Source organism: Camelus bactrianus, chromosome 1, assembly GCF_048773025.1.
Source record: "Camelus bactrianus isolate YW-2024 breed Bactrian camel chromosome 1, ASM4877302v1, whole genome shotgun sequence".
Taxonomy (NCBI): domain Eukaryota; kingdom Metazoa; phylum Chordata; class Mammalia; order Artiodactyla; family Camelidae; genus Camelus; species Camelus bactrianus.
The window spans coordinates 71,401,683-71,512,334 of record NC_133539.1 but is presented as its reverse complement, the minus strand read 5'-3'; the positions used below and the strand labels follow the sequence as shown (position 1 = coordinate 71,512,334).

Sequence of the window (110,652 nt, the reverse complement as noted above, 5' to 3'; positions counted from 1 at the left end):
CAAAACAGAAAAAAAGAAAAAAAAATGTAGTGGCTTAAAAAAAATTGATTTTGCTCAAGGGTTTGGGAATAGCTCAGTGGGCAGTTCATCCCTGATCTACGTGGCATCAGCTGGGATGTCTGGGGCTGGAGGTTTCACTTCCAAAATGGCTTCTTTACTCACATGTCTGATGTCTTGGTACTCCTTGGCCTCACTCTATCTCCATGCAGTACTGCATCCTCCAGGAACTCTCTCCACGTGCATTGTAAATCTCCCATTATGCTGGAGTTGCACTGCTTACATGGTGGCTGGCTCCCAAGAGGCAGGAAGTGAGAGCTGCTAGGGCACAAAAGGGCTTTGTGCAGAACTGGCACAGAATCACCATACTCTGTTGGTTAAAGCAGACACAGAGCCTGCTCAGATTCAAGGGGCTGCCTCTCGATGGGAGCGAGGCAAGGTCACACTGCAGGAAAGCACGTGAGTTGGGAGATGCTGCTACAGCTGTACTTGTAAAACACACTCCGCTACAATAGGGTCAGGCAATTTGGAGTTTCTTCATTGCATCTATCTGCATTTTCCAAATTTTGTACAAAAAGCATGCATTACTTTTATAATACAAAAAAAAAAATACATGTAGGCAACGATCAGTGCAAGGTAAGGTTTCAGCAGCTGAGCCTGCTCCCCTTCACCAACCGCCCCCATTCCCCAGGCTGTGGCTCACATACTTTCAATGCTGAGCCCCATTTCTAGGTGATCCATTAGGAAAAGGGTAGGAAAGGAGCCGTCACATCACTAAGCCACACCTCAAATGCTGGGCATTCTAACTTTCTGGCTTTCCCAGTCATTCCACATAAAGGCCTCTTTTCCTCAATGTCACTTTGTCTTTGTCTCTTTAAAGAAATGAAATTCTTTTTCTTTGCCGTGACCACAAAGAAAGCCTGCAACACTGATTTCTGTTAACAAATATTCAATGAGCATCCATGTGTAAGACATGAGTCAAGAGTTAGCTGAGTAATGTGATACTTAAGCACCTTCTATATTTAAAACATAATAGTTCAGCTAGGAATTATAAGGTATACAAATATGATTTATTGCCTCCAAGTTTATATACGTGGGCTGAGATATAAGGAAATGATCAACCATAATATGCAAAGAAAAAGGAAATAAACTTTAAAATAGATTTGCGAGCAAAGTGTTGTAGTAACCCAGAGGAACTTGGTTTTAATTAAAAGAACATTGTGGAGGAGATAGTATTTGAACTGAGCTTAAGAAGGAAAACATGGCTTTATTTGACAAGAGAATATCAAGGGATTCCAGGCTGAGAAAATAGTAAAGACTTAAAGATGTGAAAATATTGGCTTACCTTTAGGAATACTGAGCAGAAAAGGAGGGTTGGGACCAGATAATGGACATCCTGACTGCCAAGCTAAGGAATATGGGCCACTTTATAGGAAACTGTCCCTTGAAGATTTTGAGGGTAAAGTATTTGACCAACACGCATTTTTGGTTTGTATTTTGGCAGTAGTATATACACTGGTTTGAAGAAGGACAAGGAGGCAGAGAGATTAGTTATGAGGCTGTAAATACAATATAAAAAAAGGAGGGTGGATGGTATAGCTTAGTGGTGGAGCACCTGCTTAGCATGCATGAGGTCGTGGGTTCAATCCCCAGTACCGGCATTGAAAAAAAGGGAGGGAGGGAGGTGAGTCTTAATTAGGGTGGAGGGAGATAGAACGGGGTGGTAGGGGTGATGCATAGGACCTGGGAGTGACTGAATTTATTGGGAAGGGGCAGAAGAGTTGAAATAACTCAAGGCTTCCAACCTGAAAGACTAAGGCGGTCAGAGGGACTACTAATTAAGACAAGGAGCAGTCTGATTAGAGACGCCCAGTGGCGGCACTCAGCGGGCAGCTGGAGATAGGTACCGAGAGGCCAAGCCCACAGTTGAAGGTTTGTCTCTGTGCTGGTGGGAGTGAAAGAACCCATGCCAAGAGAGCAAGGGGAGAGGGCAGAAGGCAGGGAAGTGCCTCCTTTTAAGGGGGCAAAGCAGGTTACAGCAATGGGAGGAGACCCAAGAGATACGAGAGGACAGAACTGAACAGGAAGTTAGTGTCATGAGCAGCAGAGTTTGACTAGAACGAGCATGTAGGGCTTTTCCTGCTGACCTTCCTACCTTTCTTGGACGGTAAATCCAAGGCATCCAAAAAAGTGGTTGCTTACATTGGTGCCACCCAACAGAACTTTCCATGATGGGAATGTTCTATATCTGCAGCATCCAACACGGTAGCACAGACAGTGACTACTGAGGAACCAAATTTTTATCTTGACAGCCAAGCCCCTGCATTATAAAGACAGTGGTTTACAAAAAGGGCTGAGTTTGAGCTATGATTTCTGATGATTCACCAGAACCAATACCAAATAGTTTAAAAGCTTTCTTGGCTGAAATCAACACGATATATTGAGAAACTTTTGAATGAGTACCCTTTAGAATGGGCACTTCATCCTCAATTAGTCAATCTGAATGAATTGGCTGAAAGGGCAATTACGCTGTTTGAATTGCTGAGAGCCCTCAACAAACTGTTCATTTAAGACATATTTCACCACAACCACCCACATCCCCACAACCCTTCCCACTCCCCACCCTCTTGTTAGCAGCACAGGAGCTTTATTTGGCAACCACGCCCAGGGACACAGGCCATAGGGATGAAGGCCCACTGCAGACCCTTCCAGGCAAGCTGGACTCTGCATGCTTTGCAACCAGCTAGCCCCATGACTGGTCCCTCCCTTCTGTCACTCCACAGTTAGATATTCAGACCCAAGCCTCCAGTCCTCCAAAGCCATTCAGAGACATCTTGCTCCCTTCCCAGAGAATTATCTTATACACCAAGAGTTTTAGAAAATCCAAAATAATTTTATTCAGTTTTTCAGATTTTTGCTTCCACAAGGTGTTCAGCACACATGCTAAGGCGACAGAATGTCTAGTTGGTCACGACATGCAACGCTGACCATTCGACGGATGACAGCAGCGACCACGCCCACCTGAGCTACTGGCCCCACAGCACAAACGGGGTTGGCAGGAACACACCGAACCACGGCAATCAGCAACCTGAGGTAGGTCTCTTTACAGTACAAAGAACTTCTACACCAGTGTGAGACACTGATTAGCAAGAGCTGCTTAAAGTCGCAGACTTTGGAGAGAGAAAGAGACTGTGCGGCAACCGCGGGGAGGAAGGGGAACAGACCCACAAAATCCTGAACCCTGTCACTGAACTGTGGAGGCATGGGACCCGGCAAACGAAGAAGTACCACTGAGAAAAGCAGCAGTGGGCTCCCGGGCTTGGGACCGACAGGTCTAGGAGCCGGGGAGCTCTGTGCAGTGGCCAGCGTTAGGAACCTGAGGCAGTGGGACACTCTGTGAACAGACTTGATGCTTGTTGAGAAAAAGAGGAAGGCAGGAAGGAAACTCACCCCTACCTCGCCGAGGAATGCTTCTGTGATTCTCATTCCTGACAGAGCGAGTGAAGAGGGGGTCTGGGACTTTGCCCCACTGCTCTCCCGACGGAAACAGTGAAGTGACAACAGGACAGAAAGCAGGAGCCCTGAGAATTCACGGCGCTCTGCACAGCCTTCAGCGGCCCCAGCTCCACCCCACCCCACCCCGGAGCGGCTGATGGGGAGGTGGCGGAGGGGGTCGCTGGAGGGCCCACTATTGCCACACGCCTTCCTTTCGGACACCCAGAAAACTCGGCACCGTGAAACAATCGGCTGGGGAAGAACATGTGCTACCCTTCCTACGGTCTAATAGCAAAACCAGATCTCTAGTGCAGCAGACTGTACAAAAATGATAGAAAGGAATCTGCACTGTTCTTAGCACAGTGCTTATTTTAATATAAAATAAACAGCTTACATTTTCACTGGAAATATAGGCTATGTACAGAATTATATATAGATATAGCTACACGTATAAAGCTTCATTATAGGCCTCTGATACATATATAGTAACGGTTCCCTGAACCTTTTAGAGTGCAATTAAGAACAAAAACTAAATTCTGCTTACATGAATATGGAATAAATACAATAATCAAAATAGGACTCTCCCTAAAAGTGAAACACACAAGCCAATCCTGAACTGCTGTGCGAAAGATAAAATCGGGAAAGGCAAGGTTTCGGCAGGAGGACGCGATGAGGGGCCCGCCCCAGGCAGGGAATGGCAATGCTCCAAAGAAAAGAGACGTGGGGGCGGCGGGGAGGAGTTAGCCCTTGACAGCAATCTTGTTCTCTGCAGCAGCAAACATGGCATAGAACCGGGAGCTGTCATTAGACAGAAGGACGGAGGGGGTGTCGAACTCCACCACCTGAAAAGGAAAGAGACTGCATCAGAATGTGACTCAGGGACACTTGGGGTGATTTAGAGGATCCACTGGTCAGGAAGAGGGGCAAAGCCCAAAGTCCCCTGAAGATGGACTCAAGGTGACAATTCAACTAGCCCTGCCATGCCCAAATGTTTTTGTTTGTTTGTTTGTTTTTTAATAGCCAGGGTTTAGTTAAGAGAAAAGTTAGAGAGAAAGACTTCCAAACCTCCTTCACATAAATCTCAATTCTTTCAGCCTTGGGTATGAAGGAATCAATCAACAAGGTCCTGTAAGCTGCAGGGGAAAAAAAACTAGCTCAAGTCAGAGGCCTACCAGGCAAATGTCATCTTGTTGTGCAAGCTGATCTAAACCTATAGAAGGAAACAGATGCCTAGCTGGCAAAAAAAAAAAGGAAGTGAGTATAAGGGGTCAACTCAGTCAATTATCCATCCCTCTGATGGACTTCAGAAAACTGAACGATATGCTGGCAGAACCTACCTCCCATGATAGAGGCCACATACTCACTTTCCCAGAATCCCTTGCTGCAGGCAAAGGCATATGACACAACTTTGGCAAAAGAGGCATATGACATATCTTTGGCCAAGGAGAGATAAAGGGACATCTCTGGGTGCTTCTAGGAGAGACTGTCCTGCCACAGAGATAGGCATAAGGACAAGGTGTCCTTCCTTAGGACTGGTTGTATGAGAGTAGGACGTTGGGTGCTTGAGCAGACATCCTACACCATAAGGGGAAAGGTAGACACTGGCTTTCTTGAGGGATAGGCAGATTATAAGCAGATACATATGGGAGAGGGAACAAAAGGAAAGGGTATTTTAGGTAGATGGAACTATACGAGTAAAGACACAGAGGTGAAAAAGAATATGAAAATGAATATATGTACGTATATGTATGACTGAAACATTATGCTGTACACCAGAAACTGACACATTATAACTGACAATACTTCAGTTAGAAAAAAAAGAAAACACAGAGGTGAAAAATCTTAGGGGGTGCAAGACTGTTTTAGCCAACAGCACTAACAAGTAAATAGCAGGAGATGAGGAAAGCTAAGTGGTCCAGATTGTGGGAAAGCTGGGAACAGCAAGAAATTTGGCACAGCTACATGACTGCAAAAAGCAAACATGTAATGGCTGGTCTCAATAGCTTTGGGAAAATTCTTGTGCATGTGAGTGAATTACTAAGCACACGTGCTCTCTGACCTAAGTCAAAGAGTTACTATTTACAAGCAACAGAAGAACAGGTAATAAAGCAAAATGAGAACCCAGTAAGAGTGGTCCTGACCCAATCTCTTGATTGGGAAGGCCCTGTCCCATCCAAAAGGAACTAGGCCAGAGTCACTATGGCTGCTTATCTGAGTGCTCAGAACCATGCTAAGAGTACCATCAGCCCAAGCCTGCCAGGGGCCAGTTTTCCTCCCAGACAAGGCCACGTGCCAAGCCAGGGTCCTCTGGGGGTCAGTACCTGCCCCTGGGCCAGCACCATAATCCTGTCAGAGCCTAGGACTGTATGTAGGCGATGGGCAATCGTCAGCATGGTGCAGTCGGCAAATGCCTCTCGGATGGTCTCTTGGATCAGTAAGTCTGTCTCCGTGTCCATGGCAGCTGTGGCTTCATCTAGAATCAGAATCTGTCAGGGGAGAGAGGAGAAAGAGGGATCCAATCAATTCCTTAAGCATTTTGGTTAACCAAGATTTTACTAAAATGTATTTTAAGATTGAATTTTATATCGTACATTGTTTTTTCTAAATAGGTACATACATGTGTAAAGATACTATTTTGCTTAGAACTGATATACCTTCAAACCCATATGTTTGCCTTGATTTCCACAAATAAAAGGATAGATGTGAAATACTAGTCTAAAAAATACTCACCCTACTTGCTCTGTGACTCTGAACATAGACAGTTACCTTTCTGGACTCTCTTTTCCAGTTTATAAAACGAGGGGACTGGATTTGATGAGCTGGATATATCCTGCAGTTTCCAAATCTTTTAAGTCTATGGTTTCCAGTACTATAACTACTCACTGGCCAGAAACAAAAGTTGTTCTTGGAAACAGAAGACTCGGGGAAATTAAACATAAAGACAAATAAACAAAATACCAATATACCTAAATTGTGTCAGGGTTAATTTAGAAACATCTTTGGGCATGCTCTTAAAAAGTGCCACTGGGCTGGGAGCCAGGAATGCCTTTGGAACTCATGCCACAAAGAAAGGCTGTTCTTCTATCTTCCTGTGCTTCTCCGCTGCACCCCCTTGCGAGCCACCCACCAGACTGCCTTACCTTACAGTGACGGAGCAAGGCTCTAGCTATGCACAAGAGCTGCCGTTCCCCCACCGAGAAGTTATCCCCATTCTCCATCACTTCAGTTTCAAGTTTCAGAGGTAGCTGAGCAATCTAGGGAGAATGGAAGCAGAGATTAGAAGGGTGAAAAAGGTAAATTAAAAAAAAATAAAATAAAGGAAGAAAGAAAAGAAACGATTTTGTTAAAACTCCAGTGGCAAAAATAAATTATTCTGGAACAGATGAAAGAATTATTAGGTAAGAGCCTGGCTTATCTGGAAAGAAGGTATGGGTGTGATGATCATGTAGTAGGAACACATTTCTAGACCATATTCCATATTTCAGCTAAACTATCCTATTAGTCTCATATCAGCAAAATGTCCCAGAAATTCCAATACTGTCATGTCCCCAAATCCTGTCATTTTTGGTTCTGAAAATATGGTCATGGAATAAATAAAATTACTCTTTCTGAAGTCCAAGGCTGTAGGCCCGTGGCTGTCAAACTTTTCTTTTCCTAAGCTATTCTTTGAATGAAATTGTTTGATTAAGCCCAATATAAATGTGATGAAGGCAGAGCTGATCTAGTTGGATTAGGGCAAGAGATTCTGGGCTTCACCGAACCCAGGGGCACCAGAGACCCTGCTCCAGGCCGAGGGTGTCTGTAGACTGTGGCCCCTGGAGGGGGCCTGCTGAGTTTCCCTAAGAGGTCTATAAATCCACATGCACACTGCATGTAGACTCAATAAAAGTGGACTCAACAAATGATCTATCTTTTGCATAGATATCGACACATCAAAAGGATGTTGTACTATTATGATTAATAAAATAGAATGTGACTTGAAAGCATTACTCAATTCTGAGTGGTTGTGATTACTATCTTCTCATTCAGTGGATAGTAAAAAAGGGTAACGGAGCCATAGGCAGGGGCTGGGGGAGAGGTGAGGATTGGGACACATCAATGTTTATGCCCTTTCTGAAATGCTCTGCTCTAAAGTGCTCCTCCACAGACATCCTGGAGGTGGAGGGGAAGGCCAGGCTAGATGAGGCTGCCAGAGCAGGCTGAGAAGTGACCACAGCATCACTGCGTTTCCACTCCTGAAATTCCAGCAAAGCTCTCCCTCAGTTCTCTACTTACACATTCTTTCATGTGTGTCCTTTCTAGAGAATCCCAGATCTGGTCTTCAGTGTACTGGTTGAAGGGGTCCAAATTTGATCTAATGAGAAACATAATAAGAATCTCTCAGGATCCAACATGCAAGTGACCAGGCTATCTGTGGTGAAGGTTTAAACAGCGGGGCACAAACCCCTCAGCAGTCCCAGGTGGCTCATCCCCCAACCAACCACAGGTAGGAGCGGATATGGGCGGGCCGCTGCCTGCCCGCTGCTGGAATGTGTCTCAGAACAGACTGTGCCTCCTTCTTTACAAAACATTTTTTATTATTTAAATGATACTGGTTAGTTACAGAAAAATTAGGAAATACAGATATGCAAAACACAAAACAAAAGGAAGTATGTGTTTAATCACCTTTTATCAGACCCTCAGAAACAAACACTGTTAGCATTTTGGCATCTATTCCTCTAGGTTTTTTCTATGCATACACATGTTAAAATACATCTCTCTCTACATATAAACTTAGGGAAAAGCCCTCTCTCCTCTTGCTGCACCAGGTGAGAGCCCTGTCACTGAGCAGGGGACTCCACAGCTAGCTGACCAGGAAGGCAGCCAACCCAGCAGAAAAGCAGAGGAGAAAGGAGAGCATAAAGGGCCATAAAATCCTTGAGGAAGGATTTTACTGGCAGCGAAAGCGGTCTGGGGACTCTTCTTGCTTACTGTACGAACAGTACCTACCTCAGGGGAATCAATATTGATATAGAAAGAACAGGTCTAGAAATCTCTGGAAATGTGAAAGTCAGGAGACAATGCCCTTTGTCGTGGAGGAGGAGGGCGGAGAGGTGGTGGTAAAACAGATAAGTATTGGGTGGAAATTGGGCTGTTACATTAATTCGGGTGTCTTATCTCGATCTAAACATCACATTTGTGGGTCTAGTAATGTGATAGGTATTAGGATAATTTGCTATGCTCTGGAGCCAGACTGCCTGATTCCTTCCCGGTTTCTATCGATGACAACTGTGTGACCTTGGCCAGGTCAGCCTAACTACCCTCTGCTTCAGTTCCCTCCAGTGTGAGACAGGGATAAACGAGCACCTCCTCAAAATGTCGTTGCAGGGACCACGCTTCACGCGCATAGAGCACTCACAGCAGCGCCTGCTGCAGGGCAGGCACGGTGGACAGGAGAGCTGCTATTGTCACGTCATCATTACCATTATTCTCACTCCTTGGCTATGACTCCTTGTCCGCCGTCAGCCCTCAGCTTAGATGCTGTCTTCAGGAAGTGTCTCCTGGCCCTTCAAGCCTGGACTAGGGGTCCCTCCGCTCACCCTTACTCTGGCCCTCGTCACTCCGTTCACCTGTCTCTCTCCTCCACTGGACTAGGATCCTTGTGTGGGGCTTACTCACGGTGGCAGCCCATGTACACTGTCTAGTAGTTCCTGTAAGAATAAAAGAACGTATCCCTCCCATTCTTACTTGAGTTCCTGATAGGACACATTCGTATGTCATAACTTACTACTTTCAGTAACAGAGGCAGAAAGCAGCGTAGTGGAGGGAGGGTGTGAGCACATATCAGATCCAGGCAGCTTGGGCTCAAATCCCTCCCTGCCTCTTGCTACCTGAATGACCTTGGACAAATTACTCCTCAGTCTCCCTATCAGTAAAATGGAGACACAGCAACAGAGCTTGGCAGGTTGCTGTAAACATGAGAGATGTGGAGATACAGTGCCTGGAACACGGCAGACACTTGATAGCTGGTAGCTGTTAAACTGACAAGGGACATGTGGTTACTTTGGAGGTTGTGTGAAAATTTTTTCAAGGTAGGAAGACCTGTGCAAATCTGAAAGGAGATGAGGAGATTTTGAAGATGCTGGAAAAGGAAAGGTACCTGAAGGTCAAGACCCCTGAGGAAGCAGGCCTAACTCTGGTTTTTGGAGAGAGGGAGCACCTCCCAAGGTCGTGATTAAGGGGATATCAGGAGAAATAAGTGCAGCAGAAGCCCAGCCGCTCAGCCAAACAGCCCAGGTTCAAATTCTTGTCTTTGGGTGAAAAATTTAACCACTCTGGGCCTTCAGATTCTTTACCTATAAAATAGGCATAATAGGCCGCCTCTCTTGCCTTCTGAGAAGGCAGGCCCACACTCTGTTTGTGGAGTGTGTATCCCTCTAAATAAACTTGCTTTCACTTTTAAATCAATCAATCAATCAATAAAGGCATAATAATAGTACCTACTTCATGGAGTTTTGAGTATCCGATGAATGAATACAATTTACATGCTTAGGACAATATACCACATAATAAGTCCTCCATGAGCTTAGCTAATACTATTATTGTTGTTATTCTTTAGGGCAGCAGTGTCTGGCACAGAATGACTTTTTTCTTTTTTTTTTAAGACAATTTTTTTAGAGCAGTTTTAGGTTCACAGCAAAATTGAGATGGTACAGGGATTTCCCATATCCTCCCAGCCAGCATGACTTCCACGAAAATTAGATAATCTAGTGTTCTTCATATAGTTATCCTAGTCTTAGCATTAACATTCTGACATCCAGACTAGAAGCTTTTGGGGATTCCTTGATTTTTATAGGGACTAAGACTGATCCCCCCCCAAAAAAAGTAGAAGGGGGCCCTTAAACAATAGAATAATTCAAAGACAAATGAAAGACCTTGAAATTCTAAGAACCTGTTTCAAATTTGGAGCACCTTCCATTCCATCTAGAGTACTAGGTGCTTCTGCCTCAAGGTACATGGCCCCAGAATGAACGAAAGCATAACAGGTCAGTTGTGGGCTCAGCTGTTTTTGCTGTGATTTTGAGTTAAGCACCAGAGATACACTTCAAAACAACAACAAAAAATTAATGGGCAGATTGAAAAGGAGAGAGGGCATCTGAACAGGAAGAAATGAGAACACTGCTTCTTGCTAATGAATGGACACCAGGACTGCAGGCAGAGATGCTCCAGGTGATGAGAAGTGCTCACCCCCAACCAGGACACAGACTCAGGGACAGACTAGAGCGACAGCTGAGGACAGCCAGTCTCACTGAGGGGCAGATTAACCACCAGCCAAGCCACTGCAAATAGTCCCCAAGGATGGAAAGCACTCCAGTAGGGGCAGGTTAGGGCAGAAGCCAGAGAAGCCTTCCCGAGACCAGGAAGCACAGGCCCTGTGGGGAAAGAAAAGAAAAGTACTGCCAGGACCATGAAAGAGGGAAGGTCAGCAGAGAAGGTTTAGGGCTGGATGAGAAGGGATCTCTCTTCTTGGAGCCAACCGTCAGGGAAAAAGGCAGAGGAAGGGGACTTGCCACAGAAACACAGGCCCCACAGCTCAAACCCAGACAGCTGGGTGGGGGTAGGGGGACTAGAAGCAGCTATTGGAATGGACTGAGATTCTGGCTAATCTCAGAAGGGGTGTGTCCCGAAATGATCTGGTCTATGCTTTAGATTGTATTTGTATGCAGAATAATTCAGAAATTCTCATCCTGTGACTTTCTCTGAGGTTTGTTTGATTTTGGTTCTACCTTGCTTTCCCTCTAAGAACTCCTGATAAGTTTTAACTGCATGTTTGTATCTCTGGGAGACGATGTACCATCAATGCTGGTTAATGGTGGCTGAGACACAGTTTCCAAATTCAGTCTCTAGGACGTAGCTGAGCAAGCAGCTGATCTATTCTGCCCCTGCCTTGGGAAACTCATTTTAGGCTCTCTAATTTTCCAAGAAAAGAAAAAGAACACAAAAAGCAGGATATTCTTTGGGATCTATAAGAAACCTGAGAGGATAAAGGGAAGATAGATGCTCTGGGATTTAATTTGTCCTCAGTGTCTACTACTGACTTAAAAAGCCAAAGTTATAGCTGGCAGAAAATGAAACTTACATGATGTCCTAGGTTTGCATAGCTGGCTGCCTAAGTAGCACTCAGAGCTCAATTACTAAAAACCCAGGGCAGTAGCACAACCACTGAGCTTGTCCATCAAGCAGCAGCATATCTCTAGAGCTGATAACAAATGGCCCCAACTCCCACAAAGGCTGTGCTTCTGGTTAATTCTTAACCATTAACTCTAGAAACCCCTGAGTCACAGACCCAAATGAAGGGCTGTAAAATTCTGAAATGAACACTGAGGCTTCTTGGTGGCAGCATGTTCAAGAAGTCTAAAGTTGAACATGCCTTATTTCCTAGTTCTCTTCCATTTGATGATTTAGACTTGGATCTTCAATAAATTCTAATTCTCTTCTTATGTTGCTTGTTTGATCTTGTTATCTCAGTACCCAAAGGGAATGACATTATCACCAACAGATCCAGTCTGTATCGTCCAAACTCATTAGTGTTTTAGAGAACTGCCAAAGTAAACACCCCCGTGAGTGATGACCCCCTTTGAATGCAGGTGAGAATTCAGTTTATCTACCAAAGTTCTTGAAATACTGAGTTCAAATGCCATTTCCAAAGAAAGGGGTGGGGGTGGCGGGGCCTAATTTTAAAGACACGTCTGAACACTGCTTGTAGTTATTTGAAATTAAGTTGGTACCAATTTTTTTTTGAAACTGCTAAAACTTAAAGAGGAAATGGAAGTATTACTTTTACAGTGATTTTTAAAAAGTAGTCCTATCTAGGTCAACTATACAATTAAAGCTGTTTTTATTTAGAAAGAGAGGCAACTTAAATAAAAACAGACACAAATTATGGAAAATACATTGTTTTTAGGAGGCAAAAGCTTAAGGCTAAAGGTAGGAAAAAGAATAGGAAAAGACAATGGGATTAAACACATTTCACTCTTAGTTACTGTTTTAAAGGGTCAAGAAGAGGCATTTTTTTCTTTGGCAACCTGGCAGATTTCAGAGAGAGAGGCATTATTCCAGAGTAAGTACCAAAGATGGGGGAAGATAATGGAAAATGAAAAAACAGTGAGTAGTAATAATGCCTGAAGACCATTGTTTGAACAGACACTCTGAGAGTACCTAGGAGAGATGGTAGTGTGGAGGGACAGGAAGACGGAGGAAGATGGTGATGAAGACGAATGGGGGCTGCTAAAATTTACTGAATGATCACCATTTGCCAGCCTCTGTGCTTGTAAAGTTTATATGAATTTATCCAATCTTCACAACAACAGGTCTTAATAATAGCCCCATTTTATGGAAGGGGAAACAAGCTTAGGAGTGGTTAGGCAACTTGTCTGAAGTACAGAGCAGAGATCTGAGCCCAGATCTCTCTGTCTTGTTGCTACCATGCTGCAGGGCCTCCGGGCCCCGTTCAGTGAATGAGGTGGCTTGCACAGTGGAGCTCCCCCTTCTGCAATGGGGAGCACGTGGTGTTGGGGTAAAGCACTAAACCAGAGGCCACTAGATTTCAGTCCCTGATGGAGGCTCTAACATGCCCACCTGGCCCCAAAATGAGGCATGAGCACGTGGGTGCTGAGGGCCTCACCTGACAGTGCCACTGAACAGCACTGGCTCTTGGGGAATGATGGAGAGCTTGCTTCGGAGGTCGGCAAGGCCAATGTCACTGATTCTCACTCCGTCAATCTTGATGCAACCTCCAGATAACTCCACCAGACGGAAGAGGGCCATGCCCAGGGAGGACTTCCCTGATGAGTCAGAAGACAGGCAGAAAAGTTGTTCAATTAGCAAATTCTGTGAAAATAAAACTGGTTTATTCTCAGGGCAAAATCATCGATTTTTCTGTTTCTTTTCAACCATTATTTCAACCGATTAACTCGGATAATGCATAAAATGACAGCCAGAAACAGGAAAAATAATGAACTTTCCTGGGCTAACAACCATTATACATTTACATCACACAGCTCCAGCCTGAGAAGGAGCAGAAGGAACCATTACACTCTCATGAGAGTAAAATGGAAAAAATGCCTCCTTTCACCTTGGGAACAGGTCCACAGGGTTTAATGCTTCTCAGGCAAAGTGAGCGTAACAGAGAGCAAGGAACTAGAGGCAAATCAGAGGACAAGTTGTCCTCGCTCTCTTCTGTCCCCTCATCTTAGCTGAGGGAGAAACAAGACAAGGCCTTCCATCGCCACCGCAGCAGCAGCAGCTGGGGGAACGGAGGAAGTTCTGGGCTAAACACACCAGGAAGGAGGTTTGGGCTTGAAAAAACGAGTGGCTGTAAGATTCTCTACCATGATAAGGAACTGTGGTAGAAAAGCAGGTTTGGGGGATAAAATAACACACTCAGTATCACAGTGATACTGAATCAAATTAATTGACTCTTCATTTTAAAAATTATATCAATAATTCAAGCAGATAACATCAATCTCCCACATTTCACTACTGCTTTTTTTTGGACACATTTCCTTTTAGTTTCTTCCTCAGAGTTGAGATCATACCAGAGATACAATACTGTAACTGCATTTTCCACTTAACATTACATAGCAAGCACTCAATCATACTACTACCTTTTCAAGATAAAATTTTAGTGGCTGCAATAAATTCCATTATGTGAATGTACTCTTACTTATTTAGCCAGTCCTTTAACGCTGCACACGCAGTTTATTTAAAACTTACTATAATAATGCTATGGCAAAACGTCAGTGCTCAAACTGCTCCCACCTCAGAGGACTTCCTTGAAATAGATGCTCAGAACTGAAACTATGTCAAAAAATATAAATATCTAAAAAGCTCAGTGCCCCACCCCACCAAAAAGGTCTGACACAGTCCTGTCTATCTACCTTTCTGCGATTCAGACCTGTAGTTTAGATACAGAACTACAGGTTTTTAGCTGTTAGACCAGTTCTCCGGGTTCTTGACCCTCCTCCCCTCCTCTGCCTCCATGTGAAAGCCCCCTGATGACCTGGTAAGCTCAGCGGTCAGCGAGGGTACAAATACCCTGCCTCATCCTGGTGTCTGTGGCTTCCTCCAAGCCGTCGAGATCTGACTCCCATCACACAACCTATGGGAACCCCGAGAAATGTCCGTCTCCCTAAGGCAGGGTTGCTCACACCATCTACTAGAAGCGGGCTGGGAAACCTGAGACCCTGTGGCAGGCCAGTCCTTGAGACGGCCTTCTCCTAGAAGTGAATGGCTTTTTCAGGGTTGGGAGATCTGATTAGCAGTCCCTCACACAGGTTTAAGGGAGGAGGTGGAGACCTTCCCTCAGTGCTGAGGCAGTGGTTTAATATCTAAGCTGAGGAAGGAATGGTGCTCAAATAAATAGGTTAAGTTGTTCCATTTTAATAAAAGATCTGAATCTAGACTACCTTGATGGAACGTGCTGGCAAAAAAGGCAAGGATGTCCTCACGGTGGTCACTACCACGGCAGAGCCGGGTCTGTGAGTCTCAGAAGCTTGTTAGGATTAGAGTTTAGACTTCGTAAGTTGGGCTATTTATAATTATTTTATTTTTCTTGTTTAGTTCTTCTCTGTCACTACTGATGGTTTAATAAACTCTTGGTGAAAATTTCGGTCTGTCTTACCTGTGTTAAAGGGAAATCACAGGAAGGGACAGCAGTCAGAGCTTGCAGGAGAGCAGTGTACCCCCGGGGGCCAATGCAGCAGAGGGAATTCGAGGGAGAGAGCAAAGTAAGAGCCTTGGAGACGGTCACCCTCCTTGGCTGGGCATTCTCTTTCCAGTGTAAAAGCCTAGAGGCAGTATCTTGTTTTGACATAAAAATAATTCCTTCAAAGAGGAAGCAGGAAATAACTTTTTCTTTTCTTCTTAGCGGGTTCTTTAAAGTAAATTGGCCAGAAAAGATTCAAGGCCTTTTTTCTTCTTTCTTTTTTTTAATGGCAAGAAAAAAAGCTAAAAGAGTTTTGAAGCCAAGGAAGCATGGAGCCCGGAAAGCTAATGAGAAGTGACTCAGAGAGACCTCTTACACAAGGGTAAACAAGCTAGTGAAAGAAGACAAGACTCAATCTTTAAAATGTTTTTCAGGAAGGAAAGAGGGAAAGAAACACATTATTCAAGTCTTGCCTCCAGAAATCCAAGGGGCATTATAGTAACACACTTCTGAAAATAAGACTGAAATTAAGTGCCTAAAGCAAAGGCCTAATCTCTATTTCTTTGCAACTGATACCATATCAAGAAAATAATTTCTCTCTTCAAAGGAACATAAATTCCTTATTTAGAGCTGTGTTGGCTTCTGATAAATATGAGGCCATACTGGCAACACATCACAAAGACTTTAAATTTTTTATGTATTTTGCCTTCATATAAATAAGGATGTTCACTGCCATGCTGTTCATAATAGTGAAAAATTGACAACAACCTCAACGCCCTACAGTTGGAGCTGAGTGAATATAAATAATGGTACATCCACAGAACAGAATTTTATATCATGCTGCACAGAAATCATGCCACATAATATTAACTGACATGGAAAATATTTGGTAGTTTTAAAAGCAGGCCATGAGACATTGTGTGTAAAATGACCTCATTTCTGTAAATACATTTGTTGATGGAAAAACCTAACAAGATAGCCATCAAAACGTTAGCAGTAATGATCTCTGGGTAGTGGAGTTAGGGGTGCTTTTCCCTCTTTGTACTTTGCTATTTATTCCAAGTGTTCTGCATTGAGAACGCACACTTTTATGGTTAGAAAAAGTACTAAATGTTACAAAAGCAGGGTTGAAGATAAACCTGGAAGAGTGGTTTCAGAGACCTGACATGCTAATCGCTCACCTAACAGGAATCCGGTTTGAAGGGATGAGAGTGATAGTCAATAAGCAGCAAAGCCTGGTCCCCAGACTTGACTCTGGTAGGTTCAATGTTTCTCCAGAGAGGAGATGCTTACCTGATCCCGTCCGCCCCACGATGCCAATCTTCTCTTTGGGTTTGATGGTGAAGGACACTTTCTTCAGGACCAGAGGGAGATTTTCTTGGTACCTCATCTCTGCATTCTCAAAAGTCACCTCTCCTTCCTGGGGCCAGTCAGGGGAGGGAGCCTTGTTCTTAATTCTGGCAGGTGCTTCCAAAGAGAGAGTCTGGGGAGACAGAAGTGGCCGACTCAGACTGACCACAGATTCTGGGGGCGTTGCAAGGCTTTGTCACAGAGAAGTAACACCAAGATACACAGAGCAACCACACAGATGCAGCTGCCATCATGTCCCCTACTGTGAAAGAGTGCCTGGCAGTGTATGTTTATCACCACTGAACTAGACTGCGACTGACTATAATGTCCACTCCACTTAGCAGCCTACAATGGCCACTAAGCAGCTCGGGGAGGGCAGTGGCTCTCTAACTGCCTTCTCTTAAGGAATGCTTCCACAAAATCCTCATGGGGGCCAAGGCTGTGCATGAAGCCCTTCACCCCTCTTCAACCACAGCAATTTTTACTGGAATTCTTTGAAAATATTCCACTTGTAACAGGATTCCACCATTTGAAAACCTAAACCCAAAGGAAGGAACCAACATTTATTGGTCATTTAATCAGACCCTGGCATTCTGAGCCACTCAGTCAGTCCGGAAGACACAGACTCTGATCCCAACTCCACCACTAATAGCTGTGTGAACCGGATGTACCACTTCTTCACTCTTTGTCTTAGTTTCTCATCTGTAAATTGTGGGGACTGGATTAGACAATCTGGGAAACCCATTCCAACTTTAAAATGCTATGCTTAATATAACGGGTAATTTTTGTCATCAACAGTCACACCCTACAATGTTTTAAAACTTTCTGGTGAGTCATGGAGCTTATAGCTCATAGGGAAGGAAAGGCCAGAGATCGCAGTGCTCGGGCGGGCAGGGGAGCAGACTGATGTCTAAAACTCCATGTTGGGAGAGGCATCCAGGCTGGGCAGTGGGAGCAAGTCCTCAGAAACGGGACTTTTTTTGTGTGCAAAGTACACTCTGTACCACGGCCAACCATCACCCTGACCTCCCCAGCAAGAGGCTCACACCAACAGTGATATTAAATCAAACACTCCACACCCACATGTCCACCCACATGTTGCCCACAGACCAGAGCACTGGGCCAAGAGGCTCATGCATAAACATAAAGAGCAGCTATTAGCGGATATATTAGATGGCTACCTGCCATTCTTTCTGATGATAATCATTTGTAAGTTTAAGAAATATCCTACGACTGACGAGGTTCATCGCCAAAACAGATCAGTGAGGCATGTCTCTGCTAGAAAATGCAGTTTACATAAATGCACTAGTTCTCAGTGAAAGGGTAGTTTTTCAAGACTGTGTTTGTAAGTCAACATTCTAGTTGGAACCTGGATGTATTCTTCCCATGTAAATAATGATATAAATATTGATAAAGTCTCTGGGCAGATCACAAAATGGGGAACTCCTGAGAAATGAGTTACATGTGAGAATCCCAATTACTCATAATTCTGCTTCTCTGTCTAGAAAATTGCTTTCAGAATTCCAACTAGGACATCAGCAAGTTGCCACCCCATGGCTAGACTGCAGGGGTTACTGGGGAAAGTGGGAAGAGCTAGATCATCTCAGTACCAACTAAATTAACTGGTTTCTAAACTGGGAATGCAGTTTAGAGTTAGCTATGAAGCTTTTAAAACTTCAGAAGCCTGGGTCCTTTCCCTAGAATCTCCAGTGATGAGGCCCACGTCAGCCTTTGCCCAGAGTTCCACATGGGACCCTGATGGCCATCCCTGGTTAAGAACAAGTGAACTAGACTAAGATTTAAAACAATATATGGTTTTAAATGGTGTAAGGAAAATACTACATTAGTCAGCTTAACTGAACTAACAGGATTAGGAACACTTTGGAAACTAGCTGAGAATGTACGTTCTCAATCAGACACAATTCATAAATATATTTAGAAAATCCTATGATATTCTCTTCTCCATTCCATGCATGCTGGAGAGACGGCGGTCTCTCCTGTGGGACAAGATAAGGCAGAGAAAACAAGCATCCTCTTTGCACATCCACTCGAGGCAGTGAAAGGGTAAAGCAGCTCCATGAAGGGTCAGATCGCAGAGAAAGGCCTGTAGCAGCCTGACCTTGATGTAGTGGTTGATCCTCTCCACTGAGGTGAAGCGAGCTTCTGTCTCTGATGCCAGCCTGACGGTAAACTGGAACAGCCCTGTTAACTGATAATGGAAAACAAAAATCCAAGAGAGAATTTATTATCAATACACACCAGGCCAACGCTAGAAAACCTCCTTCATCTAAGGGACCACAGCTCCATTATAAGAACTAACTGTGCACATGCAATAGCTGGGACTGAGTCATTCTCTAAATATTCAAGACAATGCCTTAAATAGCTCCTAGTTAACTGCAATTCTCAATGAATGCAGGTGGCATGTGGTACTGCCGGCACTACTTTCCTACATCCAAAGGCTTTCTGTCCATCTTTACATTTCCAATGATTCAACCGCAGCTGAATAACTCCTGGGCTTCATACTTGCATGTACACCTGATGTAGCAATCACAACATATGGAGATTATATCATCCTGTGAGCAACTAGAGAGAAGGCTTCCAGGAAAGTAAAATAAGAGAAATAAGGCTGGGCCAAAGCTGAACACAGAGGCCCTGCGTGCCTCAGACTGGGAATTCTGAAACACGAGATATAGAACACAGATTTTCCCCTCCAGTAATCAAATCAATCTGCATAACGTGGACAAGTATCTTTGGGTATCTATGAAGATACCTATCTCCTCTTGGGTTTCCTTTGGCTACTTAGTTATTTTTATGTCTCCAATAGCGAAAAATGTCAAACATACACAAGAGTGGGGAGAACAGCATAATGAACTCCCATGTAGCAAACATCCATCTTCAGTAATGATCAACTTACAGCCAGTACTGTTGCATCTGTACCACCCCATTTTTCTGTGTTACCTGGAATTAAATCTCATATAGCCTAACATTTCATCCATAAATATTTCAGCTTATATCTTTCTAAAATATGAAGATTCCTTAAAAACAACCATTACCACACCTTAAAAAATTAGTAATAATTCTTTTACATTTTCAAATATCTAGTCAGTGCTTAAGTTCCCAATTGTTCTTTGAGCTATTTGAAGACCTCCAACCATCTGTAGGGACCAGAAGGGTTTACATAAGTAACAGTATTGGGAAAATCAGAGGTCTGAAAATAAAATGCACAGAAGTACATTGAAGATACATATTTCTTAGAAGACTAGAAATAGGTCAGAGATGAAAGAGTAGTGAACACAGAAACCTACAATTAAATAATTTTCAAAATCATGTTTACTTATGAAAAATATCACACTTATTTCATAAACACAAGCAACAGAGTTAATTCCTTTATTCCTATATAATCAGCTCTTGGTATCTGCAGGGGATTGGCTCCAGGACTCCTGCCAATATAAAAATCCATGGATGCTCAAGTCCCTTGTATAAGATAGCACAGCATTTGCATATAACCTATGCACATCCTTCTGCATACTTTAAGTCATCTCTAGATTACATATAATATCTAATATAATGTAAACACTACGTAAATAGTTGTAAATACAATGCAAATATTATGTAAATAATTGCCCAGGTACAGCAAATTCAGTTTTGCTTTTTGGAACTTTCTGGAATTCTTTCCCCCCAAATATTTTCAACCTGTAGTTGGTTGAATATGTGGAGGTGGAACCTGTGGATGTGGAGGGCTACCTGTTTACCGCTCCTGCCTCTCTCCCATCCCCCATCCCAGCTAAGTCCAGAGAGTTACTGCCAAAGCAGCAGGGGAAATGCTCTAGGAGTCAAGAGGTCTGACCAAAGGCTTAGGGAAGAGCCACCTACCAGGCCTCTCCTAAGCCAACGTCTGAGCAAAGATGATGCTCCCACCCCAGAGACTAACCTGGACAGCATAGGAGATGGCAAGACCCGCGTAGGCTGGGGGAATCTGCCCGTGCATGAGGACAATCATCAGCCCCGTGGTGGTGATCAGGGCGATGCTGATCAGGTCCAGCCGCACAGCCAGCCACCGCATTGCACACGTGAACAAGAAGAAAGGACGCTGGTTGTCATCCAGCAGCTCCTGGTACCTGTGAGGAAGACAGAACACCTAATAGGCAAATAAAGTACCACACAAGCCTTGTCATGGAGGATGCCAAAGCTCTGGTAACTACGGATGGAGGGCTAACACTGAAGTACCAGTGTTTCTGAGTATGACATGGAAACTTAAGGAGTGCAGAGTGTTCCAGGTTCCACACAACGGGGTTTTCAAGGAAACATATTAAAGATGTGAGGGGAAAATAGCTGCTTCGACAGCATAGGGAGAGCATGGGGGAAGGAGATAAAGAGGCTGTTTAAGCTTTATAAAAATGCTTTGGGTCCAGGGTAATTTTCTCAAAGAAAGAGAGGTTACAGAGGCAAACTGCAGAAATGGCACAAGACCAGGAAAAGGAGTATTTTGGATTTGGAAAGTGGAAATTGTCTGCTGATGCACCACCACTGGGCAGAAGGGTACTTGTTTTCCCAGGTCAGGGGGCAAAGAACCAGGAGTAGTGAGTTAAACCAGGGCAAAAAGACCTAGACAACTTTTATCACTGCAGAAACGAGACACCACTGTCACCAGGGGTCCTAGAGAGCAGATCACACCTCATCTGAAGGTTTGGCGCCAGACACAACTAAAACTCCAGAGCAGGAGGTCTTGGTGGGCAAATGTGCTTTGCTTTAAAAAAAAATCACCTTCCTTCTTACAAGATATGTGCACTTTAGAGAAAAGTTTAGAAAATGCAGTAAAGAAGAGGGAAAATGTAAAATTTCAGTACTCTCATCACTCAGTTAAAACTGGAGTTAATATTCTGCTGCATTTCCCCCCAGTGTTTTTTTCAGTGCACTCACATTTATGTATGTATGTATGTTCACACAGACACTGTCAGTATATTTTACTTTTTTTCACTTTAAGTTGGGACGCATTTTTCTGAGTTGTTTAACCTAAACTTTCTGTTCTAGATTTTCTTTTCAATGTGAATTACTTAATTTGGGGAATGAATAATATATGTACATTTATTATGTAAATATATGTGAAAAGTCAGTCTGACTCTTGCCCATCCTCCAGCTACTCAGTTGCCCTTTCCAGTGGTGACTACTAGTTTCCTGTGTGTCCTTTTGTGAAGGAAAAGCCGGGCTGGGCTAACAAGATAACTCACAAATCTAAGTATCGGAATACTGATCTGAGTTCTGCTGGACTAACTTGTAAATCTAAGTTAATTAGTGTTGGTTTGCTGTTCATGTTTTTTTGCTAGACAGCTGGATTTTCAAAGATACATATCTGGCTTTGGAATGTTGGTTTGCTGCCTCCCTGCCTCCACTTTTGTGATAACGATGCTGCTAAAGCTGTTCCATGCCTATTGGCCGAATACCCCAAGCTTGTACTTTACCCTATAAAACCTCATGCGCACGTCTTGGAGGTGCTCAGAGGTTCGGAGCAGAAGCCCCTCCGAGCCCGCCGGCGTAATACATCTGAGTACTCCAACCCTCCGTGTGGTGCTTGTTTCTTGGCTGGCCTGTCGTTTCCATAACACTTTCAGAGACATTCCAAATGTTACGGATACAGACACACACTTCAAAGGGAGTGTACCACAGCCGCACATCTGTACCTTACTCTTTCACTAACATACCTGGGAGCTCGCTCCATATCAGTACCTATAGAGCAGTCTCCTTCTTTTCAGGGGTCACATAATATTCCACTATATGTGACACCACCGCTTATTTAACCAGACCTCTGTTGAAGGACATTTAGTCTTGTTCCAATCTCTTGCTAACAAAAATATCCACAATGACTATCTATGTACATAAATTTCTCACACAAACAATTTTCAACAGCTAAATAAAATATTAGTGTAATGTCAATTATTATCTTTTACTGTTCTTAAAAAAAAAAAAAAGCAAAACTCCATCAAATATAGCCACTCAGGACTGAATGGCCAATAGAATCTGTGTTTTTGTCTTCCCACTTGCTCAGAAGGGAGTATCACCAAGCAAATGAATCTTAATCAGAGATCATTAAATCACTAATACTCTCAGTAATGAGCTTTATAATCCCCAACTCTGACCTTGAAAGGCCTCTTAAACTCTAATTAAATGCTAGGATGCTGGCTCTGCACTCAGCCCTCAGGTCTCCAAAGACACTAACCTATGCAGAAATTCCTGTCCTTTGTTGTAGGCATGGATGGTGGCAAGGCCCTGGATGCTGGATGTGATGTGGGAAAGGAAAGGTGACTGCGTGATGTTGTCCAGACGCTTCAGCTCTCGAATCAGGACCCTGGAGAGAGAATGAGTTCTGTGTCAGAGGGGCAGACAAGCAACTGTGAAAGGGCAGCTTTGCCCCAGAAGACACGAAGACTTCCTGTTTACCTGGAGACAATGTGCAGAACTGAAAAGAGGATGATGAGGGGCCCCACCGCCACGAGGAACCACGGGAAGACGCCCGCGATCATTCCAACACAGAAGAACACCAGGATGACATTCTGGATGAACATCTCAGCCTGGAATGGCAGTCGCACATCGACTGGGGAAACCAAAGAACACGTGTCAGATGCTGGGATCCGCAAACATGGAAAACGGAACCAAACATTTTAAAAAACAAAAAGAAGCTTCCTAGAATCCCTATCTGAAATTTGAGATTTTGTCTTTTAAACAGTCTGATCAAAGGAAAATCTGGAAACCTGGCTGCTCTGGTTTTTCTTGTCCCAATAACATTTAAGTGATCTTTCTCCCCCGTGCCCTCTTTTTGGTTCACTATGCTCCCCAAGTCCTTTAAACATTTCTTCCTCTTTACAAAGTAATATATGCTTGTTGTAAAATATTTGGACAATAAATATGCAAAAAATAAAATAAACAGTCTCTCTTACCAATACCAATGAACTGCTGCTAACATTTAAGAAATTTTTGTCATAGAAAAATTTAAACATATGCAAAGTTGAAAGAGTATAGAACCTCCAATAGTTATCAACATTTTCTTCATCTCTTTTTGGCCATCCCCTTCCTTCCTTTTTTACATGGGAGGAATGGAGTATTTTTATGCAAATCCTAGACATGTTGATACCACTGATTTCTTTTTTTCAGTCTTTTTTCCGTGTGTGTGTGTTTGTACGTGAGTTTAACAAAAACGGGATCACATCATGCATCATGTGTATCAGGGATGGCTTTGATCCCTTATTACCTCTGGCCGGGGCTTTACACTGGCCTGCCGACATCTGAAACAAACTCCTGCCATGGAGGCAGCACAGTGCAGCAATTAAAACATTTGCTCTGGAGTCAGAAAGATCTGGGTTCAATTCCCAGCTTGTTATTTAATAACTGAGTAATCTTGGGCACATTATATAACCTTTCTAGACATCAGCTTTCCCATGTATTCAGTGGCTGAAACGACACCCACCTCACATGGCTGCTGTGAGGATTAGGATAACGCATGTAGAACATTCAGCCCACTGCTTACTACAGTAAGCTCTCAATAAACGTCAGGCAGTATCACTATCATTCTGGGCTACTGGAGTACAGTTGACCTTTGAACAATGTGGGGGTGTGGGGTACAGGCCCCCCTGTGCAGCTGAAAATCCACATATAACTTACAGTCAGACCCTCCAGGTATGCGGTTCCTTGTCCACAGTTCCATATTCACAGATCCAACCAACCTGATTGTTCAAGGGTCAGCTGTACTTAAGCTCTGGTGTTGGGACAGCCCACACAGCAGCCAGCAGCCAGAAAACCTGTCAGAAGTTGTAGGTATCCAGGAACCAATGCAGTACCCACAAGTCCATGTGTGTTTTGGAATCTCAGATGCTCCTGTCCAAAGCTGTTATGCTTACTCAATCCTCTGAACTGGTCTTCAGGTTAAATACGACCATGTAAGAACTCAGATGAAAGGTGGAAAATCAGATAGGCCCTCAGCCTAAAGAGAAGTTGTAACATGGAGAATACGCCTAAACTAAAATGTTCCTGATGCAAACATCAGCGGCCTCCGTGCTCTCAGAACCTAAGGCCGGACAGATCTGCATATCTAGCGAGTCACTTGGAAGGCTGGAGGGCACAATGAGTTCTGGCTTGTGCTCTGGAGCATAATGGAGAGAAGCAGTGAGAAATACCTTCATCCATGTCTTTGGAAAACCTGTTGAGAATTCTCCCTGTGGGGGTAGTGTCGAAAAACTTCATAGGGCTTCGAAGGATCCTGCGGAAAAGCTCGTCATGGAGCCGGGAGGAGGCTCGCAACGTACCCTGAGGAGCAGAGCACAAAGTGATCAGGGACTCAGGCGGGCTCACCTCCCCCTCCATGGGACATCCATCCCAAGGCGGGAAAAGGGCAAATGTCCACAGAGGAGCGAGGTGGCAAACAGGTGAGACAAAGTGGGTGCAGGTCACTTTGGCGAGGGCCATCTTGCTTCAAAGGGGCTCCCTGACTCAGAATAAACCCGAGAGATGCCAGGGGGAGCCTGACCACACAGCCCCCAGGGAAAGGAGGAGCAGGGCCACCAGAGCACACCTTGACAAAGACCACTCCGCGAATGGCTTTCAGAATCAGCATGACAGCCATGGAGAGGGCGTAGATGCCTGCGTAGTACTGCATCAGAGGGTTGTCCTTCATGCTGCTGCTCACAGAGGTCCTGTTTTCTTGAGTCACAGTGGTGTTCTGTTTGGAGGCAAGGCTCTATGAGGCAAGACTCCAAGTGACTGCCAAGAACCCCTTATCAGGGCCATTCCCGGCTCAAGGGAGGGTGCAGGATAACGACCCTGAGACCTGGCTGAGGCCAATTTAAGGCAGGCTTTGCCCCGCTCCTCTGTTTTCTAGTGGGCAAGGGCAGACAGCCTATAGGCATGCTACTGATAAACTGTACTGCTCCATGAGTTGGTCAGGGAGCAACTATCTGATGAAGTTACATTAGGGACTCATCTTTTCATCTTGAGTAATCCTTGTTCATTCTTCTTCTAATTGAAAACTAAAGCAGTTTCCCTGAGAACAGCCAAGGGATATGGAGACACCTCATAATCCTAGACATATAAATTCACCGTTAATGAATAACCTTACCCCACTTCCTTGCTTGATCCAATAACTCAACCACCAGTTGCTGAAGGCAGTGCTGCCCACATTCAGCATGAAAAGGGACAGAATGACTAGGAATGCCAAAGGACCCCCAGCAGCCTGGATGTAGACACCATATACTGACCAGGGCACGGAACCCTGCCCCTTCTCTTCCATTTGCACGAGCTGCCCTAGGTAAGAAAAAAAGAAACGTGAACTCAGAAAGGAAAAGCTGCTTTTCCAGAATGAAGTCAATGAAGTAGAAGAGCAGAATCAAAGAGAGCCTACAGTTTCACAGAGCTCTAGATTAGAATTATTTCCCCTTCATCAGGAGTGTTCATTCACCCATTTAAATTAACAAAGCACCTACTATGAACCAGGCCGGGGATAAGGCTCTAGAATAGTAAGGTGTATTCAGACCAGGTCCCAGCCCTTGAGATCTGGCTGAGGGTCCTTCCACACTCTAGTAGGACAGACAGGTAAATAAACACATAATTATAATGAAATGTGTGAACTCCAATGCTAGAGCTATTTGCAGGGCAGCACAGGAACATCCAGGAGGTACGCATAACCTACTTGGGGGAGCTGGGAGGGGCTTAGCAGGGAGGTTTCAGGGAAGAATTTCCATGTAGTCCATACTACACTTTGAAAGGTAAGCCAGAGTTGTCTAGGTGGGCAAAGGTTGGGCACAGGGGTGGGGAAACAGCAAATTGGTGTTTACAGACAACCATTTCAATATGGCTGGAACATTTTGTGTGTATAAGGAGTGGCAGGAGATAAGGCTGATTAAGCAGGCTGTGGTCTGAGGATCAAGGCATTTGAACTTTATCCTTTGGACAAGACCATCTCAAGAGAATGGGCTACAGGTGTGCAGATTTGACTCCCGGCCCTACTGGACTAGGTGGGCCTGGAATGGCCAGACTAGCCACCTTTGACAGTGAGCAGTCTCTTCCAGACATCCCAAGGTCCCATATAAATTATGGCATTTTCTATGTGTACCACATCAGGAAAAGGATTAGAAAATGCTGCTTTGAAACTGCGAGGCCACTGAAAGGCTTCAGGCAGGAAAGTGAGTTGGTCAGTCTCCTGTTTTTAACTAGATCTCTCAGCTGTTTGTGTGGAGAGAAGATTTAACAGGAGGCAGCTGTAACTCTCTAGGGAGGGGATGATAAAGGCCAGAACCAGGGTCCTGATGATGGGGATGGAGTTTCCGGTCCATTCAGTCAGATGTGGTGACTGGCTGTAGGAGAGAAAAGACTCAGAGATATTTCCTAGGAGCTCCCAGAGGTGGTCAGGAGATTGGTGCTCACAGGAGAATACAGAGAAGTAGCCTCACAGGAAGCCTCTGCCTCTTTATCACATATGATGCTTAATTATCTTCAAACAAGCCACACATGCCTTGAGTACTTTGTGATGTGAGTCTCCAGGTTAGTGGCTATATAAGTAATGACAAATGTTCCCTAAAAAGACATTCTGTTTTTTTCATACTGCCTGTGGCAGGAACTAACAGATGTCTCAGACTTCTGCACTGTGTTTGTTTTGTGCATGTGAGATTCAGGTCTCTTAAATCACGCCTGAATTCGAAATCTCATACTTGGTGTATTAAAAGAGAGAAAAGAGGCAGGGAGTGGTAAATTTGGATGGTCAAATCCTAACACCAAAAATCTGCTGCAGTTTTAAGAACAAGGAAATGAAAACAGGCCCATCTCCAAAGCAGTGGCAAATCTGGGAAAGGATGCAAATGTAAGATGAAGAGGTGACATACAGAAAGAGAACTTTAAAACACGAATGCATTTTTATTCATTATTGTTATTACTTGCAAACTGATAGGCAGCTTAAAACATATCACAAAAGTGAAAATGCCTAAGGTATTGCAAGTAGTTTTTCTAACTCCCAAGATTTGTTTCAGTTGATAAGATAAAGGGTTTAAGAAATAGGATAAAGAAGAAGTGGCATATTTATACAATGGAATACTATTCAGCCATAAAAACTGACAACATAATGCCATTTGCAGCAACATGAATGTCCTGGAGAATGTCATTCTAAGTGAAGTAAGCCAGAAAGAGAAAGATTCACTCATATGTGGAATCTTAAAAAAAAAAAATACAAAACAGAAACAGACTCATAGACATAGAATACAAACTTGTGGTTGCCAAGGGGGTGGGGAGTGGGAAGGGACAGACTGGGATTTCAAAGTGTAGAATAGATAAACAAGATTATACTGTATAGCACAGGGAAATATATACAAGATCTTATGGAAACTCACAGAGAAAAAAATGTGACAATGAATATATATATGTTCATGTATAACTGAAAAATTGTGCTCTACACTGGAATTTGACACAACATCGTAAAATGATTATAACTCAATAAAAAATGTTAAAAAAATAAAATAAAATAAAAAATAGGACCAAGGACTTTGGATGGGAAAGTCAAGTAGGAAAAACCCCACAGTAACTCTTCACCACAGCCCTGCTGTAGTCTGCTCAGGACAAGAGTCTCATTCTAACAGGAGAGGTACTGAGGACAGAGGCATTCTTTGAGCTGGAAAACCTCTGCTTGGGTTTGGCATGACTTTTAAAGAGCAGAGGTGAATCACAGGAATGAAAGGTATTCCTCTTCCCACCATTCAATTTTTTGTTACTCAGGATGACTCACTATACTATGACTACCTACACCTTGCCCCACCTGCACAGCATGAGAAGGCATAGGATTAAAGGTTATTCTTATGGTCTTGGTCTGTTGAAGCAAGCAGAAGGTGCCTTATGGTCTCGCAATAATCATACAAGAGTTTCATTATTCTAGAAATATAAGGCCAGGCACTCTGCAATACACAATGCTATCAAACATCATGAATTACTGCAGGGCATAATTTCTGATCAACTTTAATGATATGCTTTCTGCAATCTTTCTGTGCCGCCATAATGGTGCTCATCAGTGTCCCTGGCTGATGCTCTCAAGAGCATGGTCAAGGCCAAAAAGAGAGGCAAACGCCAGGTTCTCACTAGGCCACGCTCCAAAGTCATCGTCTGGTTTCTCACTGTGATGCTGAGGCGTGGTTATATTGGTAAATTTAATTGTCAATCACAGAACTGGGAAAAGTGTTGTGAACCTCACGGGCAGGTTAAACAAATGTGGAGTGATCTGACCTGGATTTGCTGGGTAACTCAAAGATGTAGAAAAATCGCAGCTCCCATCCAGTTAGTTTGGTTTCATTGTTTGGACAACCTCAGCGGGCATCATGGACCGTAAAGAAGCAAGTGTGTGAAAATACAGAGGAGGGAAAGCCACGGATCTTTTTTCTAGGGATGTAACATATACATGCAAATAAAATGCCTCAATGGAAAACAAAAACAAAAACAAATTTGATGACAAATCTAACATCTCAAAAAAGGTCATTACCTTCCTCTGGCTTCACTGCTTTCTCCTTCTTTACTGATCCTGTTTTAGGACCCTTGTCTTGTGTTTTCTTCTGTGAACCACTGGTTTCCTTTTTTGAATTAATCTAACACACACACACAAAAAGAAGTGTCTCCAGTCATTGTGATGTAGCCATTCAGACAAACGTCCAAAGGACGTGTTAGAGAATCATTTATCGAGCTGCTGCTCTTACTGAAAACAGACGCATCCAACTTCTTAAAAGGGTCACCTATACTCATTTCTGCAGTTTCCCCAATACCTTAAATGTTTGAGATCTGGATTTCTTATTTCATTGACACTGCTCTCCCCAAAGTCACTAACTACCTAAACTCCAAACACAGTAGCCTTTATGCTGTTCTCATCCACCCCAACTTGTCCAAAGTATTTGTGCTGGGGTCACTTCCATTCTTTTCATCTCTGATCGTCACATCACTAAATCAAATCACAGGTCTGATCACTTCCCACTACAACCATGGGAAACTCCACCTTCTCAGCCTGGTTTTGCAACACCTCCACATTCTGGCTCTGGTCCAACCCTGCAAGCTCCTCCCCATGCCTGTGGCTTCGACTCTCCACCCTAGCCATGCCTCACATCACACTGCCACTTCCCACTTCTGTACTTTTAACCACACTGGTTCTTCACCTGGAATGCCCCTCTCCTTTCCCAACTTAGTCACAGTTGTTCCCATTCAGACGGATTCAAATTTTACATCCTCTCTGAAGCAACTTAACACTCCTCTAGAATAAAGTTCACCCTCCCCTGTCCTCCCAGGCACTTCTTGGTACTTTTACAGCACATTGCGTGACCTGGTGTTGTAACAGTCCCCTGTAAGAGCATAAGAGCACTGGTCTTCCCTAGGAGACTGAGTTCCTCAAGGACAGAGATGATGTCTCACTCATGGTTATAACCTAGACAGGGCCCAGCACCTAGAGTTGCCCATAACAGGGCACACAGGGACTTACTAAACATGCATCAAATTGAACCTGAGATAACAGAAACTACTTAATGCTCTCCTTTCCAAGTTCCTCTTATATCTTTATACAGGATATTCTCTTAGTATAGTTTACTACATTTAATTCTATGTCATAGTCAGTCTCATGATCCCAGTTTGCTCTCCAACTGACAGGGAAAAAAAAATCAGAAAATAAAATAAAATTCAGAGCCACATTTAGAACACAAGATAGAACCCTAAATTTTATACTTAACTACAGTGCATGAGTAAATGCACTGAAAATTACTGTTTGCTGACCACTGACTAGGGTAAGAACATTAATTATTACTTCATTTAATCAATATACCAACTCTGAGAGGCAGGTGCCACCCCTATTTTTAGATAAGGATACTGAGGCTCAGTAAAGTGAAGTGACATACTGAAAGCACACTCCTCCACTCAACACTCTGGCTCTCAATATTCCTTTGCTCTTTGGACATTTCATGTTTTAGCTCCTCTCCCTCTCATTTCCCCCCTCCACATCTACGTGAGGAAGAAATAATCTGAAAAGCCCAAAGTACCCTGAGAGTCACAGGGAGAGATCATAAAATCCAAATCTGGATCAGGTGTCTCTATAGAAGTTACTATTGACACTTGGAATGTCTGAGTTACAGCAAAAGGCCTAAGACACAACAGTCATGAACAGTTCATTGTACTGAACCTGAAATCAATCAGGGATGATACCCAAACACTGAAATAAGACTCCTAGGAAAGGTCCCAATAACTTTCTGCTTTCATCCTTCTCAACATCAAAATGACCTAGTAGCTAAGCAGCAGCTTTTCCCCCAGACTGAGTGAACTCCTAGGACCCAAGGTGATCAGAGAAAACAAAAGTCCAATAGGAGAGCAAGTTGATGAGAAGGAGAAACAAGCTCTCTGATTAGCTCGGACTAAGCACGCTCTTGTCTTTGCCTAACTCAGAGCCCAGAGGAAGCTGCCACCTTTCTGTGCTGCCGCGGGAGGCAGGCAGCCCAACAGAATGGGCGCTTTAGCGTCAAACCAACCTTTTCAGCAAGCTGTTTACCCTCTGAGCTTCCGTTTTCTCAGCAGTAACAGTGGGGGATAATCATACTTTGCCGCAGAGCTCTGTTAAGATGACTAAATTGCATGACATCTATACAGTGCCTAATCCAGTAACTGGGCCACAGTCGGTGTTAGTTAAAGAGTACTAAGTCAGCAGCCAGATACCATGGATAATTTTCAAATGTATGCAGTATTTAATGTCTCTTCCCTGGCACCTTATGCATCTGACTATTAAGAAAGGAGCTTTGTAATGCTTCAGTCAGGATTTGGTGGACTTTATGAAAGTAAGTTACAATGGAACAACAGCGCTCACTGAGCCCACATCCTTCTCCCTGCCACTGCCTTCCTAGTAAGTTCTGATAGAAGACCTCGGCCCACCAGCCCCACAATCCTGCCCTCCTGGAGTAGAACCAGTATGTGATCTGATGCACCGCAGTCTGGTCACCAGAAAATAGGGTCTCTGCCAATAAGACACAGACACTGAATTCAGCTGAGATTTCTCTACAGTCATGTCTCTCTTGCTAGAAAGACACACACACACACGTCATGTGATACTTACCTCAACTGGGGGTGTCTCTCCCAGCAACAGGTTGTTAAAAATGGTAGCATAATCACCATTTAGATTCATCAGTTCCTCATGGGTGCCTCTTTCTGTAATACAACCCTCTTTCATGAAGATCACTTCATCACAGTCAGCCAGGTACTGGGGACAGAGACAGGGACCACATAGTGTGGCTAATATTTGTGCAAATACACCCAAATATCTACACCTTAGCTCAGCAGTTCTCACCTGGAGGTGACTGAGCCCCCGGTGGGCAGTGGGCAATATCTGGAGACATTTTTGGTACAACTGGAGGGAGTACTCCTGCCATCTGGTAGATGGAGGCCAGGAATGCACAGGACAGCCCCCACAACAGAGAGCTCTCTGGCCCCAAAAGCCCATAGTGCCAAGACTGAGAACCCCAGTTTTAGCTTATGCTGCCTTGTGATGGAGATCAAAATGCAGTTCCTCCCGTTTTCAACATAAATCTGCTGATGAAGCCTCCCAAAACCTGCATCAAACTTCACATCCCTTCACTGTACTCAGAAGTACACATAATTACAGACATCCCATTACAGAAGGGCGGGCAAGCCCCCCAAACTTGACAACATATGCAAAGCAGAGGGCAACATCCTTGAGCTGCTCTCTGAAACGGCTGCTTGTCATGGGATGACAGAGGGAGAAGAGCTTATTTTCCCTGAACAGTTCCCCTTCGCATACAGATGTTAACACAGTGCTTCCCAAACCATCTCATACCCAAACTCCATTTGCTGCCTACTCCTCTCAGCCCTTTTACTCACTAATTTATATGCAGAAGCTAACATGCTCCAAGGATCTCTGATTCAGATGGCCATCTGGTATAGTGAGTTTTATTGGTACAATGGGACAGAGAGCAACTTGCTGAGGCAGTGAACACTCATGATTCCAGGGACATCTAGGAGCCCCACGAAGGGACTGGGACCAACTATCTCCCTGTTTCTGATTTCTCAAGCCAAGGAGGGCAGCCTGGGGAAGGAAGAAAGCACCATACCTGTAACTGGTGGGTAATGAACAAAACCGTCTTGGACTTAAGGTGCTTCTGGATAGCACTGTTGAAGATGTGGTTGCCCACATGGGCATCTAAGGCACTGAGGGGGTCATCCAGGATGTAGATGTCTCGGTCACTGTACAAGGCCCGGGCAAGGCTGATCCTTTGGCGCTGCCCACCACTCAGGTTGGCTCCTCGCTCACCAATCTACAGGAGCCCAGAAAGCATAGGAAGGCCTCCAGCTCAAGTCTGGAACCAGGCTCAGTGATCAATTGCCCCAGTCATCTCTCCTCCCCTCCACCCAAACCAACTCCTTCTCTTGATTTCCCCACCTCGATGAAGGGCCACTGTATCCTCCAGGGCCCACACCAGAACGGGGGGCATCAGCCCAGATGCCTCCCCCTCTCCCACAACCATCTGGTTACTAATCAATCCTGTATTTGGCCTTGCAATGCCGTCTTGACACCCAACTACAATCCATTTTCCATGGGCAGAAAGATCTTTCCAAAACATAAAGCTGACCATGTACCACCCTTGCTTAGAATTCTAAAGGATAGAATCTAAACACCCAAATATGGCACACAGAGCAGGCCCTTTGCCACCCAGCTTCCCAGCAGCTCTCAGCCGCCACTGCCAATCCCTCTTCAGCACTCTGGGATCTGAGTCATTTTAAACAGTGTATCTATTAGGAACACACATATCTACTGTCATGCCTTTTCCTGTTCAGTGTCTGCTCAGTTCTGGCGTCCTCTCTGTGAAGCCTCCCGGCCCTCTCCACTAACACCCAAAAGAAAGGGGACTCCTTTTCATGAGTTTTTGTTGGGGTGTCTCTCTCAATTGTAAGCTTTCTGAGGGCACATATTGTTGTCCCTTTTCTTTATTTTCCCAGTGCCCCAAGCAGTTTCTCCACATGTAGCCAGCACATAACAAGCACTTGATAAATGCTAGTAAATGAACAAATGAAAAAAAAAAATCAATTGTCAAATGGTATCTGGCTCTGTATTTTTTAAAAAAATCTTGTCCTTAAAAAAAGTTCAGTTAATTCAGAGGTTTTCAGACAAGAGTGTGTGTGAGAATTACCTTCAGGGCTTGTTAAAACAGACTGCTGGGCCCCACCCCTTGCATCTCTGATTCAGAAGATCCTGGGTGGGATTAAGAATCTGTATTTCTAACAAGTCCCCAGAGATGCTGCTGATCAGCTGCTAATCAGGGAACCAGGACCTGAGGGCCAGGAAACTAATTAAGCCAGTCATCAAGTCTGGTTTGAGGGCTTAAACTGATGTCAGCCAAATAAAAAAGCCAGCCTCAGAGACCTAGAGGCAGGTCATGGGAGGGGAAGGTCAACACCAAAGGGCAAGAGGCAGTGCCAGAGACGGGCCTCTGGGAACTGCTCCAGGGCAGAGAACCCAAGAAAGGCAGGTTTGTGCTAAGGCCTCTTTCTTTCCGAAGGAGAGAGGGCTCTCTAGAGACCATATGTGAGTAAGGAGGCTGGCAGAGTGAAGTTCAGGGGAGAAGCCCAACAGGCACATGCTTGACTTATGGCCTTAAAAATGAACAGTGTGGAACACATGAGCTCTGAACCAACAATGGGATTTTGTTTAAAATCCACATGACACATGAAACATGTATATGCTTAAAACAGGCAGTGTCTCTGCCCTAAGGACAAAATGCTTTCCTAACACCAAGTCCCAGTGAAAGCAAAGCTCCCCGTGTAGGTTCTTCTCCCGCGTATTTAAGATTCACTCCTAGCGGGTGGGGAATGGCTCAGTGGTAGAGCTCATGCTTGGATTCAACCCCCAGTATCTCCATTAAAAATAAATAAATTAGATGCACTCCTGGAAGGTGGCTCTGGCACAGCCCTGACACCCCTCCTCCAGAATCCTCTCTGCTAAACACCCTGGCCCACCAGGCTTGTACCTCCGTCAGGTCACTGTTGGGAAGAATGGCCAGGTCGGGCCTCAGGCAGCAGCTGTTCAGCACAGAGTTGTATCTGAGGGACACAAAGAGACCTAGCATCAGGGACACGGTTGGAGCAGAGCCTGCTGACTTGGGCTGCCTTGTGTCTCACGCGGCCAAGATGGAAAGCATGACAGAAACCAAACATTCCTTGCCTTTCTTCATCAAATTCCTTCCCAAAGAGGATGTTGTCTCTCAGAGTGGCATTGAGGATCCAGGCCTGCTGGGCCACATAAGCGAAGGTTCCACTGACTGCAATGCTGCCCTCTAGAAGTGTCATCTAGGGAGACAGACACCATCCAATGGCATCATAATGCAAAACCATCACCCTAAGCCAACAGAACCCCCACATTCCACAATGGACTTGAAAGTCTTGGCAATTTCCTTGGATGCCTTTTGAACCCAAATTCAGACCTCACCTTTGTTCCACAGAGAGCTATAGCAGCAAAGAAAATCAAAGTTCTCCTTGCTTATGTGTGAGGGGAGCCCAGCATAACCCATGACTTGAATGAACAAATACTTCATTCAGCAACCCATAAGCTACTTTATTATCCTTTTCTTCCTAACTGAAAACTGTTTTAATTAAAGGAAGCACAAGCAGAAGGCCCTTTCAGAATTCCCCTGGGGAGGATGCTGTAAGGATTTAGAGCTAGTCCCCGCCTCAAGATGAGGGCAGGCCAACTCATCTACAGAATTAATCCAGGCTGTTGGCTAGATCAGCTGCTTCTGTAAAATGAGGACCAGAGGGAAAAAAATTCCAGTTAGACATCAACTACTATTACAGAGTATCCATGCAATGATGGCAGATGCTCCCCTCCATCACGAAGAGACTGAATGATGAGCCACGTGCTTTGAATTGTGTTTTCAGTTGCAATGTTTGACATGAATTGATTTACCCATTTTACCCTCTTTCAGGGTTCCTTTTGGGACTAACAGTAGACATTCGTCTTGCATTAGGGATGCTAGAGCTTAAAACAGTGTCATTAACCAACCTACACATACAAGCTTGTCCTTTCAAACACTGTAACACACAGAGTACACACACAGATCATAACACAGTGGTACCGACTGCCCACAAACTGGTAAGCACTCTGATATGCACTTAAAAGTGCTCAGAAACCCACCAAAGGTCTACTGTGGAAACCCAGCTCTTCTGGCTGCTACAGTGCAAACACCCCACACTATAGACTGCCAAAAAAAAGTTGAACTGTAAAGAAGCAGGGCTGACCAGTATTCACAGTCCCTCTGTCAGACAGAGAGGGCTGTCAGGATTTGATCCAGAAGCAAAGACCCATTCAGGTTTCAATTTAACCATTGCCCACTAACCCTCCTTCTGCTTTACTCCGCCTGTGTCTCTCATCACTGGCCCTTAAATCTGACTATCAGAAATCATCTAGGAGGTTTTTGGCTTTTTACAAAGACCAACGGCTGAACCTGGCCATTGTAGAGTCTCATAAAGCAGAAAGTGGCGGGGGTGTGGAGCTGCTCATCCAGATGATTTGAATTCAGCCTTCCTCAGACCACCCTGGACACCATGGCTCTCAAGGAGACACAACTCCACCAAGGGGAGTTGAACAAGATAAAGTATCCCATAAACTGGATGCTACAAAACACTCTTCCCCAACCCCTTCTCCCACTTGTTTAGTTTCCTCAATATGGATAAACGATTCAGAGGACCTCATCCATCACGAGGAATAAGCTTAAATTCATCCTCATCTCAACCATCTAAGTCAAGCTAGTTTAATCCAAGTTTAGAAGCAGGTGGAAGTACCTTGGGGTTTTGCCGGGGGAGTGGTGGGGAGTATTTTGTTTTGCTGATTATTTGGTTCTAAAACATAGTACAAGATAATCTGTCTTAGCTGGATGATCCCCACTCTAAATGTTGACAGCTCTCTGCTGGGCCCTCTGAGCACTATTCACACACTGCCCCGTGCTACACCTGTGTGTCTAGAAGTGCCCCAAGTAGGCCATGAACTCCTTGAGGGCATAGTTCTTTCAATGGTTAGGCTGAAAACAGTGGGTCTTTGCTTCTAGATCAAATCCTGAAGGCTTTCTCTAACAGGGAGGCTGGTGAGGCTAGTCAGCTCTGCGTCTTCCATTTGTTGGCCATCTGTCCACTGCTACCTCTGACATTTCCCAACACACTGCCTGGCATACTTATGGCACTCAATAAATACATGCTGGATAAAAGAAGGCATGAGAAACAAATGACTCCAGCTGAGTATCAATCATTCACCAGGCGTCCACTGAGTCCCCTTCTGGACACAATGCTGTTGTTAAGAGGTAGGAATATGGGGGGGGGGAGGGCAAGAGGCAGAGGTGTGATACAGACCAAGGGTCATTTTGTTTCCACCTTTCCTGACTCTTCAGGAAATAAGTTCACTTTTCCTGAGCCTCTTGCTAAGCAGAATCCAGAGAAAGAAGCAGAATATGCCAAGGATAATAACAAAATCTTACCTGGCCTAAAATGGATGAGATGAGAGAGGTTTTTCCACTTCCCACACTGCCACAGATTCCAACCAGTTTACCCTGGACAAAGCACACGAAAGAGGAAGGTCATTAAAGGACTACCGACCACTCTTCTCTAGGACTTCTGATTTCTTTGAGGAAAAAAGCACCAATGACACTCCATCATTATGGGAACTGTGTCATCCTGACGACCCAGCAAGTCATTTACCTCTCTTCTCCCTCGTCAGCCACCCACGTCACAGGGTTTCTGTGGGGATGCACCAAGGCAACAGATGTGTAAGCCTTTTGGAAAAATTACATATGCTGCACACATTAAGGTATCCCACATCACTTCTAGAAAGGCTGAGCCCCTTTCCTACTTTATTGGTAACCCATGCTTTTTGATTACTTGTTTATTTTTGTTGTTGTTTTTGGAAGAGAAGGCAGGAATCTTGATTATTTTCTTGATTTTTATTTATATCAAGAAATTATTTTCTTGATTTTCATTTTATATGTTTTTTTCCTCTGGAACCTATAAATCATCTTCCAAAAAAACAAAAACAAAAACAAAAAAACTATGAGAACCATCATTTCCATTTTTCTACAAAACATTTCCAAGAATCTGAAGGCATATTTAAACCATCCATCCCACGTGAAAGTGGAAAACCACGTCTGGGATTAACTGACCATCCTCAGGCAAAATATTGAGTTCTCCATGGGCAGTGATTTTTAACAAGGCCACTTGTTCAGCAACCCTCCATTGCCTCAAGTCTCGCAGGGAAGGAAAGGAGTGAAGGATGATGCTGTGAAGAGCAGGGGTTCTGCAGGCAGATGGGTCTTTTTAATTCTTTATTTTTATTTGGGGGGTAATTAGATTTATTTACTATTTTTTTAATGGAGGCACTGGGGATTGAACCCAGGACCTCATGCATGCTAAGCACGCACTCTACCACTAAGCTATATCCTCCCCCACCAGATGGGTCTTGATGTGAACCCCAACTCCACTAGAACTTGCCAACTGTGTGAACTTGATCTTGTTACTTAAACAAATACTGTCTCTTACTGGGCTTTGAGCAACTTGAGGGAAGGAGTTCTCCTTGTAGGGCCAAGCCAAATGTCTGGTACTTAATAAAAATATGTTGGACAAAGCTTTTGACATGGTCCAGGAGGTTGAAAGATTACAGCCAGGTGGTGAGGAGGAGACCAAGTCACAGGGTCAGACTCTGCTCAGGCCAGTCAGGTTACACAGAGAAAACTCTTTTCCATTGACTGAATGGTGGCTAAAGAAGACATCCACGATGGAGTGAGTGCCTGGGGCACAGAAGACAGCAGGCTTATATTAACTTCCCTCCCCTTCCCTTAAACAGGGGCTGGGGGAATCATGGTATCTATTCAAACAGCTAAAGGTCTGTCATGTGAATGTGGCTCTAAAGGGCAGAATGAGGATTAACAGACAGGAGAAGAGTACATTTCAGCTGATTACAAGGAATAATCCTCTCATACAGCTGATTAGCAATGTAACAGGTGCCTTGATCAAGATAATCATTATTAAATAAGAAGCCTGCTGTTGAGAGTTAACTGAAGTTAAAAACTGACTTGTGTGCCCTCCAATGGTAAACCACACTAGTTCTCTTGGGTGGTCTCACTGAGGACCATCTCCCTTTTTGCCTATAGCTTCCAAGAGCTGGAATTCTGTTTTCCCTTTAGTTCCAGCTCTGGATCTGAGTAATGTGCCTGCGGGTGGCTCCCGATTTTGACATAGACTGCATTAGAACCCCCACGCCCACTTCCAATTATGTAGATGAACGTTTCTTATCACCTCCATCACCACCACCCTTGGTCCAGAAAACCCTTACATTTTTCCTTGGTTTTCCTCACTTCCTTCCTTGTTTCCTTACACAGTCTTCTGAATCCAGAAGCTAAAATGATTCTCTTCACATGTAAGTCAGATCACATCACTTTTCTCCAAACCCCTCTAAGGGCTTCTCTGCTCATTTGGAGTAAAGCCGAAGTCACTGCAGGAGGCTCTGGAGCCCCAACGCTCTCTGCCCTCAGCACCCACTCCTCTCTCTCACGCTCACTCTGCTCCCGTGACAGGCACACTGGACACAGGGGCCTTTATGCTCTGATCCCTCTCCCTGGAATGCTCTTCTTCCCCCACAAATCCACAAACCCTCTCCTTCAAGTCTTTGCTCAAAAGCACACCTCGGGCATATTGCTGGTCCCAGACCACCGCAGTAAAACAAATATCGCAATAAAGGGAATCACACAAATTTTCCGGTTTCCCAGTACACGTTAAAAGTTATGTTTACAATATACTTTATTAAGTGTGCAATCACATTATGCCTAAAAAAACAATTGTACCTATTTTAATTTAAAAACACTTTCTTGATAAACACTAACCATTATCTGAGTCCTCAGCGAGTGGTAACCTTTTTGCTAATGGAGGGTTTGAAATATTTTGAGAATTACCAAAACATGACAGAGACATGAAATAAGCAAATGCTGTTGGAACAATGTCTACCAGCTTGCTTGACAGGCTTGACAGACCAGAAGCCTTCAATTTGTATTAAAAAAATAAAAGCACTCTGCCTGTTATTACTTTTTCTGAGGGTGTGGTAATTAGGTTTCTTCACTGATTTTTGCTTGGAAGAGGTACAGGGGATTGAACCCGGGACCTCTCGCATGCATGCGCTCTACCACTTGAGCTATACCCTTCCCCCAGCCTGTTATTACTTTTTAATTGAGGCCTTCCCTCAGGCAGCCTATTTAAATTGCAACCACACCTGCTCCCCACCCTTTTCTTCACAGCCTTTAGCACCTACTGACATACAATATAGTTTACTTATTTACTGTCTGTCTTTGCTCACAAGAATATAAACTCCAGGAGGGCAGGGATTTTTGTCTATTTGGTTTTTGTTGCTCCATCCACAGGCCCTACAACGGTGCCTGGCATAGAGCTGGCACTCAAAAATGGCTGTTGAATGTGTGAAGGTAGATGCCCTTGGGATGCTGATGATGCAGCCCTCAGTGTGGTGCTGGCTCCCCTCGCAGTCTCTACTTTAAAAGTCTCCAACCTGGAGTCTCCATGGCAGCCACTCGCCATAGGAGGGCCGCTGGGAGGAGACTACTCCTGTGCTAGCTGGGCAGCGACATCATATATCATAATGACCCTTTACTTACATTAAAAATAAACAGTTACAATAGAATTGGCGAACACAGCATCACTAAGAATACCTATTATATGCCAGGTTCTGTGCTGTGCACAGCCTAGTGCTAATAAGAAGCTCACACAGAATTATAATAACTAGAAACAGTTATTACAGCTTACATACAACTATAATAATCAAATTTATTCAGGGCAAAATCGTGGAAAATCCACCTGAATGCTTCATTTCCTTGTTTGTAAAGTATCTCGCGAGATCAGCTGTTATTAATTTCTACTGTTAAGCACCTAAATATCCCTTCTAGAGGTGGAGCTGGCCAGATCTGCTCCTTAGCCACAGAGAACTTTGCTACAGGAACAGCAGCTTCCCACTCTAACCAGAACAGACACCCGGCGGACAGTTACCTCTTCAATTTCCAAGTCGACGTTGTACAGTGTCCTCTGCAGGCGCAGGCTCCCCAGGTGGATGTGCTTGCCCTCTTCCTCCTCAGGACTGGGCCGCTCATCACTGTCCAGGAGGAGATGGCCCTTCTGCTCTGCCAGCACCGCCTGATGCTCAGTGCGCTGCAGCTGCCTCACCTTCTCTTTCTTGCCCCTGGCAGCCCTCTTGTCTTTTTTCGTTTTGGGGGTCAGCTTGGGTGAGTTCTGGATACTGGAGTGGGAGGAGTCCCATGCCAAGGTGGCATTTTTCATCTCTATCGTGATGTGAGGGCTGGCTGGTTTTTTCTTTATCATGTGAACCTCTTCCATTAGAAACAAACTCTGATAGGAGTTGTGAGAGAGGTGCAAAGATGAGACACTGGATCAAGACCAGGGAGACAAGCCTAGGGCGCACACTCACGTAGCAAAACACATCAGGCTATACAGTGGAAGGAAGCTGAAGGGCAAAAGGTAGCTCATTAGTGTAGCCCAGCCTCAGGCCCACGGGGAGGTCACGGGAGTGTGGGGACACCCTCAGCAGGGACGGGGCCTCCTCACCTAGCCCAACACTCTACGCTAAACTGCCTTCTCCTTTTCCACCAGTCTAACGTGGACCACAGGATACTTAACTGACTGGTGTGCAGCCCCTCGTTCTCACTAGTAAGTTGCTGAGTCACAGGCAGTAAAATGCAGGCAGAAAAGCCAAAGGGCACACTGCTCTCCTGCAAAGACCCTCATTGCTCTGTTTCACTTCCAGACCACTCCCTGGGGACCCCCAAGACTGGGCACCTTCCTCACGTACAACATGGCACACATCTGCAGGGAGAGGCCGAGCTGAGACTGTGACCAGCCCTAGCTTGCTCCGGTTAGAAAGAAGTACCTAAGGTTTTCTCAATGGCAGAGTACATCTTCTCGCCAACAAGTTCTCACGTCTTCCAAGTTCTGCTTCAGTACTTGTGAGAATTCAAACAAAAGACTTGTGTGGAAGTGAAGGGTAGTTCCCTCAGAAACATCCTTGGGAAGAAAGTAAGACTCTTTCCTCCCACTCATTCCCCTAGCTCCGCTGAGTTATGGCAGGGAAAGAAAAATGGAAGGCTTGAAAAGCCAAGTGTTTCTGAAATTAGATCTGAAACACTAACCATAATAAACCTCAGCCCAGGACCTTCATGTGACTTTGAACCCACTTCTGACACCTCCCTTAACCCAGTGATCTTCTCTAAGGGCGCTATCCCAGTTGGATTCCCAATATGATTAAAAAACACTTTTTAAAAAAAACAACATTAGAAAGTCTTTAGAGAAAAGATGACTTTTAGTGTCAGGACTCTTTGCTTAGTTACCAAGGAACCCTAACTATTTTAAAGTTTGCAGGTGCTATTAAATGTAACATATAATTCCCCTGCCTGAGAGAAGCCCTTTCTCCTAAATCCTGAACTTCTAAGGTTGCTCTTTTCATCCCTAAATTGCCACATCTCTCCAAACCTAATCCCTGATCTTTCCAGAAGTGTCATGTTTCTAAATCTCCTAGATAATCTTACTCTTGATCAACCTTTTATTCGTTTTTTTTTTTTTGATAGAGGGAGAGGTAATTAGGTTTATTATTTATTTATGTATTTTAATGGCTGTCCTGGGGATTGAACCCAGAACCTCGTGCATGCTAGGCAAGCACTCTGCCACTGAGCTATATCCTGCCCCCCCTTGATCAACCTTTTGAAAAAAAAAAAAAAGTTTATTTTTTTCTTTAAGTTTAGTTTTCTGAAAAGAGCCACTGGTTTCACTTGTTCAGAACCTTCCTGAGAGACTGGGCTCAGAACAATCGGCCAAACATTCTGACCCCTCTTCACAGAGTGAAACCATGTGCTGACAGAATTCCCACCATTTTGCTCTCCTAAAGAGTCACCAAAAGGATCTTTTAGGGTCCATGGTCTATTAAACTCTGCTAGTGCCTCTAGTTTGCCCAGCTGGTCCCCACACTCCTCCCAGGAGGATTTCAGCTTCAGGTTTCTCTGCCTGGACATGCTGAGGCACACAAGGGCCTCATGACACTTGACTTTTTACCTACTTGGATTTGCACCTGCCAGGACAGCAGGATCTTAGAGGTACATAAGCCATAAACCTCAACTCTACCACAGGACACTGACCATCAAAACACTACTCTAATTCACTGAAAGAATCAATTCAGAATGTATCTGTTGAGCTGAAAGGCGACTACTCATAGGGTTGACAGATAAAATACAGGAGGCCTAATTAAATTTTGATTCCAGGTAAACAATGAATAACCTTTTAGTATAAGTATGTCCCGTGCAATTATTAACTGGGTGTCTATGTTTTTATCAGCTAAATCTAGCAATGCTACACTGGTGATCATCTTATCAGAAAAGTTATAAGGTGAGCAACCTCTCACTGCCTTTCTACAAGTTATCATCCTCCTACAAGTGGAGGCGGGGGAGGGGGAGGAGGAGACTGCCAAGAGGAACAAGCTAGGAGACTCACCCTCCTGGGGCATATGACAGAGCTGTGGGTGATTTTGCTTCTATTATTAACTCTGACACTTCCTGGGTAGAGGAAGGAGCCATAATGTGAAAAGCTACCCGCTAATACAAGTTCTCACTAGTAAATGAAAAGAAGACAGCTCTCGAGAAACAAGGGGAGAACAAATTGATACCAAAAATTCCTATTCCTTCATCCAAAATGCCACCAAATCCATTCACTAAAAAGGACAGAGAAACAAAAAAGGGGGACAAATTTATGGTCAAAACATCTGACTTTTTCAAAGACTAGATATGGCGGGTTCTCCAAAATAAAAGCTCAGGTTCCAATCAGACCACTTCTCTTCACGTGGCCCTGGAGCCTGACCTTCTAGCAGCTGGGCTGGGGTGAGAGAGGGCTTGGGGTACATTCTTGAAGACTAGCTTTCCTGACCAAACAACATTCACCCAGTTAACTGTAAACAAGTAGAATATAAAGAAACCCTGGGAAGCTAGTCTCCATTCTTCTTATGAGGAAAACCCAATTTGTTTTCTCCTGAACACCAAAGGTGATGATATCAGTCCCTTGAACACCTGTGCCTCCAGCCTTCGAGGCACCGACGCTGCTTTTGTATTGCTCTCATGAGCCAAGAAGGACTAGCAGGAGCTACACAGTGGCTTTGTCAGCAAAGTCCAGCCACACACAGGTGCTGTTCCCTTTTTTTTCCCTCACTGTATTAACCATTTTCAAATATCGACCTTCCTCCACCTTCCCAAATATATCTATCTCTAGTGTCCTGTATTTGTATTATTCTGAAGGCACAAAGAACACAGTCAAGGCAAGACCAACTAACCACCCACAAGAGAAAAAAAAACCCTGATACGTACTTAACTGCACTTCTCGTATGATCTAGTTTTATGACTATTCCCTTTTGACTGCATTCCCTGTATCAGGAGTGGCAACCGCAGGACAGACAAAAGAAAGTATCAAAAAAGGCTTATGACCAACAGCGTGTTGATAGAGGCAGATGTAGATCAAGGCGAGAGAAAGTTGACAGTCACTTGACAATTCCAATCACCTAGGTTTGAATCACTTAAAGGCCCAGTAAATTATAACAGGTGTCATGTTAGGTCCAGGCAGAAGGGACTAGCTCTGAAGGGGAACGGTGTAATTTTGGGAGCCCAGAACTAGGTAGGCTGTCTACAAAAGGTAAAAATTAATATTTCTTTGAAAAAGTCCCTTAACTGAGCCTCCTTTGCTGCCTCCTTTCTCACCAACTGTCAAAAGGCTAAAGATGAAAAAAGCCAAGTGCAGCCAGCCGGCGTGGCCCATTGGAATAAAGGCAGCAGTTAGTTTTGCCAAGGACAGCTCCTGACAGGGAGCAGGGAAAGGAAGCACTTACCTTAAATCTGTCGACAGCAACTGATGCCTCTGAGAGGGACTTTACTGAGAACGGGGTAACTTTCAAAGCAAAAGTCATGGAATTGAAGACAGTCACCACTGTGAAAGCCTGAAAATAGGAAAAGAGAAGAAACTGAGCCTGATGAGGCTATGCAACTAAAAGAACAAGATGCCATCAACCTCCTTTCAGCTTTAAGGAGGCTGCAACTTAACTGTCAACTGTTGGTACGAGTCAGATATATTTCAGATATATATTTTTATGAGACTTCCAATTAAAATTCTCAGTGAATCTGAGCCAAACGATGATCTATATTTTCAGAACTAAATCCAAAGTTGGGCTGACTAAAAACAACCCATGCGCTATTTGTGCAGTGGAGCTAAGTCCCCACTCCTCCACTTCTCGGATTAACTGCATGAATGAAAAAATCCAAATCTACTAACAAGAGGACCAGAGCATCTCTATATGTGGTATTTCTAACATGTCCCCAAGCTCTGAGGGCTCGCTGACCTGTGCTGCTGTCAGATCAAAGCCAAGGGTCATGTGAACAGAGAAGGTCACCACGCTGGCGATCACCATCACAATGGGAGCCACACCGACAGTGATGCTCTGAAAGTACCCGGCTTTCTCCAACACCCGACGTTCCTCCTCTCGGATTTCTAAGAATAAGAAGCAAGTGAAAGAAATTATGAGATGTTGCTCCTCTGTCACCAAACAACACTTGGCAGGTCTTCAGCCACCAAGTAGGTGGGTTTTATAACAACCCTGTAACACTTATGACGCAAAAAACTCAGTCAATTGGACTATTAATTACTATCACAAAAGCCTGAGGTTTGAAATGGATCTAATCATGGGGATGAATCTAATAGAAGACAGTCACTACCTATCAGTACAATGATCATCTTCTGCCTTAGCCTGATTCTTTTCTGCAAATTTCTTATGTTTAGAAGGACAGAACACATTAATTATATCTGCCATTGTCAGTTTTGTTTGTTTACCTGGTTGTTGTTTATTTCTTGCTTACATACTTAGAGGAAAGACTATACAACAGTCATGGAGAAATAAAAAGGGATTAAGATTTACTAGTGTGCTGGTGCTAGGATAGAGGCTTTCACACCCAAAGCAGTAAGGATGGCAGGAAGAAGATGAGTAAAAAACAACTTTTGTAAGCAGAATGATTTTTCTTAAACATTTGCAAAACCAACAGCCTTATTAACAGAGTAACCATGGAGTAGGAAGTACAACAAAGTGGAGAGGTATTTTCAAACATAAAAGCAATTCTTCTGAGAGGCTGTGCACTGACCTTAAAGGTGCCACTGCCCCAAGCCCTGGGAACTATCTTTAGAGCCAGCTCTTAAGTCAAACTTTTAAAAAGTCCAACTCATTGCTTTAACATTTATCATATACCTTGCCCAAGTCTATAGTGAGCAAGAATGCTCTCTTCAAGCAAATATACAGAGGTAAAATCAGGGGCCGAAGAACGAGCAGAATCTCAGAAAGAAGACTATAAAACCGAGAAAATTAGAAAATGAGGGTCAGAATGGACCATCAGTGTGACCCTGCCAACAACATGGTTGGCAGATGTCCTGATAGCACCCAATTGTTCCAATCTATTGGCAACACACTCACTACTTAATGAAGGAGCCTAATCCATGCTGGACACTTCTGAGTGGTCACCGCCCTCTGGATGACTGCTCATAATGAAAGTTTATGAACTGGACACAATGTTCCTGAAGGTTTACTCAACAAACCAAGCAGTGAAAATAAAACAGCTTCCTTGATCTGAACGCTGCATTTCTATTCAACAAAAAATTGCACCAACTTTTTAATTGGAACATACTCAGGTTAGTTCACTATGAGGTTATGGTCCACTAACAGCCCATATCTTTTATTTATTTATTTTTAATTTTTTTACATGAACATACATATATTCGTTTTCACACTCTTTTTCACCATAAGTTACTACAAGATACTGAATATCCTTCCCTGTGCTATACAGTATGAATTTGTTATCTATTTTACATATATTAGCTAGTATCTGCAAATCTCAAACCACCATATCTTTTATATTTAAATTAAGCTTAAATGTAATTACGTCTTCTTGTTTAAACTCTAAAATGCCTTAAATATATTCTTCTTTAGTTTCACCTTTTTTAAAGCCCAAGATTTCAACTTTTGTTGAGATCCTTTTGAATGCCCAGCCTGTGCTAATTATTCCTCCAAGCTTTGCGGCTTTCACATACATGTTTAAGTCTGCACTGAATTTATGGGTCAGGATAGGGCCAGGCACTGAGAGCCTTGTGACTCAACACGAATCAATTATTTGAGTGAAAAAAAATTCAAAAACCTCTGTGATTGAGTGGCAGAGGCAGGCCCACAGTCCAGCTGTCCTGACACCCCATCCAGTGCTTCTCCCAGCACTCATCCCCCCAGGATCTCACCCCTACCTACCTGTAGTGGACATGAACCCACAGAGTAGAGGACGCAGAAGTGGAGCTCTCAGCACCCACTTGATCATGTTTTCTGTGATGTCCTCATGGCCAGACCAGAAAATTACAGGCTGGATTAAAGTATAGATGGGGGCTTTGAAACTGAGTGAATTACTCATAACCAGCTATATTATCTTGGCAAAAAAAATCACAATTTTCTCAGGTCTCAATTTCCTCATTTGTGAGATGAGGTTATGGGTTCCAGTCTCTAAGACCCCTATTGATGTAAAGTTCATAAGGTACTACAAGAATGCAAGATATAATGATCCTGTAACATCAGCATTCCCAGTAGCTAATGTGTTCAGGAAGCAAAGAAGCCAAAGTCCTTCTACCATATAGACATACAAAGTCTTTAAACTCACTTTGTACACTCTGAGAGAACGCTTTGACCCAGGCATACATTTTAATAAATTTAATGTAGGTGAGGACTTCATTCATCTTCTGGACACGGTCATCTGTGATGGTCACACATTTTCTCCTAAAATATGCAGTGATCCGTGATACAAACATCTGAAAGGAAAAGTGATTTCATGCCAAATCAGAGTTTATTCAGATTTAAGAACTGTCTAGTCTTTTGGGGAAATAAATCCACTTAAGATTATTGTAAATAAAGTGAGCATTGCATAAAGTGAGTGTCGCTGCACTGACTTTTAATCAAAGTGGTCTGTTAAATGATAGTCAAATAGTGTTTAACTCTTATCCCTTTGTAAGAAACTTAAGACAAGTAAGTATTTGTCATCAGAGTTACCATAGATATCTGTTCCTACCAAAGGGAAGCGGGAGAGCCATGTCAGTCAGCATCTGCCAGAGCAGACTCAAGCACTCCTATGTTACCTGGGGGCAGGGTTCACCTGCTGACCTTCTCTTTCACTCACACTTCCTCTTTTTTAATCTCATTCAGGAGCTACTGCCTTATTCAAGTGACACCTTACTTCCTCTGAAGTCAAAACTCTGCCTGATAGATTGAACACTGTCTAGCTCATTGTAGACATTTCCAAACCAGCTAACTGCTTAGAGGAAATTTCCAATCAAAAACGTGATACCTCAGTGGTGCCTACTATATATAGCCCAAGAGAAATAACTCATCTAAGGAGAAGCTGCCAAAATATGGTAAGGAGGCTTACTCACCATTGCAGGATAGAAGAGGATAAAAACAGCTGATCCCAGGAAGCCGGTTGGTCCCAGAATAATGACATTATAAATCATGCCTAAGATGGCAATAACAGGTCCTCCAGCCAACAAGCTGCCAACGGCGGCTGCCTCGAACATCCTCTGCCCATCGTTGGAGCACAGGTTGATGAGCTACGAGACACAAAGAGCAGTGAGCAGGCCGGTCCCAGGAGTAAGGGGATGGACACAGCAGGGACCTAATGGAAAGAAAGAGCCCGAGCGGGGAGCTTTCTCACTGCCCTGCAGCAAACACCCCTCACTCACCTCACCCACGGACTTCTCTTTAATGTTCTTTAACTTAAGGATCTTCTTAAACGCCATGGTTAGGATGGCCCCCCGTAAGCGGACACCAGTTCGGTAATTCAATGCCCAAGTCAGTGCAAGTGACCAAGAACGCACGATTTCTGTCAGCAGGAGGCCCAGGACTAACAGCAAGCTGTACTTGAGGTTAGACTCTGTGTCCTGGGTGTACTCCAGGAGGTGTTTCACCACGAAGGCCTACAGGGAGAAACACACACCATTGTCAGCATCTCCACGGCACCCACACACCACACCACAGTTTTATGTTAAGTTAGAAAGAGGAGGCAGCTCTTTGTGTTTGACAGTGACTAAGCAGAGAAACACCTCCCTGGAGGACCAAATATTGCTGTCAGCCCACCTGCCACAACTTACACAGGGCATTTTGCAGGAGGTAGGTCTAATTTGAAACTTTCTTCCTTCAGGACACCATCAAAATCGTGACTCTTTCTAATGTAACATAAACCTGTCCATGAGCTGAAATTCATTCTCAACACACGGTCATTAAAAAGTATATATTTGACCTTACTCCAGTATCTTCACACAATGGTACATTTCTTTACATGAAATTAAGACCTTTTTTTTTTTTTTTGGATCGTTTCAAACGTGCTTATTTGATAAAAAGGAACAGTGTACCTACAGTTGGACTGGGGAAGAGTGAGAAGTGCATTTGCAAAACATTCCTGAAAATAAACATCAGCAGTTTAATAGTACAGAAGAGAGCAAACAAAGCAGACTATCCAAATCCAGAGACCCTCCCGTGGGCCCTCCCCCATTCCCCGCTCCCTCCCAAAAACAAAAACATGTTACCTCAGGTAGCACATGTCTAACACCACCTGCAGTGAGGGAAGGCAGCCAGCCCCCAAGAACCACCGAGTGCCACCTCCAGCTCTGAGGTCCTGCAACGCCGGAGCACACACTCACACAAGGCACATTCAGCAACAGGATTAAATACCAGGAAGTGGGAGGTAATGTACTTTTATTGAAAATGAAAAAAAAAGTACCATCTTCAAAGAGCATCTCACAGACACTGTACAGTAGGAGGAGCATTGTGGTAACATACATGGGAACATACAGAGTGGAGTTATACAGGGCAAGCCAGCTAACAGGTCGTCTGGCCTTGACTGTTGTTTTAGCCACACACAGTGGAGATACAGAATAGAACCAAGATCTGTTTCCGGAGTCCGGAGTAGCACATCAAGCGGACAGCACTTAATCGGGTATGGCTCCTGAAGTTGCAGCGAGTCTGCAATAGAGGAGATTCTCCAGGAATAAAGACCTTGCTGCTAAGGAAAGAGAATTAAAAAACAAAACAAAACTAAAAACTCCCCAAAGAGGTGACTCTGCTTAAAATCACTGGCGATACTGGTTCACTAGGCTGTGAGGAGTGTGACCTCTGCTCAGGACGGAATACAAAAATCTAGGCCTCAAGGAAAGATGGGCGGCGTCCTTCAGAGTCTTTTCGAGTCCTTGCAGCTAAAGTTGATCTTGCCAAAAATGAAACAAAACAAACCACAACAAAAGAAAGCCAAACCAATCCCCTTCCCCGAAGGAAGAAAATAAAATTAACGAGAAGCCCATCCACCCGTCTACCCGATCCTTATAGCAAAAGGTACTGTTGCCAGGAGACAGCACTTGAATGACAGACAAAAATGGAGGCCAGATGCAATTGTCCTGAAGCAGCTAATGCTGAATTCCAGAACCCAGACTCTCTCTGCATGAATCGGTATTTCTTGTTTTTCCTGAGAGGAAATTAATACCAGATGTCGACTAGATTCTAAGCGATCCCCACCAATCAGATTTATGTCAAGTCTCAGTAAATAACCTGATCAAATAAATAGGAGATTTCAGTTTCCAAGAATTATTGTATCCCATCTCTCCCCTCCCTCAGATTTTTGATTTTATATCCACTGTTTGGGTCACCACTGCATACAGCTGGGTTGTTGGTTTACTAGCAAGAAGATTGGCTTCTTTTCCAGTATTCAATCCAAAATGTGGAACTGAGTCACTGAATGGCAGGGTCAAAGCCCCATTTTCCTCACGTGAAGCAACTCAGTAAGATGGCGGTGCGGTAAAGCATTTTCTCACACACCTTGGCACTGACGGAGCAGTCTCCAAAGGAAGGCGTGGAAGGACAGCAGGTTGCAGTTTGGGGTTCCTTCCTTCCCATACCTTTATTGACTGTGCCATTTTTCAGCACCAGGTAATAGCATTAGTACCTCCCAGAGGGGAGGAGCAGGGGGAAGGTAAAAGACAAAATGAACGCTTAACACTATGCAAAACTTTCAAAGGGGAGGGAAAAGAGGAAACAGCAGATTAAAGAACTTTCAGCACAGAGTTTTTTTAAAAAACAATTACATTTCAAACTATTTTGTATGGAATAAAGAAAAAAAAGGCTCGCATGAAAAATCCAACCAAAATTTAGTTTTAAAGGGTTATAAATTTATCATTTAAATTTAAACAAACTGTGAGAAAACTTGAGACTGTCAGCATAGCTGTCTGGCTGTGGAAAGCATTCCCAGTGAATAAACATTACCTTACCTGAACTCTTGGCGAGAGATTCTGCCCAGCTTGACTCTCTCATTCTGACCGCAGAATACAGCCATCCTGAAAATTCTAAAGAACAGCTTCTGTCACTAGTTCCACTACAGAGACACTCCCCCCAAATCCAGATCCTGACAGCACCAAGCAAGCTGCAGCTGGAGAGAGGTTGGAAGGGTGGGAAACTTACCTCTCTAGAGGCTTTTCACTGTCCTTTCCCCAAAAGGACCTTGAGCAGAGTTAGCATTCACCGAGAGATAGCACTGCAGGAGGAAGTCTTCTCTTGCAGATCTACAGGGCGGATGCTAATTCTTTACACACAGATCATAAGTCAGGCCTGGTTTTTTTAAAACTGTTTTAATCCAAGGCCACAAGTCATCTCTGCAAGTTTAGCAATTTGGCCACTTGTCATAGGTCAGAACCATACCCTTATAGATTCTGGCCCTCCATTAACACTACGGTGACCCTGGGACACCGTGCACAGAGTGCTGGTTTGCTGGCATCGCTGAAACCTTAGATCATCTTGATCATAAAGGTCCAGTCTCAGCTGGCCAGCAGTTAAAAAACAAAACAAAACACAGTCACTTGATTGTGTTTCATTTGCTCTGCATATGGCTACCAAGGTTCAGTGAGGCCTGAGAGAAGATTAAAAAACTATGATATTTAGGAAGTCAGCTCTTACGTAGACTTCTGTAAGAACAGACTAAGCCAGTTTGAAAGCCCTGCCATGTTAGCAAATATGCAAAAATCTAAGATGGATGTTCCTCGAGGGGATTTCAATCCACAGATGGAAGGTGTGCTCATCATTAGTACTAATCTCAAAACCGGCCTGATTCTTCAATTTCCAATTAAAAAGAAATCTGTTAGAATTGGAGCTCCAAAAAAAGGAGTTTGCATTGCTCACAATCTGAAATCTTTTTATATCAGCTAGAGAGACTGTGGATGAGACGACCGCCTTCTCAATTGTTCTAGGAAAAAATCTCATGAAATAACACAGTCCTTAAGGTGCTCTTCCCCAAGAGGGTGGAGAGAAGGAAAAGCATGCTGCTGTTTTCCTATTAAAGGAAGGCTCTCAGCTTTCCCTGGCATCTAGAAGAGTTTACTAGAGATTAGTTTTCCAGTGCTCTGTGCCTTAAAAGAGATTAAGGAATATGCAGATGCTCAAGGGAGTGACTGTAAGGCCCCCAAGCTGAACAAGCATAGGTAAATTTTTTTCCCAAGTAAAACTGAAAATCCCAACAATCTATGGAATTGGGGGGAGGGGGCAGTGGGAGAAGCCAATGAAATTCTGGCACTGGCCAAATGGAGTAAAGAAAGCCTGTATACCTTGCTACCCAGCTGAAAGAATTCCTTGAAAGATCAGAGCAGCCACCAGCCCTGTAGTGAAACAATGACAGAAGCTCTTCTTGGGGGAAGCTGGTCCTATGAAAATGTTTGCCATTTTGGTCAGTAACATGATATTCAGTTACATGGTCCCTCTTACTTAAAACTTATTATTAAAGTGTGTTAGTTGGTCAATTAATAAGAAACCCAATACCAGAAAAGTAGTGTTCACTGCTTCAGAAAAGAGATCAAAACTTTTAAAAGGCATCAAACATTAAAAACAAAAACAAAAATAAATAAACAAACAAACAAAAAAAAAACAGAAAAACTGCAAATTAGTTTTACCTAATCACCATGCATCTTAGGCACATACTTACCAAAACCATGAACCTCCAGCTTACCCACACACGGAAAATGCACAGTATAAGGAGAACTACTGCTCCGATGCCTCAAGGCAAATATGTAGAGAATAGATTTAAACAAAGTCTCACGTGTAAGGCAGCACAGCAGGTGTAAGAAATAGTGGTCCAGAAAACAATGTGAACATCACTCTTCTCCCCTACTCTGCTTCGCCAACGCTAGGAAGAACCATGGCTGCCACCCCAACACCTGCCACACGGTTTACACTATAAACCAAAACTTAAAACAAACTCCCAGTTAGGCTCTAAAAATGTCAACAGTCCTCTGGTTTCTCAAGGGCTCATTTGCCACAGAACCGTCAAACACGTGACAACTCCGCCCCCAGGCATTCAGCACGTCATGGGCACCAACTCGACAGCCTATCCACACAGCATTGCTTTCGCCTGCTCACAGCACCGCAGTCGCGTCTTCCTGAACCAGGAGTGTCATTTCAGGTCAATGCGCGGCAAAGCAGCGCAGTCCTGTGCAGAGCCGGAATCATTCAGGTTCGCCCCCACCCCAGGACCACAAGCCAGTTCTGCTTCTTCTCTGGCAACACGGCCCCCTCATCCTTCCGGCTTCTGACAAACCACCATTCACCCCAAAACCAACTGTTCCCTTTCAACAGACCTGGAGGCATCGCTAAGGCTGCTAACTAGCCCAGAGGTGAGCGCAACCCCTGCAACAGAACGAGAATGTTAGCGCTGGCCATGGCCGGGCCTCTGGAGGCTGTCAGAAAGGATGGTTAGGACTTACTGGTCCACTGAAGCCAGCCAGCTGCGTGATCATCAGGCACACGATGGAGAGGATGACCCTGGTGCGGCAGAAGGTCCACACAACCCTCCGGAGGGAAGCAGCGTCTGGCCCAACTTCATTTAGCTCTTCTTGCCACAATCTCTCTAGTCTTAACAAAGGCACATGTCCTCCGTTACACATCTCCCCAGGGAAAAGGCACGCACGCACACACACACACACACACACACACACACACACACACACCCCTCCCCCAGCTTCCCTCCTGCCATCACTTTTTGCCACTCAACACCAGTCTCTCCTCTAAAAGTATGTACATAGTCTTCACCTTCTGGGGGGAAAAAAGACACTTCCTGGGTAACTACATATTTACCCGGTATAGAGAGCCTCTCAGGATTCAGAAATTGATGAGAATGAAAGTCTTTCCTTCCACCCAGAAAAATTATCCCTGAACAGAATTTGTGTGTGGATAAGAAATTCCTTTCTCAAGGGTCCCCATCCCTTTCTGAAGGATTCTGCGGTAAAAAGTAAAGTTGTAAACTAGATTTTAACCATGACAATCAGCTACCACAAAAATGTATTCTGTCACAAGGCAGCAACATAATCTCCCTGCAGACTCAGGAAGAGAAGTGGGGCTGAGAGAGAGAGAGAAAGCCCATGGTTAAAACAGGATTAAAGGTGAAATACGAGATAAAGCAGAAGAGTAAAGAGAAAGCTACCCCCAGGCTCCCCTCCCTCCCTAGGATAGCTCAGATCCTAAAAGGGCACAGAGCTCTGGACCTTACACTGCTGAACCCACACCCTCGCTCAGGCCCTATGCATCCAGACGAGGGTGGAACAGAGACACCTACCTTCTGCAGTTCACCTCCGAAGACTCGTACTTGGACAAAGACCACACATCCTCCATTGAGAGCTCCCCCTTCCTGTGGGCTATGCGAGCCAGAGGAGAAAGCCAAGAAAAAGTCATACAGGAGAAGAGCCCAGCGTTGTCCACTGGGTGCTGGTGTCTGAGGGGAGAAAACCCAAACACAAGATTGTCAACACACGCGAGAGGCTAGCCAACATTTATCACACACTGCCTAGTACACAGAGCACCTGACTAAACACAGTTTTTCCCAAATGGTCCAATCTAAGCCTGAATTTTCAAAAATATTTTTGGAGCTTCACAGACAAGTCATGAACCTGCAGAGCCTCTTACTTGGAAGTGGTCCGGATGGGCTTCAGAGCACTTAAGCTGTGATGGTACTTTCCCTTGGGATGTTCTTCATCCAGGATTCTGAGCTGAGAATGCATGGAGGCATCCAGGGAAAGGCCCTCAGCTCGGGCTGCTGTTTCCAAGGCATCTTGGCAATCCAGCTGTTCCAACAGATAGTGAGAGAAGGCAAAAGCACAGGTGATGAACATTGGGAAAACAGAGAGAAGCAAATCTATCTGACACAACAGCTCAGAATGCAAACCAGATTCATCTTACCCAAGAAATCCCATGATCAGGAGGTTAAACACTAACTTGTATGATACGGTCTTGCTAAGGAACATTAAATCAGATACTTAAAACTTCTAAACTAATAGATTTTATTTTTTGGAGCACTTTCAGGTTCAGAAAAATTGAGCAGAAAGCACAAAGGGTTCCCATACACCTCCTCGCCTCCCCCCCCCTTCCTCATCTGTTTCCTCCATTATTAACATTTTACATGAGCATGGTATGTTAGACACAATTGCCAATCCAATGCTGACATGTTATCATTAACTGAAGTCCAGTTTCTATTAGGATTCACTTGTGTTTTATGTCCTAAAATTTGTATTTTTGTCACCAAAATGTTCTATTTTTCATTTCCCAATATGGACTGAGAGTCAATTACTTCACTACTAACTGCAAATTCTATTGCCCATTTTCTATGATAAAAATTTCACAATCACCCCCAGTTAAACAGCCTGGTGATGCAAAAAAAGCCAGGATGTACACACGCCTCCTCTCTGTCTTATCAGAAACAGAGAAGGCAGACCAGGGGCCCTCCCTCACTCTGGCTGCACAGCTGATGAGCTCCAGTACCCAGATTTTTTTCTTTCACTTTATTTTTTTTAATTGAAGTATAGTCAGTTACAATGTGTTTTTTTTTTCCTTTTCACTTTATTTATTTATTTTTTAATTGAAAGTACCCAGATTTCCGCAGCATGAAGTAGAGGTTCCCATGAATGGAAATATAAAGTTACACATATTTACTGTAAAGCTTGTAAATACCAATTAATCATATTAACAAAAATGCATGTAATTCAAAATCTGACTGTGGCAGAAGAGGGTGGCCAAGAACCTGGACACATCTATCCCCATTTACTCTAAAAGTAACTGAAAGTTACTTTTGCAGTTGCAGAAGCAGAATCATTCTTTTCCTTAAGTAAGGATTATAAGGACCTTATCCTTTTCTCACATTATCACAAATATTTCAAGCAATTATTGCAAACTAGCAAGAAAGAATAGATCCCCAAATCAAGAAAAAGTTACGTGGTGCAGCACCTAACACACTGTGCCTCAAACAAAGCAGAGCCTCAATTTTGATGCGCCACCTCTTTTCCACACAGAACAAAGGGAACTCAGATATTGGTGGAAATGAAGGGGCAGAATTCGCGCCTGGGGGTCACCTGCATGCCCAGGTAGCTCTCTCCTCAAATACAATAGCTTTCTGTCACAGCATAGTTACGTATCTTCAGGATAAGGTCAGTATCAGGAGAGTACACAGCAACTGGGAAGCACATTTTTTCCCTTTTGTCAAAAGGCAAGGTTTCAAAAGAATAACACAGCATGACAAAGGCATCAACACCAAGAAAAGAATAAACTCTTCTTTTTTAAATTTATTTTTATTGCAGTATAGTTGATTTACAATGTTGTGTTAGTTTCAGGTGTACAGCAAAGTGATTCAGTTATACATATATATATATATATTCTTTTTCAGATTCTTTTCCATTACAGGTTATTACAAGATACTAAATATAGTTCCTTGTGCTATACAGTAGGCCCTTGTTGTTTATCTATTTTATAGTAGTGTGTATATGTTAATCCCAAAGTCTTAATTTATCCCTTCCCCCAACCCTTTCCCCTTTGGTAACCATAGCTTGTTTTCTAAGTCAATGAGTCTGTTTCTGGTTTGTAAATAAGTTCACTTGTATTATTTTTTTTTAAGATTCCACATATAAGTGATATCATATGACATTTGTCTTTCTCTGTCTGACTTACTTTATTTAATATAATAATCTCTGGGTCCATCCATGTTACTGCAAATGGCATTATTTCATTCTTTTTTATGGCTGAGTAGTTTCCATTATATATATGTACATATACACACACAACATTTTCTTTATCCATTCATCTACTGATGGACACTTGGGTTGCTTCCATGTCTTGGCTATTGTAAATAGTGCTGCTATCAACATTGTGGTGCATGTATCTTTTTGAATTAGAATTTTTGTCCTTTCTGGATATATGCCCAAGAGTCAGATTGCTGGATCACATGGTAGCTCTATTTTTAGTTTTTTAAGGAACCTACATACTGTTCTTAGTGGCTGCACCAATTTACATTCCCATCAACAGTGTAGGAAGGTTCCTTTTTCTCCACACCCTCTCCAACAAGAATGAATTCTTATATAAAGTCCTTAGGTATAAGATGAACACTTATTTAAGTAGCTGGGGACTATGGCACCTAAAAATAAACTTAAGACTACTAAGATTCAAGTACACAACAAAAGATTTTTTTGTTTCATTCTGTTTTATTTATTTATTTAACCTTTAAGCTGCCTATAACCTTTAAGCTGCCTATAAGACAAGAAAACCACTGGGTTGAGAAAGGAGAAAGACACATTAAAAAAACATAAGCATATCACTAGAAGGAAGTAGAAACTGGGAATACACACAAAGTAGGTAGAGAAGCTGACAAGGACCAGCCTTATATGGATGTCTAAAGCTTTAGAAGAAGAGAAAAAATTAAAATAATACCATTTCAAGTGCACACTGGATAGCTGCCAAAATGAACTATATGCTGGGCCATAAAGCAAACCTCAGCAAATTTCAAAAGACTGACATCACAGTGTATGAACTCTGACCACCTGGAATTCAATTAGAAGTCAGTAACAAAGATAACATGAAAATCTTCAAATATCTAGAAATTGCAGCACACTTATAAATAATACAAGTTAAAGAAGACATCAAATAGAAATTAGCATATATATTCTGAGGTAAATGGCAAGAAATTATAACACATCAAAATTTGTGGAATGCAGTCAAAGTGGAGCACAGAGAGAAATTGTGGTTTTCAAAGCATAAATTAGAAAAGAAGAAACAGTGAAACATCAATCCTCTAAGGTAAGGGTTGGCAAAATTTTCTGTAAAGGTCCAGATAGTAAATATTTTAGGCTTTGTGGGGCTAAGAGACAAAATAGAGGATATTATGTAGGTACTTATGTTACCAAAGAAAATAAATTTCTACAAAATTTTACTGGCAAATTCAAAATACAATAATAACAATTCAGCACAATATTTTTGTGATACAGGTCTACTAATGAGAAAAATGAAGCTCTTTCATAGGGGAATAACACTTTACTTTTTAAACTGGGATTTAAACTAGTTTTCCCTTTCATCTAAATTGATTACAAATCTTCATCAGTTAATGCTGACTTTGTAATGAGATTTTATAATTTCATCTTTGAAAAATCTTTTCACACAGATAGGTACTGCCAAATACTGAAAATCAATCTACAAGTATATGATATTAGTTGAGTGTACTTATCTCTTGGAAGGCATCACAGAAGTCTATTAGATTTTCTCTTGACACTTGTCCTTATTATGTCATTACATTGCAGATTAGTCACTTCTAATTAAAAGTTAGTTGGGTTGGGGGTATATCTCAGTGGTAGAGTGCATGCTTAGCATGCACAAGGTCTTGGGTTCAATCCCCACTAACTCCCATTTAAAAAAAAAAAAACCTAACAACAACAAAAAAGAAAGTTAGGAGCCAGCTACTGAATGACACACTCAAATGGATTTTTTTTTATCGTGGCAAAACACACATAACATAAAAATTGGCATTTTCACCATTTTTAAGTGTACCATTGAGGGCATTACTTATATTTACAATGTTGTACAACTATCATCAGTATGTATTTCTAAAATGAATGGATCTTTTAACTTATTCTACCACAAAGGAGGCAAGAATATACAATGAAGAAAAGACAGTTTCTTCAATAAGTGGTGCTGGGAAAACTGGACAGCTACGTGTAAAAGAATGAAATTATAACATTTTCTCACACCATATATAAAAATAAACTCAAAATGGATTAAAGACCTAAGTGTAAGAAGGGAAACCATAAAACTCCTAAGGCAAAGGAAACAAAACCAAAAGTAAATAAATGGGACCTAATTAAACTTAAAATCTTTTGCCTAGCAAAGGAAACCATCAACAAAACAAAAAGACAACCTACTGAATGGGAGAAAATATTTGCAACTATTATGACTGATGAGGGCTTAATATCCAAAATATATTAACAGCACATACAACTCAATATCAAAAAAACAAACAACCCAATTAAAAAATGGGCAGATGACCTGAATAGATATTTTTCCAAAGAAGACATACAGATGCTCAACATTGCCAATCATCAAGGAAATGCAAACCAAAACCATAAGATATCACCTCACACCTGTCAGAATGGTTATCACCGAAAAGACCACACATAGCAAATGTTGGCAAGGTTGTGGAGGAAAGGGAACCAACCCTTGTACACTTTTGGTGGAAATCTATACTGGAGCCACCGTGGAAAACAATATGGAAGTTCTTCAAAAAACTAAAAATAGGGGGTGCGGGATATAGCTCAGTGGTAGAGTGCATGTTTAGCATGCAGAGGTCCTGAGTTCAATTCCTAGTACCTCCATTAAAAAAAACAAAAAACTACAAATAGAAGTACCATATGATCCAGGAAATCCACTCCTGGGTATATATCTGAAGAAAATGAAAACAGTAATTCAAAAAGATACACACAACCTCAATGTTCATAGAAATATTATTTACAATAGCTAAGATATGGAAGTAACCTAAGTATTCATCAACAGATGACTGGATAAAGAAGATGGGATATATATATACACACACTGGAATACTACTCAGCCATAGAAAAAGAAAATTTTGCCATTTGCAATAACATGGATGGACCTAGACAGATACTTAGTGAAATCTGTCAGAGAAAAACAACTACTGTATGCTATCACTTACATGTGAAATCTAAAAAATAAAACACACTAGTGAATATAACAAAAAGAAAGAGACTCATAGAGAACAAACTGGTGGTTAAAGTGGGGAGAATGGGGGAGGGGCAAGATACAGGTAGGGAATTAAGAGGTACAAACTACTATATATAAAATAAACAAGCTACAAGGATATATTGTACAGCACAGTGAACATAGCCAATATTTTATAATAAATAATAAATGGAGTATAAGCTATAAAAATTTTGAATCACTATGTTGTACACCTGAAACTAATATAATACTGTAAATCAACTATATCTCAATTTTTAAAAATAAAAAATAAAATAAAATAAAATGAATGGGTCTTGAAATATGGAAGTTTCCATTGTACTTCATTGAGGTTCTGAAACACTCTGCTGGAACTGTAATTTAACCTCAGAAAATATACCAACTGCAAATCTGTATGGTAATGGAGATCTCACTCTTTATTTTAACTTTTTTGTTGCATGAGAAGTATATAAAGCAGCCTGACATTACTCACAATTCAAACATTAGTTGTCATTGAAATTACTCTGTCACAGAATCATTTCACTTTCCCACTAGCAATGTATAAGAGATCCAGTTTCTCCACGTGCTCCTCATCACCTGGTAGCGTCATTATTTTTCATATTAGCCACTTGATAGGTGTGGCTTAGTATTTCAGCATGATTTTAATCTGCATTACCCTAATGCTTAATGATATTTTACATTTTTCCTGTGCTCATTTCTATCCTTTGGGTGAAGTGTCGTTTAAGTCTTTTGCCCATTTTCTAAGTGGGTTGTTTTCTTAGTGTTGATTTTAGAGAGTTCTTTATCTATTATGGATTCAAGCCCTTTGTCAAGTGATTTGAAAGTATTTTCTCTCTTAATAGAGTCATTCATGGAGCAAAGGTTTTAAATTTTGATCAAGTTTAATTTATTGATTTTTTTTGTCTTTAACAGCTGAACATTTAGTGTTATGCCTAAGAACTCTTAGGTCTAACCCTAGGTCATATTTTCTATATTTTCTTCTAAATGTTTCAGTTTTACATTTAATCTATGATCCCCCTTGAGTTAATTTTTGTAAAAGGTGTGAGATTTAGGCAAAGGCTTACTTTTTTGCCTGTAGATATCAATTGTTCCAACACCATCTGTTGAAGACTATCATCTCTCCATCAAATTGCTTTTGCACTTACATAAAAATGAATTGACCATACTTGTGTGGGTCAATTCCTGAACTCTATTCCGTTGACCTATTTGTCTGTCTCTTCAAAGGTATCATTAACTTGATTACTATAGATACGCAGTAAGTCTTAAAACACCACAGTGTATCTCCACCTTTATTCTTCATTTGCAAAATTGGCTTAACTGTTCTAGTTCTTTTGCCTTTCCAAGATAACTAAGTTCAAGAGTTAGGAGAGTTTCATTAACATCTTTTGACATTACGGCATCAGAAAAAGAAAATTTGGTATGCCATCCATTCATATTCTTACATAAGAACGGCACAGTAGCATTAAGAGAAAAATAAAATCTTTACATCTTATTTCATTCATTCATTCATTCATTCAATAAATAACTTACTGAGTATCTATGTGCAATAATACTGTTTCAGATACTGGGAATAAAAATATGCCAATTTCTATGTGTATAATACACTAATTTCATTTTCTTCATCTCTAAAACACTTAGTTACAACCTGCATCAAAACCTATGAATAGGAAAGCGAATGGACTTAACAACAACAATAAACAAAATACTCTTAAGAGTTTTGTTCCTTTGACTTATATACAATCATGTCATGTTCTACCACCTACTGGGTAGTAAGTTAGTTCCTGCAGTGGAGATGCCAAACTTAAAGGCTCTTTAAAAAAGACTCAGAAGAGAGCGGGCAGGCAAGGTTTCATTCCCTCAGGCATATCATGAGTACTATTCCAGCATTATCAAATGCCTGTAACATATCAGACTGAGGGCTCTTGCACCATTTTAGATTTTAGAACAAGGCACTCAGTATAATTTTATCCTGACAAAGATAACCCTCCATGAAAGTGGTTGAAAAAGTGTTTGAACTAATCCTTAAACTATCATATAATGATAAAACATGGAGTAGGAATTCTCACAGTAAGGGTATAGAGAGGTCTACATTGTTGATCTAAGATAATCAAAAGTTGTCATTCTAAGCAACCCACTTTCCAAGTCACATAATATTTTTGCTATTCTTTCCTAAACTACTTCCCAAACTGTCAATCTTGTCATATCTTGCCAAGGTTAAGACAATGAAATATCTGATGGAGATGAGAAGATCTATGTGGGATCCTCTGTTTTGAAGGAAAGAGTCCTGCTCCCTGTTTGCACCTACCTCCTTCAGAGACAGGGCTCTCAAAACAATAAGCAACAGGTAGTTAGCTATTGGCAAGAACTCTTAAATAATAAAATAAAACTACCAAGAAAATCAATGGAAAAATCCCCTTACTCCAATAAAACTATGGTCTTAAAGTATTAATAATCCATAAAAAAAATTTTCCATAGTGATTTTGAACATAGATTTTAGAAGACAGGCATGAGCTAACAGGCCAAGTCTATCACCAACTTTCAGCGTGTTCCTAGCCACTTCAAGATTCAGTTTACTCATTTTTACAATGGCACATGCATGTACCACAAAGCATTGAGAGGAAATAATGGGATAATGAGAAGTGCTTAGCAAAGTCTTGGGTCTATAACAAACATTTAATATGTATTAACTATATTACCGATTTATCCATCTGATAAATCTTACAGCCTATCTCAACTATTTCCTCATTCCTTTAGCTTTCCCTTTCAAGCTCAGGGAATTTATTTCCTCTCTCCTATGTCTTCCCTGCACTGGACCACTGCAGTGGGATGATTCTGCTAAAAGCATCCTTGGCCCCTAGCACAGTACAAAGCTTGGTACCTATTATTCAAGTGTCACTTAGAAAACCTCCATGTTGCCTTACAATCTGTATTATTATCAGTTAAAGCTGCATGATATACCTACCACTAAGGAATCTTCTTAACCAATCCACTTCCGTTTAGTTTCTCTGCTGTTTTGCTTATTATTAATAGTACAATAAACAATTACAGTTTATTTTTCTTTTTCTGGACTACTTAGGATAAATTCCATTAGTGGGATTATAAGATTAAAGTGTGTAGCTCCTAGGAATTAGACATCTATCCAGTTTGCTTAATTAACTTTATTATAGACTATGTACTCCAGTATTATCGCAAAAGAGAACTGCTATTAGGGGGTCAAAGTATAGCTCAGTGATAGAGTGCTTGTCTAGCATGCACGAGGTTCTGGGTTCAATCCCCAGTACCTCAATTAAACAAATAAATAAATAAACCTAATTACCTCACTCACAAACCAAAAAAAAAGGCGGGGGTGAAGAGAACTGCTGTTAGTTTTAGTACTTTCAGATCTATTTTGCTGACCTAAGGCTGCCTCTATCCCACATACACTGGAACATTAGCAAGAAATAGGGGAAGCTAGGGCAATCTTCCTTGTTTACGGCCAGATCTCCTGACTAGCGTGTACTTATAAAGGCAAATGCTTACTTGAAGGTGATCGGAAAATATGGGCAAATGAACTTACTATAAACCGACATAGCATTTACTATGTGCCAGGCATTGCTTTAAATGCTTTACAGATACTAACTTTTGTAATCCTCATAACTACCCTATGAAGTTTCCCCCATTTTATAGCTGAGGCACTTAGATGGCAAGTAGCAGCAGAGATTTGAAGAGATCCTTGAAAAGCAGAGAGATTGAATCCAGGCTCCAGAGTTGAGACCCTTAATCACTATGCTATGTGCCTTTCAAAGGAAAAACAAGCAAATAAATCATCACTGTACAAGATGACCTCAGATGTGCCCTTACAGACAGCTCTCCTCTCTTCCCCAGGGTGAGTATCAGATTAAAATAAACTATGGCTCTCTAACTCTGACTCTCCTAACTAACCTCATTATAAGCAAATGGTAGTTTCCAAAGTCAAAGTCACAATTAGAACACTAGAATGTAAATATTTTACTTAATTGTAAAAAGGCACTTCCTGGTTGTTTTTTAGCCAAAGATGAGCAGATGCTAAAAGATGAATACATTATAGACTGATATTTAAAAATAAAATAAAAGCGTCTTTATACTACCCTGCCAGTAACTGCATAAATGTCTCATACTATAACTGCTCGGTTGGATCCCTAACTTCTCTTCCTTTCTAGGCTTCCCAAAAAAGCTTACCTGGCCTTGTAGGCCAGGAAAAAAAAAAAATGTCTGTTTAAAGTAGAAACAAATTTATTCTACCACATTAACATTCTGTGAAGCGAGTTGTCAACATTCTAAGACTGAGTGGATTAAAAATGGAAATGAACCAAGAAAAAAGACTTAATATATTCAAGCTATATGGGCTTACTATATGAACACATAAATAATATAACAGGATAGGGAAATATGATTGAGCGAATACTGTTGGGACAAATGAAAAACAGACTGGAGATAAATTAATTGAGACCCAAGTTTCACACCATACATTAATCCATCTGGGATTAACCCCAAAAGTTACATAAAAGTAATGAAATAAATAGAAGAGAATTAAACAGGAAATTTAGCACACCCATGGAAGCACAATAGTCTCCATTTTGTCCCAAAGCCAGAATCTTATCAAAGCCAAGATGGACAGGCTTAAATATAAAAAGAAAAACTTTCTGTGTAATGAAATTAGCATTAAGGAGGAGAATAAAGCTAAAGAAGTGACAAGGTAACCAAAATAATAACATATTTTGAACAGCCAGCTTTCACTGAATAACATTTTTTATCCATTTATTCAACAAGCATTTATTGAGGGACCTACTATGTGCCAGGCACTGCTGTGGGTGCTGGGGACACAGGATTGAAAAAATAGACCTGCACTTTGAAATCACTGCCTTCATGCAGGTTATATTCTAGTATTTATAAAAGGTCAAAATCTTGAATAATCTACTAAATTGGTTCAAAAGCTTCTATCTCTCAGCCTCTAAATTCAATGTCATCAATCAAGAAATAAAAACTAAATTTTAAGATACAACCACATACACCTTAATAAGAAAAAGAGATAAAATCCAACCCGAGAAGGAGGGAAACGTAAGACAAACACACATCGTTTGGGCATTTTTTAATACGTCACTGGCAGGTACTCAGGGGAGCAAACTGGTCACAGGTAATAACTCACATACGCTTTGTCTCCATAATATTACCGTAGGAAGGAAAATTTTCCAAACGAAAATAAAATTTAAACCCAACGGTTTACTGGGAACTAAATGCCTAATACAAGATTAACAGCTAAACGACAAGTTGATCAACACTCCAGTGCAGGGCTGTCCGATAGAGACAGAATACAAGCCACAAATGTAATTTAAGTTTTCTAGTAGCCACGTTAAAAAAGTAAAAAGAAACATGTGAAATTAATTATAATAATACACCTTATTTAACCCAATATATACAAAATATTATCTTCTAAACATGTAATAAAAAAAAGTTACTGAGATATTTTACATTCTTTTTTTGTACTAAGTCTTAGAAATCTGGGGGGGGGGGTGTTTTATATACACAGCACCTCTCAATTCAGACTGGCCACGTTTCAAATGCCCAGTTCCTACAGGTGTGTTTTGTTTTGTACAGCATATCCCAGCAGTTTTCGAGTGAGGGTGATTTAGCTTGCCCAGGGGACATATGGCAATATTTGAAGACATTTTTGGTTGTCACAACTGCACCTTCAGTGGGTAGAAGCCAAGGATGCTGCTGAACATCCTATAATGCACAGGGCAGCCCCCCGACAACAAAGAATTATCTGACCCCAAACCTCAGTAGCACTAAGGTGGCCCTAGGTAGCTAAACAGCTAACATGGTTAGTACTTGATGCATGCTGATCTAGGGAGATGTATTTTATGAGGTCTATTTGTTTTTTATGTTATGATAATTTAAATCTCTTTTTTGCACAATTTTTTAAAAATTGAAGTATAGTCAGTTTACAATGCTATATCAATTTCTGGTGTACAGCATAATGTTTCAGTCATACATTTACATATATATATTCCTTTTCATATTCCTTTTCATTGTAGGTTACTACAAGATATTGAATATAGTTCCCAGTGCTCTACAGTAGAAACTTGTTTATCTATTTTATATATAGCAGTTAGCAGTAACTTTTTAAAGCTTCTCCTGAGACAGGGTGAGGGCATGCATTTCTCTTTATTTCTCTTAAGGGGCCCTGCAGACTGAAGGGCTCTCCGTGGCCAGATGACATGGCCTCAGAGAGGCATCCGCAGCAGCTGATTCATTCCAAAAGGAAAAGTACTGCTTGATCTGGGAACTGGGAAAACATTAAACAAGGAAATACTGCTGCCATTTGTATCTTCCTGAGGACTCTGTGGCTAGGAGACACTGAGCATTTTTTCCCTCCTACCAAGGGGATGGAGATGGAGTGGGGGTAGGGGGTTGGGACACTGGGAAACCACAAGGGGACAATGAAATTCAGACTCTGCAACGGTTCAAACAAAGGTCAGGGAAACACAGTCCTTTACGTGCCTAGCTGGTGAGAGAAACACGGAACTTTCCATCCATAAGCAAACAGAGGTGCTTGCACAAGAGACCTCCCTCCTCTGTGCGGGCTAAGACCCTCCAGGGGCTGTGATAATTAGCCCACTATCACACAGGATGGCTTCCGTTTATCTGTTGTCCCAGCTCTTTTTAACAGGCCGCCAGAGCATAATGTCTGCTGACAGGGCAACCGTGGTCTTTCCCCTGCCTAGAGGCCCCTGGGACAAGATACCAGGGGCCAGACATCATTCCCTAGGCTGAACAATCCCTTCTGGACAGCAGGACAACAGCAGGGCAGCATTCCTAAACCTGGGGCTGCGGACTCAACCAAGAGGCTCCTGAATGCAGAGATTCAAAAACTACCCGCAGTGCAGAGGCACCTCTCAGCTTCCAAGGGGATTAAAGGCTGCAATCCTCCCGTGTGGCACACCCCACAAAGAAAGCAGTACTTGGGGCACAATTAGAATGGACAGGCCTCTGTAGATGTCCCAGACCGGCAGCTGCCTTTATGACAAATATCTAGAAAGACCAACTTTTTTTTTTTTAATGGAGGTACTGGGGATTGAACGCAGGACCTCGTGAATGCTAAGCATGGGCTCCGCCACTGAGCAATACCCTCCCCCTAGAAAGACCAACTTTTAAGGGGTACAGTCAGATACAGGTTTCAAGAGACTCAAAATGTTAAAAATTAAATTAAAAAGAAAGTTAAATTTTCTTTTAAATTAAAAAAGAAAAGAAAAAGCTGATGCCCTCCCAAGAACAGCTGACTCCAGGCTTTCCCATTCTCCAGCAAGTTAAAAGAACACTAACGAAGGATCTTCCCTCTCCCAATTCTCCACACTTCCTCAGTCCAATGGGTTATTAACGTGATCCTGACCGTCGCAAGCAGTTCCCTTAAGAACTTCCAAAGGGAGCAACAAAATTCTAGAACATAACCTTCACGGGAAGGAAGCAGAATATAGTAGAAAAAGCTCACTATTCAAAGTCAGGGAACCTGCTAACCTCTGTCCTATTGCTCAAAGGCTATGAGTTAACTTGTACCTCAGCTCACTCAGCTGTAACTAGGCTGCATTACTCTCATGCGGAGGGTCAGCTATTCATATAATTCACAAGAGTAAAAAAATACGTAAAGCCAAGTGCTATAACTTAACACCACCGTCACGGTAAAACAGGTATCTTTCCGCAGTTCATAATCTAGCATTAACCCAGGATCAGGAGGAATTTGAAGGCTTCCAGTTGATTCATAAGCTAAATTCCAAGGAACTTTTTCAAAGTTCCTATTACATTGGGGTGTGAGATTAACTTTGTTATTACAATGATAAGGTTTCAAAGGATTAAACTGAAAATAAATCACAGGGGGAAAAAAGACATGGGAAACACTTAGAGCCCCAGGGGGTGAGGGGCTACAAGAGACTTTATTCTGTGCTATCTTGGTGCTGGCGACACAGGAGGATCACCAGGGGAGCTTTAAAACAACACTGATGCCTGAGCCTTACCCCAGAGACTGGTTGAATTCATCTGGAACATCAGTATTTTTTTTTCAAACGTTCTTCAAGTGATTTTAATATGCAGCCTGGACTGAGAACCACTGATGTAGATAGTAGAATGCTGGTCTCTTGCATTTGACAAAATCCCCTCAAGATTTTCAGGCTATAGCTTAAAAAAAAAAGCTAAAATATAATTTGTAAGTGAAACTCCCTTCAGTGCCCAGTACCATCTGTATGCCCATGTTAAATGTTTAGTGTAAGACATTAGTGGGTCCATCCTGAGAACCCTGGACTGCAGGGCAGGCTGGAACTGCTAACAACGGTGAGCAGCAAACGCAAGGGTGAAGATTTGTGCAGCCTGGCTACTTTTCCACTGTGAGAATACAACATTTGAGGAAACAAAGTGACTGCTCAACACCATACCTGCTTTAGCAAACAGAAGTTCTCATCTGATACCTAATAACACATTTAAGTTGATTCTTTGAACAGTTAATTCAGAAAATAATCTTAAATAATTAAAACATATAGAACATCTAATTATCTAAACAGGTTAACACCCTAAAATGAGGATAAGGAGAGAAGGAATAGACTTAATGAGTTTAATTCTACTAATTAGTGAACTGTGCACCAAATTAACATCACATTAGTCCCTAATTTTGATATTGATAGGTTCAACCACCACAAAGACTTCCGGAGGCCCTATTTCCTGTCCCTGCCATTGACCTTTTTATTTTTGATTAAGAAAGAGGGAGGGACAGAATAGTGAGACATTCAAGAAAGCATTAGCAGAAGGCTACCTCAAGGCACAACCAAGATTTCACTTAAAAAGTTTTCATTAACCATCTGTAACTTCCAAGTTATAGATCTTAACAAAACAAAGCCTTGGGTATTTAAAACTGCTTTTTAAAAAAGGAAGCTGGTTCCAACACTTTTCTTCCCTTTTGACAGAAAGCTCCTTTAACTTGTGCCAACAAGCTGTGTTTATTTCCCTTAAGCAGCATTTCCCAGGAAAGAAGCAGCAACCCTGCTGCAGACAGCGTAAAAGGGCTCCTGACCAAGGCAGCAGGCCAGCCTCAGGAGACCTGTGGTGCTGGAGATTCAGTCCCCACACAGGAGAGCCACCTGGGCTGCGCACCAATGGCAGCACTGTTGTCACCTCCAGCAGAGAGCTCTGGGCTGCTATTGGAGACCAACATCTGACACCAGGCCAGATACCGTACCATACCGTACTGAGCTTTATACAGCTTTATGGATGCCTTCAGGGAAAAGGAAAAAAAAAAAGGCATGTGTTCTTACTCATCCTATCACTGTCCAGAAAATCTGCTGAGTCACTGAGTACCAATCAAGAGAAAAATAATGCAGAGCCTGCAAATACACTAATCTCCTTCACCCTGCTCTGCTTCCTAACAGCAAGGAGACTCATAGGTAATGTTTTTGACTCAGAAATCACAAGGGCATAGACAAATTCACATACCCTTAGCCCATAAAGGAAAGCTTTCAGAGTCAAATTCTCTAAAAGTATAATGTACTAGACAAAACTATTTTATAACAATAGTTGTCTCTGGGTAGAGGGGTTAAGGTTTTTCTATAATCTTCTACAATTCGCACATTTTCTATAATAAGACTGGAATTCTTCCATAATAATATATCTTAGAATTATATTTCTTGTTAAAAGATTACACCCACATCCTTGATCTTTAGGATACAACTTCAGCTCACCCAAGTATCTCAACTCACTAATTATAAGCATACCAACCAAGGTTAAAAGTGTCAGCCTAACACAGATCTAAAGGAGACTCTAAGTGAAGGTCACTGGACTTCGTGAATACTTGCTTTGTTACTTTGTCTAGAGGGAGAACATTCTAACTTGGTAGAAAGCAAACTGCACCAGTGGTACACTTCTAAAAGAAGAGGGGGAAAGGGCAAGTGGTAATCACGGCACATGAACTTTAGTTGACTTCTGCTTATTTTCCATGTTTCCTCCTTTCCTAGATTAGACATGCTAGGGAAAAACAAGTCACCTTGTTTTGGGCTTTGGCCTGAGCACAGTAAGAAAAGAAACAACCATCACAATAAAAAAGCTTATAAAAGCATCAAATAGCTTTGTCTTGCTTTTGCTTAAATTTTAATTTAAAGCAACTAAGATCCAAACTTGTTGGCCTATTATTCAAGGACACACATCAAGTGGAACTTGCGGACCTATCCCTCTACATCTCTGACTTCACACTTCACGCTCAAAGCCAGCAGCACCTAGTTGGTCCTACCCACAGCTCTTTCTTCTGCCAGGCATGTTCTTCATTTCTCCAAATTCTACCTACTCCTCAAGTCTCCAACCAAGCGCTACCTCCTCCTAAAGCCTTCCCTGATCTCAAAGACAGAAGCACTCTGCCCTTCTTATTAATTACTGTGGCATGTAAATTATAGTAATCTATGTGTATGCCCATGAGTTGCTTCTAGCAGAGGGCGGGCTGGCCCAGCATCCATTTATCTTCACCCGCACCAGACCACTTCGTTCAGGGCTGTGTATGCATCCTGGAGAGTGCTCAAATGTTTGCTGCACTGAAAAATGAATAAACATCACATTTTAAAGCAAACCAACCAAAGCTCATGGAGTTATGTGAGCGACATGTGTCTATCTGAACGCAATGATAAGAAAAGGAACTGTGCCTGGGGAGTTAAGCTGCAGACACAGGAACAGTGTTAAGGAGTGGTCTGGACGTAAATCTTCATGTGAGCTGAAATAACACCAGCTGAACACCAACCAAGATTAGTGCTTATGCTCAAAGAACTAACAGCCATAGAAGGCACCCCTATTAGCACTTCAGGATTAAAGGATGCCTGCGAATCATCAGACTGTGGGTGGCCATAGTTTTTACCTTAATAGTTTCAAACAAAGGGTAGGTGTGAAAATGCATCATTTTTACCTTAATTATCTCTAAGTAGATGTGATACAAATATCTGAAGGCGTGACTGATTAGACCAATTTTCCCAAAGAGTATTCCAAAAGAAAGATTTGGTCACAATATGAAGAAATGGGCAAACTGTGTACTCTGCAACTTTGCTTACAGCTTAAGAGAAAAAAAAATCACCGACTTGTTTAAAATCAGAATTTATTCCTTGGTGCTTTGCTTCTGATTTCTGTTTGACAGTTTCATGCAAACATGTTGACTGGACCTATCAAAGGCTAATGATGGTGAATAAAACCTTGTTTTCCAATTAAGAGTCACAGATATATTCTTATCTTTTTTTACTTTTGGAGGTACTGTTTTTTCTTTCTTTTTTTTTCCCTAGTTTTTATTTCTGATGAATATTAAGTATATTTGGCATCTGGGAGGTTCTGCCCCAGATTTCATCTCTAACAACTAATATAGAAACGATGGTTATGACTCATGAGACACGAAATAATAATCTCTACCCAATTATCTGCTTACATTCTTAAAAACTTATATAGCCATTCTACATCCCAAATACTTAAATTATCTGTTTTTATACCATCAGTGAACCAGAAATTTGTCATCTTGCTGATTCCCTCTATTAGCAAACTGTTAACATATGAGCCAAGTTCAAGATAAATATATTTAAGAAATTTCAGTTTCAGACAGGTAATATGCAAGAAGGTTCTGGGTGGTATGTAAAATTTAAAAACACTTGATAGTTACGCATTCATTTTAACACGTGTAAAAAATAGGTTGCATAAACCTACGATTCTATTGCTTAGGTCAAGGCTGAGCAAAAGGAAAAAGAACAGTAGGTTAAAAGAAATAGTTTAAGAAAAAAGTTCAGAGGGTACAGGATATGGTAAAAAAAAAAAAAAGAAAAACAGTATTCAAATTTAAAAGTTTAGGAAATGAAAGGATAATGAAAATGAAATTCATGTGGACTCTTGACATTTTATAAAAGTGGTTGGTATCAGCCTTCCTGTTTCTTCAAGACAGGGCTGAGTCACATGAAGGAAACTTGCTGTCTGCTGCCTGACTCAATAACTTAGGGGACAAAGGGCACAACAGTGACTCTCCAGTTCTCTACCTACAAAGGAAAAACTTGCTGCTGCCACTGCACATCCTAATGTCAGTTCTACTCTAACCAACCAGACAGGACCCCTGTCCCCAGAAATTTCACAGGGCCACACACTACCTTTCCAGGTTCTACCTCTTCCTGCTCTACAAGCCATCCATGGGCAGCTTGCTCACTCCTAAGGCTTCATCTACACAGACACACTAAAGACTCCAAAACCTTTCCCCTACCCGACTTCCTGCCTAGGCTCTGTCTACTGATCATCTTACCTGGATGCACTTCAAATTCAACACATTCAGAAGCAAACTCATTCTCACCTCTTTCTCCTTCTCTTCCTGAATGTCCACCAATAGTTTTAAATTCTTACCACCAATCCAAGGTACCCTAATGCTTCCCTCCCCTTTCAGAGATGCCCCTAAATCTCTCCTCCATCCTCACTATTGCACTTGGACCCAGACCCCTGGGCTCTCTCATGTGGACAGACACAAGAGCCTCTGGACTGATCCCTGGTTCTCTCTTCTCTCTCTCTCTCTCATACAGGTTTTTTCTACACTGCCTCAAAACTAATCTCCCTAAGATAAAAATCAAGTCTTAAAAATCTCAGCACAAGAGCATTACCCATTAGGTAATGCAAATTAAAACTACAATGAGCTATCAGACATACCTATCAGAATGGCTACAATAAAATCAGTGATAATACCAAGTACTGCCAAGAATGCAGAGAAACTGGATCATTTGAACATTGCTGGTGGAAATGTAAAATTGTACAGCCACTCTGGAAAAGAGCATTGAAGTTTCTGATAAAACTAAACACACACTTAACGTAAGACCCAGCAATTACATTCCTGGGAATTTACCCAGAAAATTGGAAAGCTTATTCACACAAAATCCTATACATAAATGTTCAAAGCAGCTTTGTTTGTAATAGCTACAAACTAGAAACAATCCAAATGTCCTTCAACAGATGAGTGGTTAAACAAAGTACGGTCTATCTATAACATGGATTATTACCCACAATTAAAAGGAAAGAACTATTGATAGGACTATTGATATACACAAATTAAATGGATCTCAAGGGAATTATGCTGAGTGAAAAAGTCAATCTCAAGAGGTTATATACTATATGATATTGTATATGTGCAAATTGTAACAATTCTACCTAATAAAACTGAAAAATGAAAAAAAAAAGGTTACATACTATATGATTCCATTTGTATAGCATTCTTAAAGTAACAATTACAGTGATAGAGAACAGAGGAGTGGTTGCCAAAGATTGGGGGAGAGGCCAAGGGAGGTGGCTGTGGCTCTGAAAGGGTAGCATAACAGATCCTTTTGGTGGAGCTGATTTGTATCTTGAGCATGGTAGTGGTCATACAAATCTACACATGTGAAAAAACTGCATAGAACACATACACAAATGAGTGCGCATAAAACCGGTGAAATCTTAATAAAGTGGGTAGATCGTATCCATGTCAATCAATAACCTGTTGTGATACTGTACTATAGTATGCAAGAAGTTATCACTGGGGGAAGCTGGATAAGGTACATACGATCTCTCTGTATTATTTTTTTACAACTGCATGTGGATCTATAGTTATCTCAAAATAAAAAGCTAAAAGAAAAAAAAACCCTCCTCAGTAACCTCCTATAGTTCCCCAAAGCCCACACTACAAGATTCCTTAGTGTGGCATGCAGAACTTCCTCATGCACATCCTATGCTCCAGACAACTAGTTATAAAAGGTAACATTTTTTGAGCACAGGCTATGTGGCATGCACCATTCTAAGCATTTTATATGTGTTAGCTCATTTTAATCCTCAAGGATCCCATGAGTTAGGTTCTAAGGTCAATATCATTTTATTCCAAAACCACTAAGGCACAGATGACTTAAGTAGCTTGAAAGCATCCCCACTTAATCACCCTTCAGAGCCCTGCTCCAATGTTACCTTTGTGACTTTTTCCAGTTTAAATACTATACTAACAGTGTCTAGCACTCAAAAGATATTCAATACATGTTTAATTAACATAAGGTTGAGATGAAAGAACACAAAGTTACAGAACTGGCACCTTAAGGATTTGACACTGATTCCATTAAATCTATGTTTCTCCAAAGTGAGGCTTGAATGGGAAAGCACTGTATAACATACAGTGGGGACAGAAAACACCTGATGGTGAGCCAATGTCAGTTAATAAGGCAACAGCTTTCACACAGCAAAGAGGAACAGGTAATGTCAGGCTAATGAAACTCAAGTGTCAGATGCAGGGCTGAATCTTTCTCCAATTTTCACAGAGTAATTACAAGAGCACAAACCTCAGCTTACTACCCAGCAACCCCCATTCTTCCTTATTAGTTACTTCTGCAATTCAAGAAAAAATACAGTCTTTTCCCCTCGAAGAAAAAAATTTCTTCCAGTTTAAAATGTATACTCATTATTTCCCTTGGAGGAACCTAGACTGTTATCTAAAGACTCCTTTACATTCATGGATTTACTTGATAATTTTACTGATATCCTCCAACAATCTAGAATTGTTCCAAGTATGCTCTGAAATCTGAATAGCCTCTGGGGAGGTGAGTATAGCTCAGTGGCAGAGCACATGCATGCACGAGGTCCAGAGTTCAATCCCCAGTACCTCCGTTAAGAGGAAAAAACAAAACAAAACAAAACTGAATAGTCTCCCCAAAGGAATCACACTTTAAACATAGAGGCCGAGGAAAAAAATGATTTTAAATACATGAATGAAGTTTAATGGTTTATTTTTCCTCTGCTCCCTGCCCAGCCCTTCCCCCACCTCAGCCCACCCCACACTCATAAGTTGTCTTCTCTCCAGCAAAGCCTTTTGAGGGGAGAACGCAAAGGGAAAAAACAGAGGAGAGGCTGAGGGCCAACCTCTCCTCTTTCATAAATAACCATAAATTCTTAACAGTGACCTAAAGCTGATAAAGAAAAAGAAACTTCTTTTAAATTATGCATCATGGGGAAAGAGAAGGTGGGGTGGAGCACAACAAGCAGGTAAGAGGGACTCAGGAAAGGCAGTACTGACCAGCTGAGTCCTCTTGTACTTGGAGTCCTCACGGTCTCTGGGCTGCCCCGAATTGCTGGTTCTCTCCCGCACGTTTCTATAACCAGGGCTGGGGATGATATACTCTTTCCCTATGTCAATGTCCTTCATCTTCTCTGAGTGATGGTGCCAGGGCTCACAGGCTCTTGGTTCCACTTGAGAACTTCTGAAATTAAAAATTCATCAAGGACAGATATTTCCTAAATTGTGCTTAATCATAAGCAAAAAGTGCTTTGAAGTAGGAAAAAAGAACAAAAGCATTACAGTTTTCTGTTATTATAACTATAAACGTAAATTTTCAAAAAATGTTCATGTACCATTTTCTTTTTTCAATAGAAAAAATTCCGTGTGAGAGACTCAAGAATTCTCTCCTCCCACTTCTAAGGGAAAAACAAACAAGCAAAAAATAAACATAGTAAAGAGACACCTACCCTCTTCACCTTCAACTACGTTCAAACACAATGTACAGAGCATTTAGATAGGCCTGAAAAAAAAAAGGCTTTCTGGAAACAATTTAAGTTTGTTCCAAGCATTACAAATTCCACAATTGTAAAATGGATAAATTTTACTAAATGAAAACTTATAAAACACTTATTCTAACAATGATATATCCCATCTTTGTATTTTTATAATTAGATAATGGTTAACTGTTGTTTTTAAAGCTCTGTGAACCTGCATAGCTAAAATACAAAACAATACTATACCTTAACTTTAAAAACAAATTCTCCTCAGGGTACTGAAAGTGTTCTAGAGTTAGTGGTGATGATTGCATAATTCTGTTAATATACTAACCAAACACCAAGTTGTAGACTTTTAAAGGAGTGAATTTCATGGTATACAAATATCTCAATGAAGCTGTTATTAAGAAACAATAACAAAAACAAATTCCCCACTCTGCTCTGCTTAGTCTTACCTAGTAGCTACCTGAAACTCTGCTCTAAACCTCAGCTAGCCTGATTAACTTTAATCAATATCCGGTATCAACTCTGGTTACTTTTGAGAAAATAAAACACATACATACCTCTCCAAAACATTTCCCCTACTCTAAGATGATTCAAAGCTTCCCAGATACAAGCTGAGAAAACACCTTTCATACTGGTCTCACTAGAAATTAAAATGTAGCTGTGTTGCTTTTTGAATTCCATAAATTCCTAGCTATCACTGAGACTTAAAAGTACAACTTTGTAGACTAAATTCAATGGCTACAATTCATTTTTTAAGGTACCAGGGAAAAAAGGAGAACACTTACAAATCCTCTAAATAAAAAGGACTCAAACTCCTCCACAGAGATGGGTTTCCAGCACAAAGAAAGCTTGACTTCTTGCCTTTCAGAGGTCTGGCTCAAGTACCCTGAGATAATAATGCTAAGTTACTTATCTTTAAAGTCACCTTGTCCAATGACAAACTGCACCATAGAGAACCCCGGCTTACAACCAAGAGCACAGTAATCACGTCATGGAGACCTCATTAAGCCTACACTATAAACAGACCTGGCATCTGTCAGTGTCCTCAATGTCAGGATGCAGCTGCAGATCAGAGTAATCCTCCTTGTTACAGGGATTGCAAAGGCCAACCCTCCCCTCCAAAGGTTCCCCAGCCTAGCTGATTATGTGAAAGCAGAAAAGATTTGTCCTCCTTTGAAAAAAGGCAAGAGGAGGGGAGGGAGTTTGAAAGGGAGGAGGCTAAAGTAACTCACTCACTTACAGTACCACATGCCATGTCGGGAAGTACATAAGGATCATCTCAATTGTCTAAGAACTCATGTAAGCCAACACTTTACTGAAGTTATTCTATGTATGAAGGGTGTGGGGAGCAGCCTCCCGTTCCCTCTAACACTCTTGCTTCTTTAATTTGCTGGGAAAAGAGGCACAGCTATGAAAGAAGGCAGGCCTTGTGCAGGGACAAAGCTACTATCTCTTGGCCTGGAACATAAGGAGGATTCCATCTTCTGTGTACCAGGGATATAAGACAGGGCACCCCCACACGGAGGCTAGCCAAGAGCTAGGAAGCCCAATAGGTTTGGGAAACAAACAAGGCCCAGATCGGAAGGACCACCAGGCTAGACTTTTCTGGAAACTATTTTAGTTTCCTCTTTTCTCTTGTTCTCCCTTAGAGTTGTTTAAAAGTCTTTTTTAAAATGCTAACTTGTTCCAGCTATTAAGAGAGGGAAAAGGGAAGGGATTTTTTTTATGGTTGAGCTGGAGCTGTATGATGGCACTAGCAGAGTAATCCAAGTGGGAGAACCTCTTTAAGGTGCTCAGAACTCAAAATCAATAGCATGGAGGCCACTTGGTCAGCTGCCTTTTTGTTTGTTTGTTTGTTTTTAACCAAGACTCTCAGTGATAAAAGTGTAGACATTCTCCTGCACAATAATGCAAATGAAACTGTATGGGGGAAGGGGGTTTGCACAGGATTACAAAGCCTGTAAGTAGCCAGATTGGTGCTTCCCAATTGCCTTCACTATGACATTCCTGTTTCCGACACCTCAGGAATCTGCTTCCAAGCCCTGAAGCTACGCAAAGATCTGGAACCACAAGGACAGGTACTTAACCACCCTCCTAAAATCCACCTGTTGTGCTCCAGCCTCCCGCACCTTTCATTCACTAACGCTGGAGACCCCAGAATAACTTAACCATCTTCTCCTTCAAAACCCTCTGAAACTTTGCCGGTCGTTCCTGTGCCCACGTGCCTCCTGCCTCCCCACGTCTGTGCAGAAACCAAATCACTCCTGTGTGATAAATACAAAGCACCATGCAGCTCTGCGTGGTAAAGTGGAAAGGGCACTGACGACGGTCAAGAGAGCTGGATTCTAATCCAGGCTCTGCCCACGGTTTGCTGTGCGTGCTTCTGTCACGAACCTCCATCTACCCCTTCGCCAAAAAACGAGAGGATGACTTCTGCGGTCGCTGGCAGCTCAGAGTCTCCGGTATGTGGCTTGTGCCACAGGCTGGCTTCCCACAACCTTGAGGATAAGGACTTCTCTCAGGCCATTTTCAACTAGGATGCTCTGGCTCTAGGGCGTTTCCATGGCCAGTTGGGGCCTGGAGAGGTGATAGAGACCCACGTCCACGGGCCGCGGCCGCAGCACCCCCTGGTGGTGTCAGCCGGGTGTAGCAGGAACCCCGGACCACTCATTCCCACCCTACCTGCCTTGCTACGCCAGGACCTCACCACTAGCTCTTGGGGGTCGCGTCTCGAGCAAGGGACGGCGGGAGACCAGAGGGAGGCCAGGCCCCGTTTCTCAGGTCTCTGGCTTCCCCCAAACTGCTCGCATCCCCGATCGCAGCCCGCCACCCCTGGAAGAGACACACGGCGGTGGGCCCTGTGACAACCCGAGGGAGAAGGAAAGGGGTGCGGCGGTCGCCGCTACCTACCTGTGCCCCAGCTCCAGGAGGGCCGTGTCGGCCACTCGACCACGCTCGCGAGCATTAGCCCCGGAGCAAAACAAGCCTTTATAGCGGCATTGGTCGCCAGACTGCGCAGGCGTGCTGCACAAAGACTCCCCAAGACTGAAGGGAATTGTAGTCCCCCTTCCAGGAGCCTGAGGCGCGATTCCCGGCAAAGGACTATATTTCCCAGAAGCCCCGTAGAAGCCCTGGAGGAGGTGCAGGCCGCTCCCCCTTTCCAGCGCGCTCCAGGCTCTGCACCATCCTTCCCAGAGCTTCTGCGAGCCTGTCTGGAATCTTCTCTGAGGCCGTGTCCAGGGGTGGCAGGGAGGGTTGACAGCAGCCCTGTGTGGGCGGGCAGCCCAGTGTTTGTAGGCAGATCGGCCACGGTGGTGCGTGACCGTTTATGCACCAGAAAACACTGAAGGTCATCGGTAGCCTCTATCTCCTGGCAACCAGCCAGCCCCAGATCCTATCTGTGTGGCCCTTAACGTTTTACCACTACTTGCTCATGACTCTGCATTCTGTGCTATCACCTTTCTCACATTAATCCCACTGCCCATCGCATTATGTTGTGCTGCCTGGTTTCCAGATAATAAAATGCCCTCATCACAGTTTACAGAGTGGCAAGAGGCTTAGAAACGGCATGCCAATTCATCCCTTTCTTTTTTTAAGTGAAACCGAGGTTCCCAAAGAGATTGATTACTTTCTTTTTGTGTTTCATCTGTGCCTTCAATGATTATAACATAACTACTGTGTTGAGTGCCTACCTATTCTGTATCTGGTGCTTTACATACTTCTTTAAGAAAATTTCCATATCAACCCTGTGTGGGGGTATTCTGATTATCCATTTAAGAAACTAAATTTTTTTAAAAAGGCAAGGAAAGTGACTTGTCCACATTTATACAACTTGCTACTGTGAAACACCAATGTATCATACAGCTGAAGTATGTATTAATACAGTGTTCTTGCACAAAGATGGACTAATACACCAATACAATAGACTAAAGAGCCTAGAAACAGACTCATGCACATGTGTAAACTTTTCTATAACAGAGAAAACGTTACAAATCAGTAGACAAAGGAAGAAGTTTCTATGAATAGTGCTGGAACAATTGGTTATCCATATTTTTAAAAACTCAGGGATTACTACTTCATACTACACCAAAAAATCAATTTCATGTAGATCAAAGGCCTAACTGTGAAAGGGAAAACTTTCAAACGTTTAGAAGAGAATATGAAATATCCTTGTGAGTTTGGGAATAGAGAACTTCTTAAACAAGATACAAAAACAAATAATAAAGGAAAGATTGATATATGTTTACTATCTTAAAATTTAAACTTCTATATAAGATGCCATAAAGTAAAAACATACACCACAAATTATAACTGACAAAGTTTTTAATACAGAATATACAAAAGATTTCTATAACTCAGTAAGAAATGGTTAATAACCCAATGGGAAAACTGGCAAGTGATATGAACAGACAGTTCACAGAAAAGGAAACTGGAGCAGCCACTCAAATATGAAAAGACATCCAATCTCACTACTAACCAGGGAAATGGAGATTTAAAAAGAAATGAGATACCACTTTATGTGCATCTGATAGGTAAATGTAAAAACCTGACAATATTAAGTGTTGTCAAGGATCTAGAGAGACAGGGTATTTCACACATTGCTGGAAGAGTAAGGGTGAGAGAACCACATTAAAGTTGGCCAAATTTAGTAGGTTGGAAATGGGCTGTATTGTCAGACCCCCAAGTAAACCCCTAAAATTCAGTGGCCTGAATTCAAGAAGCTTATTTCTCTCCTGCATAAAAGTCTCAGGTGAGTATACCAGATCAGCAGTGTAGTTCTGCTCCCGGCAGTCAGTCGGAGACCCAGGGTGATGGTGGCTCTGTCAGGTTCACCATATGGCTTCAAACATTTCTCTACTCCTTGCTACCACCAGTCACGCAGGTGGACAGAAGGAAAAAGAGTGTGGAGCAGATGTGACTCAGCCTAAAGGCACAAGCCAGTTAGCAGCATACATCATTTCCACTCACTTTCTATTGGTGACAATTTAGTCATATGGTCACATCCAACTAAGAAGGAAGCTAGAAAATGCAATCTTCAGCTGGGCAGCCAAAAGCCATCTACAACTCTGTTACAGTAGAAGAAGAAAAGAACAGATTTTGGTAGAAGTTAAATGTTCTACCCAAAAATTATTTGAGTGGCTGTTTTCTCAATTCTCCCAAGGATAACACATAGCTACTATCATTCGAAATGCCCGGCGGAGAAGTTAATTCCTTACATACAATGAATACTTTAAGGTATTAGGGCTTAATGCTATTAGCTGAGAAAAGCTGCCCTAAAGGATCTCCATACATATGCACAAGGAGATATGATCATTGTGCATTATCTGTAATAGTGGGAAGAATCTAAATTTCATTAACAAGTGAACAAGAGAACAAGATTGTGGTGTTTGTACAATAGGATACTATATCACTGTTAAAGAATAAGGGTTATAATGTATCAATATGTATAAATCTTCAAAACAATGTTGGGCAAAAATAAATAACAAAAAGATTCAAATTGCATGACCTTATTTGTATCAATTAATTAAATTAATTTGGGGGGGTGGGAATAGCTCAGTAGCGGAGTTTCTTCTTAGCACGCACGAGGTCATGGGTTCAATCCCCAGTACCTCTATTTAAAAAAAGCTTTGCAAAAATAATTAATTTGTAATTTTGTAAACATGTAAGATATATGTCATTAATGGAGGCACACATGTGTATTTAAAAATGTAAAACCAGGCTTGGGCACGATAAACAACAAATTCAAGGTATAATTACCTCTGGTGTTGCAGGAAGGGGAATAATATCAGAGAGTGATACATAGGGGCTTCCTTTGTTTCTGTAATATTTTATTTCTTTAAGAAATAACTTGCCATTTGCAGCAACATGGATGGACCTAAAGATCGTCATTCTAAGTGAAGTAAGCCAGAGAGAAAAAGAAAAATACCATATGAAATCATTCATATGTGGAATCTAAAAAAGAAAAAGAAAAAAAAGGACACTATGAACTCATCTACAAAACAGAAACATGCTCTCAGACATAGTAAAAATCCTTATGGTTACCTGGGGGAAAGGGGGTGGGAAGGGATAAATTTGGGAGTCTGAGATTTACAAATGTTAGCCCCTATATATAAAAATAGATTAAAAAGAAGCTTCTGCTGTATAGCACAGGGAACTATGCTCAATATCTTGTAATTACCTTTAATGAAAAAAATATGAAAACGAATATATGTATGTATATGCATGACTGGGACATTGTGCTGTACACCAGAAATGGATACATTATAACTAACAGTACTTCAATATAAATAAATAAATAAATAAATAAATAAATAAATAAATAAATAAATAAATAAATAAATATTTTAAAAAAGAAATAACTTACAAATGTTAAAATTTAACAAAGCTTGGAGGTGTTTCCAATATCATTTGCTGTACTTTTTGGTAGCCTTAAAGTATTTCATAATAAAAAAGTCTTAGTATCATAGGAACAAACCATTTCTCCTCTCAGTGGGGTATGTGCAATTTAACAGAAAAATCTTGAGGACTTATATAGATATATAAACATAGATATAGAGATATAGACCTACTGAGATTCCTTAAGCACATGTGGCCATCTGGTGAGATAAGAAAAACTTTTCTCAGCACACCGCAACCACCTCGCCAGGGCACATTCATACTTCCAACCATGCTTCAAACACTGTTCTACGCCAAAGCCATGTATCTGATACCTTCATGTAAAATAAAAGCTTCAAAAATCTCCATGAAATACTTCAAATATATTGATTATAGGTTTTTTAAAAATGGATAAGCACCATACAGCCCTGGTTCAAGGCCTCAATACACTATGGTACTATCTCAGCCTGTCCAAGGACCACCTGTGCCAAAGACTTATACTTATTCACATGTATTGATTGCAAAGCATCCCCTCTTTGAAGTGTATTTATGTTGTGAAGCGTTTTGGGAGGTGACATTCTCAACCCTCAGGCAAGGCGCTAGAGCATCTATGTTGCAATGCAGAATTGTATGTATTTTTAAATATACGTATGTTGTGTAAATATACTAAATACACTTAGTCATTCACTACTGGAGATACAATGGAGCTAAAATAGACAAGTATCCTGCCCTCATGGGGTTTAGAGTCCCAGATAAACATTAATCCAAACTGAAACTACAATGATGGTATATACCAGAAAGGAAAGGCAAATGTTACATCTGAAGGATAGTAGGAGTTAGCAAGGTGAAGATGGTGGAAATGGGCAGAAGAAAGAGCACTCCAAGCAGAGGGAAAAATAAAGACCAGGCGGTGGGAGAAGGAAGGAAAGATCTCCAAAAGTGGACCATGTTGTAGGTCTTTAAGGTAAGAGCAAAAGGCAATCATTGAAAGGTTTTAAAAGGTGAATGGGTTAAGGGTTAAGAATTCGAATTTGCATTTTGAAAACTTCCCTGTGGCTAGCAGACTGGGGAAAGAGTTAGAGGCAGCTGGAATGGAAGAGAAGAGGCTAGCTAGGAGTGACTGTTGTCATCCAGGATGGAGGTTTGGACTAGAATTGTGGTGGAAAAGATGGAGAGAAGTGGATGCACTCAAGAGAAATTTAAGAGGTAAAATCAACAAAGCTTGTTGATGGATTGGAAATGGTGGGATGAGAAAGAGAGATGTCATGGTTAACACCTTGGTTTTTGGTTGCAGAACTGGATGGATGGTGGTACCATTCATTGTCATAAGAAATGCTCTACTGCAGTAGCCCCCTGACACCCTCCTCTTCTCAGCTTGCAGGAGCTAATGTCCTGATCACTCCACATCTGCGGTGGCGCTGTGCTGAATTCTTCTGCCAGTTATAAAAACAAAATTTCTCTTTTGCAGATCAGTTTTGCAATGAAAGTCATTTTCATGGAATAAGACCTTTTTTAAGTTAGTTAATAAACCGAACTTTTTATTTGACATCATGGAAACAATATAATGCAACAGAATAGCTCACCTCTTTAATGGTCTTAGGCAAATTAGAAAAGAAGAGAATTTAAGATGTAAACAATGCTGAATGAAAGCCAAATTACATCACAGTATATTGTAGAGACAAAGGTTTCACAGTATTTTTTATAGAGAACTGCGTGGGAGAAGCTGAGTGTTCATACAGTATCAGTAGTGTAGACATGCATGTTATGGTAAGTCATATCACATATTTACTTTAAGAAGGAAAGAATTACACACTCCTCACCTTTGTAGTAATAACCTCCCAAGTTTGTTAGCAGTAAGGGCAGTAGTTAGAATGAAATGAAGAATCACTTTTTAAAAAATTTAAATACTATTATATTGAGCTGCACTATCAAACTGGCTCAGCAAAATAACAAGTATTCAAAAAATTAGCTCTTTATTATAAGGAGGGGAAAAATGATAGCAATTGTCTAATTTTAATAAAACAATATTATCCGCCACATTAAATTACTGTTGTGTTGATAGTCTTGCATGTACATAATTTGTAAATTCATTTTAATTTCATAGTGGTGTAAGAACTACATGCATAAGGACTTAATAAATGGTCTTATGAATATACCTATTTAAGTAATACTATAAAATAAATAATTTCAGTCAGTATCAGGGTTTTGGGAGAACTGTTTCTCTTAAAAGAGGTCTGAACCTTATTCAAGTTTAGGAAACACTGGACTATGGAATTAACCCAAACTTTAGCTTGGTATACAAGACCTCCGGGATCTGGTCCCACGTAATACCACAGTTTCATTTCGTGTCACTCTCCTACTCAAATCTGAGGTCCTGACAACACTGTGATTTCCATGTTTTTGCTCTAGCTGTTCCCTCCACCCAGAACGACCAGCTAAATGTACTTAGCTGAAATAACAAACACTGAAGCCCACAGACAGGCCTTGGGATTTTACTCCTCCAATAGTGACAATTAAGGATTACGTACTCAAGTCAATACGTCTAACATCTCTAATGGTAAGATGTGCATGAGGAGTCTCCCACATTGTGAAGTGTGGACCAGGCACCTATCAGGTCACAAATGAGAGGCAGCGAGGTCCCACTAAGCCAGCGAAGCCAGAATCAAGAGTCCTCCTGGGATGGAGCCTTCTCATCAAAACAGTTCTGAGCAGACTGGAAGAGTGGTCACCCCAAGTCATTCATCGAAAATTCTCCTTCAGGTGTGTTGCTTTATAAATATGGGCTTTTGATCAGAAGCAGAGATGAACAACTTTGATCTACATTGGTGATAGCCTTTTTGGCAATGAATGTCAGTTCAGGAAAATTAAAAACTGATGCAGACTGTGTTTATTTTCCGTTCAAAATAATTCACTTATTGAATTCCACAAGAAAAAATATATACTCTTAAAACACAAATTATATACGTTATTGATTACAATACCACCAATGAGAAAAATCAGTATTGCTTTTCAGCTACTAAAATGTTACTAAGTATATTTGAGAGGTAATAATACCAAAGCATGTTTTTAAACTCTCATCTTAAAATTAGATCTAGGTGGATGACATGTGGCCTGCAGCTGGTAGGCCATTGATCTAAAGAAAAGGAAGAAAAACAAGAGTCCTCCTTTTGGCAGTCTAAGTCTGTATTGCTCAGGGCTTCAGAAACAGCTTGAAGCTGATACCTACTTTACTTCCTATTCGCTTGCAGGTTCTTACAGGTCCAATCAAATTTCAGGTTTTAAAATACTTATCTTTAAAAAAAACCCACTTATCTCATTTATTTCTTAAGTTTCTTGATTTATTTATACATATGCTGCTTGCATTCTATATTTTATCTGTAGCAAGACTGACACAGTTTTTTTTCAAGCTTTCTTTCTTATAGATTTACTCTATTTACCTAAAGCAGTGTTTCCCAAAAATCCATGGAGTACTAGTCCTGCAAGATATCCTGAGAAAAAGAAATTTCCAGAAGTCAACTAAGTTTAGGAAATTATATACATGATATTCAAGTTACATTAACATTTAAGCTAAATACTCTAAGAAATCCTACAGTAACGAAACCTATTTTTCCTTATTTCATTCAGTATTTCTCAGACATATTTAAACTTGAAAAACCAAAAATAATTTTTCAGAAAAGCATTTAACATCCTATAGAACTAGTGTTCTACAGAAAATGCTTTGAGAAATGCTGATCCAAAGTCATCTTGAAAGAAAGAAAGAAAGAAATGTAGAATAGATAAACAAGATTATACTGTATAGCACAGGGAAAGAAAGGAAGAAAGGAAGAAAGGAAGGAAGGAAGAAAGAAAGAGAGAAAGAAAGAGAGAAAGAAAGAAAGAGAGGGAAAGAAAGAAAGAAAGAAAGAAAGAAAGAAAGAAAGAAAGAAAGAAAGAAAGAAAGAAAGAAAGAAAGAAAAGGAAGGAAGGAAGGAAGGAAGGAAGGAAGGAAGGAAGGAAGGAAGGAAGGAAGAAGGGAAGGGAAGAGAAGAGAAGAGAAGAGGAGGAAAGGAAAGGAAAGAAAAAAGAAAAGAAAAGAAAAGAGAAAGAAAAAGGAACTTCCCACAGTGGGAAGGATTCTCAAATCTTGATGAAGAATGATGCTGAGAGTGGAGGGGTAGTCCTTGACAGTATGCAGCTGAGAGTGGCCAAGAGAAAATGCTCCTCTGCTCAGAGGAACTGGGGCTGACTCAGCCACTCAGACATTTGAAGTCTGGAAGATTCCATTCAGGCTGAAGCAACCTGAGCCATCTTGAGAGAGCAGGGATAACAGCAACTACTATTTCTGCCATTTTTACTGTTATTCCTGCTTCCATTCATTAATTCCTTAGGATGGGAAAGGCGATCTACAAACATTATCTCTGACCACATGAAACCCCTGCAAGATAGGTTTTATCCTCCCGGCCTGAGAGACGAGGACACTGGGACTGAAGAAAAGTGACATGATTCTAGTAGAAACAAGATTTGGTTCTTAGACTTTTCTTACTGTCTCATACCAACTAATCTGCAAAGCTTCTTCACTGAAGCAACGTCTCTCCCTTCGATCTCCTAGCCACTGATGGCACTCCCTGGAGCCTTCCCTAACAGAAATCATTCTAGCATAAAACAGGTTAAGCCAATGATGACTTTGGCTCACTTACCCTACTTCTGCTTTCCACTAGGAAACAAATATTTGCACATTCTATCTTTTTTTTTTCCCCCGCAGGTTCTAAATCTGACAAGACCCATGCTCACCTAGGAATGGCATGGTATTTTTGAAATTACTTCCTAAGGCTCTTTAAGAATCAAACAAGAACTTCAGGATGACACCTGCACCCCAGTGTTCACAGCAGCACTATTTACAATAGCCAAGACATGGAGACAGGCTAAATGTCCATCAACGGATGACTGGATAAAGAAGATGTGGTATATTTATACAATGGAATACCACTCAGCCATAAAAACTGACAACATAACGCCATTTGCAGCAACATGGATGCTCCTGGAGAATGTCATTCTAAGTGAAGTAAGCCAGAAAAAGAAAGAAAAATACCATATGAGATCACTCATATGTGGAATCTAAAAAAACAAAAAACCAAACAAAACATAAATACAAAACAGAAACAGACTCATAGACATAGAATACAAACTTGTGGTTGCCAAGGGGGCGGAGGGTGGAAAGGGATAGATGAGATTTCAAAATTGTAGAATAGATAAACAAGATTATACTGTATAGCACAGGGAAATATACACAAGATCTTATGGGTAGCTCACAGAGAAAAAAATGTGACAATGAATATATGTATGATCATATATAACTGAAAAATTGTGCTCTACACTGGAATTTTACAACATTGTAAAATGATTATAAATTAATAAAAGATGTTAAAAAAAAAAGAATCAAACAAGAAAATTAATCATAACACTCAAAGGCAAACTCAAATGCCTATAGGGGCCAAGCAGGTAACATAAATGAGGGAAGCCAGTCAGGAATAAGACAATAGTTGGTGACAGAAACTGATGATCTAGATGCTCCATCCAAAGGGTTTAACCACATCTTAGCTTTGGCACAAAGTGTTGTTGTCAAGCAGAAATGTGAGCCAAGAATTGCTTGATCTTCTTTTTCAAGTGAAGCCAGAAACACCGTTTTTATGTGAAATCTCCCAATTTTTAAAATGTTGACAACTAACTATTCTAAAAACACCAAGGGGCCAAAAACAACATGAATTTAAAGGCTGATCACTCATGACCTCACAAGCCAACTTCTACTAAAAACTCTGCCACCTCCCCTCTACCCAACTCCCTCCATCCAGTAGACCTGGGTCCAAATTGCTTTTGACACTCAAAATATCAAAAGTTAAGACTTACCAGTAAGGAAGTCATATTTAAAACCTCAATCTCAAGTTGATTATAAAAAAGAAGGCCATCCCCGGTTTTTCTGAAAGCTGGCAGCAGTACATGTGCCACCTGAAGGTAACAGCAGCCATTGTGTGCTTTTCCTATGGTGCATCATGTGCCAGAGTGACTCTAAAGTATGAGGGGGCCATTAGCACTGCTCCAGCGACCAAATGTTTTTCCTTCCTCCTCTCCAAGCTGATTTGTCAGATTACTTTTGGATACTAGATGCAGGTCTAGTTAAGGTTGGGTAGTCCTCCGTGATATTCCATTGTCATCAGGGATGCTTGTTAGAGACATGGCTCATGCTACCTGACACCTGAATTATTCAAAGCTAGAGCTTGAGGTGTGGCCTGTGGTCTTTTAAGGTCAACATCATCACTAGTTCCCAGAGAAGAGCCAAGGAGAGGAAGATGGAAAGAGGCTGGCTCCGTGGGGAAGGATTCCTTCTCTGCCTCATTTTCTACCTGCTGCTTCAAGGTAAGATGGGACAAGAGCAAGAGCAAAGCAAATATATAACCTCTGGGAAACAGCGAAACCAGGCTAATTTTTATCAGTGACTGGGTGTTCATTAACTCATAACTGACAGTTTTGTAGCTCTTTCTAGGATCCTAACAGTTGGTTGACTCTTCTCTCAAGCTACTTCTCCACCCTCTTCCACCACGCTTCTTTTTCCCTATGTTTTTCTGTTTCCAAGCATAAAATCTATCCCCATGGCTTCTGAGCATCAATTGATGTTGAGAAGAAGAAAATTCTTTCTCAGTTCTCTTAAGCAAAAAAATGCAACAAGAAAAGATGCTAAGTGGAAGGAGGCAGATGAGAAGATCTGCCATGAAAGAGGGAAACTTTTTCAGTCCAGTTTCCAAGTTGAGAGTATTTTTTTGTTCATTATTGAGAATAAGCAATGAGGGATATGACAATATCAGAGGCAGATTAAAACAGACTCTACCAGAAGACGTTACCACATACATTTTCAGTTTCTGCTCCACAAAGTATGGTAAGAAAAGGGTTAGGAATGAGATGGGCATCGAGGAACTCTTTTTAAGATGGTCTCAGTGGTGATGACTCCTGAGTTTTAGAAAAGAACAATCATAGCACATAGCAGAGACATGGTATATACTCATTCAATTGAAAAATCGAGTTCCTTAAGGTCCCACATATTTCTCACTACCTACCTGATTATTTCTCTCATCATTAATTCATGACCATCTATGCCCTGTTCATATAGTGAGAAGGAGAACTGTGATTACAAAATTTGTCACTGACATTCAACCCAGTGGCTCAAGGACAGAGACAAACAATGGAAGGACACGAAATGAAGGGGGAGACATTTGTGATGAGATTGTTGAGAACGTAGCAGGACACTAAAAAATGGTGGTCAGGGCTGATTTTGCATACCCATTTGGACAAGTTTTGCATGGAGAGAGAGAAACAACAGAATTGAGGATGGAGCCCTGGCTCAGCTCACCTCATCAACTTCCACCATTTGCCTGCCAGCCCAGCCCATGCTCCCTGGCCCAGGAAGAAGGAATCCACACGGTTCTCCCATGCCCCCTGTTGTCTCTCTGTGCAGAAACACTCCCCAGGCCCTAGCCCCAGCACTCTTCTCACAGTCTCTGCTCTCTACAGGAACAGGAGACACTTTCACCATCAACTGCTCAGGCTTTGACCAGCACGGGGTGGATCCTGCCACCTTCCAAGCAGTGTTTGACAGAAAGGCCTTCCCTCCAGTCACCAACTTCAGCCTCCCCACTCATGTCAACATCTCCTTCACCCTGTATGCCATCTTGGAAGTAGTAAGTCCTGACCCAACTCTGTAACAGTCTAGTGGTGAGCAGCGGGTCCCCTGGCTGGATTTTGTAAAATTAAGAGCTCAGTCTGTGGGATAGGGAGGCATGACAGGAAATGCTATGATGGCATTGCTGCAGGTAAAATCTGTCCCTTTTTTTCGAATACTCCACAAGAAACATAATCCTGATGGACCCTCATACTGATGCTTTCACTTACACTTCCCATGTACCCTGGATTATATGACTTACATTTTTCAGTGCCTATGATTAAAAATCATAACTGCCACACAGAACTGCTTTGGAAATGAGTAAGAGGTGGGTGGTGGCATTGGAACTGACTTCATAAAGTTAATGATCCTGGATGAAAATTGTTTTTCCAGGATGCACAGCTTCAACTGATGACATCATTCCTGTGGCTGAATATGGTATGAGAGTCCCAGTCTCCCCTTTGCTATGATACTTCTCTTTTTCCACTCCAGGGTCCAATTTGGCAGATTCAAATGGATAAATCTGAGAATACCACAAATTAAACAAGTTCCAACAGAGCCAGACCAATAATGAAAATGCAAAACTTCCTGTTATTCTGCCATTTTAGGAGAGCAGAGATGGGGCATAGGTAGCTGGTGGCATAAACCAAGGTCATGGAAGCCAATATTTAAGTGGCTCCATCCCAGGGAATCCAAAGCCAAACTCCATGTCTCCCTTGAGAGCACTGAGGGAGAAGTGGAAGCAAGTAAAACTTCGTTAGTGACCTTGTGACAGTTGTCACCAGAGAAGGGATGGGAGAGTAAAGAAATGAGTGAAAAAAGGAATATAAAGTGCAGGAGACAGAGGAAGACTAAAACCAGTCCCTGCCTGCTTTGTCCCACCCCATGGATTCCTCCAGATCTGGTACAACCCATTCATCAGGTGGAACCCAAAGGAATGCGGGGGCATCAGGAAACTCAGCATGGCAGCTGAGAACTTGTGGCTTCCAGATATCTTCATCGAGGAGTTGTGAGTATTGGGGCTGAAAAGAGCAAGGATACCATATGTCCAGGGAAGAGCAATGATGTAACCAGGAGGAGGGGCCACACAAAGACTCCACTAGAAAGGAGCAGCATCTGAAACCCCCAGAACATGGCGATAGGTGGAAGGGGGAGGTCAGACGAGTGGGGCTGGAGCACAGGAATGGGGCGACCTGAGAAAGAAGGTCAGGTCTGATGGGGAACCCACAGTATCCACCTCCCCATCCTTCTCACATACAGCATGGATGTGGATAAGACACCTACAGGTCTCATGGCTTATGTCAACAGTGATGGTCGCATCAAATACAACAAGCCAATGCGGGTGGTCAGCATCTGCAACCTGGACATCTTCTACTTCCCCTTTGATGAACAGAACTGCACGTTCACCTTCAGCTCTTTCATCTACACAGGTGAGGGAAGCTCAAATATAGTGGCCTTCTGAGAGGTAGAGAAAGGGATTTGAGAGAAGAAGACATAAAGCTGGGAACAGAGAGGGAATCCCACTGAAAGGGCTGTGGAAGCTAAGTGGCAAGGACTCCAACAGGCTGGGCAAAGGGGTTGGGAGTATTGGGTGAAGCTGAGTTGTCTGGGTCTCCTTTGCAGTGGAGAATATGGTCCTGGGCATGGATAAGGATGTGCAGGAGATTTTGAAAACATCACAGAACATCATTTGGAGCAAGGGGGAGTGGGTACTTCAGGGTATCCATCAAAGAATGAAGAAGACGGCTATGGGCACCAATGAGTATGACCAAATCATCTTCCATGTGAGCTCAGGGGCCCTGGGTGGGATCTCCTCCTAAGACACCTAGCTATGTCCTCCACTAGAAAGTAAGGGCTCCCACTAGAAAGTAAGCCCTGCAGGGGTAGGGATTGTTTTCCCTTTTTTCACTGATAAACTCCAGCACCTAGAACGGTACCTGGCACTCAGTAAATATTGATGAAATGAATCCTCCCTGAGGAAGAAACAAAGCTCCCATGGCAGTGATTTTTATGAGCACGAGCCTCCCACCACCCAGGGCTGCCAGAAATTTTTGGAGGGCAGCAAGTTTTATGTTTTTTTTTTAAAGAAATGGTGGAAAAGTTATGAAGCATTGACTTAGAGATATTATGATTCCAAATCCTGGTGACCCCAAAACATTTGCTCTATCTTGCTTTCCCTCCCGCTGGTATTAAAAGTCCAACAACAAAGTCACTAGTGATTAGACCTTGATGAGGAAAGCAAGCAGAAATACAATGCACACGGTATCTAAGAATCTGGTCCCCCAGTCCTGCTAAGAGCACATTGGTAGGAATAAAAATTTCAGCAGAGAAAGTTGCCACTTTGGGCCAATTAAGAATGAGATACATTTCAGTGGTAAGCTGCATGGTGGACTCAAACCCTGGAAGGGCAGTGTGCTGATTAAGATGACTTTGCTGGAGAAGCAGGACAGTGAACGGGACTTGAGGTAACATTTCCTGACTAGAAAGCTTGGTCTGGGACAGCTCTCAACTCTCGTTCTTAACTGGCTTGGCAGCCTCCCAGCCTACTCCTCACTTGTCCCCCCGCCACCAGGTGGCCATCAGGCGCAGGCCCAGACTCTACGTCATCAACCTTCTGGTGCCCAGCAGTTTTCTGATGGCCATCGATGCCCTCAGCTTCTTCCTGCCGGCAGAAAGCGGGAACCGTGCCCCATTCAAGATGACCCTTCTGCTGGGCTACAACGTCTTCCTGCTCATGATGAATGACTTACTCCCGGCCAGTGGCACCCCACTCATCAGTATGTCACCTCCCTCCATCAGGAAAATAAAAGCAAGGTGGGGGTGTGATGGGGGAGGGACAAGTGAAACCAGGTCAAATTGAAAAGGGCCCTCTGGGGAAAGAGGAAACAAAAAGTCTTGGGAGGTGTCTCTGGCCCTCATACAGGCCTGCCTTCCCTCCAGGTGTCTACTTTGCCCTGTGTCTGTCGCTGATGGTGGTCAGCCTGCTGGAGACCATCTTCATCACCTACCTGCTGCACCTGGCCACCACCCAGCCCCCACCCATGCCTCACTGGCTCCATTCCCTGCTTCTGCGCTGCACCAGCCCAAGGAAGTGCTGCCCTGCTGGGCCCCAGAAGGGAAACACCGGCCTGGGCCTCAGCCCCGCCCACCTGCCTGGTGAGGGGACTCAGCATTGCCCATGCCTCCTCTTCCAGCATCTCCACTTCCCTGCTCCGGCCTCCTGTCCTGGCCCCCACAACTTCCCAGCTGACCTTGACAGCCTACAGTCAAGTCTCTGTCTCTCTGCAGGTGTGAAGGAGCCCGTGGAGTTGGTGGGGAAGGTGCCAGGTCCAAAAGAGGCAGAGTTAAATAGGTGCCCTGAGTCAACGAGGGCCCAGCAGGAAGACGAGGCTCAGAAGCAGCACTTGGTCAGCCTGTGGGTACAATTCAGCCGCGTGATGGACACCCTGCTCTTCCGCCTCTACCTGCTCTTCATGGCCACCTCCATCATCACTGTCATCGTCCTCTGGAACACCTAGGCAGATGTCCATTTGTGAGATCCAGGCAAGAGCTCCTCTTGCCTCCACAAACCTCCAGAGAGCCAGGCTCTCATGCCTCTCCAAATCCCACCTTACAACCTTAGCAATCACCTTGTTTTCAATCCAGTCCTTTTGTGCAGTTTCAAACCAAATCTGGATGGTTTCCTATGCCCGCCTGAATCAGATCCTTGAGCCTGCATGCCATCAGCTCCCCTCAGCCCTCCTGTGAGTCCTGCCTGCCTGGCTCCTCAGGATTCAGGTTCCTGGAATGCTTCCTTGATTGAATCTCCTCCAATAAACCCCTTTGCAAAAAGCACTCACTCCTCCCTGCATTATATGATAGTACTAAAAATCTTGGGGTTGAGAGTCTTCTTGCAGAAACTTCTCATTATCAAAGTAAGAAGGATTTTCTTGTTTTTTAAAAGTCTATCAGACAACATGTGAAAGTGCAAAGAGAAGAGAGATGGGGCCAAAATCTATTACCAGGAATTAAAATAGGGATTAACCTCCTAAATCCAGTTATCCTGGATTTAAGCTTCAGAAATTAATAATGTGCCAGAACCAGGCATCTCTTGTTTAAGAGTGAAGCCTTCTTGTCACAGCCTGACATATGACTCACTCATGATTAAGCACTTAGAGTGTTAACATAATCCCAAATTACTGCTAGCTGTCTGTGTTGCAGTTAGAGTTGATCTGCCCTTAATCATGCAAAGAAAAGAACATCAGGCCAAGGGAAGCACATTTGAAAATTGCATCTGCTTTACTTGGGACTGACACAAATGCCCCCATATAAACTGGAAAATCCCCCTTCCTTGCACTTGCCTTATCATTTTGAAAGTCTTTGTCTCTTGGCCCATTATTCCCATTAGCTATTTGGGGGAAGTGGAGGTCCCACTTCCACAAGAGCTGTGGCATGATTTGTTGGACACCCCAGGTTCAGAAAACCATAGATTTGAGAGCAACTTAATCACAAATTGAACACAATCCTTTATTTTTAGCAACCATTTCTTTTCCTTTCTTCAGTGTATTCTACTACTTTCTATCTGAAGCCTAAATTTCCCAGGTCGTAACAGGCTAGGAATAAAAAGAGAGTCACAATATTGTTTACTAAACTATATTTCCCTGGTTCCTTCCCTCTGCTGCTCTTCCTCAAATTCCTTTGACTTCCTCTTGTCATTGTAGACGCCCAAAGGGTGGCAAGGCTGCCAATGTCCACTAGAAGGGCTGTGGCTGGTGGTGGGGGCCTGAAGTCCTACCTGGCTATTTGCTGCAGGAGCTTCTGTGTCCTCAGAGCCCAGGCCACTGCATCTGTATCCTGCAGCACAGATGTTCTCAGCTGTATGCTGAGTCACCAGGCCCAGCTGTTACTTGCTCTTTCCTTGCAGTCTCCTTCTGCTGGACTTGGGCAGGAGTGCACGGGAATCTGGGAGTATTGAGGCGGAAATACCCTGCTAACTCGGCACTACTCCTTTCACCCAGGCTCCTGGTCCTCCAGCTAAACTTGTGTCCCTTAATTCTCCTTTTTTCCCCCTCTGCTTCCCTCCCCCCAGGAAAGTCTTTGGCTCTTCAGTTTCTAAACTCTTGTCAAGCACTCCCCTCACCATCACCAGTCCTCCAGACATGTCTGAGGTCTAGCATCTACACAGTCTAGGCTTAAATCAGGAGCCATGACCTTCACCTAAGTAAATTAGCCTATCTATTATATTATTATTTTGGACATATGTTATTGTTTTGGCAGTTCCTCAACTCACAGCTCTCTACAAAGTGGGCTTTGAGAAAGGACACAGTATAGTAGTAATGAAAGTAACCAAACATTTATTAAGTTATTAATGCGTGTCAGGCACTCCTCTAAGCGCTTTATATGAATAAGCATATTCAACCCTTACAGTAACCCTATGAAGTAAGAACTACAGATCCACAAATCCTTGGAGCCAAATGTGTTTGGGAATTTGGAATTTTTCCAATTTTAAAAAGGTAACAATCATACATGTACTGTATATGACTATCACCCCAAGTAGGGTACACAGTAGCACCCTCTAACACAATACACACGTCTGCAGTGGAATCTGTGAATATTCACACTCGGCAGCAAAAACGAAATTATTGAGTAGTCTCGCATCCGTTCAGGTCAGGTTGTGCCACCAAATAATTTGTGAAAAATCATTTGGCTTTCAAAGCTCTTTAGGTTTTAGAACTGTGGTTTTGTATTACTTTCCACATTTATATATTCAAATAAATGAGATGAAATAAATTAAGCACAGAGAGGTGCAGTGACAGCCACTGAGCTGTTTCCCAAGTTTCCAGAGCTAGTCAGCTGACTAAGCTGCAGTTTGAACCAAGGCAGCTGGCTCTGGACATGGGACTCAGCCTCTGCTGCACGGCCCTCCGGACTGAGGAGGAGAACCAGACAAGTTCTCCAAGAGTGCCATGTAGAAACACCAATTCCAGTTCAAGTCTTCATCCACTAACATTGCAGGAATTACAACAGGAAGAACAAGTCCCTGACCAGGGTCCCTAAGACAAACTTTCTTTTCCATTTTCCTTTACTGCCTCCCTCAGTCTTTTCTATTCCTCACCCCTTCCCTCCCACCTTCATCATATCATAACACCCAAGTTCACCCGCTGCACTTCCTCCACTGCTTTCTGGGGTATGTACTTCCCCAAATCTGATCTGGGCAATCACTCTTTCCTCTGTATTCTCTGTGGATTTAGCTTTTTTGCTGCTGATATCTGTTGCCAGATACTTTGGATGTTCTTCTCCTGTGCCCTATCCTGAAGAAGTCACCTCACCTGGAATCTCACCCTTGACTTTGCAGAGTAGCTCATTTACCCAGATTTTGATAAGTTCCAAAATTGTATAAGATCCGTTTGCATCATTTTGTTGCTTCTGCCCATCTTCATGGTACATATTTCTCATTTATTTTCTTCACATTTTTTCAATAGAGGTACCAGGGATTGAACCCAGGATCTCGTGCATGCTAAGCATGCGCTCTACCACTGAGCTAAATCTGCCCCCTCAAATTTTTTTCATTACATAGTTTTATGTTTTATTTGAATAGAATACATGCACTTTATCTTTTTTGACCTATGGATTAAGATGCTCTATCTCCTTTTAGTAAGAGAAGGCATGATATAATTATGGTGATTTTATTTTTTCCAAAAGCAAAATCTGAACCCGTGATCTTAACACACAATAGAGAATCATAGAGAACCTCTGAAATCAGAGAGCTCCCAGAAAATTAACAAATGTGATTGTTGTCTTTCTGTTCCATCTATAACAGAATCATATGACAAGCACACTTTGTGCTAATGACTTTCCCCTTGTTACGTGGCAAGCCCCTGAAAGGCTTTGGCTTTGCAAGGTAATTTATGACCTCGTTAGGAAAATCTGCTGACAGGCAACTGGTCCTGCCTGGGCCATCTTGCATTTGATGGTCTGTTTCTGCCAACAGCTCCTCACTTTGTCCATTCATCTGCAGTGCTACCCTGTGGTTCTTGCACACATTTTTGTTCACTTTCTTTTTCTCTAAACCATTATAAGCAGCATTTCTCCATGTTTTCTACATGATTTTGGGGGGGGTCCATATTAACCCAACATTAAAATGTATTATCTCATTACCATCTGTGCCTCTCTCTCCTCTTCCTGCAGACCCATACTAGGATGTGAAGCCACAGACTTCATTTCAAGCCTATCATTTTCCTCCTCTACAATTTATGATTCTCCCTTCAATAAACTGTATTTGGTCATTCACCAGCACTGGTTCTTCTATATAGCAGGGAAAAAATAGTATAATATAGAGACTTTGGGATCTGACAGCAGTGGGTTCTAATTTGACTCCATTACTTGCTAGCTGGGCAAACTTGTACAAGTGGCTTAACCTTACAAGTTTACATTTCTTCATTTGTGAAATGGAGCCAATAACACAGATTAAATACTTTTTAATATGCATTAAAAAACATTTATAGGTTTACAGAAACTAGAAAGTCCAATGTGACACACTAGACAGCATCTTTTTGTCATGCAGACTGACCCCCAGAGTGCAAAATCGATTTCTAGTGGGGAGGCACTAGACATGAAGAATTATAGACTTTCTAGCACAACCTCCATTTTTCAGATGAGAAAAATGAAGTGGAGAAAAGTGAAGTGGTAAGTATGGTGTCACACTTCCAGAGAGTCCAGGCCTGTGAAAGCGGCAGCCAGAGGTGAGTGGTTGTCCTAGGCTCTTTTCCCAGGTACCTCTGGGGAGTCCCAGGACCCTCCCTCTCTTCTGCTCCAGGCACCCTAGCCAGTGACCCACCCTGCAGTCTGGACGTTTTGGCTGCCTCCAGGCTCCTAGATTCTTAGCTCTGGCCAGTAGCCTCTGTATGTGATTGCCAATCATCAGGGCTGCAAAACAATGGCCCTCACTTACCCTCCCTCTTCCACCAGCTAATTCTGCCCTTGCCAGATTATAGCTATATTCCCAAATCTGATCCCTCAGGGTCCCAGATGAATGGGGCCACCAGAGGGCCATGCAGTGAGATCCCCCTTGGAATAAGCAACAGTGAAAAGTGTTGGCATCTGACTTGCAAAACTACAGCTCCTATTCCCCTGTTTGCCTTCAGATCCAAACATGGTCTAGGTCCAAGGGTTTCACTTGTGGAAACCTAGGAGCCTAATAATCTAGTTCACAAGACTTCCCAGCTATGGAGTAATGAAAAGAGCAAGAAAGAACAATGGAACCAGACTGGCCTGGGTTTGAATCTGGATTCTACAAATTTCCACCTGGGTGGACACTGACCAAGATTTTTTTACCTCTCTGCACCTCAGTTTTCTAATCTGTAAAATGGGAGTAATAGTGCTGCCCTTTCAAAGCAGTTGTAAGGATATGAATACTGTAAGTAAAGTACATAACAGAGCATAGAGCATGCGGCACGAACTTCATAAATGGTAGCTCTGGTTAGGCCATTCTAAGCCTAGCCTTCTTGCAAACTTAGAGGCAGCAATCAGAAATAAAAGGCTGGGCCCTGGCTCCAGCCCTCTGGATTCCACCTGCTGCAGACTGTTTTGTTTCTGCCAACCCCCAGCTCTACCAAACTGTACCCAAGGTGGAGGCCCACACCTCAGCAACACCAGGGGAACAACAGGTAACTTCTCTGATCTGGCCTCAGGACTCCCATGAGGATCTCAGTCACCTTTCTTACCTCTGCCAAAGGTGCCTGCGTCTCTCACCCCATCATAATGAACTGACAGGCCAGGTATTTCATTAACATTTTCTGAGCATCTTTTCATGCCTATTGGCCATCTGTATATCTTCTTTGGAAAAATGTCTATTTAGGATTTCTGCTCATTTTTAATCAGGTTGTTTGGTTTTTTTGATATTGAGTTGTATGAGCTGTTTATATATTTTGCACATTAAACTCTTATTGCTGATCATCAGAGAAATGCAAATCAAAACCACTATGAAACATCACCTTACATCTGTCTGAATGGCTGTCATCAAAAAGTCTACAAATAACAAGTATTGGTGAGGATGTGGAAAAAAGGGAACCCTAGTACACCATTGGTAAGAATGTAAATTGGTGCAGCCACTATGGAAGACAGTATGGAGATTTCTCAAAATATTAAGAATAGAACTACAATATGATCCAGCAATTCAACGCAAGAGTATATATCTGAAGAAAATGAAAACACAAATTTGAAATGATATATGCACCCCAATGTTCATAGCAGCATTATTTACAATAACCAAGATATGAAAAGCAACCTAAGTGTCCATCAACAAATGAATAAAGATGTGAGATATATCTATGTATGTATAGGAATACTATTATAATACTATATGTAATATATATAGTGGAATAATACTCAGACACAAAAAAGAATGAAATTCTGCCATTTGCAACAACATGGATAGACCTAGAGGGTATGATATTTAGTGAAATAAGTCAGACAGAGAAAGACAAATACTGTATGTTATCATTTACATGTGGAATCTAGAAAATAAAACAAATGAATGAATATAACAAAACAGAAACAGACTCACAGATACAGAGAACAAACTAATGGTTACCAGTGGGTACAGGGAAGGAGGGAGGGGCAACACAAGGATAGGGGATTAAGAGGTACAAACTACTATGTGTAAAATAAATAAGCTATGAGGACATATATTATACAGCACAGGGAATACAGCCAATATTTTATATTTTAAATGGAGTATAATCTATCGAAACACTGAATTACTATGTTGTATACCTGAAGCTAATATTGTAAATCAACTACCTTTCAATTTTAAAAGCATTTATTGACTACTTATTCCTATATGCCACACACTGGAGAGGGCCAAAAAAAAAAAAAAAGATATGCTTCCTGCTCTCCATGAAGTTACAGAGCAGGAGGGGAGATACACATGTAAAGAGATGTTTCCAGTTTAAGGGTCACAACAGTATTCAGGCGTATGTGTGTGTGCGTGAGAGAGAGAGGAGAGGGAGAGATTGAGGAGGAAGGCTTCACTGAATGCTTAAGTTGCACTGAGTCCTTAAGAATTTATTAGTGGGACAAGAGAACAATAGCAGAAGGAAGGTGTATTTTAGGTCACAAGAATGTGGAGGCGTAAAATCACACATTGAGTGGGTGCTATTTAATAGGCAGTGTTTCTGTGTAGCCCAAGATCCACCTGCATGAGAATCAGCTGTGGATCCAGTTTAAAACATAAATTCCTGAGTACTATGCCTGCAATTCTGATCTGGGGTTGAGATTCTGATTTAGGGCCACAGTGGTGAGAGTAAGGCAATTAGGTAATTCTGATACATATTAAAGATAAGAACAACTCTTTTATAACATAAAATCCAAGACAAAAATGATGGAGAGCTAGATGGCCCTTCAGCCAGGGAGTCCTTTACATCATGCTAAGGAGACAGATTTCATCCTACAGGCCAGTAGTTCTCTCAGTGTGATCCCAGGATGAGTAGCTAAAGCAGCACCTGAGAAACTTGTTGGAAATTCTGTCTCAGCAACCTTAACAAAGCTGCTATAGACAATAGGAGTGATTGAAATATTTTATATATAAGAAGGATATGGTCAGATCTGCATTTCAAATTACACCGGCTGCACAGTGGAGGATGATTTAGAAACGCAGACTAGGAGTGAGACCACTAAGGAGGTGACCAGGTGTGAAGCCTGAGGGCTTTGATGGTACCGCAGTTTCCAGAGATTCTTCACCTCGGCTCTCTACCCTCCCAGGAAGGCTTGCTCATGGTGCACGGGGCCATCCTCCAAAACAAGAGGCAGCTAGAGGATGATGAAAATGCTTTTCCAGGTTAGGATGCCCATGGCTTCACTGCAACTAACATTTAGGAAACCCCAGGGGAATGCAAAGGTGTCTAGAAACGCCCACACCCAAGCAGTGGTATCCTCCAATAGATCCAAGACTGCCCCCCAAACATGAAGGGCTCGGAAACCCAGCCGTGTCCTCAGCACTATCACCTCTGTCTCATGGCAGCTAAATGTACTGCTGAGTCCAATCAGGACTTAGGTCCCATTTTTCAGCCAACTTTGATAAAAACAAGATATACATCAACCACTTTCAGCAGGGCTTAAAGTTAACTCTCCTTTCCTCGATCTAAGGCCTGGGAGCCTGGTCTACCACTGGAACTCAAGCATCCCTTGAAAGTCCTTCACTCTTAGCCAGTCCAGGAGTCCAGTGCCCCGTGGGTGTGTCCATGTGGAGACAGACACAGCAGTACTTTGGCCCTGCATGACATGATGGCCCAATCCTTTGGCCAAGTTTCCAAAGAAGAGAACTGACTTACAGAGCTGGTGAGGCTGAAGGACTGCAGATATTTCAAACTTCAGACAGATGATATTGCAACCCTCTGTCCTGGAATTTCCCTCTCTGCGCCCCTAAGTCATCCCTGCCTTCCCTAGCAGTTTCTACTTTGGGCTGTCACGATCTTCCATCCTGAACAAAGTTTCTTTTGTATTCTAGGTCTGACTCTTCACCCTTTATGCAAGAAAAAAAATTTCCAAGTCTTTCTGGAAATGTAACTAAGATACTTAATATAACAATGCTCCAATTCATTCATTTGGTCCAATTGCGTTTTTTATAGAGATGTGACATAAGACATAATATTGACTCAGGCTACTAATACTGATGTTAGCTGAGATTTCTAGTTTGTGATAATGTATGACACTATTGACCACACAAAGGTTTTAAAAACAGATCTGCTATATTAATTTAATGGCTTCTATTATCATGTAATCAATGCATAGAGTAAAAAAATGTATGGAGAACATTAGTTTGGGGAAGAATGAATCAGGGAGGCAGAAAGATTGGACAGAGGAAATCCAGCTAGGGGCTACTGGAAAAAATATAAACAATAGATGATGAAGCTATGAATCAAGATTTATAATTTGATATTTGCAATTTGTACATAACCAAATCACTAAATATTGTCACTTTTCCAAATTTGCAGATTCCCTGGCCTTAGAGAAATAATAATTCTTATTTCCCCAGCCCACATGCTCTCATTAAGGCAAGTTATTTTGTTAGTGATCTAAGCACAGAGCTGCCAAACAGGATGCTTCTCCCTTAGTCTTGGCCTGACTTCCTCCCCTCCTGGAGCCCAGAAAGCACACCTGGACAGGGTCAGAGCAGGACACTACTGTGATCTCTCTGGCCACAGTCTCTCACCAGAGTGTGGTCACCTGTCATGAGCAGTATTCAAAACCAGGAACCAAGGTGTGGTCTGAGCTCCTTTAAGCTCCAGGATTTGGGGGTGAGTTGCAAGAGGAGTCCAGAAGAAGAGGATGGAAGGGGGGTGGCCCTCTAGGGGGGGATTTCTCCTCTGCCTCACTGTCAGCCTTCTGCTTCAAGGTAAGATGGGGAGAGAACGGGGAAGACCAGAGTGTGGTTCTGAAGGATGTCTAGGAACTTCCTTCTAGCACTTGAAGGACATTCAGAATTAACATGTTAAAGATTTCCTTCATAATGTCAGCGGCTTGGTTTCCTTTTGGTAACAGGTAGAAAGACATTACACTGCTCAGGACACACAGTGCTCCTCCATCCCAGCCTGCATATGGATCTACCAAGCTGTCCCATTTTACTGCCTAATTCTACCTTTTACTGACCTCCAATGCCCTTTTCACCATACCCTCATCCCACCCTCCCAGTCTCTTTTTCCTTTGATATGGTGTTATGAAAAGAGTAGCCACTCATCTTCTGATTAGATACATGACTTGAAATACACCCTGAAGGAAGAAGTAAAATATTAAGGAAGGTGGGAATCAATCTGAGGTAGGAGAGAGTGGATACTTTGCCTCCCTGAGGGAATATTTGTCCCCAGTCTGGGTACATACCTTAAACATTAAGAGAAGACATGGAGACACAGAGGAATAGGCAGAGGAAAAGATAACACAAAAATGGAAACAGGGCAAAGATTCCGCCCACATACTACCCAGATGGCTCCCTCACCGTGGCCGGGAAAAACAGCCACATAGGGCTTACTGTGTGATTGGCATATGGTACATGCTCAGTGATAGCGCCTAATGATCCCAGTGCTGAAATAAACCCTGAGATACCTGAGGTCACTACATCTGTGAAGGGCAAAATAAACACATAGCATCCATTGAGAATAGCTACTACGTTTCCTATGTTTACCTAGTAAGTGCAGTTGCAGTATCTCTATCTTCTTGATAAATCAGCTCTTGCCTTGGATAAACAGAAGTCCCAGAAAATGAGGAGGAGAAATCATTAAAGCAGATTTCTCAGTGACCTTGATCACAAGTTCCAGGACAGTGCTAAGCAGTGCTACTAGGTGGGTGGACCCAAGAAACTTTGATGGGTACACCATAGGCCTCTTTGAAGGGGCTGGCACTGCACCAAGGACAAGTTTGCATACAGATTTCAGCAGGTTTTGCATGAGGATGAACAATGTGAATGAGAATAGGGTACTGACTCAGCTCACCACATCAGCTTCCACCATTTGCCTCCCAGACCAGCCCATCCTCTCTGGCCCTGGCAGGAAGGGCTTTGGCCTTGGGGTGTCTTGGCCCAGGAAGGAGGGCTCACCTACCCTCACCCAGTGTGTCCTCTGTTTTTTCTCTCTGCAGAGAGGCTCCAGCCCTGGCAATAGGCCCTCTCTTATGAGGTCTCTGCTCTCTACAGGAACAGGAGACACTTTCACCATCAACTGCTCAGGCTTTGACCAGCATGGGGTGGATCCTGCCACCTTCCAAGCAGTGTTTGACAGAAAGGCTTTCCGTCCAGTCACCAACCTCAGCCTCCCGACTCAAGTCAACATCTCCTTCACCCTGTCTGCCATCCTGGAAGTGGTGAGACCTGGTTCCCACTTTCTATCCCTTCTAAAGGGGAATAAAGATCCTCTGCCCTGTTGACCCAACATTGTGCTGGTCCAGTGGTGAACAATAGGTATTCTGAATAGCGTTTGTATCAATTAGAGGGTTTCTTATGGGATGAGGAGACAGAAGAATGCTGCAGTGACATTTTTTAGGAAGGATTTATCCTTGAGTCCTGACCTTTCTGGAATGCTCCAGAAAGAAGTGGTCTATATGTCAATTAAAACCTGAATTGTCCCTAGATACAAGAGGAGACAAGGAAAGAAAAGACAGTCCAGCAACTAGAACTATGCATGGTTCAATAATAATAATATGTGGGGGGAGGGTATAGCTCAAGTGGTAGAGGGCATGCTTAGCATGCATGAGGTCCTGGGTTCAATCCCCATTACCTCCTCTAAGAATAAATAAATAAACCTAATTACTTCCCCCACCAAAAAAAAAAATGTGGTGGGCATGGGTCAAGTCTTTGCAATAATAATTCTGGACAGGAATTTCTTTACCAGGACATACACCGCCAGCTTCTGACATCATTCCTGTGGATTACTATGGTAAGGCAGACTCAACTCTCCCTTTCCCACTTCCAATTATAAGTTTAAATTTGAGGTGTGACTTGAAGGTTTTCCAGACCTCTACCCAATGTATAAATCTTTCTGGGACCAAATAACTCCATCTAAAACACAAATCTCCCTGGGCAGTTTAGGAAGGCAGAAATGGTGACCCAAAAAAATGGCCAAGTGGTTGTGGGCCAATGTAGTGGTATGTTCCTGATACAAGTGGCTTTTGGCTCTAGTTAAAGTCTGCCTAGAAAAAAGGAATTAAGGCATGCTTTGCCAATGACACCTGACTAATAAAGTAGGGGAGATAGACTGTGGTCATGAGGGACACCAAAAGGAGTAAGAGGATCAAAGTTTAAAGAAGAAAGTGAAAGGCAGGAGGGGCTCACTGGACAAGTTCCATCATCACTCACCTCTGCTTCCCACCACCCTGGCTGCAGACATGGGACAATCCTTTCATCAGCTGGAACCCAGAAGAGTGTGTTGGCAGCCATAAGGTCACCGTGTTAGCTGAGAACCTGTGGCTCCCAGACATCCTCATCATGGAATCGTGCGTACCTGGGCCAGGGAAAGCCAGCACCAAGCCCATCTCCTAGAACAGCTGAGGGTCAGTGCAGGGCACCAGGACACCAACAGATTCGGACAGGAATGCAGTCTCAATTAGTTGACTCCCACAAAACACTATGAGCAGAAGAGAAAAGATAGAGTGACATTAGAGAAAGAGCCCAAAAGGTGAGCACAGCAGGGGAAGACCTGGGAAGGGAGTCAAAAGCTGATCAAGGCACTCACTGCACCCACCTCTCCCTCCCTCTTATAAGCAGCATGGATGTGGATGGGGCACCTGCAGGTCTCATCGCATATGTCAGCAGCGGAGGTCAAATACAGTACGACAGGCCCGTGAAGGTGACAAGCATCTGTAACCTGGACATCTTCTACTTCCCTTTTGACCAACAGAACTGCACGCTCACCTTCAGGTCCTTCCTCTACACAGGTGAGCAAGACACCATGGTTTTGGTAGCCATTTAAGGTTCAGGGGAAGATATTTAAGTGATGTAGGAAGGTTTTAGATCAGTGTTTCTCGACTCTGGCTGTCCACTAAAGCATTTTAAAAAAATACCAGCAAGTATACATTATCCCAGAGATTCCAACTTAATTGTTCCAGATGGGGCTCAGGTACTATGAAGTTTCACTGTCTCCCCAGGTGATGTTAATGTGCAGACAGGGTTAAGAACTACTGCTTTAATTCTCCTTGATAAAGTTTTAAAAAATAAACAAAACCCACTGCTTTAGATCTTAGAGGGCCTTTGTACCAAATGAGGCCCACCTAACCCTGAGCTGCAGCAGCTCTGTTAACTTTTACCTCAAACCTTTTAACATTAATAGCTAACACACTTACACCAGGAATTAATGTAACTGAATGTCACCAGGTGTCCTGTGTTAGATTTGGATAAATTAATCATTATAATGGGCATGTATGTAATTATAAAAATATAGGGTTGTTCAAGATTCATTCCACTAAAACAACATCATAGAATTGGGGAACTGAGAAGAAACACAGGAATGACTCCAAAGGTTCTTGACCCATGTTTGAGTCATATCTAATTTTCCCATAACAAGTTTGACACCCCTTGTTTCCAACAACAAAACCACCCCAAGGCTGCAGCCCATACGTATATGAATTGCTGGTCCTGTGACTCACTCCTGAGAAAACCTGGATGCCCTGCCTTAAAAGAACAGAGAGGAGAATTGATGGAAGGAGCTCAGTGGGAGAGGAATCAAATCTTGTGGGCAGGAGACTGGAGGGCACTTCTGCACTGAGCTGCCCGGCCTCCCTTGCAGTGGACAGCATGCTCCTGGGCATGGCCCAGGAACTGTGGATGATAACAGACATGTCTCGTAACGTCATTCAGACCCAGGGGGAGTGGGAGCTCCTGGACATCAAAAAGGCTACCCCCAAGATGTTGATGGGCAGAAGTCTATATGACCAGATCACGTTCTATGTAAGTCCAGGGGCCCTGTTTGACTTCTGAGCCCAGTTTCTCTGTGATTCTCCTCTTGGTCTAAGGCACTTTGGGATATAAAAATAGTTCCAGGGGGTTAAGCACCTGCTCTTCACTCTACCCTCTACCCCAACTGCCCTGAAGAAGGATCCCCAGGGCCTCTGCCCAGCAGAGAGGAGGAACAGCTGGGCTGTCGTAAGAATGGAGCAGCCAGTTGCCCAATGATCCAAAGGGCCTTATTTGCCCCTAAAAGGCTACAATCATGTTCCCAGCAGGTAGGACACAAGGGAAATTTTGACAACAAAATTGGGGCACGTCTGTAGAGGGCACAGTTAAATGCATCTGTTACCCAAAGAGATCTTCCCATGGCCAACCTAACTGCACACCAGCAAGGGTTGGATCATCAAATACACAGCTGAGCCCTCTGGCACATTCTTGAGCCTATTTGCCACATTCTCCACACCTCTCCTCCCCACCAGGTGGCCATCAGGCGCAGGCCCAGACTCTACGTCATCAACCTTCTGTTGCCCAGTAGTTTTCTGATGGCCATTGACTCCCTCAGCTTCTTCCTGCCGGCAGAAAGCGAGAACCGTGCCCCATTCAAGATAACCCTTCTGCTGGGCTACAACGTCTTCCTGCTCATGATGAATGACTTACTCCCGGCCAGTGGCACCCCACTCATCAGTATGGCCCCTCCCACTTTCCAGGGAAGCAAAGGCAGAAGGAGACATGGTGGGAGGAGAGTAGCAGGAGAACCACTGCCTCTCCACTGAGGGAATGGGTCCTGAAGAAAGTTTGCATTTGGGGAAAGAAGCTTCAAAAAAAGTGTCCAGAGGAATCTGCCCTGGGTTATTTAAATTTGCTTTGCCCTCAGGTGTCTACTTTGCCCTGTGTCTGTCGCTGATGGTGGTCAGCCTGCTGGAGACCATCTTCATCACCTACCTGCTGCACCTGGCCACCACCCAGCCCCCACCCATGCCTCACTGGCTCCATTCCCTACTTCTGCGCTGCACCAGCCCAAGGAAGTGCTGCCCTGCTGGGCCCCAGAAGGGAAACACCGGCCTGGGCCTCAGCCCCGCCCACCTGCCTGGTGAGGGGACTCAGCATTGCCCATGCCTCCTCTTCCAGCATCTCCACTTCCCTGCTCCGGCCTCCTGCCCTGGCCCCCACAACTTCCCAGCTGAACTTGACAGCCCACAGCTGAGTCTGTCTCTCTGCAGGTGTGAAGGAGCCCGTGGAGTTGGTGGGGAAGGTGCCAGGTCCGAAAGAGGCAGAGTTAAATGGGTGCCCTGAGTCAACGAGGGCCCAGCAGGAAGACGAGGCTCAGAAGCAGCACTTGGTCAGCCTGTGGGTGCAGTTCAGCCGTGTGATGGACACCCTGCTCTTCCACCTCTACCTGCTCTTCATGGCCACCTCCATGACTACCGTCATCATCCTCTGGAACACCTAGACAGACATCCACATCCACCTCCTCCTATAAACCATAACTTGAACTTTCTTGTGGTCTTAGAGCCAAGTCAGACCCAGGCCCCTTTCCTAATCTTAGCCACTTATCCCCAGTGACTACCATGTCCCCTTCTATATTCCCAAACCACCAACAGCCCTACCGAGTAGGTTTAGAACAGCCTTAGACAACCCCCTGACTTCTCATATGCCACAGTCTCCAATCCCACACACTTTCAGTGTTCCTGTGCCACACCTAACTTCTGACCCCCTTACCAATGAAGGTCAGGGTCAGTGGAGTCTCTCCCTGATTTACTGACCCAATAAACAACTTTCCAGGAAGCACAGTCTCCTCAGTACATTTCTTATAGCTCCGCAAACACTGTGTGAGGAGTCCTCTTGCAGAAGCTTTGATACTTCACTCTAAATATGTGTAATCTGATCTGACTTTAAGACTCTCAGATACTTTCACAGTTTTAAAAGAATGAAAAGGTGAAGTCTCATTTGCAAGAAATGAGAGTACTATAAAATACTTACAGTTGAAAAATGTTCCTTTCATCAACCATTTCCATTTCACTTGGTGTCATTTTTCATTCAGTTTCTTCTGATTTCACAAAATCAGAGAGGACCTTCTGAATATACATACTTGGGGGAGGGCCAGGAAGAGGAGTTAAGGGCCTCAATTAAAGGATTCCAGTTAAATAGACATATAGCCACACAATGGAATGCTTTGTAGTCATTTAAAGAGAGAATGTAGTCTATGTCAAAACCATGGAAAGAGGTCCATAATATTTAAAGTGGAGAAAACAAGTTATAAAACTGTATATATACATAATTTCTGTTTGAAAAAGTAGAGTGCTAGCTGGTGGGGATGTAGTTTGGTGCAGCCATTATGGAAAACAGTATGGAGATTCCTCAAAAAACTAAAAATAGACTTACCATATGATCCAGCAATCCCACTTCTGGGTACGCATTCAAAGAGAACTCTAATTCAAAAAGATACATGCACCCCAATGTTCATAGTAGCACTATATAAAATAGCCAAGACATGGAAGCAACCTAAATGTCCATCTACAGATGACTGGATAAAGAAGCTGTGGTACATATATACAATGGAAGAGTACTCAGCCATAAAAAAGAATAAAATAATGCCCTTCACAGCAATATGGATGGACCGGGAGATTGTCATTCTAAGTGAACTAAGCCAGAAAAAGAAAGAAAAATACTGTAGGATATCACTTACATGCGGAATCTAAAAAAATGACTCAAATGAACTTAATTACAAAACAGAAACAGACTCATAGACATAGAGAACAAACTTACGGTTACAAAGGGGTAAAGGAGGTGAGAAGGGATAAATTGGGAGTTCGAGATTTGCAGATACCAACTACTATATATAAACTAGATAAATGAGAAATTTATATTGTATAGCACAGAGAGCTATTTTCAATATCTTGTGTAACTTATAATGAAAAAGAATATGAAAATGAATATATATGTGAATGTATGACTGAAACATTATACTGTACACCAGAAATTGTACAACACTGTAAAATGACTATACTTCAGTAAAAAAGAATGCAAGTTTAAAAAATGGAAAAAAAAAGAGAGACAGAGAAATTGAAACGGGATGTGAAAGAATACCAAAGACAAATATCTGAACTATGTTTCAACTAGATGAACAGATTTCAGGGACTTATTTACATTTCTGTCTTCCCTAAGAGAACGTGCTTTTGTAAAGGTTAGGTACAATGTCTCATCCATTTTTACAACTCTGTATACGGTACTATGCCTAAACAGACTTGTTGAATGATTAAATATATGAATGAGTGTCAGCCAACCAAGAATCAGTATTTACTAGCTCTAGCTATAATCCGTTTATCCCATTCTGGTATATTTTATTTCATTTTTCCTTAACTTATGTGGGAAATTAGCAGCCTATTTTTACATGTCAACTTTCTTTGAGTTCTTAGAGACATTCCTCACACGCTGGTGAAGGCATTTCTGCTTGTGGATTCTCTTATGATTCCTTCTTTGCATTACTTGGAACATATTTCTCACTCAGAAACTTGACCTTGACTTTTGTCAATAATTTTAAATGAAGAGTGTGTACCACATCTTTCAGGAATTTCAAATTCCTTAAGATCACCTTTGTATCATTTCTTTTTCCTTTCCCCCCTCCACGTTTGTATTTCTCTGGATGTCATCTTGCAATTTTTTTCTACCTCTTACGTATGTGACTTTAGGGTTTCTGTGCCAAGACCATTATAACTGACAAATATCCTTTGCAAAAGAACATCCTGTCCATATGTTAGGCTTGAGGTGAGCCCTGTGGTTTAAAACATGACCTGACAATGAAGCAGAGCATTTTAAGCTAGTTCCAGCCCACACATGTCAGTAGGAATGTTAGGGGTATTTTACCATGTCCTTCTCCCATTAAAAATTCTTTGTATTTATATCCCTATGATAACTTTATTTCATTTTCCTCCATTTTCTATTGCAAACCTCTTTAAGAATGTACAATGGAAACTGATGAACTCTTTGGCCTGGGATATACTCTCTTCAAATGCTGACTGTTTCTCACTTCCCAGGTCTCCACTTCTAACTTCCCACTCTCTCCCTCCGTATCTAGGAGTATCCTCACAACCTTCTCACAGCCCAGTGTTTCTTTTCTTAGTCTTAAACAATTCTGAGAAAAATTTCCTCCTACTTACTTATTTTTGGCAACCCATTTATCTGACCATTCTTGTTGCACATTTTTGTCTCCTCACTGTCTTTGATTCCTTCCACCTTCTGGAAACCAAGAATTCTACAGACAGAACCATATTTCATACTTACCTCCTCTACTCTTTCATCTCTCTGCTTCTCCCTCTGAAAACCAAGCTCACCATTTGCTCTTTTAACACCATTTTCTCTCACCTTCCTCTGTTATTACTCTTACACCTTTCTTTTACCAACATCTTGCACTGTTAGCTCTCCTTTATCTTCTTACTAGTTCTTCTGAAAGCCTCCCACCCATGTCTGATATTTATTACAATTAATTTCTTTCTTTTTAAAACATTTTTATTGAGTTATAGTCAGTTTACAATGTTGTGTCAATTTCCAGTGTACAATTAATTTCTATCATCATCCTTGATAAATTCAGAGGTGACACCCCTGACATTGATTATTCCACATACATAGCTGAATTGTAGGAATCTACACAAAGTAAGTAGCATTTTATAATTACACCCTGAGGATGGTCTATAACATGTGTGGCTACCTGTCTCAAGGAACCACCGAAAAGGTTTGGAGCTTCTTACTTAGCAAGCAGAAGGATTTATAAAGGCACAACTTAGCAGACAGAAGATAAACGCTACTAGGAAATTAACCATTCTTCAAGGTTCTTTCCTTTAAGGTAAATTCAATAATTCTGCCAAGTTACCCAAAGC

At 42.4% G+C, this 110,652-nt stretch overlaps 2 protein-coding genes and 1 pseudogene across 9 annotated transcripts; 2 read left to right on the top strand and 1 right to left on the bottom strand.

Annotated features, from left to right (window-relative positions):
• Positions 1-2,869: 2,869 nt before the first annotated feature.
• Positions 2,870-78,368, bottom strand: ABCC5 (ATP binding cassette subfamily C member 5). 8 transcript variants are annotated; one of them, XM_074366958.1, is made up of 30 exons: positions 78,219-78,368; positions 74,827-75,010; positions 54,654-54,811; positions 54,307-54,462; positions 53,459-53,606; positions 48,407-48,640; positions 48,101-48,274; positions 47,335-47,482; positions 44,994-45,142; positions 44,487-44,594; positions 40,604-40,960; positions 37,042-37,113; positions 34,740-34,864; positions 34,546-34,618; positions 32,632-32,835; positions 31,620-31,763; positions 29,028-29,130; positions 25,632-25,816; positions 25,089-25,235; positions 24,694-24,823; positions 22,964-23,117; positions 22,743-22,871; positions 20,460-20,646; positions 18,648-18,737; positions 16,472-16,661; positions 13,157-13,316; positions 7,768-7,846; positions 6,633-6,746; positions 5,814-5,978; positions 2,870-4,334 (listed from the first exon to the last, which is right to left on the bottom strand). In XM_074366958.1, exons 2-30 carry the CDS (start codon positions 74,953-74,955, stop codon positions 4,233-4,235), a joined length of 4,314 nt encoding a protein of 1,437 aa, XP_074223059.1. In that variant the 5' UTR covers positions 74,956-75,010; positions 78,219-78,368; the 3' UTR covers positions 2,870-4,232. The 8 variants fall into 8 exon arrangements, with proteins under 8 accessions (XP_074223059.1, XP_074223070.1, XP_074223064.1 ...); XM_074366969.1 differs by lacking the exon at positions 78,219-78,368 and adding an exon at positions 76,335-76,354; XM_074366963.1 differs by lacking the exon at positions 78,219-78,368 and adding an exon at positions 76,094-76,247.
• Positions 78,369-88,006: 9,638 nt separating this feature from the next.
• LOC105063370 (5-hydroxytryptamine receptor 3D-like) lies at positions 88,007-92,888 on the top strand (annotated as a pseudogene).
• An 8,788-nt stretch (positions 92,889-101,676) lies between these two features.
• HTR3C (5-hydroxytryptamine receptor 3C) lies at positions 101,677-107,228 on the top strand. The gene is made up of 9 exons (XM_010947857.2): positions 101,677-101,743; positions 103,034-103,200; positions 103,728-103,772; positions 104,219-104,328; positions 104,600-104,769; positions 105,618-105,778; positions 106,258-106,462; positions 106,653-106,868; positions 106,999-107,228. Exons 1-9 carry the CDS (start codon positions 101,677-101,679, stop codon positions 107,226-107,228), a joined length of 1,371 nt encoding a protein of 456 aa, XP_010946159.2.
• The last annotated feature ends 3,424 nt before the right edge of the window (positions 107,229-110,652 follow it).

Bases quoted from the DNA above. Each gene is read 5' to 3' on its own strand.
- ABCC5 (XM_074366958.1), bottom strand. From the start codon at position 74,955: ATGAAGGACATTGACATAGGGAAAGAGTATATCATCCCCAGCCCTGGT. The intron at 54,463-54,653 runs GTAAGAGGCTCT...TTCTCCCCTCAG, and splicing joins CCCATCCGGACCACTTCCAA to ACACCAGCACCCAGTGGACA. The intron at 34,865-37,041 runs GTAAGATTTTGT...CTGTCTCCCTAG, and splicing joins TCTCATCCATTTTAGGCCAG to ATGACACTTCTAGAGGGCAG.
- HTR3C (XM_010947857.2), top strand. From the start codon at position 101,677: ATGGAAGGGGGGTGGCCCTCTAGGGGGGGATTTCTCCTCTGCCTCACT. The intron at 103,773-104,218 runs GTAAGGCAGACT...CCCTGGCTGCAG, and splicing joins CATTCCTGTGGATTACTATG to ACATGGGACAATCCTTTCAT. The intron at 105,779-106,257 runs GTAAGTCCAGGG...CCTCCCCACCAG, and splicing joins ATGACCAGATCACGTTCTAT to GTGGCCATCAGGCGCAGGCC.